Source organism: Pinus tabuliformis, chromosome 4_1, assembly GCF_031772625.1.
Source record: "Pinus tabuliformis cultivar Carrire ecotype Pingquan chromosome 4_1, CPIR1, whole genome shotgun sequence".
NCBI classification, from domain to species: domain Eukaryota; kingdom Viridiplantae; phylum Streptophyta; class Pinopsida; order Pinales; family Pinaceae; genus Pinus; species Pinus tabuliformis.
Window position 1 is genome coordinate 334,154,397 of NC_142303.1, and position 144,179 is coordinate 334,298,575.

Sequence of the window (144,179 nt, forward strand, 5' to 3'; positions counted from 1 at the left end):
AAAGCATTGCCAATAGGGAAAGTATTGTATGATACTTTAGAAAATCTATTTTTCCTAGAGCATGAGGTGAAACATCTATCTGTCACCAAGCCAAATTTTGCCAAATACATTGAGGCAGGCGAGAAATATAGAAGGATGCTCAAAGTAAAATTACCTGAAGATGAATGGTGGGAAAAGATAACATATTTACTATAAGTTACCACAGTAAATCTAAATGGCAGCCAGATGAAACAGGTAAACAAGGTCAAAGAATAGCAGGTTAAAGAGTATCAGTAAAAGATTAAAGACAAAAGTGATTTGAGCATACAAATATTAGCCAGCTTAAAGAGCTCAAGTTCAACTTCAACAACCAGCACTACCACAATAAAAGGGACAACATGATGCAGTTTTCCATCTGTTTCTATCTTCATGCTTGAAGATATTTTATTTCCTTAATTAAATATCAAAACTGTTAGGAGATATTTTGTAATATTTTTTGTATAAATACTTCCCATTTCGAAGTATTTAGTGTGGATTCAAAGACATTTCTATAGACATTTTCTGCTCAAGTTAAAGTGCTATTGTATCAAGATTGAATTGGCTTGCTGGATCAAGGAATAAAGTAAAGACATTTTACAAGATTCTTTTGTAAAGTGAAAATCAGATAAGTATTCTCTCATGTGTATTATTGTCTTTCCTTATTTTTATTAATAATCATATGTGTTTCTATGAAATCTTAATGGTAAACTAGGAATGATATTTCATAACTTGCTTTAATGCACTCTGTCTTGACTGTTTACCTTCTTAATTTTTTCTGCTAAACTATCTTAGTTAGGGAATTCTTAAATGCTCTCTTACTTTCATAGTTTCTCCCTGTGCCCTATGTAGAAAAGAATTCTCAATTGCTCTTTGTTGATGATCACCCTCTATTCCTCATTCTGATCCCTGTTTAAGGATTCTTCATTGCCCTTTTACCCTGGTTAGAATCATTCCATCCATCAGCCCTTTGAAGATCTGCCTTTTGCTTTGCTAGCCTTCCCTGTAAACAATCCCTTTAATGATTTGGTCTAGTTAAGCTATCCTTTGATTGAATCCATAGCCAAATGGCTTAAAAACATAGCTCTATCCATCAGTTCCTAGAATTCCACCACCCAACCAAAAATCAACACCTTATGAACACTAAGAACTAGCCTAAATATCCCACCCAAAACAAAGTTAAATTATAAAGAGAGAGCCCTCTCTGGACTTAGGTTGGCTAGAACTTGAGTCTAAAAGATTAGATTTGTGTAACTTCTATGGGAGACTTCTGAGTGATAACACATTGTTTGACAAAATCAGTAGTGTCGAGGGTAGCTCATTTCATGTAGAATTTGTCATTTGCATACTCATTGGGCTTGAGCATCTTATAGTATGTTTCCATTTCCCCACCGTAATAGTTGGCGAGGTAACCACCACTCTCACTTGAAAGCACAAGGTAAGAGTCATCCATGTGTGCGATGATCCATTCAATAGCTTTAGCACATAGCATGATCAGGAATATACATGTGATCCTGTGTTATGAAACGAGCTCAAGAAAAGATAAAAAAGATAGATCAATGCCTTAGAATTTAGCCTCTTCGAGGGGGCAACCTCCTTTACATTACATAAATGAACAATTCTTGGATTATTCAAATGACAAAACCTCCTTTCTATATATAGGAGTCTAAGGAGTCACAATATAACTCAGCCGACCTAACAATAATAATATAAAGCCACTAAAATAACAATAGAGGGATTCTATGGGGCACAGTCATAACAATATGGGGATAATAGGGGCACAACAATATTAATAAGGGATGCAACTACAATAGTAATGGGGTAATCACTAGTATTATAGGGACCCAACATGCCCCTCTCCTTCAAAAAAGTGTTGTCCTCAACGCTTGAGTAGTTCTAGATGCTTCTGTATAAAATTCTCATCCTCCCATGTGGAATCTTCAGCGGATAAGTTCTTCCACTTGATAAGATACTCCGAAATTGATCGATTTCTTAGTTGTCGAGTTCTTGTTTCTGTGACTGCTTCTATTTCCAGTATAATTTTTCCTTCCTCGTCAAGTTCTGGCAATATTGTTTGAACTGGGAGCTTGTTGCCTATAACCTTGTTTAAACATGAAACATGGAAAATTGGGTGCAATCGAGAAGCTGTAGGAAGCTCCAATTTGTATGCCATAGTACCAATCTTTTGTAACACCTTGTACGAACCATAATACTTTGGTGATAATTTATTATCCTTCTTAGTTTGCTTGAGGGACATTTGCTTATATGGTTGTAGCCGTAGGAATACCCAATCACCTACATCAAAACTTCTTTTGTTGCGATGTTGATCTGCCTGTTGTTTCATTCTGTTCTGTGCCAACACGAGGTTATCCTTTAAGAGTTGGAGGACTTGTTGTTGATGTTCGATGTGATGTTCCATTGCTTGAACCTTAGAATTTTCTCTTAAATATGATGTGATGGATGGTGGTTGATATCCATAAAGTTCCATAAATGGGGTCATTTTTGTTGTTGTATGGAAGGAAGTGTTATACCACCATTCAGCCAGAGGCAACCATTTGACCCATTGTGTCTGTTTATCAGATACAAAGCAACGAAGATATACTTCCAAACATTTGTTTACTATCTTAGTTTTCCCATCAGATTGAGGATGATAAGATGAGCTATGAGCTAACTGAGTACCAAGACAAGAAAATAATTTTGTCCAAAAATTTCCAATGAAAATGGGATCTCTGTCACTTACAATAATCTTTGGATTTCCATGTAGCTTTTGAATTGTTTCCATAAATGTAGTAGAAACTGTACTGGCTTTAAATGGATGTGATAATGCACAAAAGTGTGCATACTTGGTAAGTCTATCAACTACCACCATGATGACACTCTTTCCCTCAGACTTGGGTAAACCTGTGATAAAATCCATTGAAACCTCCTCCCAACGTTGGCTTGGAATGGATAAAGGTTGTAATAGACCCAGTGTCCTAATTGTTTCAACTTTATTTTGTTGGCAAACCAAACATTCCACCACAAATTTTTGAATATACGATTTAAGGCCATCCCAAAAAAATTCCTTCTTAACCCTGTGGTAAGTTTTTAAAAATCCTAAGTGCCCTCCTAAGGGAGAAGTGTGCAATTCCATAAGAATATTTTGTTTTAGTTGGGAATTCTTATAGAGGTATAAGCGATCTTTGTACCATAAAGAATCATTTTCCCAGCTAAATGTATCAGACGTACTGGAATCTTGTTGTAACTTACGAATAAGTGCCCACACTTCTTCGTCATTCTTCCATTCCTCCCTTGCTTTGTTTATCCAATCTGGTTGGATAATAGAAATGGCGCACAACAATGCTTCCACATCATCATCCTTCCTTGAGAGTGCATCTGCCACCACATTTTGCTTCCCCTTTTTGTAGATGATTTCAAAGTCATAACCCAACATCTTTGTGACCCACTTTTGTTGCTCTTCAGAGGATAATCTTTGTTCTAAATAGTATTTAAGGCTATCATGATCCGTTTTTACCTTGAATTGTATTCCCATTAGGTAGGGTCGCCATTTCTTAAGTGCATGGAGTATTGCCAACATTTCCTTCTCATAAATATCTTTGTGTAAAAACTTTCCCTTGATTGGACGACTTTAAAAAGCAATGGGTCTTTCATCTTGCATTAAAACAACACCAATTCCATTTCCTGAAGCATCACATTCCACAATAAAGGTTTTTGTGAAGTCTGGTGTAGCTAAGACTAGTGCTTGGCACATTGCCTCTTTAAGATGTTCGAAGGCCTTTCTTGCTTCTAGAGTCCATGAAAATGCATCTTTCTTCAATAATGTTGTTAGAGGTGCTGCTATTCTCCCATAATTCTTAACGCACTTGCGATAATATCCTGTCAACTCGAGAAATCCTCACAAATACTTTATGGATGTGGGGATTTTCCATTCCTTTATGGCTTTAATTTTGCTAGGGTCTACCTTAACTCCTTCATGAGATACAATATGACCCAGATATTCCACTTCTTGTACTCCAAAGAAACATTTCGATCTTTTTGCATATAATTGTTTCTCCTCCAATAGTTGTAGCACCCTGTAAACATGGTCAACATGATCCTTCCAAGACTTGCTGTAGATTAGTATATCATCAAAAGATACTAACACAAATTTTCTAAGGAATCGTTTGAAAATGGAATTCATCAAACCTTGAAATGTTGAAGGTGCATTAGTAAGGCCAAAAGGCATGACCAAAAATTCATAATGACCCTCATGAGTTCTAAATGATGTTTTCAGAATGTCTTCAGTCTTCATTCTAATTTGATGATATCCTGAACGAAGATCCAACTTGGTGAAGTAAATTGATCCATGCAATTCATCCAGTAATTCATCAATGACGGTAATGGGAAACTTATCTTTAATAGTGAGCTTGTTGAGCTCCCTATAATTTGGACACATGCGCCATGATCCATCCTTCTTGTGCACTAATACTACTGGAGCAGAGAAAGAACTTTGACTCGGTTGGATTATACTAGCCTCTAGCATTTCTGCAACCATACGTTCAATTTCACTCTTTTGGGCATAGGGATATCTGTACAGCCTGATGTTTGGAGGAACACTTCCTGGAATTAGATGAATAGCATGATCATGATCACAAATAGGTGGGAGACGTTTGGGAGTCTCAAATACCTTGGAATGATTGTCCAAGAATTTTTGGAGATCTGGAGAAATAGATGATTCCAATGTGGAAACATCTAGTGAACATAATTGTGCAATTACACCCCTTTGTTTTTTAGAAGCTTTGTCATACCGTTAGAGCTGATTATCTTTTCCAGTTTCCCTGCGATACCCATTAATTCAACTTCCTTTCCTTCCATAGAAAATTTCATGAAAAGTTCTTGAAAATTAAAAGTTGTTGTACCCAAGGATTGTAGCCATTGGACTCCTAGTACAACATCAGCACCTCCCATTGGAATGGAAAGCATTGGGCTAGTCAATACATATTCTCCCATCGATAGCTTGATATTATGGCACTTTCCAGAGCAATTTATTGTTCCTCCATTTGCAACCATCACTTGACACTCTGGTGCTAGATATAAGAAGCAATTCAATTCTTTTGATACCTTACAATGAATAAAATTGTGGGTACTTCCTGAATCAATCAACACTATTACCTTTTTCTTCTTGATTTGTCCTTCTATCTTGATGGTTTGAGGAGTGGTAATTGTTAAGGGAAATGTTCCCCTAGGGCTTTTGGGTTGAAACCCTAGCAGACTGAAAGTTGTCTATACAGAGAAACACACATTCCACACAGCCATTATGCTAGCATAAGAAAATTCTATGATAAGGGGCGTACCTGAGGTCCTATGTTTGAGAAGGTCCTTCCAGGGTCCAAACCCTTCTTGGAGTTCCTTTTGCTCCTTTGACCTGCAAAACAACCAATTCAAGAATGTACAGCAGTATATGGACTAAACCTTATAAAGAAACCATCTTCATGTTATAAAGAAAGGTAGTTAGTTATGAAATTTAAACAACCATTCACATATGAATTCTAACATGAATATCACAAACATGAAGAAGATTTATATCAGGAACAAAGACATGTGTTTCTTTTATTATAGACAAATAAAGTACAGAAAGGAATAATTTCACCTGAGTCGTCCTTTCGCAGGCTCCAAGAAAAGCTTTCCTCCAGACTCATCCAGCCTCAAGCCTTTAACAAACTCCATTCATGACTTACTCCATGATATCACAAGTAGTGGATGGACATCAACACACAAGGAAACAAGGGTTTCTTGTAAAAATGGGGGAAGTGCAGGAGGCACAATGATCTTCAGACTTGGTCAAAGAAATCTCAGCATAATAACCTTTCTCTCTCTCCTCTCATCCCTTATGCCTTCCCATTGAAGCCTTTTTACACTTCTCCTAAAGTAATTTTTTAGTTGGGAGTTGGTTGGGAACAGTTGGGCCACAGGCACTAATAGGTGATCAGTAGGTAAAACCTGCGATCTCCGCCCGAAATTAAGGAGTTTTATATTTTTTTTAAGTGTTTTAATACATATACGTGGGTTGGGTATATACCTACCCACGTATATACGCATTTAACTCAGGGAAATGTCGTGTATAAGGGATAAAACACAGTTTTTTAAATTTTTGGACCAGGTCTGGAAGGAGGGGTTGCCCTGGGCCATGAGTACAACATCACAAACCATAAGAGTGAGATTTGGAGCTATAACAGATGCCCCCTAATATATGAGGTTAGAAGGGGTACATGGTGGCTGAAATGTATTAAGCAAGTACATGGAAAGGAAATCTGTCAAAAACCGAGAAGGACTTCACCAGAGTTCAGCCTACCAAGCCACAAAAGGAGATCAAAAATAAACACTGTCTAAGGCGGGCATACCCATGCTCAGAAAAAGTAAAGCATGTCCGCATATCAAGCACAAGCGGATCCACTAAGTATACAACTATAAATGACTGGAAAATACATAATGGATCATTTGATCATAATCGAACAAGTACACGTATGAATATCACATATAAGAATGTCAATGATGCTGAAGGATGAACCGGATCACTGATATCAAGAACTGATCAAAAAAAGTACCAACTGAACATGATGGAATAGGATGGTACTACACTGCAAACTCAGGTGCCAGCATATAGAATGTCACCATGACTGACTGCAACATATAAGGTGGAGTGGTATCAACTAGCAGCAACAGGAGCGACTGTCAAGTGAACCAATGAATGCTAATACAACATGAGGTCTTCACAGACCGCCGTGGTACATTTCTACACCATGGGAATAAATGATCTGAAGTCGACCATGTGAGAAATCATTTTATTACCGGTCATTGATGTATACCATTAACAAACGCGAGACTACTCACCGATAATGATAATGAGCGTCAAGGTACCCAGTACAATCCAACAAGTGTGAATAGATGAGCTGGAGTCGAACACCTGTAAGAATCTATCGATCAGGAGACAATGATGGTTTCCCACTGTCGATAGCGAAGGATCTGCCACTAATGACTGCAAACCCCAAGGTATTGCCAAATGGACTCTATATCTTTGCCCCAGAGCAATGAGTCAGAGTCGATAGGGAAAGATCTGCTAGAAGGAAGGCATTAAGGCATCCTTCATCAATCTAGCACGAGTGTAACCCGTAGGCCAATAATGTGGAAGGAATAGGATGAAAGAGATGTAGTAACCCAACCGAAGTACGTTTCCGGCGTACACAAGATGTGGCTACTGCACGACAGAAACCCTTTGAACCAACCAATAATGGAAGCTGACACAGAGGCGAGGTATCCACCAATAGGGTCAAATGGAAACCAAGGTACTTCACCAATCCCAATGTGTGATAATGTAAGCTGATGTCAAACACAAGGGAAACCACTCAGTCAAAGACCCATGATACTGATCGATGCTGAGCACAAGGTGACCTATCAATAATGAAAATAGGGCTAGCGTGCGGCTCTAGGCCTGTCCTCAGAGCAAGATGTCATCGTCAATAAGGACAAGACCCGCCAGCAAGAAGTCAATGGAGACCTTCTCAAACTAGCACGAGCAAAGGACCAATATAACTGATGTGATGATAGACATGGTACTGACAACCAGGGATGGCCGACTGAAAAATGAGTCAAGGGACACTGCAGAGAGGCCGACTCAAGCTAACTTTCCTTGAACAAAAGCACGACTCAATGTGACTATGTGGCAGCATATGATGACTCTGTATAAGTTCGTCATGCAGGAGGCACGAACGAACCCTCCATATGATTGGAAGAGATAACCAATTGGGGGAGAACTAACTCAATAACAAGGTTAAGGCGTACCTAAGTCAAACTAAATCTCGCCCAAATGGAGGAGACTTTGTTTTGAGTGCTTTGTTCAAGGGCGACACGACTGACTCTAGCTGCCAACAATAAATGGAAATATTGTTTCGTTCCCGCTCTTTCTAGAATATTTAATTTTTTTGTCTTTTTCTGGTAAGCTTGAAAAAGAATAAAAGAATGCTATAGTACAGTGGAAAGAACGAGTGTCGGTGAAACAGATGATCTAGTTCCTGGGAATGGAATGTTCCTATGCTCAATGCATGGAGGTGAAAACTGGTCAGTGACACTCAAAGGTGCATTCCTTCCACGGGTCAAGGTGTGTCAAGCTACAGAAGTCAAAGATATGCAAGGTTGATTTTGCAGTCATCATGGTCAAAATTTGGCTTAAACACGAGTCCAAGTGAAGCCGGCTCTAGGCCAAAAGGTGCAAGTAGTCAACATGCAATGCAGTAGTACAACTCAACACAAAGGAGCCTCTAGGGTATAAGGCCAGAACGAAGCGAAGAAGCTAAGAGGAATGAGTCTTCAACGCATAAGTCATGGCGGGACTACAGAGGACTCCCGAGCCTACTCAAAACGGAGCAGCATGGGCAACAAATGTCAGTGAGGTGCTAACTATAATGCCCATGTAAAGGATGGCTCTACCATCGTGTCATGATTTAAAGAATCAGCGAGTGAAGATGGCTTACAAACCATAACACGATGGGGTCGACCCTATGGCAGATGTATCGACAAATGGAGGCTAGTGTGCATAATGCAATGGAAAAATGGCTTCCCTAACCTATATGCCAGTGAGAAAACGATACCTGCCATGACGGGTCAGTAGTCATGGAACCGTCTCGAAACTGTCGAAAAAACGTCCAAAATGTCCTGAAAATCAAACCATTCTCGACATTCGAGGCTCCAGGTAACTCTTATACTTGTCTTGCAATTGATTGTGACTAGTTTTAAGATTTTTAATTGATGTTTCATCGTTGAATTTTTTGCCAAAAATTTCACAGCGGCATATACGCGGGTTGTTAATATGAAACCCGTGTACACGCGGGCCCTATACGCGACTGTGTGCACAGGGACCCGCGTATATGCCGCGAACATTTTTAAACAAAAACTAATGGTTGAAAATCATTTTTTCTTCAGGATGCCAGTCACCTGGCGAGAAAGAGAGCATGCCGCAGTAGATGATGAAGTCATGAATGATCTTGATGCTTTGGATGCCCTACGGGGATGTGGTTTTCTTAAATTCTTCAAACTGCCGAATATGAAAGCAAACACACGGCTGCTTGAGATGCTCATTGATTACTGGAACGTTGAGGAGGATGCCTTTATGATTGATCAGTTGCCACTCAGGATAGAAGTGGAAGATATCTATTTCATCACTGGCCTTTCCCGAAGGGGAGAGGTAATACATTCCTGGGGCAGGACACGGAGCAGTCTCTCGATCGAGGACTATGTATAGATATATTGCCCGAGACATCCCAAGAAGGTTGGGAGTCAGATTTCCATCACACATGTGGCGAGTTTACCGCTGAGGATAATCCTATTCACCATAGCTCGAGTGAATAGGTCAGCTTATCTACACCAGGCCTCACGACTAACCATGAGTGTGGTAGTTGACTGTCTCACCACTGTATTTGACTGGTGTACTCCTCTTCTGGCTAGCATGAAGAGCCAGCTCACTTCTATCAAGAGGGGATAGACCAAAAACTTTGGATATGGGACTATTCTGTGTTCTTTCTTTTTTGAGAGGGTCCCAACACTCCGCCCTAGGGTAGTAGTTTCCATCAGCACCCCACGAGATCCACGCATGGGCAGGTGGGTTGACCTGATGAAACGTCTAGGGGGTGGGGAAGTCCCACGGACTGCATTTGACGATGACTTCTTTACCTAGTGGGATCAGCAAATCATCACCGTAGATGACTACCCTTATGTTGGGTTGGATTTCCGAGGAGATCCCGATCTAGCATTACCACCGACCGCAGCATGGGGTGACATTGGTAAGTATTTTGTTTGATTTTTGGATTTTTGGATTTTTCAAATATAATAATGAATTTTGAAAAATATTTTTGATGGGATTCAAATGACTAAAATGATGATCATGTTCCAGATATTGGGCCGGTACGACCAGATGGGTTCCTGCGACATGGATGGCGTGGCCGAGGAGCCGAAGAGGCGGCTGCTAATACAGAATGACTTCTACATAATGTTCAGCGACACTTGGCGAGACTGAGTCATCGAGTGCCGATGGCTGCCGTAGAGGACCTTCCTGAGGATATGCAGCGTCATGTGGTTGGCATGCCACGTGACTGGGTTCGCACTTTTCGGCATGTGGCAAATGCGATAGTTACCTACTTAGTCGCTCATCCTAAGCCAGGGCACTAGATATACTGGACATGATTATGGGCATTTGAGTCCCAATTTTGTATATTTTTTGGACAGACTTATGTGCACTCGACTTTTTGATGCTTGATTTTATTGCGATGAATGATTGATATGCCAGTCTAATGCTTGATTAGTGATAGAATTAGCTAACCAATTATGAGATCTTGGAATGTGCAAATAATTAATATAAGTAAATGATCTTTGCAACAACCTCACCCTTAAATACTGGTGATATAAACATGGATCCCTTACTCGATAAATGTTATTTAATTGTGACACTATCAATTGTGAATCAAGATAAACTACCAACGAGTCAATTCCATAAGAAATTGCCTCAGATAGTAAATTAATGACGGCAGTATACCCAGCCATATTGTTTGAAGCAGGACTAATGCATACTCCTCTTGATACCATCAACTGACCAGTTGGATAATAGAGTACCCAAGCTATGGAAGCAATATTCCGAGTGTGCCGACTAGCACCATCGGCGAACCCAAAATAGACCAAGTCATCCATCAACACCTTCCACAGCAGACCAAAATGTGTTGATATCAAAAAACTCTCGATGAGATATGTACAAATATACATAATGTACAAAGAGGCCATTTCCTAAATCCTACTTAAGCAAAGTACTTTTTTAGGTAGAGCCCGTTTCGGGGCTTCGCCAGCTTGTTTCCCTAAAAATCGATTAACTCATACGACCCTTTTTCTAAAACTCGTTTAATAATGAAAGGACCGTACCACATAGGCTTAAACTTGCCTGCCCCCAAGGTGTCTTTATCTTGGTCATAGACCAAGACAAGGTCACCTTCAGAAAAGACTCGAGGACGGACAACTTTATCATACTGTGTTTTAACCCTTTTCTTATGAGCCTCATTCATCGTGGCGGCATCTCGACGCTGCTCATCGAGATGTTCCAAGTGAAGGAGGTGCTCTTCGAGACTCGAAGTCTCTAGAAGGAGCTCAACAACTAACTTAAGAGATGGAATTTCACATTCAACCGGAAAGATAGATTCCATCCCATAAACCAACTGAAAAGGTGTAAAACTAGTAGCAGTCTTTACGGAGGTTCGGTATGCCCAAAGAGCCGGATACAACATAACGTGCCAATTGGACCGATTTTTGTCGATTGTCCATTGGAGGATCGTCTTAAGAGTTTTATTGACTACCTCGACCTGTCCATTGGCCTGAGGATAATAAGGAGATGAATGTTCCTGCCAGAAACCTAATTTGAGAGCCAATTCAGGTATTATTTGATTATGGAAGTGACTGCCATGATCAGTGACAATCTCTCTCGGGATACTGAATCTTGAGATAATCTGATTAAAAAGGAACAATGCTGCCATGTCACTATCGTTTTTATAAGTAGGCATAGCCTCAGCCCACTTCAAAAAGTAGTCTACAGCCACGATAATGTACCTGTGATTCGCCGCTGAAGGCAGATTACAATTTGTAAAATCAATACCCCACTTAGTAAAGGGACCGACAGTGACAACGAGAAAAAGAGGAGTTGGATGTGCGTGCATTTTCCGAGTATAAATTTGACACAGGTGATAGCATTTGACCGCTTCAACACAATCTTTAAAGAGCGAAGGCCAAAAATAGCCGGCACGCAAGATGCGCTGGGCTGTAGCAAGCCCAGATAGATGACCAACACAAGCACCACTGTGGCAGTCATTTAGCACTGACTCTACTTCCTCTAAGGTTAAACAGCACCGAAGGATTGAATCAACCCCTCGACGTAATATGTATCACCAATGACATAATTTTTAGCCAGGCGACGTAATTTTCAACGTTCATCCTTGGATAAAGTAGAGGGAAACTTCGAAGTCTGGAGATAGACAATGATATCTCCATACCAAGGGTCGAGTGAAGAGATGAGGAATAAATGTTCGTCGGGAAAACTTTCCTCATAAACAGTATCCTCTCCACAAGGCAGCTCAGAAATTAGCTCAGCGAAAACCATGGATTTCTTAGACTTGGCAAACAAGAACTCGAGATCAAATTCTTGCAAAATGACTATCCATCAATTATATTTGCCCCCAATCACTCGCCTACTGAGGACAAATTGAAATGGATTGACCGTCGCTAAGACAAAAGTTTTGCGTAGCAGGATATAATGACGGAGCCGTTGGAAAGCATCAACAGCTGCCAAATCCAACTTCTCAATCGGAGAATAACGAAGTTCAGGACCTATTAAGCCTCGACTCAAATAGTAAATTACATGCTCTGCGAGAGCATCGTCCTCCTAGACGAGAACCATACCAATGGTTGATTCTGCTGCAGCGAGATATAAAAGGAAGTCTCTACCATAATCCGGTGGACTCAAAAGCGGGGCAGAGACTAATGCCTTTTTCAAAGCATCAAACGACCGCTGCGCAAAGTCGTCCCATACAAATGGAGCTCCTTTCTGTAGCAAACGCAAGAACCCTTTAGTGATCTCGGTGTTGGAAATAATACTGAGAGGGGGGGTGAATCAGTATTATCAAGTCAAATATTCCTTTTTCAAATCCAGATGATATACGCTACTTCAGTTAATTAAAACTGCGTATATACGCAACTATGTAGAAGGAAACCCGTGTATATAATGCAAACTTATAATTTACTTTATCTTTCAGATGTTGATTATTAATCTGTGTATCAGAATCAAATAACCAGTAACCAGAAACAGTAAAACAGAGTAGAGGAAAATCACACACAAGAACACAAGATATAAGGTGGAAACCCAATGTGGGTGAAAACCACCTGCTGCAATTCGTCTCTATCTTTTGCTAATTAGAAAATTCCTTTTACAATGTACTGGTGCAGTCCTTTACCAGTACATAGGCTGCAACCTGCAGAGAGCTACAACCCTCTCTCATTCTCCAGCTTCTCCTGGAAGGGAGCTACAACCCCCTTAGCTATTGTACTAGCCAAGATACTAGTACGTAGGTGCTGGCCTACTGAAGGCTGCAACCTTCTCTTTCTTCCAGGGACCATGTTTCATAAATTTTCAGACTGGATCCATGAACATCAATCAATCATCAAGTATTTCTACATCAAACAATCTCCTTTTCACCAATTAGCACTGAATCAAGTAAACACTTCTCTGACAGTTGTACCCAGAACACAGTAATAGTAACCAAACAACAATTTCTTAACCCAGAACATTGCAGCAATAAATAGAGGCAGCTAGATCACAATTAAAAGATATATGCTACTTCAACAACCTGAAACCTGCGTGCATATGCTTCTGTGCTTGGAAAAACCAGCGTGTATATGCACCAGCGTGTATACGCACTTTCGCTTCACTGAACCTGCGTACAGATCTATAAAGGATAATTCACTCTTTCAAGTATTCAGACACTAATTAACCCAGATCATCAGATTTATAGATCAAGCATGTGCCACATATAACAAATCAACATCATACAGAGATACCATCATTCAAGCTTAAAGATTATGACCCATCAATAGAACTTATCCTTCTTTATGCACTAAGGTTCCTCCTTCATTCAGATCTAGATCTGCACCATAACCCAAATCACAAATATTTCCGATCTAGCACTTATTAGATATTCAATTCATTCAGATGATTTCCTTGCCAAATGATCTCCTTCCTCTTTTATAGTCTTAGGGCTTTCACAATACCACGGTCCAAAACCATAATAACACAATATCGTGAACACAATACTTGGGGTCAACACTTTTGGATGCAATACCACGGACCAAAACCATAGGATCAAAAACTGTCGGACTAATACCATGAGCCAACCATGAAAGTGCGTGAACTTTTCTCTTCATGAAAAGAACTTTTCTCTGCATGAAAGTGTGTGAACTTTTCTCTATATGAAAGAAACTTTTCTCTGCATGAAAGTGCGTGAACATTTCTCTACATGAAAGAAGCGTTTCTCTGCATGAAAGTGCGTGAACTTTTCTCTACATGAAAGAAACTTTTATCTTCATGAAAGTGCGTGAACTTTTCTCTACATGAAAGAAACTTTTCTCTGCATGAAAGTGCATGAACTTTTCTCTACATGAAAGAAACTTTTATCTTCATGAAAGTGCGTGAACTTTGCTGCACTATAATTTATCATCTGAGATGAGTGGGTTGCCATCAAGTACAACATATGTCTCATAATGCCAACAATCTCCCCCTTTGGACTTGATGGCAACAATACCAAATCACTCTCCCCCTTTGACATCAAGGGCAAAGGGCGGACCAAGATATTCTCTTCCTTTGCTATCCATACTCCCCCTGAGTGCCTGCTGAAATTTCTGAATGAGCTCCCCCTTTGTATATGCCAAGGTGTACCAATCTGTCCATGCTCCCCTTGAGTTCATGCTGAAATCTCTGCTCTGCTGAAGTGTGTTGTTCATGCTCCCCCTGACTGTAGGCAAGATCTGCAAAAGATGTTCTTCAAGAAGAACCAAGACTTACACATCATAAAAGACCTTCCTATCACCAAAAGACTCAATACATACATCCATCACCCAACCAAGTGGGGATACATCAGAAATTTACATATGACAACCAAATACATGACATATTCATCCCAGGCATAGTGGGGAAACCAAAATAGGCTGTTACATGACCTTGACACCATAAAAGAGATACATGACATAGAGACAAAATATCTAGAGCAAGACTTTATGAAAGTCACTAATAACTGATAGCAACAGCATCTGTCAATCACCATTCAGATCAACAACCATGATTTCCTTCTGTTCTCTCTCTACATTTGTTCCACCTGCAACCAACAACAGCTGTGAACTAGAACCAAAAGCTTCTAAGATAATGCCAACAACGCATCATTAGAAGTTTATCTACTCCCCCTGAACCTATGCCAGATGGTCTCTATCAGACCCATTTCAGACTATCTTCAACCATAGCCTGTCCCTACTGATATCCATCAAGCCTCCATATACGCGACTGTCTCTGCACAAACTGGCGTATGCACGTGGATCCTCCTCAGGCAACTTGCGTACACCAATTTTTCTTTGAAACAGACAAGTTTTAATAGCAAGATGATGCATCGACTACTCCCAGCTTCTGTCTAAGGTATTCGAATGTCTCCCTTGGCAGTGGTTTGGTGAGTATATCAACAACTTGTTCCTTAGAGGGAACATATTCCAACTTGACCTTTTGTTCCAACACTTGTTCCCGGAGAAAGTGGTACTTGATCGGTATGTGCTTGGTCTTTGAATGCATGACTGGGTTCTTTGAAATGCTGATTGCACTTGTATTATCACATAGGATGGAGATAGGTGGTGTACAAGTGATTTGAAAATCCGGCAAGGTTTGTATCATCCAAAGGAGTTAAGTGCAGCAAGATGCAGCAACCACATATTCCGCTTCAGCTGTAGATAAAGCAATCGAACTCTGTTTCTTTCTGAACCAAGACACTAATCTGGAACCCATAAAGAATGCTCCACCACTTGTGCTCTTTCTGTCATCCACACTTCCAGCCCAATCTTCATCTATATAAGCATGTAGAGTGAGATCTGTATCTCTAGGATACCATAAGCCATAGTTTTGAGTTCCTTGAAGATACTTGAAAATTCTCTTTAGTGCCTGAAGATGGGTTTCTTTAGGATTTGCCTGAAATCTTCCAACTATTCCTACTGCATGCATGATCTATAGGTTGGTTGATGCACTGCGACCTGTCAAATAAAGAAGACTTCCAATCATGGATCTATAGGTTGGTTGATGCACTGTTGCAGATTCATCATTTGCACTAAGGCTGCATCCTGTAACCATAGGGGTACACACTGGTTTTGAATCTTCCATGCCATATTTCTTCAAGATTTGCTTGAGATACTTGGTTTGAGACAAAAAGATACCGCCTTCATTTTGTTGGATTTGCAATCCAAGAAAATATGTCAGTTCTCCAAGCAAAGACATTTTGAATTCTTTCTGCATCACCAAGGCAAAGCTTTGACTCATAGCTTCTTCATTGCTGCCAAAGATAATATCATCTACATACACAACAAGTATTAGGAATTTGTCATTTTCAATTTTTATATAAAGATTGATATCTGCTGATCCTTTTGAAAAACCTTGTTGATGAAGATATTTGTCCAAACGGTAGTACCAAGCCCTTGGAGCCTGTTTGAGACCATAGAGAGCCTTTTCTAGTCTGCATACAAGATTTGGATCATTCCCAAGAATGAAACCATCTGGTTGCTCAATGTACACTTCTTCTTCTAAGTCTCCATTCAGAAAGGTTGATTTCACGTCCATTTGAAATACTTTGAACTTCTAAAAGCTTGAGAGAGCAAGGAACATTCAGATGGCCTCAAGTCTAGCAACGGGAGCAAAAGTTTCTTCAAAGTCTATACCTTCTTGTTGAGCATACCCTTTACAAACAAGTCTGGCCTTGTTTCTAATCACTTCCCTATTTTCATTCAACTTATTTTTAAAGATCCATTTTGTCCCTATGACATTCTTATCTTTTGGTCTAGGAACTAACTCCCAAGTGTTATTCTTTTCGATCTGCTCAAGTTCTTCATCCATTGTCTTGGCCCAACATTCATCTTTGCATGCATCTTTTACATTTTGTGGTTCAGTGGAGGAGAGCAATGCCAAATAGCTTGAGGCTTCTGCAATTGTTCTTCTTGTTTGTATACTTGCCTCTTTCTGTCCCAAAATTTGAGATTCTGGATGATTCTTCTGAACGTACCTAGATGGAGTCTTCTCTTCTATCCTTATCTGTTCCTCTGGTGCCTCTTGAGGTTCTTCTTCATCATCAGTCTGATTTGAAGGGTAGTCTTCATCCTCTTAGATATTTTCATAATTTACTTGCCTCGGAATGTTTCCTTCTTCATCAATCACTACATCAATGCTATCGACAATTCTTCCAAGTCTTTTATTGTAACACTTATATGCTTTTCCGTGGGGAGAATAACCAAGGAGAATGCCTTCATCTGCTCTAGGTTCAAGTTTTCCAAGCTATTCATCATTGTTCTTAATATAGCATTTGCTTCCAAAAATTTTGAAATGTTTTACTGAAGGAGTCTCACCATACCAGAGCTCATGAGGAGTTTGAGTGCTGTTTACTCGGACATTTGTTTTGTTGAGAATAACAACTGCAGCAAATGCAGCTTCACCCCAGAAGGTTGCGGGAGTTCCAGACTCATCAAGCATAGCACGAGCCATTTGTTGAACCATTCTGTTCATCCTTTCCACCACTCCATTTTGCTGAGGAGTCCTAGCTGTAGAGAATTCCCTTCTTATTCCATGTTCTTCACAGAAATCAAAAAATTCATTTGAGGTAAACTCCCCACCTCTGTCAGACCTGAGGCACTTAATTTTGTGATTTGATTCATTTTCAGCCAAAGCTTTGAAAGATTTGAATTTTTTGAATGCTTCGTCTTTGTGCTTCATAATTCCTATCCAAACCATCCTAGAGAAGTCGTCAATGAATAATATAAAGTATTCTTCTCCTCGAGGTGACCTTGTCCTAAATGGACCACATACATCTGTATGGACTAGTTCAAGAGGCCTGCTAGCTAATCCTTCCTTCTCAGGGAAGTTAATTCTAGTTTGCTTACCAAACTGACATGATTTGCATATTGTATTGTCTGGAATTCTGATGGCTGGAAGACCACGAACTGCCTGGTATTTACATGCTTTCCTTATCTGTGAAAAACTTAGATGCCCCAACCTTCGGTGCCATAACCAGTGTTCATCATTCTTGCTCAAATAACATTGTTGTTGTCCTTCTTCAAATATGTATAAATTATTTGGAGTTCTTATGCCTTTGATCACTGTTTTTCCTGTATCAAGATCACAAACACTACATCCATTTGATCGAAATATTACTTCAATTCCTTGATCGCACATCTGACTGACACTCAGTAGATTATGCTTCAAGCCATCAACATACAAAACATTTCCAGCTTTGACCTTTTCTTTCAACTGAACAGTGCCTTTTCCTTTTATGACTGCAGGGGTATCATTTCCAAAAGAAACTTTCTTTCCCTTTTCTAAAGCACTATATGATTGAAGTTTTTCTTTATCACCTGTCATATGCTTCGAACATCCACTGTCGATGTACCATTGATTTTCCTGTCCTTCTGCATAAAAGGCTATCCCACATCTTTCTGGTTGTGGTTCCTTCATTCTCCATGTTCTGGCACTTGAGGCTTGTTCTTTCTGAGTTGTCTGCCGAAACCTGCTCCTGCATTCAGAATCTTCATGACCGAAGTTATTACAAATAGAACATTCAATTTCATTTTCAAGGGCAGAAAAATTGTTATAGGTCCTTTTCGTGATCCTAGTCATACTTCTTTGTTTTTGAGCTTCTCTAGTCATGATTGTCTTATAGGCAACACATTGAGCTGCTTTGTGGCCAAAGTTATGGCAAGAGAAACATTGGCCATTGAAGAAACTCCTGCGATTATCAAATCGACCGGCCAAATGATTGTAGTTTCTATTGTCATCCATTCTTGAGGCAAATTGAGAAGATTTTGCCTGTGGCTGGTTGTAGCTTTGGTTCATCCTTAAGGTGGATTGCCCTCGATTTACCTGGTAGTATTTGTTTATTCTTGATGTAAATCGTCCCTGTTTCACCTAGTGATCTCCATTGGGATTTTTCTCATTCCTCCTTGCTGCATCAAGATAACTTTTTGAGGTGGATGGTTTCTGTGCTTGAGATGCTTCTTCATTATATCCTAGACCTGTCTTGATTAGTGGGGAATGCTGCACATTGATAATCTCATATAGAGTTTCAGATACTTTAACAAATCTAAGATTAAGAGCTTTAGTTTTCTCAATCTCTTTTCTAAGACCCACAATTTCACATTCCAATTTTTCATGATGTTTTTCCCTTTCAGCTAGTTGACATTGCAGAGAATCAATAATCACATTTTTCTCTTCTAAACAAATTTTGAGATTAGAAATCTCTTCATAAAGACCATCTACATCTATAGCATCCATGTAATCATCATCTTCAAAAGCCATTAAAAGTTTATAACTATTACCTCGTTCGTCTTCGTCACTATTTGATAGTCCATCACTGTCTTCATGAGTGTAGTAACTTTTCTTGGTTACATTTTGTTTCTTGTTCCATCTAACAGGTTCCTTCCCTTTGTCGATATTATCCTTATGAGGACACTTGGCAGCATAGTGACCGACTCTTCCACAAGCAAAGAATTTGAAAGGTAACTAACCTCGGAATCTTCCAACACCCCGTTGAAGGTTTTTGACAAAATTTGATTCTTCTTCTTCTTCTGACACGTGTCCTGACTCATAGTAGTCTCCTTTGCTTGAAGCCTTGAAGGCAGCTTCTCTCCTGTCTGATGGTCCTCCTTTCCTCATTTCATAAGCAGTTAGAATCCCGTGCAGCTGTGACATGGTAAAGTTTCATAGATTCTCTTTTTCTTCTATTGCAGAAATTTTAGATTCAAACCTTGGGGACAAAGATCTTAGAACTTTTTCAACCACAATAGCCTCTTTAATTTCTTCACCCAAGTTTTTCATACAATTAGGATTCTCATCTACACGAAGGAAATAGTTAGCCACACTTCCATCGTTGTGCATTCTAAGATTTTCATACTGAATTCTGAGGGTTTGAAGTTTTGCTCGTTTTACCTGTTCATCTCCTTCATAGCTCAAAACAATCTTGTCCCATATTTCTTTTGCGGATTTATACTGCATAACCTTGACGAATTCTGATTGAGATAGACATCCTAATAGGGTATTGATTGCCTTTGCATTTGTTTCATATTTCTTCTTCTCAGCCGGATCTGTAGGAGTTGCTGATGGAAAAGAGTACCCTGTATCTATGATATCCCAGACTTCTGTACCAAGAGATTGAAGATAGGCAGTAACTCTTACCTTCCAATATATGAAGTTTGTCCCATCAAAAATCGGTGGCTTGATAGATGCTTCTCTCTCGTAGTTTCTCATGATGATGGATCTTCCTCCAAGCGATCAAGCTTCTTCAGAAGGACCTGCTTTGATACCAATTGTTGGAAATAATACTAAGAGGGGGGTGAATCAGTATTATCAAGTCAAATATTCCTTTTTCAAATCCAGATGATATACACTACTTCAGTTAATTAAAATCGTGTATATACGCAACTATGTAGAAGGAAACCCGCGTATATAATGCAAACTTATAATTTACTTTATCTTTTAGATGTTGATTATTAATCTGTGTATCAGAATCAAATAACCAGTAACCAGAAATAGTAAAACAGAGCAGAGGACAATCACACACAAGAACACAAGATATAAGGTGGAAACCCAATGTGGGTGAAAACCACCTGCTGCAATTCGTCTCTATCTTTTGTTAATTAGAAACTTCCTTTTACAATGTATTGGTGCAGTCCTTTACTAGTACGCAGGTTGCAACCTACAGAGAGCTACAACCCTCTCTTGTTCTACAGCTTCTCCTGGAAGGGAGCTACAAACCCCTTAGCTCTTGTACTAGCCAAGATACTAGTACGTAGCTGCTGGCCTACTGAAGGCTACAACCTTCTCTTTCTTCCAGGGACCACGTTTCATAAATTTTCAGACTGGATCCATGAACATAAATCAATCATCAAGTATTTCTGCATCAAACAATCTCCTTTTCACCAATTAGCACTGAATCAAGTAACCACTTCTCTGACAGTTGTACCCAGAACACAGTAACAGTAACCAAACACCAAATTCTTAACCCAGAACACTGCAACAATAAAAAGAGGTAGCTAGATCACAATTAAAAGATATACGCTACTTCAACAACCTGAAACCTGCATGCATACGCTTCTGTGCTTGGAACAACCTGTGTATACGCTGTTTTCATTCACTGAACCAGCGTGTATACGCACTTTCGCTTCACTGAACCTGCGTACAGATCTATAAAGGATAATTCACTCTTTCAAGTATTCAGACACTAATTAACTCAGATCATCAGATTTATAGATCAAGCATGCGCCACATATAACAGATCAACATCATACAGAGATACCATCATTCAAGCTTAAAGATTATGACCCATCAATAGAACTTATCCTTCTTTATGTGCTAAGGTTCCTCCTTCATTCAGATCTAGATCTGCACCATAACCCAAATCACAAATATTTCAGATCTAGCACTTATTAGATATTCAATTCATTCAAATGATTGCCTTGCCAAATGATCTCCTTCCTCTTTTATAGTCTTAGGCCTTTCACAATACCACGGTCCAAAACCATAATAACACAATACTGTGAACCCAATACTTGGGGTCAACACTTTTGGATGCAATACCACGGACCAAAACCATAGGATCAAAAATTGTCGGACTAATACCTGAGCCAACCATGAAAGTGCGTGAACTTTTCTCTTCATGAAAGGAACTTTTCTCTGCATGAAAGTGCGTGAACTTTTCTCTATATGAAAGAAACTTTTCTCTGCATGAAAGTGCGTGAACTTTTCTCTACATGAAAGAAACTTTTCTCTGCATGAAAGTGCATGAACTTTTCCCTACATGAAAGAAACTTTTATCCTCATGAAAGTGCGTGAACTTTTCTCTACATGAAAGAAAATTTTCTCTACATGAAAGTGCGTGAACTTTTCTCTACATGAAAGAAAATTTTATCTTCATGAAAGCGCGTGAACTTTGCTGCACTATAATTTATCATCTGAGATGAGTGGGTTGCCATCAAGTACAACATATGTCTCATAATGCCAACACTCGGCATAGTTCGCTATAAACCATCTTGAGAAATTAGCCTTCCCTTGAAGACTTTGAAGTTGTCGAATTGAGGACGGGGGAGGCAACTGAACTATTTCCTCAACCTTGAAGGGATCAACCCGAATCCCTTCATTTGACACAATGAACCCTAACAATCAACCGAACATAACTGCGAAAACGCACTTGTTGGGATTCAACCGGATTTTATAAAAGTGACATCACTCAAAAACCATTCGAAGATGACTAGGGTGATCAGTTCTCTTTCGAGAACGAGCAGTGAGATCGTCCAAGTATGCTTCGATGATATGTTTGATGTCGTGGAGAGCATATGACATGGCCCGCTGAAAAGTGGCTCCAACATTTTTAAGACCAAAAGGCATCTTTCTATATACAAAGGTACCCCAGGGACATATAAATGTTGTCTTATGTTGATCTTTAGGATGGATAGAAATTTGATTATAACTGGAAAAACCATCCATGAAGGAAAAAATCTCATTACCCGCACACTCGTCGATAATGTGATCAATGAATGGCATGGGGTAATTATCTTTTGGACAAGCCTTGTTTAGGTCCCTAAAATCGATGCATACTCGGATTGTTCCTTGATTTTTATCCACAGGGACTGGATTAGAAACCCAATCAGTAAGAGGAACATGGTATATAAAGCCCACCTTTAGTAGCTTCTCAACTTCAGCTTTGATAGCTGTTGCTTTTCTAGGGTTAACCGGTCGAAGCCTTTGACAGACTGGTTTGGCATTTTCATACGTCTTGATCTCATTTTGAACTATAGAAGGATCAATGCTAGGCATTTCTTCATAAGACCAAGCAAATACATCTCGAAATTCCTTAAAAATGTCGGTGTAAATTTGAATTTCTTCAGGGGAACATTTAATTTCGATGAAGAGATTCTCGATCACGTTAGGGTCCCTAGAGATGTTTATAGGTATCGTTTTTGAAATCACCGACATATTACCTTCGGCACGAAAGTGTGATGGAGCCAAAGGATTTGACACCATACAAACATCACTAGTAAAAAGCTTGGAGAACCTAGATTCTACTTCCTTCAATGGAGGAAGAAAGTATGAACGATGGTGTAAGTCTTCCCAAGGTCGATGTATACCCATCATCACTTCGAGGATTACTTCTTCAGAAGGTAAAACCAAATCTAAGCAGTCCAAGGCAGAGGTAGAATCAAGGCTCCAAGCCGAGGCCACATCACCATCTAACTCCTCTTCGGAAAAAGGAGTAGAGTGGTCATCTGTAGAGTTGACGATAGACTGATATCTAAGCTCAGCTGCAGATATAGGGAATGCCATTCCATTTACTGGTCCTTCAACTAATGTGGTCGTAGGTGAAGGCAAGGTCTAAGGGTCTGAAAAATAACGAGTTCGGAAGAACTCTTCTCGAGGAGACTCCTTAGATGACGAAACAACATTGATTCTAGCGATAGGAGAGGGAAGGTCAAAAGTACCCATCAATGAGGAATACATCCCCACTCCTAGATTCTCAGTAGGCGGATGAGGGTTATCCACTGAGGGAACAGTAGAGTCAGAGATTGCTTAAGGATCGACTGGACAATAATCCAATTGGTCAACCTTAATGATTTTCCCCTCATGAGGAAAGCAAATGACACGAAATAGAGTCAAAACAACGACATCCATTTCATATACCCAGTTCCTTCCTAAGAGGAGATTGTAGTCTAGGTTAGCATCTATGACTTCTACTTCAATATTGACGACCTTCCCCCCAACACATATAGGAAAGGTCGGGATAATCCCATGTGGCTTATGAGAATGACCATCAAATGCAGTCAAGACGGTAGGTGAAGGAACAACCAAAGGCGATCCAATAGCCTTCCAGCATGACATCGACATGACGCACGTGGAAGCTCCTTCATCAATAACGGTATGAAAAATGTTAATTTTCCGGTATGTAGACTTTATTTGGAAAGCCATATGATGAGGGAGTCACTTTTTGAAATTTAACATGTCGAAAGTAAGCACTAAAGAGTTAGCTGGATCAACTGCCCCAATCACGGAAAGTAAAGCACTTCGTTGAGACAGACACGACTGGAGAACCTCTAAAGTAGACATGGCGCACGGACTCTGAGCTAGATCCTCAACAATGGAGTAGTTTTGGGTGGCCCTAGAATTAGGATTAATAGTTGCACGTTTAGCAGAACCTTTCGGTATCCGTGGTATAGTCTCGATAGGGGGTCGCTCAATATGAAGGTTAGTATTTCCGAGAGCAGTCTTGTCCTTGGAAGTTTCGGCTTCACCATAGTCACGTGACCGAGTAGCCACATGGACGTTAGAACCCATCATGAAAACATTTAATGATTTTTCCCCTTCCTGGTTGCCCCCTACAGAGGTTCCAGGATTTGAACTCGCGCTAGCAAGAAGTTTTTGCCCTTGGGGAAGGGGTTGGTTAACATAGCCTGAGAACTAGAAGTCCCTTGGTGCCCTAACAAGCACTGAGTGTCTTCAATCTTGGGGTAGAGATGAGTTAAATGGTCTCCACCGCACAACTTGCATGGAAACTTGACTTTATTTCTAGACTCATTTCTACCACCACCAGCATTATTGCCGGATTTATTTGCGTCAGCCTTCCCATCCTGGTTCTTTTTCTTACCTCGTCCTTTCTTTTTCCCATTGGAATTTTTATTTCCTTTGGGGTTATCAGATTGGACGACATTAATTGAAGAGGTTTGGGAAGCTGGAGGGTTAGATGATGTGACTTGGTTGTTAGGAGCAGTTTGCAGAGACAACTGCTGCAATTGGCTCAACAAGTTCACCGCATTTGTGTCTACCGACCCAATGATACCATCTGCATGGGGACCTAGCTTCGACTTGGCTATGTCAACCTTAGACCCAGGAGCATCTGGCAAGTATTTTTGTAGGATCCTAGTTTGAGAGTAAATCAATTCTAATTGTTGGGCCCTAAAAATAGCTTGCTCCTCATAATAGACTCCAGACATGGAGACATCCTTAGAGATATCAGGTTGTAAATATTTCAAAAACCATTCGAGACGGTACTCCGGAGGGATTTTGGCTTTAATGAGCCTTTTTCTCCATTTCCATTCCTGAATATAGTTAGAAATGTGAGTTGCCTTATCTTGACGAAAAGTGGCCAGAAGTTCAGTTCCAGCATCATAACGAACAAGAAACTGGAAATGATTTAAGAAAATATTAGCTAAGTCAGCGAAACATGTAAAGCTGCCCCCTAGAAACTCTATATACCATTTGGCCGCATTACTAGTCAAGGTGCGTTGAAAAAGTCTCAACCTAATCGAGTCATCAATAAGGGAGTTCGATGAGCACCACAAATGGAATGTGGTTACATGGTCGCCTGGGTCTTCACCGCTCTTCCCTTCGAATTTTGGAATGTCCAAAGGGAGTTTGGTTGGGACCGGAGGCCAGGCTAGATTGTATTTGATTGGATCGTTTGTTAACTTAGTGAGATCTGGCAAGTTCAGCGTTGCCAGAAACGGAAGCCTAGGAGGACCTTGGGGATTCCACCCAGACTGGGCAGAGCTCCCAAAGTTTTGAAAAGATTGGCCTGGATTTTGGAAGGCACCAGGCTGCCCGAAGTAACCAGTAGAACTGGCTGAACCAAAAGGCAAGCCTTGTGCTCCAGCAAAATTCAGAGTTTGACCAACTCCAGTCGCAAAGCCTCCATAACTAGCAAAATTTCCTCCTAAAGGATTATAAGGAGTTGATAACCCCTTATACGGATTCCAAGCCGAAGCTAAGGGAGGAATACTTTGAAACAAATTAACTGTGGAGTACGGCCTATTCCCTTGCTGGTCGGAAAATGGATTCCCTGTTCCCGTGCCACTAACCCCAGGGTTAGTCCAACCTTGGAAAGGATTGCTGCTTTGTCCTATAGAAGAAAAAGGCACGAATCCTATTGTTGGGTTGGAATGTGGTATATGACCACTTCCAAAAGGAAAACCCAAGAATGAAGCCGATCCACCCATCTTGGATGTGGCGGCACTAAACGGAACTGACAGAATACCCTATGAATGGGTGCCAAATGGGAAGAATCCAGAACTAAAAGCATTGGTTTGGGAATTTCCACTCATGGATGGAATGGAGGTAGACCCAACTAAAGACGTGCTAGCAAAAGATCCAAACAAAGAAGCAGAGGAGATGGAAATCGTTCCTCCCCCTTGTACAGATGTTGGAGTCTGCATAGTTGTAGCACTTGTAGTAGAAGCCATGCTCCCAGTAGTGGTCATCGATGGTAAGCACGTAATGTGACCTGGACTTGATGGTCTGTGCGTTGGAGTCCCAACGTATTGTAATACTTCCAGTTGGCTAGATGGTAGGGGAGAATTCGGAGCCGCTAACGACTCTGAGAGTTCTTCCACCTCTATGTTATTCTCTGTTTGAAAGAGAACTCGAGAAAGAACTGGAGTGTTCCTCTCTTGTTCTGCGGAAGTGCAAGGCCATGCTTGAGCACTAATGCCCTCGAGAGGAGGATCAATCCCCGATGCGTCAGCTGTCGTGGGACGAAACCCACCAGCAGTATTACCTTTGAGCCTTCTAGGAGAAGGCTTTAAACTTGGTGGTGAAAGACCACGAAGTCTTCAAGACCGTCTAAGTGATCGGTCAGCCACTTTGAATTTTTTGTTAAGATCTAACTAAAGACTCAAAAAATTGAAAGCTAGGCCAACTAAGAGCACAGAGCACACACTATAAAGTCCCTAAAGATATCAGCCAGTCAAACAACTTCCAAGTATTTCTGCTCCGGGTGATTAGGACCGGACACCAAAATACAAGAAAGTGAATTAAGGGGCCTTCCGAAGATAGTCTGGGATAATGATGGCCCAGTCCTATCAGCGAAGGTAACAGAGGAAGTTACGCTGACCTCCTAACAACAGCCTGTGCCAGTGCAAGCCCCCAAGCTTCGTAAGGGTGCCCTAAAGTAGTACCGTTGGGAGTGATGCAACGTTGACCTCAAGTGCCATGGGATTCCCCTCTGCAGCCACCTGTGTAGATCCCTAGGAGTAGCAACTATGGATACCAACTCATCGCAGAAGCTAGGTAGAATAGTCGTGAAGTAAGTTTAGACAAGTAGGAGAGGGGGTATCTCTCTTCCCTGTCTTCACAGACCCTCGTGCTTAACTCCCAGATCCGGAGCTTTCCTGGTCTTCCTAACGCTATTGGATTTTCACTCACTATTCAGACTCCTATGTTTGACAGTTTAAATGGCCTTGGAGAGTTAACTCTCCACTCGCCTAATCCAAGGCCCTAAAATCCTAAAACTTGTTGGTGTATCTAACTTGATAATAAAAAGTTTTAGTGAATTTTAATTAGTGCTTGATTTTAAAATAGGCTGTTCTTTAAGTCACGGGATAAGCGGAAGTGAAACTAGTGGTGTTTTGACGCAAAAGAAATTAATAAAAACCAAACTACATGCAAATGCACTTGTTTTCGTTTTTCGATGAAAAGAAATTTCTACAGGGTTCAGAGGAACTTCAAATAAAACAATTTTTCCTTTTCTTTTCATTAATTCAAGCTTCACACTCACAAAAGTTAACAAAGCTATGGATGCCTAAAAAGATGTGCAAATCTATCCTAATGCAACAAGTATATGTTGATGCAAGACTCAAAACTACTCTAAAATCAAGAAATGAAAGTTGCTTGCTTATCAATTTTTATTTTGCCACTTAAAATGTTTAGATGGAATATGAGATGCTACCATTCATTTCGTCTAAACACTAAAAACAAGTTTCAAGACAAACAAAAAGCACTTTCATTCACTAAAAGGAAATCAAATCAAAACAAAGTTCAAGAAAGCAAAACCAAGTTTTTCAAAAAGTTTTCTTCAAAAGCAAAAACAAAAAAGTCTTTTCAAAAATGCTCTCAACAGAACTGAAGCTTTGTGATTGAAGAATAGGCAAAAAACACTTTTGCAAGTTGACACCACACAATGGATGGAAACTCAACAAAAAGAAATGTGTTTAAAGATTCTCTTAACAATCAAAAGCAGCAATGAAAGCTTTGGCAACAAAGACAAAAAAGATCAAAAAGACAAATTTTCAAGAAAGCGTCAATCAACAAATTTCATGAAACAAAAAGTGGATGGTCACAAAAAGCGGTTTTGTCAAGCAAACAAAAAGTCACCAAAAACAAGATTTAACACAAATATTGAGACCAATCTTCCTGCCCTGATGGAACAGAGCAGCCAAGATTCCTAGCAAGAAATCTTGCGTGCTTGAGCAAAAAACGATGATGCTTGCAAAAACAAAAACAAGACCAACACTTCTTACAACCAGAGAGAATTTGGAATCAGATGCTTGTTGTAAAACTAACAACTGACACTAGAAAGTGACTGTTTAAAACTGAATCAAACAAGTAGACAAACCCTCAGAGACAAAAAGATTTAGAAAATCTTGAAAATTGCAAGATATACGCAACTGTACTGATGTACAGATTGCGTGTATACGGGACTGCACCTAAGGAAACCTGCGTATACACGGGTTAAATTAAGGAAACATGCATATGTATGCCTTTGTAAGCAAGAAAAACAGCGTATATAAAAGATTTCAAGAAAAAATAAAAAATAGACTGAAGAAATTAACCAAACTTGCAATTCAAAAACAGACCACACTGCAACAGCAAACAAACAGGCAGCTGAGCCCTGATTGGCTTGAAAACACCCAAACTAGGAACAACAACAATGTTGTCCCCAGTGGATTCGACAATTCTGTTAAGGGAAATGTTCCCCTAGGGCTTTTGGGTTGAAACCTTAGCAGAATGAAAGTTGTCTATACAGAGAAACACACATTCCACACAGCCATTATGCTAGCATAAGCAAATTCTATGATAAGGGGCGTACCTGAGGTCCTATGTTTGAGAAGGTCCTTCCAGGGTCCAAACCCTTCTTGGAGTTCCTTTTGCTCCTTTGACTTGCAAAAAAACCAGTTCAAGAATGTACAACAGTATATGGACTAAACCTTATAAAGAAACCATCTTCATGTTATAAAGAAAGGTAGTTAGTTATGAAATTTAAACAACCATTCACATATGAATTCTAACATGAATATCACAAACATGAAGAAGATTTATATCAGGAACAAAGACATGTGTTTCTTTCATTATAGAAAAATAAAGTACAGAAAGGAACAATTTCACTTGAGTCGTCCTTTCGCAGGCTCCAAGCAAAGCTTTCCTCCAGATTCGTCCAGCCTCAAGCCTTCAACAAACTCCTTCGATATCACAAGTAGTGGATGGACATAAACACATAAGGAAACCAGGGTTTCCTGTAAAAATGGGGGAAGTGCAGGAGGCACAAGGATCTTCAGACCTGGTCAGGGAAATCTCAGCATAATAACCTTTCTCTCTCTTCTCTCCTCCCTTAGGCCTTCCCATTGAAGCCTTTTTATACTTCTCCTGTTATAGACATTTTTGGGCACTGCAACCCCAATCATAAATGTCCATAAACCAAGGGCTCCTAAGTCCCCAAAAGTGTTGTTCCAACCCCTAAAAGAACAAGGTCAGTTGATTACATCATCTCCAAGAAGCTCTCCATGAAAAACTACTCAGAACTGGTCAAAATTGGACCATCTCACCTGCTCCATGGTCAAAGTGCGCTGCATCCCACCTAAATGCACATGGGAGGTGCGATGCATACTGAAAAGCTCTTCTATGGGGTGCGATGGGTGAGAGTGGACAAATGGCAGGGTCAATCTGTGAGGTGGAGGATCATGGAATCTTCCAGAAACTTCTCCTGTGACACTTGCCTCTCTGCATTCACCCAGGGATGAGTAAGAGATCATCAATATCCAAGTGGAATCAAGAACTATCAGAGAGAGGACACTAATCAAATCTCAAAAGCTGACTCACCCCCCTTGCAAACATCTATATATGGATCCCTCATCCTAGAGATCCAGAGGCTGGAATTTTGTATCTTGTAAGGAAGTGCTACTGGTTTCTTGGTGTAACATCATAGTGTTGGGTGATCTAAGCTTTTCATGAGGTGAAGAAGGGCTTTCTTGCTGAGAGGATGATGCTGGGTTAGAACAATTGGTTGTAATCCTCTTTGCTATTCTTGATTATTAATAAAGCTATTCAAGTTTTCCTCCACATTCTTGTATGATTGATGATATATGCATTTGTGTGGTCAATATATATCTGGTCCTATATTGTTTATGATAGTAGATATCTGTTCTTGGATAGTGTTATGTTGCTTTGATTCTACATGTGCTCTTTGAAGCTAGGTAAATGAGGAAGCGAGTGGTAAAGATCTATCAGAAGGGAGAGGAATCAAGCAAGGAACCAAGCACAAGACAGAGGTTGGTCTCCTTCTTTCCCCTCTTATCTACTTCTCATATAGGAAAATGAAAGTGGTTTTAGTTTGTTTGTTTCTAAGGTAGCTACCAGCCTTAGTGGGACTAGAAGCTCTGCATAGACACTAGATTTCCCAATAACAAAATGGCGACTTCGCTGGGGAGCGAATAGATTGTTTGTTTGTCTATATTTGTTTGCTTTATAAACTTATAGACGGAGCCTGAAGTCAAGCCAGCTAGCCTTCGAACTGTATTTTCTATGCAAGTGCAAAGTAGACCAATGCTGCTTCAGTCTATCTCTGGGTTTTGTTTATGAACTAAACAATCGATTTACAAGCTCTCTCACTACCCTTGTGGTGGCTCTAGTAACCTCCTTAGATCTACCCCTATGATTTATTTACTGATTACCACTTGCTCGGCCTAAATCCCTGAACTGTGCTGCAAATTATGATCAAGAACTGGATCAAAAGTATTGCACTGTACCATCGTACCCTCTCTTCAAGGATATCAGTATGCATCGCACTTCCCATGTGCTATAGGTGGGATGCATACTGGAATCCCTGTGTAACAGGTGCGCTGATTAGAAAGGGCTAATTTTCCTTCAGACTTTGGGTTTTTCACTCTCTTCAGCTCTGTTCAGGAGATTTGTTGTCTGTAGTCAGTATACCACTGTTGGAAACCCCCTTCCTTGCCATTATTCCGCCTCTATTGTGCAAAGAACTGTAAATGTTTTTATGTATTGTGAGCCATTTTTAGTTCTCTTTTACAAAGAAGTAGCATAATTCAACTGTCGTTTCTTGATCTGGAAGTGTTGCAAGTGTCGTTTTCAGTCATAGAAGAGAATCTGATTGTTCTTGATAGTTGATTACACTGTTACTCTCGTATTTGATTTGAATTAGTAGTTTTTCAAGTGTCGAAAGCAAGTTTTCAATTCCAAATAACAAAGTGTTGTCATTGTCTTCATTTTGTCTTGAAAAGAAACTTGCTAGTAATGTCGTTTTGAAAAATAATTTAGATTTGCGCTTAGCTTTATTTTTATCATTCACACATTAAGAAGGCTGAAAACAAATACATGCATGTGCATTTGCATTTATACTGTTTGTTGGTTTGATTTAGGACAGTGCATATAGTGTGTGCTCTATGCTCTATGTTGAAAGAGTATCGTCTCTCTTTCCTTAGTAGCTAGGATTTTCATTGCAAAAAGAAGATTAAACGATTGTTTATCATCTTAGATGCATTTTAGGAATTGTATATCTACATCACGCGGTGAACCTGAAAGGCAAATTTCTTAAGCAAGATCAATTGTAAAATAAATTTAATGAATCTAAAAATGCTTTGGAACCTAACGCACAACATTTAGAAGTCTAGGCTAGAGACGTATTCCGACGTCGTAAAGCCTGGTAACTGTTGTTTTCATTGCTGGTTGGGTGATTCCTCCACTTTGAGACGATAAGTGCCAGTACGGGCTTGTGCTCCCACGTACCGTCGAGTATATATTGGGAGACCACATTAGGATTTATCCTTTATCCATAGGAAGCCGTGTTTGCCGCCCTATCGATCACAATGCACTGAACACAGCATTTGGGAAGATTGACTGCCGTACCGTAAAAAGTATTCTACAGCTTTTGATTGGTTTGGTAATCCCTCTGTCTAGATTTCCAGAGTAGTCTCTTTCGTTCCTTTTCAGACTCCTTAAAGGAAAAGGTCCATCTGAGCACTTGTCACTTCAAGCTCATTAAAAATCAAAGGTGACTAGAGTCATCTTTTGTTTTTTCTCGGCTCTTAAAAATTGAAAAAACAAGTTGTGTCAAAGCGTCTAAAATTTATTTTAATCGGAATAAACATCACCTTTCCTACGTTGGTCTTAGGTTGAGAAAAATGGAGTCCACCAACCAAGGATTTCCCCTTGGAGGAAATCCTAGTCCTTTCTCCTCTTGGGGAGATGTTGGTGCGCCCCAAATGGCCACATTATCACTTCTCGGATTGACAATCGGCTTGCCCGTATTGCTCTTCTCGACCTCTGTCATTCAGAACACCGCGATTCCTGAACAATCAAACAAGCAACTAAACGATATTAGAGTTACCTCCCAACCTTCTACTTCGTCCAATTCTTCCTCTCCTCCTTCCTCTTCACTTGATGAAGCTGGTAAAGCCAAAAATCAAGTAACTGAGAAGAAGAAGAAGAAAGAGAAGAAGAAGAAGGAGCCAAAGGCGAAAAGGGACAACTAGGCATCGTCTAGCGAAAATCCACACACTGCACCGTCCAGGCCTAAATCGCCATGTGTCATTTGCAAAGGAGACCATTATCATCAAGATTGTCCTTGCATCCATCGGATCTTAAGGGACTGGTCTCCTCGTTTGCACAATCCAGTGTCATCAACCTCTGACGATCATGTTGAGAATACACCGTTAACTAGTGAAAGTGAAGCCCCTGCACAAAAAGGGAAATATAAATTTCCTTGTAAACTGTGTGAAAGCGATCACGCCATCCACCGTTGTCCCTTCTTAGATGAGGCTAAAAGAGTTTTGGACAACCGTTCGGTTTCACCGTTACGGCTTCCTCCTGGATATAAGAAACTCTTGCCAAGTCCGTCACTAGTTGACAATCCGACTGACACGCCATTGTGGTCGGCTGAAGCATCTATCATTGAAGATGAACCCTCTGAATCCACACCAGACGAAAGTCAAAAGGTCGAGGCGGTAGTTGACCCGGTCTTGTCTTCAAAAGGTCCATCTTCAGATGATACAGTCATCGGAGAGAACAAGAACGACATTGTTCAAATTCTCTTCGTAAGCACAGACTCCGACGAACATGGGGGCAGTCTACCCGTTCCTTTACCGTAGGAAGGAAGTTCGTCAGAGTCGTATCCGGTCGTCTATTCGGTCCCACCTCCAAGCAACCTAGTTGTTTCCTTCGATTGGAATCTACTAGGCAGACCCCGCTTACTGGCTAGTGTACCATTTCGAATCATTGCTCAAATATATAGAATGGTCATGGCTGGTACCATCATAGATGAAGGGGCTTCTGTGAGTATCCTTTCCTCAACTGCTTGGAAAGCGCTTGGTTCACCATCTTTTTTGCCTGAAATGAGAAATATAACAGGCTTTGACAAAGGAACGAGTTGACCGTTAGGGATCCTTCCCAATGTGCCGATAACAATGAGAAGGAAAACTGTTCACATGAACGTAATGGTAGTCCAAGGACCCCTGGATTATAATCTATTGCTTGGACGTGACTATATTTATTGCATGGGAGCCATTGTCTCCTCACTCTTTAGAGTAATGTGTTTTCCGCATGAAGGAAGAGTGGTCAAGCTCGTAGACCAGATTTCATTCCCCGATTCACACATAGCAAATAGTCAAATACCATCCTTGAATGGTCTTTTTGTGCAAGGAATGTCTCATCAATCCCTAGTCCGTCCACCTGATGAGTGCGAGTGATTCGAAGGACATGACTGAAACCCAAGGGGCATGCACCCTGGCCTGTTTCGACAGGAAAACCTTGGGTATAGGGTAGGTTTCCATGAAGGATATATGACTGGTTTATGAGATTAGACTGGAATAAGATTCCTTCGTCAAAGTTATGTGAGTGGAGCCAGTTGCGCCACTCACCTTTGTTTATTTCGGTAGACATCACCGAGGAAGTGTTTTGTCTGAAGTGTGGATAGAACAGTCTTTGGTAACCTGGAAATTTTTCGCTATACCCGGGGGCATGCAAACCTTTTGGCATGCAAGCGAAGAGTGACCATTTTTTTTTTTAAATTTGTAGGTCCTCTAACCCTTTAAATTTGTAGGATTGGTCGTTTCCTAACTTGCATAAAGAAAGGATGCGGGGCAAAGATTTGAAAAAATGCCATTTTAAATGAGACATCCTTATTATACGACTAGATCGAGCAGTTTTAACGCGGAATTCAAGCTCGTTAAAAAATAAACATAAGCAATGAGCAAACGTTCCCCCAGAGTTTAATCTCATTAAAAAATGAACCAATTTCCAGAAAATAACCATCGTGAATGCATTTTCATTAGCCTTTTAAGCCTTGGTCGTGTTATCATCATCACCTCCATTTGATTGTTTACCCTTTTTGAGGAATAGTTGCGAAGAGTGATCCTGTTAGCCATCCTTGTGACACTGCCGTGATTGGAAAATTCCAAACCTTACCTGGAATTAGCTGCTACCCAAATTTATCACTCGTTCCTCGAAAAACGAGTCTCCTTTAAGCTCTTTTCATTTGACTCGTAAAATATGAAAAGATTGTCGAGCAATTGGCCTCTCCAGTTCATTAAAGTGACCGGAAGTGCTATCCCTCTTTTATATTTTAATCTTTTTGGACCTGAGGGATTATTACACAAAATTATCGAGCACTTGTTTTGTTCGGCTCATTAAAAATACCAGAAATTCATCCCTTTTGTATTATTTTATACTTTTTCAGACTTAAGGGATTATATGACGAAAAAGGATTGTTGGAATTTTCTTTACGTCCCTTTTTAGACTCTCTAAAATTGAAAAGGACCAAGTTATCTTTTTCGTTAAACTCGTTAAAACCGAATAGCGACAAACTTGTCCATACAGACAAGGATGAGTTTCACTATCGCTAGGCTCGTTAAAACATAGCGATGGGTTTGCCCGAAGGGAAAATTATAGAACAAGCATATGTTATCCTCCTCAAGCTTAACAAAAATAAAGAGGTACTGGTCAGGAATGACTGGGGAAAAATTGGGAAGAAAACTTGAAGAAACTTTATTGGTAGCAAGTCGCTCTTGAACATGACACTTTCACTCCGCATCCGAGTTGGGTTGGGTTGTTCTGTTCACTGGTCATATCACCATTGGTCCATCACACCATCCATATTTGGGGTTAACGCTACCAATCCATCATGTCAGTGTCACCGATATGTTCAAGAGAAGTCACTCAGAGAATTCACCTGTGTCTCATCCACTGCAATACATTTATGCTCCATTCTTTCATGACCGCCACCTTGAACCTTATGTCATCAGATCGTTTTCACCTCCATTAAAATCATTTGCTCTATTCCATGTCATTGATGTGGGATTCACTAAGGCCCTCCTATGACATATCGCTTCTTGTCGACATCAACTCATTATCCAGGAAGTCGATCTAGGAACAACCCTTTCAATACTTTGAAGTTTGCATGCCTCAATGGCAAGTTTCTCACTTCCGGTGACAGGTTTACATCAATGGCCTTTGACCGAAAGATTTTGCGTGCTGTTTGACGCCAAGTCCCTTATTCACACCACGTGAATTGTACTGTAGTACCTTGAGGGTCATCATCATTATCGGTGATTCCTCTCGCGCTTATTAATAGCTTACATCATTGGCTGGTAATCAGGCGATGTCTTTCCATGTTCGACTCCAGAACATCTCTCACATGGATCGACTTGTACTTTGAGTGAAGATCGAACAAGATTGAAGACCCCAGATCTAGTTTCATCCATCCGGGTTGCGATATATATTCAGGAAAATAAAGACATCAAATGTACATCATTGCTGCATAGATAATCATCCAATCCAAGGGATGATGGCTCTACCAGAATCATTAGTCTACACTCAGATGATTGTCTATCTTATGTACATGAAAATGAATTTATAAAGCTGAGCATGGGAATGCCCGCCTCAGCTAGATCATGAAAATATTATGAAGATAATGTATTGTATTGTATCTTATTACAGGTCTCCTTCCATCTTGAAAAAACTTCGGATCGTCATGATAAAGCATTTCACCCGACATCAAAAGATTAACGACCTCATGCTTTAGGGGGCAACTGTTATAGACATTTTTTGGAACTGCAACCCCAATCATAAATGTCCATAAACCAAGGGCTCCTAAGTCCCTAAAAGTGTTGTTCCAACCCCTAAAAGAACAAGGTCAACTGATTACACCATCTCCCAGAAGTTCTCCATGAAAAACTACTCAGAACTGTTCAAAATTGGACCATCTCACCTGCTCCATGGTCAAAGTGTGCTGCATCCCACCTAAATGCACACGGAAGGTGCGATGCATACTGAAAAGCTCTTCTATGGGGTGCGATGGGCGAGAGTGGAAAAATGGCAGGGTCAATCTGTGAGGTGGAGGATCATGGAATCTTCCAGAAACTTCTCCTGTGACACTTGCCTCTTTGCATTCACCCAGGGATGAGTAAGAGATTATCAATCTCCAAGTGGAATCAAGAACTATCAGAGAGAGGACACTAATCAAATCTCAAAAGCTGACTCACCCCCCTTGCAAACATCTATATATGGATCCCTCATCCTAGAGATCCAGAGGCTGGAATTTTGTATCTTGTAAGGAAGTGATGTTGGTTTCTTGGTGTAACATCATAGTGTTGGGTGATCTAAGCTTTTCATGAGGTGAAGAACGACTTTCTTACCGAGAGGATGACGCTAGGTCTGAACAATTGGTTGTAATCCTCTTTGCTATTCTTGATTATTAATAAATCTATTCAAGTTTTCCTCCACATTCTTGTATGATTGATGATATATGAATTTGTGTGTTCAATATATATCTGGTCCTATATTGTTTATGATAGTAGATCTCTGTTCTTAGATAGTGTTATGCTGCTTTGATTCTATAGGTGCTCTTTGAAGCTGGGTAAACGAGGAAGCGAGTGGCAAAGATCTATCAGAAGGGAGAGGAATCAAGCAAGGAACCAAGCGCAAGACAGAGGTTGGTTTCCTTCTTTCCCCTCTTATCTACTTCTCATAAAGGAAAACGAAAGTGGTTTTAGTTTGTTTGTTTCTAAGGTAGCTACCAGCCTTAGTGGGACTAGCAGCTTTGCATAGACACTAGATTTCTCGATAACATCTCCCAAAGTAGTTTTTTAGTTGGGAGTTGGTTGGGAACAGTTGGGCCACGGGCACTAACAAGTGATCAGCAGGTAAAACCTGCGGTCTTCGCCCAAAATTAAGGAGTTTTATATTTTTTAAAGTGTTTTAATACATATATGCAGGTTGGGTATATACCTACCCACGTATACACGCGTTTTACTCAGGGCAATGTCGCGTATAAGGGATAAAACACTGTTTTTTAAATTTTTGGACCAGGTCTGGAAGGAGGGGTTGCCTTAGGCCATGAGTGCAGCATCACAAACCATAAGAGTGAGATTTGGAGCTATAACAGTAATTCCCGCCAATGCATTACAAGATATGGTCAGATTCATTTCTTCTTTATCTAGGCTTTGTTCCTAGAGTATATCCTCTTATTTTGACCTTTATTGCTCATTTTCTTCTTCCTCTTCAGAACCTATGTAGAATAATTTCTTCTCAGCACACTCATGACCGTTAGTGTTTTTGCTATCACAACTGTAACAAAGCCCTTTTTCTCTTTTTTTTTTCCAATTGTTGTGTTGTCAACCTTATAGGTTGTGGAAGACTAGGGGCAACAACACTTCCATCTTTATAGTTGTGAGTGGTATGATTCTTGGTTGCCATAATTTTGCTTTCCATTTTTCTTGCTAACTTGAATGCCTTCTCTAATGAATTAGGTTCCCAAAGGCGAACATCATGTTGGATATTATCCTTTAAAGTCCCTATGAACACATCAATCCTATGCTCCTCTAGAATATTTTTTACCCTTATGTTCAATTTTTGGAACTCCTCAATGTGCTCCATTATTGAACCCTTTTGTTTGAGACTTATCAATTGGCTAAAAATAATGTTGCTTTTTGTATCCTCATAATGTGCTATCAATTCTTCCGTAAAAATTTCCCAAGTGATAATTTGTTTACGAGAGCAAAGCCATTGATACCATACAAACTGATTTGGTTCCAAATATAAAGTTGCAATACATACCTTTTGTGTGTTTTGCACATTATTGAGATCGAAAAATTGCTCCATCTGTAATATCCATGTTGCGGGATCCTTGCCATCAGACTTCCTCATATCAATGTTTGGAATATGGTGGGTCTTCAATCCCACATTAGAGTCTAAGAAATCATGATTAACATTTATTTTGTTCGCATCATGAGTTTCCTTTACTACCTTTTCACCATTAGTAAGTATTTCTTGTAGAAAATTTGTCAAATCTGTCTTCAAATCTGCCATGTTTGTCTTCAAATCTGCCATGTCTCTCTTCAAATCTGTCTTCAAATCTATCTTCAAATCGTCCATCTTAGCTTCCACACCCTTTATCTTAGATTCCACGCCATTTATCTTAGCTTTTGTTAGCTTTTGTGAGAGTGACATTTGTTGCACTTGTTCTTGTAATTTTGATATATCATGTAGCATTTCTTCCTCTTCTTCCTGAGTCATGCTAGAGCTTTTAGGTTGCTTACTAGGTGTTTGCATTTTCTTTCCTTGGGACATCAGTTACCAATAGTAATGCTCTACTATGCCCTTTGAATTCCTTCAAAATAAATTTTCAAACCAATCTTAAGAAAAAATTTAAAAGAATCTACACACCTTTTTTCACTTTGTAGGAGCTCGATATTGCCTTTGATGTATCCCTGTACTTTCGGATCATCCAATTCTAAAATTGCGACCTACAGTAGCCCTCTGTGTCCTCTTTCCAATGCCACTAGTCTGATCCAAATTAGATTCTCCAAGGAAGAGTTATGCGAAATCTCCCATAGTGACCTGATTATAGACTAGTTCAGTAGAGCGAACTTGTACGACGTGCCACGAGTCAATGTTTCTACCGTTGTCTCTGAAAAAAATATATAAAAGAAACTAAATTCTGTCCTCTTTTTGTACCTTCTTACGAAATTTCAATTCGATGCTCAGAGAGAAAGTTATGACAATTTTCCCTAGGTCACCTATTTGGAATGTAATTCAAGAGTCTGCAGAAAGACCAACTTCCTCAGATCATATCTCTGTAAATATAGTGCAAAAAACTCTGAAATTCAGATCCAAGGTTAAGCACGATTTCTTCTCAAATGGGTTTTTTTTTTTTATCTTTTGAAACGTCGTAGAAAATAAGTTATATCAAAAATTCCACGATGACCTATTTGGAGCAACGAAACCCTAGAATCCAAAGCTCTGATACTAAATGTTATGAAACCAGTGCAAGAAAAGATAGAAAAGATAGATCAATGCCTTAGAATTCAATCTCTTTGAGGGGGAAACCTCCTTTACATTACATAAATGAACAATTCTTGGATTATTCAAATGACAAAACCTCCTTTCTATATATAGGAGTCTAAGGAGTCACAATATAACCTAGCCGACCTAACAATAATAATATAAAGCCACTAAAATAACAATAGAGGGATTCTATGGGGCATAGTAATAACAATATGGGGATAATAGGGGCACAAAAATATTAATAAGGGATGCAACTACAATATTAATGGGGTAATCACTAGTATTATAGGGACCCAACATCCTGTGTATCTTCGACCACTTAATGTTGGTGTATGCATGCACACATTCTAAGTCCTTAGGAAATTTATCCTACATGAATGTGTTGTATATCTTTCTCCAAGTAACATTTGTAGTCTTGTTAATAAAACACTGAGTATCCACATATATAGGAATACTTGGCTTTGCAATTTCAATGGGCTCATCGGTGATTACTTTTGAATGTTCTCTAGAGGCTACATTTTTAGGCAACGTGTCTCCAACATATGATGACAAAGTGTTGACACTTGTAGCACATGCACATGTTTATGGAATCACACTCATGACAACAAGATCAGCTTAAAACAACTAAATATGTAGAAATACTTGTAAATCACATTCAAAGAGTCATCAACGATGATAGATCATGAAAAATATGAATTAAAACCAAAAATAAATTTCATGCAAGAGAAAATACACATGAAAACTAGGAGGGGGCACATTCAAAGCACAAAGGGGACATGCATGGTCATTCAGGGATTTGTAGTGCGCTCACGCACTCAATAAAAAGGAAATAATAAGCAAGGGTGCATTGTAGCATCCTGAAGGGTCGAAGAAATGGGAAAAATTACCTTCAAGTCTTCCCTATGCACCCATGCACCTAGGAGACAAGGAGGACACATTGTCGCACTCCTAAGGGATGTAGGATAAAGAATGCAAAGCTTCACGTCTTCAAAGTGCACCTATGTGCTAAAGGCAAAGGAGGGCATATTGTCACATGTTGAAGGGATGAGTGGGTAGAGATTCATGCCTTCGTGGTGCACCTATGCACCCTAAGGCAAAGAGGGTGCATGACGCAGGAAAACCAACGTATACCCATAGTATGCATGTCAAAATGCATATATCTATTTTGCCCCAGGAATTGAACTCTCTACCAAGTCACATCTTCAATAATGAATAATGGATTAAGGCCCTTTATTAAATATCCGTGGAATGATTCATTAAACTAGCCTAGTCTTCCCATTAATTAATTCTTTCTATGCGACACTATTTATCTAATCCTCATAAATCTTCATTAACCCCTTATTCAATCCTTAATGCCTGCATATTAAACATTCTTAACCTTATTGCCCCACACACACACACACACACAGATATATATATATATATATATATATATATATATATATATATATATATATATATATATATATATATATAATCGTCCCCACTCTTATACTCTGGTTATATTTGGACTTACCACATGAACAATCTATCAGCGCTTCATTTCTATTATGAATCTTTTATAATAGAAATCACAATAAACATACATAAACCATACCTTTCTACTTATTCCTCAGACTCTGCAGATTTCTCAATGCATGCCTTATCGCAATCGCACTCTCGGGGTTTCACGGGACTCTTAAGACTTCTCCTTTCGCATCTGGGATGCGATAAAACACCCGGACTTCAATAAACATAAACCGCAGTCATTACTTTTTCGGGTCTGCTCTTATATCGCACTTCATAGTACTCCTTGGTCCGCTTACATCTCATATCGCAATATTTATTGCTCACTCCATTGCACCTTCACATGTCGCATTGGTTAAGGGCTAAGGTCTATCTCCCATAGATATTTGCAATGCGATCAAATCTCTGATTGCATCGAACATCACAATCACATATCACACTTGCTTGTGGCCGAAGTTCATACACAATTGGAATGTTGCGATGTGAGATTCAACAATGACCCTCCACCGTTGATCAGAACATTTGATCCAATGGTCGACAATGACATCGCATGTCGCAATCGCAATTCCCTTAAGGCCGGTTCATTCACTCCTATGATAAGTTGAAATGCGATATTAATAGCTCCATTCCATGCGACTTGCTCCCGTCCATTGATCTGTTAGATCCAACGGTTCCTATGCGTCAATGCTTCATTCTTTCATTCTTCTTTCCAATTGGGTTCTACGCCATTTCTCCAACATTTCTCTATGGTTTCTGTTATTTCAATGGTTCTTCGTCCTTCCACTATTCTGTTGTGCAACTCCCTCCTGAGCTTAACTTCGCATGTTATTTAACACATTCCCTCCAGATCATTACTTTGGTTCTTCGATCGGTTTCAAAGGTCCATTACGATCCACTGTCTCGTTCTTCTTCATTATGTATTCTGCCGAACTCTACCTACATACATGTATTATACAGAATCTCCGATACACACATAATTTATCATTCCATATTGAATCACACACTTACACACTCAGAATCAAATTCTCTGTATATAAACATATAAACAAATGATTACATATTGAAACTCTTCGTCCCTCTCTGGCCTAATTCTTCTAATTAGTGGCCTTTGTTTACAATCTTCTCGTAGGCTTACAGCTACCCTCTAATTAGCTTGGTTATCTATCCAATCATCTAACCTATCTCCCCTCTGACTTTGCCTTTTAGGCTTACATTTATACAAAGGGATTCTAAAACCAATTTCTGGTTTAGATCCATAAACTCCTCAACAAAATCCTAAAATCTCTTCCTCATCCCTAAGGATCCTCTCCAATCCACAAAATCATGAACTAACTCCTAATCCAAGATTTACAATCAATTCTCAATTCCCTCAATCTCTCAACTATCCTAAATCCCTTATATTCTCCTACATTCGAGAATATTTACAAATATGTCTCACACTATTCAATTAAATCTCATTCTCATTAAAATCACTCAAAAGCGAAAATAATTACATTAATTCACACTTAGGAAACCAACTTCCTTGGAAACACAAGACCCCCTATGCCTTACTAAAATACAATGGTATTATTGTGCTAAATTCTCCTGCATCAGTGCACTATAGCACTTTGAAGGGTCAAAGGAAAAGGCTTCGTGCCTTTGTGATGCACCCATTCTCTTAGGAAGAAGGGGTTAAATAGGGTACACTTTTAAATGCTGAAGGAGCTTTGAGCTCGAAGAGTGCACTCTACTTGATAGAAGCTCTTAAACAAGTTTACATAATAGAATTTGATGATGCGATTAGGAGAAGAATGATCTGCAAGGATTTAGAGTTGTTTTTTAATGCATGGTGGAAGATGGAGGGTTTCAAGAATGTGAAGAGTCTCTTGCATTAGATAGTGGATTAACACTTGCAAGATGAAGATTCAGCTAAAACACCAGCATAAAAATTGAAAAAAAGGTGATCGACAATAAACAAAGCAAGATTTGGTAGTGAAATCATGAAAAATAGTAAAACATTGAGCATGCAAAGTTACTTATTGCACTGGTTGATGAAGGGCTTCTTGATTCTCTAGCTATGTACTCAACTCAGATGAAATGGTGATGGAAACAATGACAAACTGAGTTTATTTAAAGAAATTTACATGAAAAATGATTCATGCATGAGTGCCACTTGTCATCACATGAAGGATTAGTTAAGAGGGATTTAAGGTAGTTCCTATTTTCTAGGAGTACTCCCTCATGCAATAAGTTGGGTCATGCATGCAACTAGAGAGAGGGCATGCCTTTGACATGAAGGAGTGCGCCTAGGTAGGGCACACTTTCTTAGGTTGAATGAATGCACCCAGGTAGGGTGCACTTCTTCAGCCCCAAGGAGTGAAATCACCTCAAGTGTGAGACTGTTGGACAACTAGCATAGTGTGGATGGCCAGTGGACTAGTGAAGGCATCTGCAAGTGTGTTGGTATTGATGTCAATAGTCATGATGGAGTGTGTTGGTCAGTTGGCAGTGCCTAACTAATTGGCATGAGTGTTGGCATTGATGTCAACGAGACAAGTGTTGAACCTCAGAATTACCCTCTCCTTGACATTTTTTCTCACCTTTTTCCCTCACTTTCTCATAAGATTACAGACCTAATCAATGATAAATGGTAGGTTTTGTCTTAAGGAAAGCATTAAAATGATCGCCATATTATATTTTCATGTTCTTGCTATTTGAATAGATTTTTGCAAATTAACTATAGAACACAGCCTATTCTATAGCTAACTGTGGATTTCGTAGCTACTCTCATGGTTTGGCAGGTTCCAGGTGTCAAATGAATAATTGGACCACATGGGAATTTCTATAATCATCTCCACATGGATTCTATCCTATTCACTCGGTCCAGATCGATGAAAAAGCAAGCCTAAGGTCATGGTAAAGAGTCAAAGTACATTATCCGAAAGCAGTAGGACTCTTGATTTGCTCTTTCATAGCTAATAAAGAGTCTAACAGTTATGTTGCAAATCTAATTCAAATTAGCCACCTCTATCTAATCAAAAGTTTAAACAGTCCTATTGCAATTCGAATTAGCCACCTGTAGCAAGTTTATCTCATAAACAATCATGTTAAATTTAATTCAAATTAGCCACCTGTAGCAAGTTTATCTCATAAAAAGTTATGTTATTTTCCTTTAAATATCGGTTGCATGGAACCAAGAGGAAGTTAGAAGTTAGAAGGAATTAGGTGTTAAGTTCAGGCTTTTGTTGATACTCTGAATTTAGACTTTGCTTTTTTATAATACAATTTTCGTGTTGCCAATGATTGTTTGAAGTTCGTCCTTAACTAGCTAACATTCTAGCCACATCAGTTGTAGAGGGCCCCTGCACTGAAGGAGGTTTTTCATTTGTTGTTTTTAGTTCAATTTCCATTACTCTGTTTTAAGAAAATCTATTTTCTAAATTAGGATGATATTTCATTTCAATTTTTAATCAATAGCATAATGATAAATAACAACTGTGCAACCTTGTTCTTCTAAGATATTTCGTGGAGAAAAATGACTTTGTTTCCAAACTGAACTAAGCTTGAAGTAATAAGAATACACGATTGCTTAGTTTTCTTACTATTTTGTCATTCATTTTCTTAGAATATAATTATCAATTAACTGTGTTAATGGATGTTTTCAAAAGCCATTTCAAGATGATGATGATGTTAAACTAAATGGTTAAATGTCTAATTCATACAGTGATTGAATTTACTCAGTGCATTGTTATTTTCCTAGGAACTTAAGAACTAAGGTATAATTTATTTCTTGCACAACACTTCAAGAGGGTAATGCTTCACATTTGAATGTTGGAGAAAGTCAAAAATACATTAGTTGTTTACAGTTAGTTTTACATGATTTTACCTTTTTTCTTTCAGATCCTCACTTAGTTGCATCACTGATATTCCCAATAATCATTTCAAGGAGATTGATTTAATCATATTCCAAAATTGAATGGTTGAATGCTTAATGAATGAAATTATTGAGTTACCTTCTACATAAATTTCATCTTGGTTTTAAGAATTAGATCCATGGATTAGGACTAATGATAAGATAAGATAGATGCTTTATTTTTTTTTAGGTTCTAACTAGCCAATAGTGCTTGGTCCATTTTTAGGAAATTAGATTAACTTAGGAACATTTCCTTTCCTTTAAAATTCATTAGATTCACTTAAATTTTCTCATAGTTTTAGGTTGTAAATTCTTAGACATCAAAGAACAAAAACCCCCCAAAAACAACATAAAATACAAAACAACAAAGTAAGAAAAATGTTAACTAAGCACATATAGTGCACCACACTTCATCAGCTTACAAACCTCTATTGATAATTTATGCAAGAAATTTAGGACACTAAATTGACTAAACATTTTGGCACCGCTGCTAGGGAAGTGTAATTAGGTAACCTGTTATAGACATTTTTGTGCCTTACAACTCCAAGCATGAAATGTACATAAACCAAGGGCTCCTAAGTCCCTAAAAGTGTTGTTCTAACCCCTAAAGGAACAAGGTCAACAAATTACAGCTTCTCCCAGAAGTTCTCCACCAGAAACTGCTCAGAATAAGTCAAAACAGGATCATTTCAGCTGCTCCATTGGCTAAGTGCGTTGCATAGCACCTAAATCCACTGGCTAGGTGTGTTGCAACGCACCTAAATGCACTATGAGGGTGCGTTGGGCGAGAAATGACAAATGGCAGTGTCATTCCGCGAGGTGGAGAGACAATGGAAGCTTCCAGAATCTTCTCCTATGACACTTGCCTCACTGAATTCGACCAAGGATGAGTAAGAGGCCTTCAGTCTCCAAGTGGAAGCAAGAACTGACAGAGAGAAGACACTAATCAAATCACAAGCTGACTCATCCTCCTTACACACATCTATATATGGATCCCTCATCCCAGAGATCCAGAGGCTGGAATTTTGCACATTGTAAGGAATTGCTGTTGGTTTTGAGAGAAACATCAGAGAATTGGGTGATCTATGCTTTGTTGGAGGTGAAGAGGGGCTTCTTTGCTGGGAGGTTGATGCTGGTTCAGGAACCATCGGTTGTAACTCCTCCTGGATCTTCTTGTTTATCAATAAAAACTATTTGAGTTTCTCCTCCATGCTTTTGTATCATTGATGCTTGTTACATTTGTATGGTTAACTTAAATATGATCCTAAGTTGTTTATGAATATAGATCCATGTCTTTGTATAGTTTTCTTCTTCTGTGATCTTACAGGTACTTGGTGAAGCTGGGCAAGTAAGGGAGCAGGTAGCTGGAAGCTGTCAAAGAAGAGAGGGATTAGATCAAAGGATTAGCGCAAGACACAGGTTGGTTCTTTCTATTCCTCTCTATCTATAGTTCATAAAGGAAATACAAAAGTAGTTTTCTCTGTTTGTTTCTAAGGCAGCTGTCACACCTTAGTGGGATAGAGCAGTTCTAAATAGACACTTTTCCCGGTAACAAAATGGCGACTCCGCTGGGGAGAATGTCTAATTAGTTTGTTTGTGTATCTCTTGTTGTTTGTTTCATAAACTTATAAGTAGCATTCGAACTGCATTTTCCATAACAAATGCAAAGTAGACATCTGCTGCTTCAATCCATTCACTGGATCTGTTTATGATTTGAACAGTTGATTCACAGACTATCTGATTGCCCTTGTGATAGCTCTTAGACCCTCCTTAGATCTACCCCTGATTGTGCATTACTGATTGCTTTTACCCGGCCAAAAACCAAAGACTAAACTGCAAACTGTGACCCGGAACTCGGATAGATTCTCGTTTCTGGCCCAGCGCAGGTACTGTGAAGAGATCCTGCATTTCAGCGCACTTCCTGAAAGGGCAACCTGCGCTGCAATCCAGTTTCTCTGTGTTATAGGTGCACTGATCAGACTAGCCCTGTGCAGCTGTGGTTCTTGTGCTTCATTTTTTCCAGTTTTGTCTCTGAATTTTGCAGCCTGTGATCAGTATATGTCTGTTTAAAACCCCTTTTCCTTGCTATTATTCCACCTCCTTTGTACAAAAGAACTGTAAATGTTTTTGTGTGTTTGTTGAGTCGTTTACAGTTTTACATTGCAAAAGTAGAATAGTCCTACTGTCGTCCTTTGATTTAGATCTATCGCAAGTGTCGATTTCGATCATAGGAGAAAGTTTGATTGCTGTTGATGGTTGATTATACTTTTACTATTGCCTTTGGTCTGAATTTGTGATTTTCTAGTGTCAAAAACGAGTATTCATTTCAAAATCGCAAGGTGTCGTAATCATCTCTATCTTTTGATTTCAAAAAGAAGCTTGTTTTTGTTTGTCGCTTGAAAGCAAATTCAGATTTGTACATCAACTTTCTTTTTAGCATCAATACTAAGAAAGTGAAAAACAAATACATGCATGTGCATTTGCATATAGACAGTCTGTTTGGCTTGATTTAGGAAAATGCATTTACAGTGTGCTCTTTGCTCTTTGTGAAAAGATTGTGTCTTTCTTTTCCCCTAGTAGCTAGGATTTTCATTGCAGAAAAGAGATAAAAGTTTGTTTATCATCTTTAGATTGCATTTTAGGAATTACATCTACATCTCGTGGTGAACCCAAAAGGAAAACTTCATAAGCAATATCAACTTAAAATAAATCCAATGAATCTAACAACGCTTTGGAACTTAACGCACAACATTTAGAGGTCTAGGCTAGAGACGTAATCCGGCGTCGTAAAGCCTGGTAACTGTTGTCCTCACTGATGGTTGGGTGATTCCTCCACTTTGAGATGATAAGTGCCAGTATGGACTTGTGCTCCCACGTACCGTCGAGTATATTTTGGGAGACCCCTATAGGCTTAAATCCTTTATCCATAGGAAGCCATGTTGGCCGCCTTACTGATCGCAATGCACTGAACACAGCATTCGGGAAGATTGACTGCCGTACCGTAAAAAGTATTCTGCAGTTTTGCGATTGGTTTGGTAATCCCTCTACCTAGACCTCCAGAGTAGTCCCTTTCGTTCCTTTTCAGACTCCTTAACGGAAAAGGTCCATTTGAGCACTTGTCACTTCAGGCTCATTAAAAATCGAAGGAGACTAGAGACATCTTTTGTTTTTTCTCGACTCTTAAAAACTGAAATAACAAGTTGTGTCAAAGCGTCTAAAGTTCATTTAATTCGGAAACATACCTTCCCTTTATTTTAGTTGATCGAGTAATCCGCAATCGTGGAAGAAAGTCAATTGAAACCCCATCGTTCACGGAGGCTTACGAGTCAACCGTCTTTGTCTCCGGAATCGAAACCAGTACGGACAAAGCGAACTCGTTTAACCGGTTCCAAATCTCCTATCAAAGTTAGAACAAGTGTTCCAACGACATCAGAGACTCCGGTTACTCCAAACATTTCTGGAATCCCTGCCTCTACAGAAGAAGTTCAACGGCCACAGAAGGACAGTGATACTGATCCTAGTTTGAGAATACACACTTGTGTTACCGAACCAGTTCAATCTACAACCGGTTCGGAGAGTCTTACTCTTCAAACATCTGTCGCTGCTGATTTCACACCTTCTTCAGCACCAGAAATATTTTACGGACCTGACGGCCTTCCCCTTCCACCTGGTCTGATTGCAATAGAAGAAATTGTAGAAGATCCTAAAACAAGTACTCCAACGCACTTTGGAGTCGGGATCATTCTATATCCTTCTTCATCAGAAGTTAGTCTACCACCAGCGGAAGCTCCTGTAGAATCGCTAGGTAATCTTTTGGATAGACTACAAATGTCTGAACAACTGTCAACGTCTAGGACTGTGTCATCTGACACAGTGACGGCAGAACTCCCTGCTATCACTCCGATAATGTTCACCGGCATACCATCTGTCCCGACTAGCTCTCAACCGCTAGAAGGAGCTCACTCAGGGGCTACTTCGACAGTATGGTCTGTTCCTGTTTGTTCATCCAGAATAATATCCAGAAACTCTTATGTTGAGTCTTAACAAATTGATCCATTTGGAGGTCAATTTGGGTAGTCCGGTCCCCAAGGGCAAACAATTCCCTTAAGTTCTGGATTACCACCGTATGGGGGGCAGTATACCCTTTCATTATCCCCTCCGGGAGGATATCCATACGGGAGTTCACAACAACATTCAGGTTATACTGGAATTACCTCAAGTGGTTGGGTACCTATACTACCTCAACAACCAAGAGTTGTGTATTCGATGCAACAATGCGTACCTATGTCGAACATCCCGACTACGCCAGCTATTGTGACGGTGTTGCAAGTTCAAACGCTGCCTGTTGTATGCCAACCTCAGGTTTCTTAGGTTGTAATGCAACAGCCCCTTGACCCTGTGACTCAACCACAATCGCCGACTAGTGGAGCGACACAGGTCCAGAAGGGTACAATTACCCCTCACCTTGGTCAAATGGTTAGTATCGCGCAACAGCACATGGCTTCACAACCATGGCTGGTGCAATACCAACAACCGCAATTCCAACAAGTATACCAAGGTTCTGAGCAGCAAATCTTTGCGAACAGGGGGACAGCCGTACATTCAAAACGGTCAAAATCAACCATTTTACAATGGTCATGTCCACCAACCTTACCAAACATACCAGCATCAAATGCATTATGCTGGTATGCAAAGACCAACTGCTCAGGCAATTCCATCTTATCCTGGGTATGCTTCACCTAACCTGAATCAATAGTTACCCTTCGTGGCAACCTTAGAGTTACCTGATTTAAACTGGTTAACAAACGATCCAATTGCTTACGCCCCTTGGTGGCCAGCGATTCCGCATAAACTTCCATCATATATTCCTAAATTTAATGGAAATCCGGGTGAAGATCCATTGAATCACGTGATGACCTTTCATCTATGGTGTTCATCAAATACCCTAAATGATGATTCGATAAGACTTCGCCTCTTTCAGAGGACGTTAACGGGTCCAGCGGCAAAATGGTACATTGAATTGCCTAGAGCTTCGTTCGACAACTTCAGTACCTTAGCCACAACCTTTTTAACCCATTTTCAATTACCAATAAGGTACGAAACGGGAACAGAGCTTCTTACCAACTTCAAACAGACAACGGCCACTCACATATATGATCATATACATGAGTGGCGACGTCGTCGTAGGATGGTAAAAACGTACATCCCCGATCAACTCTTAGCTGAATGGTTTATCAAGTCATTACTACCTTCCATCACGGAAGATGTGGAAAAGGGGGGAGTCGTAACAGAAGAGAAAGTTATCGCTCGTGCACAATATCTGGACTTGATTTACACTCAGTCCGGCACGCTCTACGACAAAATACCTGACACCCCTAGACCGGAATTCTCAATTCCTCCTCCTCCTAAATCAAACAATGACTCTCATGCCGGCGATGGCGTGATTGGCACGACAGACACGAAATTGACAAAGGCTACATCCAAAAAGGCCCGTAAGATTTCAGGTCAAAATGAAAAAGACGAGCTTCTTTCTTCGGAAGTAAATGCTGTATCGACAGTCAAAGGCAAAGAAACCAAACAACCAGGAAGCAAGAAGAAAGGCATAGGGAAGAAGAAGAAACAGGAGGAATCATCACCTGAAAAGTCTTCTTCGAACCCTCCTGGAAATAGGAAGCCAAAAACTCCATGCTTTATATGCGATGAGGATCACCGGACCGCAGATTGTCCACACAGAGCTGAGGTTAAAAAATTCTTCAAGAATTCAAAAACCTCCGCAGTGTTAACTGATCCGTTTCCAACTCCAGGAACGAATCTGGTTGAAAGCGAAGATGCTTCCGCGTGTCAAGTGCTAATGTTGTCGGTTTCAAAACAGCAAAATGATGCTTTGATATCGACAAGGAACAAAGATTATGGGAATCCATAGTTGTCGAACAACAAGGATAAAGATCAACCAAGTAGTTCGACAACAACTTCGACAAAAGTTGTGCCACCCACCATCCCTAAACTAACGATAAAACCGCCAAAGGGAGTAGTACACAAGTCGACATTTAATCCCCGTGCTAGAGCAGCACAACATTATAACATAGTGGAAGATTTGGCCCAATCGCCATCCGGTATGTCGACTCTTGAAGTACTACAAAATTGCCCATCCCAAAGGCAGGCTTTATTATCGGCCATTGGTGGGATTGACCCAAAGGATTCCAATCTTGTATCCTTCGATCATAAAGGATACGATCCTCAGTTACCAGCTCAACTAGCTTTCCTTGTTCAAGTGAAAGCCCTCAACAAAACTGTTCATCAAACAATTATTAATGAGGGGGCATCTACATGCATTATGTCGATGAGTTGCTGGAAAACTTTAGGATCCCCAACCTTGTCGCGATCTTCGACGACATTAAAAGCATTCGACGGAAGGACGTATGCCCCATATGGTATCCTAAATAACTTGAAAGTTGAACTAGGAGGGAAAACGGTAGAAATAGATGTTGAAGTCATCGATGGGAATCTTGATTACAACATCCTACTAGGACGACCATGGCTATATGCCATGGCAGCTGTTGTGTCGACCTATTTTAGAAAGATTGCATTTCCCTTTCAAGGAGGGATTACAATCGTCGATCAACAAAACTTCCTCCCCAATGGCCCTCAAGTTACTGGAAGCATTCCCATGATCCATGGAAGCCCCCATTCGCTTCAGAATATCGGAGTAGGCCTACTAAAAGATCCTATACTAATGGGAACTTTCACTCTTCCACCTCCAATCAATCTGGCGGAAGTAGCGTCGATAGGAACCTGCAACATGATATCTTCTATAAAGATCTCAGAAAATGATATTGACATGGATCATGCAGTGGTTTTGCCCCCAAGCCCAACGGAAATATTATAGCAATCAATGTTCCTAGCATGGGAGGCAAACCCAAATCAACGCTCATCAAGCATTTGGATAGATAGGTCTAGAGAATATGGTACTCCTTCAGATCCTTGGTCGCGAGTGCATGTCACTGACGAAGGAATTCTCCAATCTATGGTAATTGAAGGAGCACCATGGAATGATTCCCACCATCGTTCTCTTCTTTCGGATTGTGAAGAAGATACTCAAAATAACCTTTATCATCCTTCAGTAGTTAATTTTCTGTCAAATACTGTAAATACAGTGGATTCAGAGTGAAACTTGTCCAACATTGAAGAGACTATAGCCATAAATATCTCAACCAAAACAGATGTTGTAGAGAATATTTATGTTGGCAAATGTTGTTCTCCATCAGAACTGGAAATATATAACGCTCTTTTTCGCGAATTCAGAGATGTCTTTGCTTGGTCATACAGTGAAATGCCAGGCATCGACTCGAGTATCGTTGAACACGAAATTAAGATGTATCCAGATGTCAAACCGGTACGACAACGGCTAAGGCAGGTGCACCCCGAGAAAGCCGCTGCCATTAAGGCAGAAGTTGAAAAACTTCTCCATGCTAGTTTCATCTACCCGGTTCCTCTAACCGATTGGGTATCGAATATTGTCCCTGTTATGAAAAAACAGGGGACAATTAGAGTGTGCGTCGATTATAGGGATGTAAATCAAGCTTGTCCAAAAGACAACTACCCTACACCCTTCATTGACCAGATAATTGATGAATGCGCCGGATGCGAAATCTTTTCATTCATGGATGGATTCTCCGGGTATAATCAAATAAATATCCGCCCACAGAACCAGTCAAAGACTGCATTTATTTGTCCGTGGGGCACATTCGCATATCGAAAATTACCCTTTGGTTTAAAGAACGCAGGGGCGACGTTTCAGAGGGCAATGAATTATGCCTTCCATGACATCAAAAACATCGTTCAACCATACCTCGACGACCTTCCGGCTCATTCGCGAAAGCGGACTGATCATCCGCAGCATTTAAGAGCGATATTTCTACGTTGCCGACACTACAAGATACGACTCAATCTGCACAAATGTGTATTTTGCGTCAGTTCTGGTCGTTTACTTGGCTTTGTAGTCTCCAAGGATGGGATTCGTCTCAACCCATGTAAGGTCCAGGCAATCATAAATTTGCCTCCACCTTCGAATTTGCTTTAGATTCAGAAACTCCAAGGGAAAGCAAACTTTCTGAGGAGGTTCATTCCAAATTACGCCGAACTTGCTAAAGGTTATACACGTCTCTTGAAAAAGGAGGTACCCTTTGTCTGGGATCAGGTTGCGCAAGCTTCCTTTGATGCTTTAAAAGATTCCCTAATGAAAGCATCATTAATGTACGCCCCTGATTATCAAAGGGATTTTAACCTGTATCTGGCTGCAGCGGATACGAGCATCGCAATGGTTTTAGTTCAAGAAGTCGATGGAATTGAGCATCCTATATATTATTTAAGTAAAAACTTGAATGATACTGAAAGCAAATATTCTTACGTTGAAAAACTAGCACTTGCAGCTATTCAAGCGATACAAAGATTTCGACACTATGTCCTCTTTCGGAAAACTACCATTTTGTTAGATTGAAACCCCATGACTTATATATTGTCGCGACAGTTACTGGGGGGGGAATATTCAAAATGGATAGCAATCCTACAAGAGTTTGATCTGGAATTTGTAAAATCCAAGTCAAAGAAAGCTCTAGTTTTCGTAGAATTATTATGCGATCTCCCATCGTCGTCCAACGATGAAACATCCGAAGAATCAATCGTGGATGAAAGTTTGTTTCTGATATCTACAAGCAATGAGTGGTATGGGGATATAATCATTGATCTCCAAACCCAAAAATTTAGGCCAAACACCTCCCACTCTGAACAAAAACGTATTCGATACCAAGCAAAAGACTACATGATCGTCGGTGATACACTTTACCGTCGTGGTATCGATACAGTTCTGAGAAGGTGCCTCACCCATGAGGATGCCGAAAAAGTCCTGAATGAGTGTCATTCAGGCACGTGTGGGGGGCATCAATCTGGATATGCTACAGCACAAAAAATTTTACGAGCAGGATACTTCTGGCCAACAATGTTCAAAGATTGCATAACTGCAGTCAGAAGTTGCCATGCTTGTCAAATTTTTGATAGCAAAACCAGAAGACCACCCACACCTCTACAGCCAATGGTTGAATTAGCTGCCAAACTAGGGTTGTCTCACGATAGCTCTACTCCATATTATCCGCAAGCCAACGGACAAGTTGAAGCGATCAACAAGGTCCTGAAATGCATGCTGCAAAGGATGATCAGAGTTCACAAAAGAAGATGGCACCTAATCCTGTACTCAGCTTTGTGGGCTTACCGAACATCGGTAAGGAATGCAACCGAGTTCACACCCTTCCAACTGGTATATGGCCTGGAAGCAGTCTTACCAGTCCAGTGTGAAATCTCGTCTCTCAAACTCGCAATTGATCTCCTCCCCGGAACTTCAGAAGAAGAGGCTCGTTTCTTGGAATTAATCCAATTGGATGAAACCCGTCGTGACGCTGCTTTGGCTAACGAAGCCCATAAGAAACGAGTCAAGGCGCAGTTCGACAAAAATGTCAAACCCCATGTCTTCTCAGAAGGTGACTTGGTCTTTCTTTACGACCAAGAATCCGATAAATTGGGAGCAGGTAAATTTAAGTCTTTATGGATGGGCCCCTATATTGTTAAACGAGTGTTAGCAAAGGGAGCCTACGAGTTAATGGATTATGACGGAATTCCACTGGCGCAACCTCGTAATGGGTTGTACCTCAAGCGTTACTATGCGTAATGGTAACCAGTATGCTTTTGTTATATTTTTGTTTTCGCTAAAGTGTTTGTTTTGGTTGAGTAATCCACTTTTTACATTTATTGCAGATGTCAAACCTATTGGAGCCATGTGTTGGATATGCCGACAGAGCGAGTCGTAGTTCGCGGAACCTGTCCTCCGCAGCCTGGGCCATTTTTGATCCAAGCGGCGAGTTAGTAAGTTTCAGAGGTGTATGTATTGGTCGATCAACGAATAACATCGCTGAGTATAGCGCGTTGATAGAGCTTCTATCTGATGCCATCACTCATGGTATACGCCGACTAATTGTCAGGCTAGACTCACAACTCGTAATACTACAACTCAATGGTATATATTCCGTCCGAAACCCAGCTATTTATCGCATGTTCCTAAGGGTTAAGATTTTGGAAAGACAATTTGATCTTATTCAATATCAACATATTTCCAGAAACTTAAACACATTAACTGACTCATTAGCAAAATATGTGTTAGATAGACATTTGCAACATTTATAAAAAGAAACACATCATCAATGTTTTGCATGTGGGTCATGTAGCTCAGCCAAAATAAAACTCCGAAAATAAAAAATATATATAACTGTTTATGGTTTACACATAATGTTCTGTAACCAAGACAAAATCGGACAAATGACCTAAAAACTCAAAATGCTAGGGGGCACCCTAGTCTAATGATGCTCGTGATAGCAAGTCATAGCCTGTGCGATCATGCGTAGGAGACGAGTCCATCGTCTGGGCACACCAGTAGTATGCCGCTGTAACCGCAAAGGTAGCTTGTTGGTCCTCACATCTGGAATACCGAGAGTGAGTCCCTCAACCTGCTCCTGCAAAGCTGTGAGAGTCTCGGCCACATCGAGGTCACGAAGAATAGCCCTTCCGACGGCCTCTCCTGCTGGGGCAACAGCTGGTACTCTCAGGCAAACTACTGGACGAACGGGACCAACATCTGCATGTACACATGAGTTTGATTAAAGTCTTGATAGAATAAAGCACAAGGACATTATAAACAAAAAACGATAAGCAGCAATATGGTCAAAGATTTTACCAATGGTGCCCCACTGCTCGCCATCCGGCAGTACTAAATCTGGATCACCCCGGAAGTCCATGCCAGTGTATGGATACTCAGAATAAACCATCTCCTGACGATCAAACCACCTGAAGAAGGTATCAGAAAATGAAATCTGAGACTAGCTAGCATGCCTAGACATATGGTCAACCCATCTCTGCATACGTGGTTCGGTAGGAGAAGGTAAATCGAGTGCAATGTACTGCGGATGCATCAGTGGTATCTTCTCCAAGGCAAAGGCGGTCAAAATAGAACCATACCCAAAGTTCTTCAACCTCCCATTCTTTATCTTGGTCAACTGTTCTTTCATCACAAGAAGTACTGCGTCGCACCAATTGAACACCTTCGGTTGGAGGCATTCCAAGGCATGCTGCATATAAGAACGATTGGCTACACGAAGAGACGCACTACCGGCCATCCTACCAAAAGTAAACATAATAGTCCTAAGGGACCTGTCAGTGACATCACGAATGATGATCTTGCCGTCTTTACTCGGCTGAGATCCTTCTCTGCAATACCGGAAAACATAATCTTTCACAGAATCGCCTCCTCGGGCCGAACCTAACAAAGAGATGGGGGCACCCCGCCTCGACAAGCTAGTCAAGAAATAGATGTCTACTGCAGTCAAGGGGATAGATTTGCCCCTGATCTGGAAAACCTGATTGGTAGGATCCCAAGCATCGAGCAAATACTGCAGTAAGTTGATCTGCTGTCTCATGCTAGAAATGCGGAAGAACTTCAGCAAGCCACAATTCCGCAGCGCGTTCACTATAACTGGATCATGTAGGGCAAGCATGTCCTCTTCTTCATGCTCACGTTCTCGCCATGTAATGATCATCTTACTCCGAAGATCTTTGAAAAACAAACAAGAGAGGAGTTAGGTCCTGATTTTGGTGAGAAACAGGCAAAAATTCCATCCAAAATTGTGCATCAAATTCCATTTTGCGCCCAACGCACCTGCAGCAGTGTTCTAGGTGCGTTGAATGTCAGATAGCCTTTAGACAGGCCAGCATTCAACGCAGGTTTCGAAACACTGAGGGTGCGTTGATAGCAGAACGAGTTCCTTAAACCCCAGGGACTCAGAAAAGCTAGGAATCAAGCTCACAATGCAAAATGGAAACCATGAAATGAAAGAGCTCAGTTTTAGCTCCTACCTAGTCCAGACGGTGCTGAGAATCGTCCACAGAATCTCCCGAAATTAACTGATGAAAATCGAGGGGGAAAAGCACCTCCAAAGCTCCAACAAACCAAGTTCAAATGAAATGGTAAAATGAGAGGTAAAAAACACTTTTTAATTACTTTGACGTAAAATATTAGCGTTTTAAACTCGTTTTCAAGCAAATATTGTTCATTTCTGACTAGTTTGATGAAGCAGCTGAAAATACAGTACGATCTTTGGAAGGACAAAGCTATCTATGGTAAAATCAAAACAAGACCATCTAATCGAGCAGTGTTACCGCAAGGTTCAAGCTCGTTAAAAAATAAACCCGCACCGAGCAAATGTTTCCACCCGCGTTTAAGCTCGTTAAAAAGTGAACTATTCCATGGTAAATAACCACCGTGAATGTAGTACTTCAGCCATTAAATCCTTGGTCGTGTTTACACCGTCACCTCCACTTTTTCATTGGCCGATCATTCACCTCCATTTGATTGTTTACCCATTTTGAGGAACAGCTGCGAAGAGTGATTTCACTAGCCATCCTTGTGACACTGCCATGATTGGAAAATTCCAAACCTTACCTGGAATTAGCTGCTACCCATTTTATCACTCGTTCCTCAAAAGACGAGTCTTCTTTAAGCTCTTTTCAACTGACTCGTAAAATATGAAAAGATTGTCGAGCCATTGGCCTCTCCAGCCCGTTAAAGGGACAGGAAGTGCTATCCCTCCTCTAGATTTTAATCTTTTTGGACCTGAGGGATTATTGCACAAAAAGATTGAGCACTTGTTTTGTTCGGCTCGTTAAAACTATCGAAACTTCATCCCTTCTGTATTGTTTTATACTTTTTTGGACTTAAGGGATTAGATGATGAAAAAGGAATTTTGGAGTTACCTTTACGTACCTTTTCAGACTCTCTGAAAATGAAAAGGACCGAGTTATCTTTGTCGTTAAACTCGTTAAAAAGATTAATAGCGACAAACTTGTCTTTAGACGAGAACGAGTTTCACTATCGATAGGCTCGTTAAAACATAGTGATGGGTTTGCCCGAAGGGAAAATTATAGAACAAGCATATGTTATCCTCCTCAAGCTTGACAAAAATAAAGAGGTACTGGTCAGCAATGACTGGGGAAAAACTGGGAAGAAAACTCAAAGAATCTTTATTGGTAGCAAGTCGCTCTTGAACATGACACTTCCACTCCGTGTCCGAGTCGGGTTGGGTTGTTTCATTCACCGGTCACATCGCCATGGTCACACCATATCATCCACATTTGGGGTTAATGCTACCAATCCATCACATCAGTGTCACCGACATGTTCAAGAGAAGTCATCCAGAAAGGCCACCTGTGTCCCACCCACTACCATACATTATACTCCATTCTTTCATGACCGCCACCCTGAACCGTATATCATCAGATTGTTTTCACCTCCATCAAAATAATTTGCTCCGTTCCGTGTCATTGATGTGGGATTCATTAAGGCCCTCCTGTGATGGATCACTTCTTGTCGACATCAGCTCATTATCCAAGAAGTTGGTCAAGGGACACCCCATTCAGTACTTTGAAGCTTGCATGCCTCAATGGCAAGTTTCTCACTTCCGGCAACAGGTTTACATCAATGACCTTCGACCGAAAGATTTTGCATGGTGTTCGACGCCAAGTCCTTTATTCACACCACGTGAATTGTACTGAAGTACCTTGAGGATCATTATCATTATCGGTGATTCCTCTCGCGCTTGTTAACAGTTTACATCATTGACTGGTAATCAAGCGATGTCTTTCCATGTTCGACTCCAGAACATTTCTCACATGGATCGACTTGTACTTCGAGTGAAGATCGGAAGAGATTGAAGACCCCGGATCTAGTTTCATCCATCCGGGCTGCGATATATACCAGGGAAATAAAGACATTAAAATGTACAGCTTTGCAGCACAGATAATCATCCTACCAAAAGGATGATGGCTCTATCAGAATCATCAGTCTACAATCAGACGATTGTCTGTCCTATGTACATGAAAATGAATTTATAAAGTTGAGCATGGGAATGCCCGCCTCAGCTAGATCATGAAAACAGTATGAAGATAATGTATTGTATTGTATCTTATTACAGGTCTCCTCCTAGCATTGAAAGAACTTCGGATCCTCATAATAAAGCATTTCACCCGATTAACGGCCTCATACTTTAGGGGGCAACAGTTATAGACATTTTTGTGCCTTACAACTCCAAGCATGAAATGTCCATAAACCAAGGGCTCCTAAGTCCCTAAAAGTGTTGTTCTAACCCCTAAAGGGACAAGGTTAACAAATTACAGCTTCTCCCAGAAGTTCTCCACCAAAAACTGCTCAGAATAAGTCAAAACAGGATCATTTCAGCTGTTCCACTGGCTAAGTGCGTTACATAGCACCTAAATCCATTGGCTAGGTGCGTTGCAACGCACCTAAATGCACTATGAGGGTGCGTTGGGCGAGAAATGACAAATGGCAGTGTCATTCTGTGAGGTGGAGAGACAATGGAAGCTTCCAGAATCTTCTCCTATGACACTTGCCTCACTGAATTCGACCAAGGATGAGTAAGAGGCCTTCAGTCTCCAAGTGGAAGCAAGAACTGACAGAGAGAAGACACTAATCAAATCAAAAGTTGACTCATCCTCATTACACACATCTATATATGGATCCCTCATCCCAGAGATCCAGAGGCTGGAATTTTGCACATTGTAAGGAATTGTTGTTGGTTTTGAGAGAAACATCAGAGAATTGGGTGATCTATGCTTTGTTGGAGGTGAAGAGGGGCTTCTTTGCTGGGAGGTTGATGCTGGGTCAGGAACCATCGGTTGTAACTCCTCCTGGATCTTCTTGTTTATCAATAAAAACTATTTGAGTTTCTCCTCCATGCTTTTGTATCATTGATGCTTGTTACATTTGTATGGTTAACTTAAATCTGATCCTAAGTTGTTTATGCATATAGATCCATGTCTTTGTATAGTTTTCTTCTTCTGTGATCTTACAGGTACTTGGTGAAGCTGGGCAGGTAAGGGAGCAGGTAGCTGGAAGTTGTCAAAGAAGAGAGGGATTAGATCAAAGGATTAGCGCAAGACACAGGTTGGTTCTTTCTATTCCTCTCTATCTATAGTTCATAAAGGAAATACAAAAGTAGTTTTATCTGTTTGTTTCTAAGGTAGCTGTCACACCTTAGTCGGATAGAGCAGTTCTAAATAGAAACTTTTCCCGGTAACATAACCTCATCTCTTACATCTAAAAAATGATATGCGTAGAGAAAGAGACTCTAGGGGTAGATTCATAGCTAGAGGCAGGAGTTTAATTCCTACAACACCACTTACTCCACCAAGACTAAGAAGAGATACACCTCCATCTCAAACTCATATTCCACATTTCACTAGCCATAGACTTCTTGAAGTTCTAAGGTTAGAAATCCAATTAATAGGATCTCCTACTTCATCTACTGAGGCAGTCCTAGAAGAAGAAAATCTTGGATCTCCAACAGAAGGAGTAGCCTTTTTCACCTTTACAGGGGAACATATTTTAGCTGAAGAATTAGAAATTCCTAGTGGAGAGGGAGAAGTAGAACCTTTCTTCCACATACCATTGATAGAGGAACCAGAGGAAGAGCAATTAACCTTGCAGGTTGAATCTTATATTAACTTTGAATAATCTATAATGGCATGAAGGGAAGAAGAAGGAGAGGCAGTTCTGAATGGAGAATTTGCACTATTTGGAGGAGGAAGAGGTAGAGGAAAAAATGGAGAAGGTAGAGGAAATAGGGAAATTTATAATTCTTTTGGATTCCCTATAGTTGATGAAGAAACATATGCCACAATGAAAAATATCTCACCTTCTGTCCTCCCAATCATGGATTAAAAAGTGAAGATCCTGAAACCTTTTTATTTGAATTTGAAGTCTTGTGCAGAACTTATGATTATTTACAAGACACTCAAAAACTTAAATTGTTTCCTTCAACATTTAAAGGAGTTTCTTTAAAATGGTTCATGGGATTGATCACTCTGTCTATTAGAACATGGAATGACATGAAGAGAGAATTTTTGGACAGCTATTTGGATTATTGCATGCCTATAAATCATAAAGATGAAGTGTTTAAAATGATGCAAAGAGACGATGAAATTTTGGAGGATTTAATTGAAAGATTCAACTATAACTTAAAAAGAGAAAAAATGGATAACTTAGATCAAGATACTTTAAAAGCTATTTTATTAAAAGCCATTAGAGATGAGTGGATAGACATCCTTAACATGATGGGTAAGGGAGATATCTCTCAACTCCCATTAAATGACATTGGAGAATTATGTGTTCATCTCTCAAGAGTGAAATCCAAAACTGGGAAAGGTCCAAGAGATCCTTCTCTTGCTAGAGTGAATAAATCTACAACTCGATTAGTGAGTAGGGTAGAAATTTGAAACATTCTTGATGAATTTAAAACAGATATTCTAGGGAGCCTTAGCGAATAGATAAACACCCTTAAGTTACAAAACGAGCAGAAAGTCGAGACTGGTGCTTTAGTTATTTTCTGTCCCAAATGCAGAAAGAAGCATGCTTTAAGAGAATTCCCTTTGGACGCAAAAATCATAGAGACTTGTGTGAGTTTTTCAGAAAACCATGAGAACAAGAGTTGTCTTTCAATTCCTAGTCTTAAGGTTGTTTTTCAAGAGGAAGAAATCTCAAATCCAATAGAATCTCTTTGCTTTTTCTCTAGAAGACCTTGGCAGGGGCCACAAAACCAAGGTTTTAACAACCAAATGTATATTCAGCCCCCACCAAATTGAAATTCTTGGCAGCAACTTGGCCTCAATCTCAATCTCAATCTTAACCTTGGGCTCAAGGAATGCAAAATCCCTATGGAATATTCTCTCAATACTATTAATATCCTCCATTATATCCAAACTATCCTCCCTAACAAATTCCTCAACAAAATCAACAACCCCAACTTCAAAACCAAAATCCTTAACTTTCATTGCCATTCCCACAGAGACCAAATCGATTACCTGCCCAACCATTACCAAATCCCAATAATAAAAATCCTCAGAATACCTATATGGTGGAAGGACAGCAATTTCCAACTTATATGATCACTCCTCTATATCTCAATGATGTCCAACTAAGATCTCGTAGGATATTAGAAAAGAAAAAGCCTTCTGTATTTATTCAAGAACAAGACAATTCTTAGGAAGATTCTCTACAACCAAATAAAATTTTTGAAGGAACATCTCTTCAAAACCAAAATACTAAAAATGAAAAACATAAAGTAACCACCAATATCATAGAGTAACCACCAATATCTACTTCTATACCTCCTTTCTTGAAATATTACAAGTTGATAGAGGGGTAGAAAAGCATGTTATGTTGACTAATTATGATTTTCTAGATGAATTGAAAAATGTCTGTATCAAAATCCCTTTGTTACAAGCCATTAAGGAGATTCCAATTCTAGCTGAAATAATAAAGGAGTTGAGCATGAAGAAACCAGGAAGAAAAACAAAAGAAATAAAAAGAATTTAGCTGGTAGGAAAAATAGCAGACATAATGATGGGAAAAAATGGCATACAAAAATATGTAGATCCAGGAAGTCCAGTTGTAAAAACACACATAAATGGAATTGAAATTCTGAATACATTGATTGATTTAGGAGTAGCAATAAACATCATGAGCAAACAAACCATGGAACAACTCAAGCTTCCTAATATTCTTTATTACTGCAATTGGAAGATAGATTTGTAATCAAACCAGATGGTGTGTTAGAAGATCTTTCAGTGTCCTTAGACTCTTGGGAGTACCCTATTGATTTTATGATCTTAACCCCTAATAACAATCTAGGAGGAAATTCACTTATATTAGGAAGACCTTGGCTGGCTACAGCTAATGCTTTCAATAGCTATAGATCTGGTGATATGTATATCTCTGAAGGTAACTCAACTAAGAAATTCACTCTATATCCTCCACCAAGAACAATCACAGAGATAGATGACAAGGAATGGATTGATGATGAAAATGATATTCAACCTCTCTTTACTATTTCAACCTTTAGTGAAGATAGTCAAATCTTAAATATAATGGAAAATTTTGAATCATCTCCAGAATATGAACATGATCAATTTCAATAAAAATCCAATATTGAATATTTTTCATCTAGGTAGATGTCTCTTTATTCTATGGAAGAATATAGTAACTCTATAGTTGAAATATTTCCAGGGAAAACATTGAACATAAACAATAACTTGGAAAAATTACAACAGGAAAAGCTAATCAAAACATTACAACATTCTTCTGCATATGCATGGGAATACACTGACATGAAATGAATTAGTCCTAAGACTTGTATACATCACATCTACATTGAGGAAAATTGTAAACCTATCAGACAACCTCAAAGAAGGATGAATCCAAATCTTAGGGAAATTGTGAAAGAGGAGTTGCAAAAATTGCTGAATGTAAACTTCATTTACCCAATTTCAGACAGCCAGTGGGTTTCTCCTCTAGTGATTGTGCCTAAAAAGAATGGTAAATGGAGGGTATGTATTGATTATCAAGAATTGAATAAAGCTACCCTAAAATATCATTTTCCTTTGCCCTTTATAGATCAAGTGTTAGATACATTAGCAGGTAAGAAGTATTTCTCATTTTTGGATGGTTTTAATGGTTACAATCAAATTCAGGTAGCACCTGAAGATCAAGATAAAACCACATTCACCTGTCCATGGGGAACTTATGCCTACCGAGTACTTCCTTTTGGATTGTGCAATGCACTTGCAACATTCCAAAGAGCAGTACTAGGAATTTTTTCTGATCTAATACATGATTGTGTAGAGGTGTATATGGATGACTTTACAGTTTATGGGAATACATTTGAAGAAGCTTTAGAAAATTTGGAAAAAGTTCTTAAAAGATTTAAGGAAGCAAAGCTTTCACTAAGCCATGAAAAATGTTTTATGATGTTTACAGAAGGGATTGTTTTAGGACATCACATTTTAGGAGATGGAATTAAAGCTGATAAATCTATAGTTGAAGTCATCTCTAAACTATCAATTCTCAGTTGTCAAAAGGATGTTAGAAGTTTTCTAGGATTCATAGGATACTATAGAAGGTTTATAGAAAATTTCACTAAACTAGCATCCCCCCTCTTCAAATTACTCACCAAAGATTGTGAATTCAATTGGAATCCTGATTGCCAGTTAGCATTTGAGACTTTAAAAGAAAAAAATTCAGAAGCACCAATATTAAGAGGTCCAAATTGGAAACTACCTCTTCACATTTCAACAAATGCTTCAGATACAAATCTGGGAGCTATATTAGGACAAAAAAATTTGATTCCCTGTGCCATCTATTACATAAGCAAGAATTTGACTCCCACTAAGTTAAATTACACTGTAACTGAAAAGGAATTCTTAGTTGTTGTTCATGCTATCAACAAGTTCAGACATTACATAACAGGCTATGAAACCTTTGTTCATACAGATCACTCTGCAATTAGGTACTTAATGAATAAACCTATTACTAATGGTATAGTTACAAGATGGTTATTACTCCTGCAAGAATTCAACATCACTGTTTTAGATAGACCTGGAAAACAAAACACAGTTGCTGATTTCTTGTCTAGAATTCAAAATATCAAAGATGACACTCCAGTTGAAGATAAATTTCCTGATGAATATCTTTTTGCAGTAACTACTCAGACCCCTTGGTTTGTAGATATTGCCAATTACTTAGTCACAGGAAAATTACCTTCATATTTGTTTCCTAAGGATAAAAGAAAATCATTCAAACAAGTGCATGTTACTCATGGATTACTAATGAATTGCATAAAGCAAGTCCAAATCTCATGATCAGAAGACGTGTTCGAGAAGATGAAATGCCTGGAATTCTTAAGGCATGTCATGATGAACCTTGCGGTGGACACTTTGCTGACAAAAGGACAGTCTATAAAATCCTTAATTTAAGATATTATTGGCCCTCCATCTTCAGAGATGCCAGAGAATATGTCAAAAGGTGTGATAGTTGCCAAAGGGTACGAAAACCTGCTTCTTCAGATGAAATGCCACTACAAACTCAGGTACTCATTGAAATTTTTGAAAAATGGGCCTTGGATTTTGTTGGACCAATTAATCCCCCATCTAAACAAAAGAAGTATATTTTGGTATGTACTAATTATGTCACTAAATGGGTAGAGGCTAAAGCATTACCTTTTGCTAATGAACTGTAGTTAATTTTTTTTTTTTGAGGACATCTTCACTCGTTTTGGTGTTCCAAGATAAATTGTGACAGATCAGGGATCTCAATTTACATCTAAAATGGTGGAAAGACTTGTGGAAGATTACAATATCAAACACAAAAGCTCTACTCCTTATCATCCACAAGCAAATAGTCAAGTTGAATCTACCAATAAGGTGATTGAAGGAATTCTCACTAAGACTGTACATCTACACATAAGAGATTGGGCAGAAAGGCTTCTTGAAGCCTTATGGGCCTATAGAACTACATGGAGGAACACAACAAGACATACTCCCTATGAGCTTGTTTATGGGAAATAAGTCTTGTTCCTTATAGAGTTTCAAATCAGAACCTTTAAGATGGTAGTCTAGTTGGGACTCTATTTATCAGAAGCACAAAAACATAGATTGGAGCAACTCAATGATCTTGATGAAATCATGAAACATGCAGTTCAAAGAACTAATATAGTCCAACAACAAAGGGCTAAATGGCATGATAAATATATCAAGGAGAAGAAGTTTCAAGCAAGGGATTGGGCACTTTTGTTCGATTAAAAAATCAAAAATTTTAAAGGAAAGTTTCAGACTCATTGGCTTGGGCCATATGAGATTGAAGAAGTCTTTACTAATGGAGCAGTGAGAATAAGGACAATAGATGAAAGAAAGGTACCTGTTCTTGTGAATGGTCATCGGTTGAAGATATATCATAAGCCAATTTCAAGAGAGGAATTTATCAAGATTTTCCAAGATAACACTGAAATAAAGTTGGTGAAGAAGAATTCTTCTTCTCCACTAATTTAGCTTTTATTTTTCCTATATAAATATATATATATATCATAAAATAATAATAATAATAATAATAAAATTTATAAGTAGGAAAACCAATCATTAATTGGCATACTTATACAGAAAATACAGGGTGAAAATCAGAGATTTCTGACATTCTATATTTTCCATTTCCTTTATGTAATAAGTAGTGACATAAAGCTACACTCATTTGCAGTTCATAATCTACAAATTCATTTCATTTTACAGTGTCATTCCATATCACCCCATTTTAATTTTATTTTACAGTTTCATTCTATCTCACTCCACTTTCATTCCATTTCTCTGCCATATTCCATTTCCATTTCATTTCACATTCATGTTCCATAGCCATACTTCATTTCTTATCATGTTACATAGTTGATTCCATTCTGTAGCTAATTTGATTCTGCAGTCATATCTCATTCAGTAGCTCTGGCATAAATATACAACTTACAAACAAATGATGATTGCAAGAAATTGAAGAATCTTGTTTTGAAGACCAATATGCTAAAAGGGTACCTACGGATCAACACCAAAGAAAACAACAAATGAAAAGGTTAAGTTCTAAAAGGTAAAGTGAAAAAAATTATTTTAAATAGCAAGGTTAAAACATAAAGCATATATAATACGGATATTCATATGTTTCCTTGATGAATCATCATTTGATTTGATTGCAATCTCCATCATACTATATATCTACCACATCCTCCATATTTTGTCACATAATGATCCATAATTAAATCCCTCGTTGATTATTAACGATCATGAATATGACATGACATACTTGTCTACATTTCTCTAGAACCCCTACCATTTATTTATTTCATACAAACCCGCAGTTCATTTCACCATATTCATAGCCAATTCATTTCATAAAATCGGGAAGGGTAATTATGAACGTTTAGAAATCTACGTAGTAGAAGGCATGGGGCTAATTTTCATATCAGAACTGCTAGGAGAAAAGTACATGGAAGGATACCCATAACTCAGAAATGTTGCAAAAAGTTGGATGGCTTAAATTCATCGAGAAATTTGATGGTTTTCATAAGGAGATTACAAAATCCTTTTCTCGATCTTTTGATGGCACAAAGGTAGAAATTGGAGATATCAAGTTTGCAGTGACTGAGTCATTCATGACTGAGGCTACATAAATTTCAAGGCATGGTGAAAGATGGATCAAGAACAAGGAGTTCCACAATGAATCATGGAAAGTAATACTCAAAAACCCAGGTATGGATGTCTCTGTTTTTAGAAAAGGTATTCCCATTTCAGCTCTTAAAAGTAAGTGGAGGAACATGCTCTTGGTTTTACAGAAATTTATCACTTGTGAGGGGAGGTTTGGTTGCATGTATGTCTACCATATCCATTTACTGATGAATTTATTAGAAAATGGAGAAATCAATCTTCCTTTCTTCCTGTTAAATAGTTTAAGAAGGATGGCCTCAAATGTGAAAAAGAGAATATAGTTCATAGATACAACCATGTATCATCATGGGTTGATAAAGATATTGATTGAGTTTCATTTAAAAAGCATAGGAGATACCTGGGAGAATTTCCTTATTAGAAATCATTTGAAAGAAGAACCAAAGTCACCTAAAGAAGATAATGTTAGAAGAAGTAGAAGAAAGAAGACTGGTATAACTATTGAAAACAAACCTGAGTCTTCATTGTAGAAAGATAATGAAAAGTTAATCTCTGAAGAACTCATAGAAATTAGAAAGCAAATCAAGGCAAGAGGGAAGATAAGAAAGGAGAAAAAGGTCACAAATGAGGAGAATGTAAGTCCTTCACAACTTAGAAGGAGCTCTAGACTCCGAGGTTTGGTAAAGAAAACATCATCAAAAGGGATAGAGTTTATAAATTTAGACGAAGAAACTCCAAAACCATCTCCTATTAACATCTCTTCTACACACAGTCCTCAAAATTCTCCTGTTCATCATTTTGAAGGTAGCCCAAGCAAAAGATCTCCAGGCATAGACCCAGTGCAACAACAAATATATGACTATATAGAATCATTGGAGAAGAGAAGTGCCTCAATGAACCCAAAACCTTCTGTCAATCCACAAGAACCTCTAATTGATGCTCTCAAATAGGAAATTTATGAATTAGAGATATTGAACAGACATATCAAATAGGAGAATGAGACCTTGAAGGAACAAAATAAATTGGACAAGGCAATTCATGATAATACCATTCTACATCTAAGACTGTGGTATAAGAAAAACAGGAAATTGAAAAGAAAGAATAAGATTTTGAACAGAGCAGTCATTAACCTTAAGTACAAGCTTCTTATGAGAAAGCCCAGAATGACAATCACTTCAAAGAAGAACAAAAGAAGGAAACTAGATGTACTAGCAAAGGTGTCTGAGCAAATGAAGTAGGGAGGAATAACTCACATTTTTGGCAAATTGCATGAGCACATGCAATGATTTTGTAGTGGGGGTATGTTGAACCTTAGAATTACCCTCTCCTTGACATTTTTTTTCACCTTTTTCCCTCACTTTCTCATAATATTACACACCCAATCAATGATAAATGCTAGGTTTTGTCTTAAGGAAAGCATTAAAATGATCACCATATTATGAATAGATTTTTGCAAATTAGCTACAGAACGAAACCTATTCTGTAGCTAACTGTGGATTTCGTAGCTACTCTCATGGTTTGGCAAGTTCCAGGTGTCAAATGAAGAATTGGGGCACATTTTCATTTGTAGAATCATCTCCACATGGATTCTATCCTATTCACTCAGTCCAGATCGACGGAAAAGAAAGCCTAAGGTCATGGTCAAAGATGGAGTCAAAGTACGTTATCCGAAAGCAATAGGACTCTTGATTTTCTATTTCGTAGCTAATCAAGAGTCTAACAATTTTGTTGCAAATCTAATTCGAATTAGCCACCTGTAGCTAATCAAAATTTTAAACAGTCCTATTGCAATTCGAATTAGCCACATGTATCAAGTTTATCTCATAAACAGTCATGTTAAATTTAATTCGAATTAACCAGCTGTAGCAATTTTATCTCATACACAGTTATGTTATTTTCCTTTAAATATCGGTTGCATGGAACTGAGAGGAAGTTAGAAGTTAGAAGGAATTACGTGTTAAGTTTAGGCTTTTTGCTGATACTCTGTATTCAGACTTCGTTTTTTTATAATACAAATTTTGTGTTGCCAATGATCATTTAAAGTGCATCCTTAACTAGCTAGCATTCCAGCCACGTCAGTTGCAGAGGGCCCCTACACTAAAGGAGGTTTTTCATTTGTTGTTTTTAGTTCAATTTCCATTACTCTATTTTCAGCAAATCTATTTTCTAAATTAGGATGATATTTCATTTTAGTTTTTAATCAATAGCATAATGATAAATCACAATTGTGCAACCTTGTTCTTCTAAGATATTTCGTGGAGAAAAATGACTCTGTTTCCAAACTGAATTAAGATTGAAGTAATAAGAATACACAGTTGCTTAGTTTTCTTACTATTTTGTCATTCATTTTCTTAGAACAGAATTGTCAATTAACTGTGTTAATGGATGTTTTCAAAAGCCATTTCAAGATGATGATGATCCTAAACTAAATGGTTAAATGTCTAATTCATATAGTGATTGAATTTACTTAGTAAATTGTTATTTTCCTGGGAACTTAGGAACTAAGGTATAATTGATTTCTTGCACAGTACTTCAAGAGGGTAATGCTTCACATTTGAATGTTGGAGAAAGTAAAAAATACAATAGTTGTTTACAGTTAGTTTTACATACTTTTACCTTTTTTCTTTCAGATCCTCACTTAGTTGCATCACCGATATTCCCAATAATCATTTCAAGGAGATTGATTTAATCATATTCCAAAATTGAATGGTTGAATGTTTAATGAATGCAATTACTGAGTTACCTTCTGCATCAATTTCGTTCTTGGTTTTAAGAATTAGATCCATGGATTAGGACTAATGATAAGATAAGATAGATACTTTGTTTTTTTTATTAGGTTCTAACTAGCCAACAGTTCTTGGTCCATGTTTACGAATTTAGACTAACTTAGGAAAATTTCCTTTCCTTTAAAATTCATTAGATTCATTTAAATTGTCTCATAGTTTCAGGTTGTACATTCTTAGACATCAGAGAACATAAACCCCCCAAAAACAACATAAAATACAAAACAACAAAGTAAGAAAAAGGTTAACTAAGCACATATAGTGCACCACACTTCATCAGCTTACAAACCTCGGTTGATAATTTATGCAAGCAATTTAGCACACTAAATTGACTAAACGACAAGCTTGGATGCTTGTTGCAGCAAATGACTGGTAGTGATGGCCCAGGATGGAAGTCCATGGTTGTTGCAGGCTTCATGCAGGGGATCACCTCGATGGGTGTGATTTCTGATGTCTGGAGAGTCAAGGAACATAAAGAATGGCAGTGAGTTTGGAGCCATATTTTTAGGTAGCAGATGGGATCAATGGCTAATTAGGCCCTTTCCATTGAAAATTTGTTTGGAAGATATTTCCAATGATATGTGGAAGTCCAAAAAAGGACTTGTGGTTCAAAAGTTAGGACCTACTGAAGTTCAGGGTTTTGAATCCTCAAGCAGGGGAATTGAGCATATCGGAGATCAGATATCAAAGGCCAAGCCAGATCAAAAATTTACAATCAGAGGGCAGTGATATCGACAATTGAAAATTAAAGGTCTCACAAGTCGGAGCATCGGAGGTCCCGTAGATTGGTAGTCCTGCAGATCAAAGATCTTGCATATCAGAAGTCCCACAAATTAGAGGTCTTGCAAGTCAGATCATCAGAGGTCCCGCATATCGGAAGTCCCATAGATCGGAGGAAAGGCACAAGGAAAAATCAATGATTGTTAGTCGACGGGTCCAAGCCATATTGCATATCAGTGATCAACATATTCAAAGTGACAACAATGGGAAAGTGTTGATCAACGAACATCAACTGAGCTTAAAAAGGCCAGGACAATGCATTCTTTGTTAAATCACTGGGAAGGCTGAAAGAGAAGCTATAAATTAACTCATCGCAAAACCAAGGTGGATGAGGTAGTTTCTCTTTCCTCTAAGAAGGACATGTGGTGGCATCTGATTGGGTCCGATAAGGACACATGGCATCTAGTGATGAGCTCTGATGAGGCACGTGGTGGTATCCAATTGGGTCCATTAAGGACACATGGAAACTAGTGATGGGCTTCGATGAGGGCACATGATAGTGTCTAATAGGCTCTAGAAAGGATAGATGGAAGTGTCTGGTAAGCTCTGATAAGGACACATGGCATCATATGGTGAGCTCCGATGAGGACAAGTGGCAGGATCTAATTGGTTCCGATAAGGGGCACGTGGCCGCTTATGTCAACTTGATGTCATAGTACATAGGGACACATGATAGGTTGTTTTGGTGTTTATGGATAGCCTAATTGGTCATATCCGAGTGACAAGTGTCATTGGTTAGAAGATGCCTTGTGGAATGAGATAATGTCACTAAGGCAATCAACGATCAGAGGTTTGCAATGGTTGGCTCATGTGCCACAGAAATTTTGCTAGGATGTGAGATAGCACGTGGTCATAAAAGCTTAAGGGAACCAAGGGCCAAGGCTTAAAAAACAGTGCCTATTGCCTACCAGCCATCGGTGACCAAGGGTTTGCGATGGTTGACACATTGGCTACATTTGAAAATTGTCGATTAGAGGGCTCCAATATGAGGGCTAGCATGTGGTCGTGAATTCTTAAGGAACCGAATGCTAGGACTAAACATAGGGGCCTATCAACAATCAACAATCGATGATTTTTGGTTGTTGGCATATGGGAAATAAGTGAAAAATATAGATAAGGGGGCTCTGATGGTGTTAGCACTTGGTTTTTGAACACACAAGAAACTAAGGGTTCATAGCTTTATCAAAAGAAAAAGGTCCCCAACAGAGTGCTGAAAGACTTAGCACCTTAAGGCCAAGCCCTCGTCACCACCCTCAGTCCTATGGTGAGAAGTGTGCAGTAAGCGCTGAGCGGAAGGAGGTTAAAAATTGGAGATCAGTGATCGCAAGTTTGTAGTTCCTGGCACGTTGGAAAAAAATGAAAAACACTGATATAGGGGGCTCCAATATGGTTGGCACCTAGTCACCAAACCAAGTCCTATGGTGGAGATATAGTAGGGGTCTAATGCAAAAGGGGATAGACTTGATCAGAGGGTAGAAATCAGTTATTTCATAGTGTTACACCACTACACAACACTACAATGAAAAGCTCTAATATGATGGTACAAGGTGCCATTAAGATGTATGAATTGACAGTTGTGGTTTTGAATGTTGAACTATAAGTTTGATGGCCGAATACCTCCTGTGCACGCATTGTAAATAAATGTAAAATAGAAAATCCATGGCAAAGTTTTGGAAATACTGAGAGTGGGGTGAATCGGTATTCCTTTTTAGTTGTTACTTTTACTAGTTAAAGCAATTATATTTAGAACACAAAATGAGAAATAGGAATAAATGATTTTATTAATATAATATTTATAATGAATCAAGTACAATATATAGGGCTCCAACCCTTGATGAAGACACTGATCTTCAATTCCCCAAGCTCCAACCTATTTCCAAGCACCAACTTGGTCTTTTGTGAGGCTTCAACCTCTAGGGCACCGACCCTATCTTCTCGAGGCACTGACCATGTGTTTAGAGGCTTCAAACCCTAGGGCACCAACCCTTCTCTGGTACAGGCTCCGACCTGGTTTCTTGAGGACACCGATCCTCTAGGGCTCTAACCCTATCCTTCAAGGCACCTACCTTGTTTGTTCGAGGCTCCAACCTTCAGGGCACCAACCCTCTGGGCTCCAACCCACTGCTATACTTTGTCTAGATATGTTTTATAGTAATTCACGGCTCCCAAAATCTTCTTCACTGAGTTCTGTCAATCTACAGCTTCACTATAGTCTCCATGCTACATCATTAATGACAACCTTGTCTCATAGAAGGTATCACCATTGCTCTTCATTATACCCAAGAAAAATCTCCAAGTCACATCATGATGACTAATACATCATGGTATTCAATAGTCTCCACACAACTTCAATGTGTCTACAATGAACTGCACTAAGCTCTACACAAAGACAACTCTCTGTTTCAACCCTCTGTCCTAACTGTCGCAGTAACTGCTTCGGGAGTGAGGCTTCAGGAGTAACTACTTCAGAGGAGTGACTGTTGCGGCTACAGGTTGTGTATTCAATTAAAACAACCTTGTCTATGAAGTCTTTTTAATAGATCGTGAGTTGTGCTTCTATAGATTCATTCTAGGTCTGATCCTTTCAACGAATAACCCAATCAAAAAAATTCTCAACCTTTGGCTTCCTTCTTCCACGGGACCTTCAACTTCCTTCAATGCTCGCTCGATCTTCAGCTTCGTCTTTCGCTTGCTCAACCTTCATATTTTCTTTCTTTTGTTCCTGTTGATGCCTCGAAAATCGCTGCAACAACATTGGGGATAACCACCCGGTCCGGACCTTAGTACAACTCCTTTTCCATTTGGAATAGTGGCTCCGACTGGGGATAATGGGACCAGTTTCCCAAAAGTGGATAAACGGGATGAATGGATGATTTATAAACTAGGCTAACGGTGAGCGAATAACTAAACTATTAACAAGAATACATAAACTATGATCTATCCCGGGAACTTATTGAGCTTTAAAGTGCAGCGCTTGATGATCTGTGTCTATAAACAGGCATATAGATGACTCTATTTAACGGACATAGACATTATTTCATTCATGATTACTATGCTTAAATAGTTAAGCAAAGCGATTGAAGCGATATTACCACACTTATCATTTATATCATTGACATATACATGATTAAAAAGAAAGGCACATCATAAAACATCCAATAGTGGAATGAATATAGATCTGCTGTTACAGCGCATGCATATAATCAATAATAGCAAGAATAATCACATAACAATTCATATGAAAGGAATGAATTCAGACATAGATAGAAATACCATATGAGCTGCTTGACACTCCCAATATCAATCACTACTTGTAATTCTTCCTTCAACGCAGAAACATTCTCAACAAAGATAATAGTGCACAATTGCATAAAAAGCTTCCTTGTCGAATTAAGAACAACTGGTCCAGTTTCATAAAAGAATATTGACTGAAGCACAATAGTGCAAACTTCAGTCTTTAAGTCTGGTACAAAACTTTACGACCCTTTCCAAAATAATGAAAGGGTCTATAAATACTAAATTAACCTAAATATCTAATAAACTAAAATCCTACTAAATCGGTATCAATAAATCTTGATCCTATTTTCCTCAGCGATCTGGCAATCGGCGGCATGATTCATCAAGTAGGCTACTTGCCTTTAATTCTGCGCTGACTTATTGCAAGCATTGGCTCTACTTCAGGAGGTTTGTTGAGGCGCGAACTGAGCTGGGCGGCATAGGTGGCATCCTGAATATCGGGAATCATATACCCGATCGCATCTGTTAGGCACTTAAGGGCGGCTCTCTGTGTATGCGGCTTTACCAGGAAGAACCAATATGTGTCCCAGGTTAAACTGTTAATCCCAACGATTAATCTCCCCTTTTCCTCTAAATCAGGATAACATGATTGCTCCAATGTGTTCGTTGTTGTCAACTTTCCTGGTGTACATTGGGAAATCATATTTGATAAGTAGAGAGTGTTGTTAACTAGTTCAACTAGATTGCTGGAAATTGATTTACATCTTGAAGCCGCCCTCTCTGCTTTCATCATCTGGGACTACCATTCTGTGAAGAGTATATCTTTATGCGTTTCTAGGATCCTGGGCAAATTTGCTGCTTTTCCTTGATCAGAATCTTGCCAGTCAAGAAATGCAGCTATGGTTTCTTCGGCTTGATCCAATTCATTTCTGGCCTTCTCTACCTGTTGATTTATGGATGTCGTTAATTCACACAGTGGCTCTGCCTGGGCGATTTGTTGACACAGAAGCTTAATTTGGGATATTAATGCAGTGTTTATTTGTAATGCTTCTGCTTTGAATCCAACCACTTGTGGAACGCCCTTTATTTTTTCGAGCTGCGATGACAATTGAGCAATTTGCTCATCCTTTGTTTTCATCATTTGCTCATTTGTTTCCTTTAATTGTGCCAATGCCTATGATAATTCCTTCTGTTTCTGGATCGCGCTTTGGTCGATCCTTTGCTTTTCTGCCTGCAATTGTTGAGTTAGTTGACTGTTCACTTGCTGTTGTGTCAACAATTGCTGCTCTACCTTCTGCTTTGTCTCAGCTAACTCTGCCTGTAATGAGAAAATCTCTTGATCCTTGGTTTTCAGTAGAAGACTTACCTCCGATGCCTTATCAATTGTTGCTGCTGAATAGGCTCCCGCATACTGCGAAAGTTTTGTCAGGTCATCGGAGGGGTCAAATTCCTCCTTCCAAACCACATTGCCCGTAACAGTTTGCTCTGGGAAAAGGGAAGGTTGATCAGTCCTTCTTCTTTTCCTTTGTCGTTTAACCACTGCTTTATGCCTCGGGCTATAGAAAACATCCAAGGGAGGAATATCTTCTACCTGGAGAATGATTTGGTCGGAGGGGTCCTTTGGTATTATCTCAACGTATTTAGAAATGGGTGGGCCACTGGTTCCACTCAGAACCTGTGATGAAGTGATTTCCGGTGTGTCCGTTGTCTTGGAAGTGTCTGTATCTTTTGAACATTCCAACCCACTGATGATGGAATCAAATTGCTTCCATTCCTGGAGCAATTTAGGGTCAATACGAGTATCTATATTGACATCAATGGTGGTTTGTTTTTGCTTTTCGGCTTGGGACTCCTTCCGCATTTTTTCCTGTTCTCTCTTATGCTGTTCCTCTTGTTCTTTCTTTTGCCTTTCCTCATGCTCTTTCTTTTGCTTTTCCTCTTTCTCTCTTCTCTGTTTTTCTTCTTTTTCTTTTCTCTGCCTTTCTTCTTGTTCTCTCCTCTGCTTTTCCTCCTATTCTCTCCTCTGCTTTTCCTCCTGTTCCTTATTATGATCCTTTGTTATAACCGGAGGTTCCTTTGACTGTTGCCGACCAGGCTCGCTTGATGATGTCGCTGGGGTTGTCGCTAGTAAATCTAGAGGCAGAGTTTGCAACCTCTGTTCTCTAAGTTTATTAAATTCAGTCAACCCTTCATCATTATATTTCACTTTGGCGAATTCTTTAACCTGATTTATTGTCTCAGCTGAAGAGAACAAGTCGTCAAACATATCTTCTTTATGGTCAAATCTTGTCAATTTGGCCTGTTCTAGTGCATTATAGGCAACTTTATTTGGATCAAACTGCCTATTTGGGAGAGTCGTCAGAGTTAAGGATTGAATCTTTGTGGCTTCCTTTTCTGCATGCTTGAGATCATGCAGAGTATAGACACCACACCTCAAGGGAAAAGAGGGCCAGCCTTGCTTCTTATTTTTCTTGAGGGTTTGTGTAACACTCTCAGCAATGATTTGGTAAGAAATTTCCCTCGCCAGTAGTTTATCCGGTATGTATAAAGGGAGGACATGAGGTCTAGCTTGGCTACCGAAAACTCTTATGTAGGTAAATCTCTCCTCTCCAAACCATCTACCTATTGCGGTTAAATCAATTCCGGCTTGATAAGAAATCTTGGGAGCAGGTTTGTCGAAAATGGAATAATAAATAGGCAACATAAAGCCATTACAGACTTGGTATAGATGATGTTTATAAGAAGATTTCCACAATTTCTGATGATATATATGAATAGGCGTGGGGTCTTGTGCAGTCCACCTCCAGCCGAGTACGGGGAATTCAGAGTTAAAACACAGGGTATCTAGAATATAGGCACTGTAGTAGAATGGGGGAATTACCCTTTCAGAAATACGGGTCTTGCTTCTAAACTCAAGCACAGCTGTTGCTAATTTGTCTGAGAGGATAGTGGCCCAATCCATAATTACACTGTTGCATGCTGCTTCCATTAGGGGAACCATTTCTATGGTAAAATTAGCAGAATCATGCAATCCCCACAATCTACACATCATTATTCCAGCATAGCAATAAGGAGAGGCCAGAGAATCAACTGAGTACTTACCAGATGACTCATGTTTGTGCTTGGTCGGATTTTGTCTCCAATCCCGGATGGGTTCGGATTCAATTTCATTTTCATTTGCGAATTTCTCCAAGAGCGCCTTATTATATATCTTCTCTGGTTCAGGCAAATGATACATTTGCCTCAAATCATCAGCTCTGAATGACCCGAAAATCCTTCCGTCTCTAGTGCTGAAGGTTCTATCCAGAATTGGGATTTCTTCAATTTCCCACCACACTACATCTGTGTATGGGAGAATTTGTTCCCTGGCTGCTATCCTGTGAAGGAAAGAGTCGGCTAAGTCCTTGAGAGTACCCTCAGATTTCCGAGTTAAATCCACAGTAGCTTCTACTATTGTCCTTGCTGGTTCTTCGGCTTCAATAAGGTTGTAGGTACCTTGCCAAGTAACTCTGACGAGACCCATACATGTAGTATTAGATATCAATCCCTTCTTTTTGTCCATGACAGCTTGTCCTGCAGCTGGTGTAGCGGAAGCGCCTGTGGTCTTCTTGGATTTCTTCCCCATTTTTCTTGAGCTTTCTCCTTTGGATGAATTCTGCACAGAGGCGAAAATAAACGTAACACAGAGATATGCCAATGAAAATCCAATATGGGAAAGATATATCGATCAAAGCGTGCTAAGAGGTTAACTCTAAAAATGGCCGCGGAAACAATCCATGGGAAGATCTTACAATTACATTAAATGGCCGTTTAAAACCTGCCACCCCTTAAATGCCCATTATACCATTATTCGGCCAAATGACCCGTTTAAGCATGCTATGGATGTTTTGGCGGTTGGGCGCAGGTGCATCATTGCTTAGCAGATTAAGCTTTAAATATGATTTGATCATAATATCCCTCCATTTAACGACTTTTTTGAAATCTGCGCTATATCATAATCGGACGTCGGGAACACTTAAATCCTTATGTTGACAATTTTGAAACCCGATCGCCGATAGCGATATCGCATCGCATCGGGAGAATTGGTATTATATAAACATATGGACAACATACCACCGATCGCCGATAGCGAAATCGCATCGCATCGGGGTGAATGGGCATAACAATGTGCATAGATAGCGTATCGCCGATTGCCGATTGCGATATCGCATCGCATCGGGGGTATGACCTGGGCGCCTTATTATTGTGCATAGGATATTGCCGATTGCCGATTGCGATATCACATCGCATCGGGGTGAAAGGCTTGGGGTGTTTTAAGACTGCGTATAGAGTATCGCCGATAGCCGATAGCGATATCGCATCGGCGGGAACCCATATGTCACTTATTTGTGTTTTCTATGTCATTGCGATATGCGATCTTGCGATCGCTTTATCGCAATGATAAAAGATTGTTTTATTTGATCAAAAATGGGTTTTTCAAAAGGTTTTATATAATGTCTTCATTTGGTTTGCGGACCTTTTTCAAATAATGCAATATTGATACCAATTAACTTCTAAAGGGACCCATTTCATATGATAACTTTGTAAATATAAATGATATGAAATGGGGGGTTGTTGTAGGGCACAACAGTTCCTTCATGTTCACGAGCTGTGAATTGTCCTTCATCTCAGTGATAGATGCCCAAGCTCAATTCACTTCTCGAGGTGGAGCGCTTAACTTATATATCTATATATATATATATATATATATATATATATATATATATATATATATATATATATATATATATATATATATATATGAATCTCATCAATACCCAAAAGACATGTTCATTGGAGGAGAGGCCGACTTGTGTATTGGGTCGCACATTACAAATATATCATAAACTTATTTATTTATGAACATTCATATTATAATAGATGTCTAGCAGTCCCACATGCCATGTCACTGCTTAAATCACAATCACAACTTCATAAAACTCCCGCAATCGCAACCCTTTGGCTTCACGATATAACATTGTTGATGCCCCTATTTCCGATGGAGCGGATGCAATGTGATATTAAATAGTTTTTAATAAATCCATCGGGTCAATAATTCTATCGAAATCGGCGATTTTCCATTGTGACATCTCTTCAACACTTGTGATATGCGATGGATGTGATATTTCTTTAGGACGTATTATAATGGTGCAAAGGGTCCGCAATACTATTGCAATCAGGTTTTCGACATGATATGGCTTTAAATATTGCAATGTAGTGTTGGCATTATGACATAGATTTGGCACTATGACATAGGTGTTGTCCTTGATGGCAACTCACTCAGATGACAGATCACAGTTCAGACTCACAGAATGAAGAGAGAGAGGTATACGTAGGTTCCCCATTGACCAAGCCGCATGTACACACGGTTCACAGACCAAAAGGTGCGTATAATGTACATACGCACTTTCACGGAAGGAGAGGCGTGTACATGTTGGAAAACTAAGTTTTGGTCCGTTGTGTTTGGTCCATGGTATTGGTCCAAGGTATTTGGTTTAAAGTGTTGACCCCAGGTATTTGGTCCAAGGTATTGGTCCTAAGTGGTTTTGGTCCATGGTATTGAGCAAGGCCTAAGACTATAAAAGGAGGAGAAGATCATTAGGAAAAGGCACTTAAGTATTGAATATCTGATGAAGACCAAGATCTAGTATATAGGTTGTTGGGTTATGGTGCATAGCTAGATCTGAACCAAGGATGAACCTTAGCGCTTGATGAAGGATAAGATCTAATGATGGGTCAAGATCTTAAGTCTAGAAATGAAGTATCTTTATGTGGTTTGATCATTTATCTGAATAACTAGCACATGTTGTAGTTTGTAAATATGATGATCAGGGTATAACTGAAGTCTAAAATTGTTGTAAAGTTTAAATCATCATTTACAGATCTGTACACAGGTTCACTTTAGAAAAGGCGTGTATACACGTTGTTTCTGCATATCAAAATAGCATATACATCTTAAATTTTATTTGCATATCTATATGCAGGTTCGCCTTGAGAAAAGAGCGTATGCATGCAGGTTGAACACATGGAAGTAGCGTATACCTCATAAGATATGTTTTAGCTACTTTTGTTTGCTGTTGTAGTGTTTTGGGTTCTGGCTTGGGTTCTGGTTACTGTATTCTGGTTAAAAGATTATGAAAAGTGATTGATTGATTCAGTTGTGGTTGGTGCAAAGGAGATTGGTTGATGTAGATATATTTGATGATTAAATGATGCTATTAATGGATCTAGTCTGAAAATTTATGAAACGTGGTCCCTGGAAGAAAAGAGAAGGTTGTAGCCTTCTGTAGGCCGACACCTACGTACTAGTAAACATATCAGCTAGTACAAGAGCTAGGGGGGTTGTAGCTCCCTTCTAGGAGAAGTTGGAGAACAAGAGAAGGTTGTAGCCTTCTGCAGGTAGAAGCCTGCGTACTGGTATAAGACTACACCAATACAAAAGTTTTAAAAAGAAGTTTCTAATTTAAAAAGAAGATAGAGACCATTGTAGTAGGTGGTTTTCACCCACATTTGGTTTCCAGCTTATATCTTGTGTTCATGTGTGTGTTTATCTGTTCTATTTTTACTGCACCTGGTTACTGTTTATATGGTTCTGATGCACTGATTAAAGATCAACATATGATGAATTAACTGAATCATAATTTTGTAGGATATACACTAGTTTCCTTAAACACGGTTGCGTATACATGCGAGTTCCATTAGCTGAAGTAGCGTATATGAATCTGATTATGGAAATGAAAAATTATTGACTTGCTAACACTGATTCACCCCCCCTCTCAGTATTATTTCCAACAATTGGTATTAGAGAAGGTCCTTTAGAAGAAGCTTGATTGCTTGAAGGAAGATCCATCATCATGAGTAATCAAGAAAGAGAGGGATCCATTAGACCACCAATCTTTGATGGGAGCAACTTCATTTATTAGAAAGTAAGAACCACAGCCTATCTTCAATCTCTTGGAATAGATGTTTGGGAAATTGTGGAAGGAGGATGTAAGTTTCCATTAGCAATTCCTACAGATGCAGCAGGTAAAAAGCAATATGAAACCAATGGCAAGGCTGTTAATACATTATTGGGGAGTATGTCACAATCAAAATTTGTCAAAGTCATGCAGCTCAAATTTTCCAAAGAAATACGGGACAAGATCGTTCTAAGCTATGAAGGAGATAATCAGGTAAAACGTGCAAAACTGCAAACTCTTAGAATTCAATATGAAACTCTGAAAATGCACAGTGATGAAAGTATAGCTAGTTACTTTTTACATATAGATGAGATTGTTAATTGCATGAAGAATTTGGGTGAAGAGATAAAAGATGTTACTTTAGTTGAAAAGGTTTTAAGATCCTTGTCTACTAAGTTCGAATCAAAAGTATATGCCATAGAAGAAAAGCAGGATCTTTAGACTATTACTATGACACAGCTGCATGGAATCGTAACTTCTTTCGAAATGAGAAAAGGAGGTCCATCAGATATGAGAGAAGCTGCATTAAAGCTTCAGGAAGAGAAGAACTCAACGAATTGAGACATATTTTAGAAGGAGAGGAAGAAGCAAACTTTGTCAAGAACCTTCAACGGGGTTCCAGAAGATTCAGAGGTAAACTACCTTTCAAATGTTTTTCTTATGGAAGAGCCAGTCATTATGCTGCCAAATGTCCTCATAAAGATAAGCTTGATAAAGGTAAGGAATCAAAAATATGGAATAGAAAACAAAGTGTAAGTAAGAAGAGCTACTATACGCATGGAGATAGCGATGGTTTATCAATTAGTCATGAAGATGAAAATAGTAATGACTATAGACTTCTGATGGCTTTTGAAGATGATGATTTCTTGGATGCTTTAGATGAAGATGACCTTTATGAAGAAATCTCTAAACTCAAAATCTGTTTAGAAGAAAAGAATATGATTATAGATACTCTGACATTCCAACTTGCTAAAAGAGAAAAACACAATGAAAAACTAGAATGTGAAATTGTGGGTCTAAGAAAGGATATTGAGAAAACTAAAGCTCTCAATCTTATATTTGCTAAAGGATTAGAAACCTTAAATGAAATGATCAAATTGCAACGTTCTCCTCTGATAAAGACAGGTCTTGGATATACTGAAGAAGCATCTCAAGAACAGAAGCCGTCAACCTCTACTAAAAGCTATCTTGATGCAGCAAAGAGCAGTGAACAGTTTGACAATTGTCAGCAAAGGCATAAAGAAAATCACCAGGTAAATCAGGCTCAATTTACTTCAAGGATGAACAGAAGCTACAACCAACCTTAGGTAAATAATACTCAATTTGTTTCAAGAATGAATATAAATAGAAACTACAATCACTAGGTCAGTAGATTCGGTAATTGCAGGAACTTCTTTAATGGCCAATGTTTTTCATGTCATAACTTTGGACACAAAGCTGCTCAATGTGTTGCTTACAAGACCATCATGACTAGAGAAACACGAAATCAAAGGAATGTGACAAGGATCATGAAACGGAAGTACAATAACTTTTCTCTTCTTGAAAATGAAATAGAATGCTCTATCTGCAACAACTTCGATCATGAAGAATCTGAATGCAGGAGTAAATTTTGGCAAACATCTCAGAAGGAGCAAAATTCATTAAGTCCCAAAATATGGAGAAAGAAAGAACCTCAAACAGAAAGATGTGGTATAGCCTTGTAGGCAGAAGGACAAGAAAATCAATGGTACATCGACAGTGGATGCTTAAAACACATGATAGGTGAAAAAGAAAAACTTCAGTCATATAATGCCTTAGAAAAGGAAAATAAAGTCTCATTTGGAAATGACACTCCTGCTGTCATAAAAGGTAAAGGTTATTTTCTATTAAAAGAAAAATTTAAAGCTGAGAATGCTATGTATGTTGATGGTCTAAAGCATACCCTATTGAGTGTCAGTCAAATGTGTGATCAAGGAAATGAAGTAGTATTTCGATCAAATGGATGTGTTGTTCATGAGCTTGATACAGAAGAAACCATGATCAAAGGTATAAGAACTCCAAACAACTTATACATACTCAAGGGAGAACAACCACAGTGCTATCTAAGCAAAAATGATGAACATTGGTTATGGCACAGAAGATTGGGTCATCTAAGCTTCTCTCAAATAAGAAAAGCATGTAGATTCCAGGCTGTTCGGTGTTGGGTGTGGAGCCTAATTATCTTTTGTATTCAAAGGTCTCAGCCGGATGTATACCCCAGGAAGACTGTACACCCCTCCACGCGGGGGGGTGTGGGGGGGAACTTGTCCCCCCTGCAGGGGTCTAAGGGGGCCGATCCCCCCTGGCTGGGGGGTCCGGGGGCCAGTGGTCCCTTGGTGGGGTTTCAGTGGTAGTGCCCCCGAAGCTAAAAATAGATGTAAAATTTCCTTGTAAAAGTCTAGTAATTTCTAGTCAATCTGGGCTATTCATTAGGCGGATGATTTGACAGTAGAAGTTATGTTTAATTTATGGTTTTTCCCTAGAAGGAAACCCCTCACTATATATGAGGGAAGTGTATTACGTCTATGTATATCTGTATTCTGAGTGAGGAAGAGAGAGGAGATTGAGAGCGAAGAGGGTGTTACAGCAGATTTGTTGTAGGCTGTATCTCTTCAGTTCCCTGGATAATATAATAAAAGAAGGATTGGCTGTTTCTCCGTGGATGTAGCCCAAACTGGGTGAACCACGTATATCTATGTCTCTCTTGTTTTATGCGTTTTCTGTGTTTATTTCTGCAATATTTTATGTGTTCCATTGCTTTGTATTATATAATTTTCTAACATTCGAGATCTTCCTGATATCAGCATCCCAGAAAATACAATATGCAAATCATGTCAATTTGGTAATCAAACCAAAGCACACTTCCCTGAAAAGGAAGGATCAGCTAGTAAGCCTCTTGAACTTGTTCATACTGATTTATGTGGACCATCAAGGGAAAAAACACCTTGTGGAGAAGAATACTTTATATTGTTCATTGATGATTTTTCCAGAATGTGTTGGATAAGACTCCTAAAGCATAAAGATGAAGCATTCGAAAAACTAAAATCCTTCAAAGCTTTGGTTGAAAATGAAATCAGATTGCAAAATCAAATGCCTTAGATTTGATTGAGGAGGGGAATTTACCTCAGATGAATTCTTTGACTTTTGTGAAGAACATGGAATGAAAAGGCAATTCTCCACTGCAAGGACTCCTCAGCAAAATGGAGTGGTAGAAAGGATGAATAGAACTATTCAACAAATGGCTCATGCTATGCTAGATGAGTCTGGAACACCTGCAACCTTCTGGTGTGAAGATGCATTCGCTACCGTCACTATTCTCAACCAAGCAAATGTTCAGGTAAACAACACTCAAACTCCACATGAACTTTGGTATGGTAAGACTCCTACTGTAAAATACTTCAAAGTTTTTAGAAGCAAATGTTACATCAAAAGGACTGACGAAAAACTTGGTAAGTTTGAACCCAGAGCAAATGAAGGCATTCTCCTTGGTTACTCTTCCCAAAGTAAAAGGATATAAATGTTATAATAAAAGACTTGGGAAAATGATTGAAAGTATTGATGTTGTGGTTGATGAAGCATGCAAAAATCCAAAGCAAATAAAAACCAAATATTGTGAAGAAGATGAGGATTATCCTCCCACATCAAATCAGACTAATTCTGAAGAAGAAACCAATGAAGCACCAGAAGAACAGATAACGGTAGAAGAAAAGACTCCATCCAAGTATGTTCAGAAAAATCATCTACAGACTCAAATTTTGGGACAGAAAGAGGCAGTTGTGTAGACAGGAAGAACTCTTACAAAAGCTTCAAGCTATCTAGCATTGCTATCCTCCACCGAACCTCAAAATGTAAATGAAGCATGTAAAGATGAATTTTGGGTCAAGGCCATGAATGAAGAACTTGAGCAAGTTGAAAAGAATAATACTTGGGAATTAGTTCCTAGACCTCATGATAATAATATCATAGGAACTAAATGGATATTCAAAAACAAGTTGAATGAAAATGGAGAAGTTATTAGAAATAAGGCCAAACTTGTTTGCAAAGGATATGCTCAACAAGAAGGTATAGATTTTGAAGAAATTTTTGCACCTGTTGCTAGACTTGAAGCCATAAGAATGTTCCTTGCTCTTTCTAGTTTTCAGAAATTCAAAGTATACCAAATGGATGTAAAATCTGCCTTTCTTAATGGAGACTTAGAAGAAGAAGTCTATATTGAGCAACCAGATGGATTCATTCTTGGAAATGATGCAAAACTTGTATGCAGACTCAGAAAGGCTCTCTATGGTATAAAACAAGCTCCAAGGGTTTGGTATTATCGTCTTGACAAATATATCCATCAACAAGGTTTTTTAGAGGGATCAGTTGACAGAAATCTATATACAAACATTGACAATAATAAATTTCTAATACTTGTTGTTTATGTTGATGATATCATTTTTGGTAGCAATGAAGAAGCCATGAGTCGGAATTTTGCTTCGGTAATGCAAAAAGAATTTGAAATGTCTCTACTTGGTGAGCTTACATATTTTCTTGGTCTACAAGTTCAACAACATAAAGATGATATTTTTTTGTCACAAACCAAATATCTCAAATAGATCTTGAAAAAGTATGGCATGGAAGATTCTAAACCAGTATGTACCCAATGGTAACAGGATGCAGTCTCAGCTCAAATGATGAATCAACAGCAGTACATCAACCAACTTACAAATCCATGATTGGCAGTCTACTTTATCTAACAGGTACCCGACCATACATCATGCATGCAGTAGGAATAGTTGGAAGATTCCAAGAAAATCCAAAGGAATCACACCTTCAGGCAATCAAAAGGATTTTCAAATATCTTCAAGTGACACAGAATTTTGGTTTATGGTATCCTAGAGATGTAGATCTTACGCTTCATGCATATACAGATGCATATTGGGCAGGAAGCATTGATGACAGAAAAAGCACTAGTGGTGGTGCATTCTATATGGGTTCCAGATTAGTGTCTTGGTTCAGTAAGAAACAAAGTTCAATTGCATTATCTATAGCTGAAGCAGAATATGTGGTTGTTGCATCTTGCTGCACACAACTCCTTTGGATGATGCAAACATTGCAAGACATTCAGATCACATGTACTCCACCCATCCCCATTCTATGTGATAATACAAGTGCCATCAGTATTTCAAAGAATCCAGTATTTCTAAGACCAAGCACATACCCATCAAATATCATTTTCTACGTGAACAAGTGCCTGAACAAAAGGTCAAATTGGAGTATGTTCCCTCCAAAGAACAGGTTGCTAATATATTCACCAAACCACTACCGAGAGAGACATTTGAATATCTCAAACAGAAGTTGGGAATAGTTGATGCATCATCGTGTTGTTAAAACTTATCTGTTTCAGAGAAAGGTGGTTATACGCGAGTTTCATGAAGCATAGTCATGTACATACGCTGGTTTCTATGAATATAGTCACGTATATGTTGGTTTGAGGAAAATCAGTGGGCCAGACTCAGGATGAAATGGGTTTGATATGGTTAAGAGAATTATCTGCTCTGCTTGATGATGGTTGCAGTTTGTGGATGACATGTGGATAACTTGATGTATGTCTGATTGATGATGATGCCTTGAAATGATCAGATCTTATAGTGATCATCTAGCACAGGTTCACAGGGAGCATATACCTCTAATAATGCATTGTTGGCATTATCTTAGAAGATCTTGGTACAAATTCACATAGTTGTTTTTAATTCAGGTGAAACAGGTTCAGGGGGAGATCATGGTTGCTAGTCTGGATGCTGATTGACAGATGCTACTGATGATGGTTGCTGAAGACTATCATGGTCATGTCTTAGATTTTTGGTCTCTGTTATATATATCATGTATATCTTTTAATGTAAAGGTCATGAAACGACCTATTTTGTTACCCCACTATGCATGGGATGGATGATGTAATGTTCTTGTTTTGTCATGTATAAACAATTGGTATATCCCCACTTGGTTGGGTGGATGAGTCAAACTTGGTATATCCCCACTTAGTTGGGATATGGATGTATGTATGAGTCATTGGTGATAGGAAGGTCATTTATGATGTATGTATAGAGTCATGTTCTTCTTTTAGAACATCTTTTTACAAACCTTTCTTATATTTAGGGGGATCATGGACTTGATCATGGAGCTCAATTAGCACACTTCAACATATCATAGAATTCAGCATGTACTCATGGAGAGCATAACCCTTTTCCCTTGATGACAAAGGGGGAGAGTGACTTGGGGTTGCCATCAAGTCCAAAAGGGGATATTGTTGGCATTATGACACAAATTTGGCACTATGACACAAGTGTTGTCCTTGATGGCAACTCACTCAGATGACAGATCACAGTTCAGACTCACAGAATGAAGAAAGAGAGGTATATGTAGGTTCCCCATTGACCAAGCCATGTGTACACGTAGGTTCGCAGACCAAAAGTTGCGTATAATGTACACACGCACTTTCACAGAAGGAAAGGTGTGTACATGTTGGAATACTAAATTTTGGTCCATGGTATTTTGATCCATGGTATAGGTCCAAGGTATCTGGTCCTAAGTGTTGACACCAGGTATTTGGTCGAAGGTATTGGTCCTAAGTGGTTTTGGTCCATGGTATTGAGCAAGGCCTAAGACTATAAAAGGAGGAGAAGATCATTAGGCAAAGGCACTTAAGTATTGAATATTTGATGAAGAGAAAGATCTAGTATATAGGTTGTTGGGTTATGGTGCATAGCTGGATCTAAACCAAGGATGAACCTTAGCGCTTGATGAAGGATAAGATCTAATGATGGGTCAAGATCTTAAGTCTTGAAGTGAAGTATCTTTATGTGGTTTGATCATTTATCTTAATAATTGGTGCATGTTGTAGTCTATAAATATGATGATCTAGGTATAACTGAAGTTTGAAATTGTTGTAAAGTTTAAATCATCATTTACAGATTTGTACGCAGGTTCAATTTAGAAAATGCCCGTATACACATTTTTTCTGCATATCAAAACAACGTATACATCTTAAATTTGATTTACAGATCTATATGTAGGTTTGCCTTGAGAAAAGAGTGTATGCACACAGGTTCGACACATAGAAGTAGCGTATACCTCATAAAATATGTTTTAGCTGCTTCTGTTTTTTGTTGCAGTGTTTTTGGTTCTAGCTTGGGTTCTAGTTACTGTATTTTGGTTACAGTATGCTGAAAAGTGATTGATTGATTCAGTTGTGGTTGGTGCAAAGGAGATTGGTTGATGCAAATATATTTGATGATTGAATGATGTTATTGATGGATCTAGTCTGAAAATTTATGAAACATGGTCTCTGGAAGAAAAGAGAAGGTTGTAGCCTTATGTAGGCCGACACCTACGTACTAGTAAACATATCAGCTAGTACAAGAGCTAGGAGGGTTGTAGCTCCCTTCCAGGAGAAGCTAGAGAATGAGAGAAGGTTGTAGCTTTTTGCAGGTAGAAGCATACGTGCTGGTATAAGACTGCACTAGTACAAAAATTGTAAAAAGAAGTTTCTAATTTAAAAATAAGATAGACACGATTGCAGTAGGTGGTTTTCACTGACATTGGGTTTCCACCTTATATCATGTGTTCATGTGTGTGTTTGTCTGTTCTATTTTTACTACATCTGCTTATTGTTTATATGGTTCTAATGCACTAATTAAAGATCAACATATGATGAATTAAATGAATCATAAGTTTGCAAGATATACGCTAGTTTCATTCAACACAATTGCATATACATGCGAGTTCCACTAACTTAAGTAGCATATATGAATCTGAATATGGAAATGAAAATTTGTTTGCTTGTTAATATTGATTCACCCCCCCTCTCAGTATTATTTCCAACATGTAGTGGATGCAATATTTCAATAGAGTTGTTGCCATAAAATGATCGAGTCTATAGTACATATAGCAATCGGGGGTTTTGAGCAGTGGCATATAATAGAACCACCGATAAAGACGTAGATATGTTTTCTCCAATGTGTTTTGGACTTTAAAGAGTTTCCATGGCTTATTACTCAAATTTTCCTTAGCTCTTTTGATATCTTAACTCCTCCAATTTGTTGACTCCTCTGATACTCCACAATACACCTATGATATAGTAGCTCCTTTGATACGTTAACTCCTCCAATACTCCACAATACTCCTATGATATGTTAACTCCTCTAATATGCTAACTCCTTTAATATTTCTCCGATATTTCATGCGATATCTGTGATATGGCTCTTACTCTTGAGCATATTTGATATTTCAATAAAAACATATTGTAACAAACTCCTACTCTTGGCTTGGCTTTCCTGTGGCTTTTGTTAGAGTCGATCTGTTCAGCCCTCCATCAGAGATCAAAACCTCTTTTGTTGCATTTTATTTTAGGTGTCTCATTCAGCTCGATCATTTGCATTCCATTAGGAGCATCGATCTTCTGACGAAATGGTCTTGTCACTCATCTCCCTCATGTCATGTACCTGCTGGTCTGTGTCTGCTCATCAAAGTCAATTTTAAAGTCATGTACAATCTTGTTTGGTCTCGTGTTTAGCAAAGAGTCATTTCATTCATTAGGTCTAAGGTTTGGTCTTCGGAATGTCAAATAATGCCAGCAGGCCATGAGGATGTCTCCAATAAGTTTTCATTTCAGAATTTTCATCATCAATAATGCTCGAGAATGATTCTTCTTCAAAACTTTGTTTTGAAGAAGAAATCGTCAAATTTGTTTTTTGTAATGAATATGTAATTCTCAAAGCTCCTTCAGTTGTGAAATTCTTCAAGCGCAGCCCTGGTCTCCTTTGCCAAATCCAATGACATCCATCCCTGCAGAACAGACAAAGAGATTCATCATCGGTTCAAAAAATCAAGTGGAAACAACAAAAAGCAGAGTTTGAAATAAAGTCATTTGCAAATATTATGAAAGTGGGTTTCATGAGCCAAAAACTTAAAAGCTCCTAGTTTATAAGTCATTTCTTCAAATTGCAAAGTTCATTTGCACTCTTGGAAGCAAAGAAAAGTTGTGTTTGGAGGTAAGCAAGAGAAATTGGGAGAAATCGGTCAAAAATAGGTGCGTGGCGCATACAGCCGGCGCGGCGCATTGGGCCGCGTTGCGCAGTGTAAATTAACAAAGGCGTGGCGCATAGGTGGGGTGCGACGCACACAGCCAAAGAGCCCGAACCTTGCCCAAACTCGCTCCAATCGCCCAAAATCGCTTGGAATGGTCTTGATACAAAGTAGGTACAGTCTTCAAAGTTGTTTTCTATCCAAGTTTGATGATGGTTTGATGGTGGTGCTTCATGATGCTTGTGTAAAACAATCAAACCTTACCTTTTAAAATTACCTCAAAGAAACTTGCTGCTAGGGTTTCAATTCATTGTTGTGTCACCTAGTTTACTTCCTTACCTCATTGGTCCCTTGCTTCCCTTTTTTCCCAAGTTTACATACCCCTTAATTCACTAATCATATATCCCTATTCCTATTTCCTAAAACTCGAACAAAAACCCCAAACCCTAACCCTATACAAAAACCCCCAAAACTTCTCATATGAGGCTCGATTTTGTTTTGATGGTGTTTTTCTCTATGTATTTGTAAGTTTACTGATGTTTATGTGTATCATTTTCCCTTCTCTTTTCTTCTAAAATTAAACGAAAGAGTGATTGAGGTAGAATTCATTGGACTGTTGTGCTCTGCCTTGCAATTTTGTTTAATTTTACATGTTTTCATCTGTTTGAGGAGGACTCTTGAGATCCTCTTGCCCTCCTTATCCCCTCACCAGTCTCATCCATCCATTCATTCAATCCAAAGCATCAGAATGATTTCCTTCCTTGCCCCAATCAGGACTCTGCAAAAACTAGGCCTCATCCCCTGACCCAAATTTGCCTTTCCCTTTTTTCCAACAAAGCCCTCAAAAACTAAAATCAAATCCTTTGCACTTCATACCTAGCCTAAAATTAGTTTGTTTATCAGTCATCTCTAGCCCCATAGATTATCTTTCGCTCAGATTGACCCGGAGAGAGCCCTCTCCTGTCCTCATAAGGCTAGCTACGAGGCTGAGCGTGGTTTGATGTGGACCTAGAACCTTGCCTTTTCAGCCTAAGGCAAATCTAGGCTCTAACAGCTTCTCTATGATTTCTAATGGCTACTCTTGGATGTATTTCCTCCTTGGATTCTTGCTCCTGTTACTTCATGGATCTGCTTCTCCTTGGCTTTGCTCCTTAGGTCTATTGCTTCTATTCTATATGTATATATATATATATATATATATATATATAGATAGATATATATATATATATATATAATCCATATGTTGTATTCAGTCCTTGGGTCCTCCATGGGGAACATTATGATCACAAGAATTTTCCATCACAAACACTGCCATATTGACATTAATGACAACCTTGATTAACAATCTCCCCCTTTTTCATTTATGGTAATATTCTTTCTCTTTCAACATTCACTCTCCCTTTAACATTAATGGCAAACGGGGTGCCTAAGTACTCCCCCTATCGAGCTACTTATCTTCTTCATGAATAGTAGATCTTCATGGGTATGTTACTCCCCCTGTCATAGTGCTCTTCTTTTACTCAAGATAGAAGGATTTTTTCCTTATCATCAACTAGCACATTATTACTTCTTCATGTCTTGAAAACTACTTTCTCATGGCTTCAACAATGCTTAAATATACTCCTCTTCAATGCTCCCAAATAGATTCCAAATAGCCACACATGAAATGTTCAAGTCCAAGTTTTTATGCTTCTACATGCTGTATATTGTTGTCTCAATAATCAGAATTAAGAGGTCTTCATAGTCCAAATCAAGAGAAGATGCCACTGAAATTGTCTTTCTTGCTATCTTTCTTTAAATCAGAGCTCCTCTATATCTTTGTGCTTCTCCTTAGTCATTGTCATCCAACATTTCAACATCATTGCATTTGGATGAAATGGTGAGAGGTTGTGCCTCACTATTGCTATTTTGCTATTTTTCTAAGTGACCAATATCAACCTGAGTTACATTTGACTACACAAAATTCTCCTTTATATAGTCCTTTTGATGAGCCATTTTTCCTTGTGTTCAAGTAAAAATTTTTGCAAGTTATCTCCACTAGCAGATTTTGATATCCAATATGTAACTGTCTTTTAAATTTTTTCTACTGATTGACAACTTTTTTCAATGCTTCAATTATGTTAGATGTTTCCAATTACTCTTGCTTCAAGCTCCATTCCCATATGTATCTATTTGTTTGAATGTTGCCTCTATTGTGTCCATAATTTACCTGTTCTTACATCATATCCCTGAGTCGGGACATTCAACTTCTGTAATAACAACAATATAGTTATTTGCCTCATTTCTTTAGCATTAGATGGCCTTCTCTGCTACTCCAATTTATGCTTAGTGATCAAGTGGAAAACATCTTCAACAATAGTCCAATGGATAGATAAGAGATCATGCTCTTTCTAAGGAGTGTTCTTGAGAAATGATCTATCAAAGAATGATTGTCAATATAGCTCATCAAGGATATCATAAGGACCTTTTCACAGATATCTTCTACAATAATGATCAAGAATCACAAGATCCCCCTAACTGTATGCATGGTCTCTTTTTTGTAGAATCCCATTATCAAACACTCGGAATATCAAGGATATCTTCATCAAGTCAACAACATGTGTTGTTGGTGGGAGTTTTCAAGAGATTTTCAAATCCAGTTTTGCTTCTTTCTCCATACTTGTATAACTTTCTTCTCTGCAATGGATCTAGATTGTGTAGGAGCCCAAATAAAGTTACAATCACGTGCCATATGACCAATGTTATGACACTTGAAGCATTCTATGTTGTTCATGAATAAGAATTCATGATTTCTTGCAAAATTGCTTCTTGGAGATTGTCGGGGACCAAAATATCTATCTTTGTGATATGCCCTACAATCTTTTTCCATGTGTCCAAAGTTTGTACAAGCATAAGAATAACCAAGAAATAAACTTAGGTACCTGGGAGATGGATATTTCGTTGATGTACTTATGAAGTCTTTCTACCTTGAGATCCATTGATTATAACTTTTGCTTCTTGCATCCTTGGCATCTGGATTTCTTCTTGGAATGGGACTTCCTTCATTGTTGACTTGACTCTTATCCTTGCCTTTGTTGGAACTGGGAGCATCAACATTTCTTTTTGGCTTCCTCACATCCTTGCTGTTTGAAGCATTATCATTCTTGTTTGAGGATTCTCCTTCATAGCCAACATCTAATTTATCAAATGGGTATCTTTTATGGCTGAACATGTCATCCAAGGCTTGAGATCTCTTTAAGATTTTGTCCATTCCTTCAACCTTTTTCCTGAGGGAGATAATTTCCTCTTCCTTTCTTTTGCAATCATTATTTTTCTTAGCAAGTTGTTTCTTAATCTCTTCCTCGATATAAGTTGCTTCATTTGCTTCTGTTTTAAGGGAGATGATATCTGATTTCATTCTGAAAATTTCTTCATTTTCCTTAGCTAGACTACTCTCCATTTATTCCATGATTCTTGTAGCATTACATGTTTCGGCCTTGAGAAGGTTGAGGTCAAATTTTAATCTAAATATTTCTTCATCTTTTGCTTTTATTTGACATATCATGGTGTATTTCTCCTAACTTTGTTCTTCATCAACCTATCCTTCTATGATTGCCAATGCTTCCATTGTCTTCTCAGCTCCTTGTACTAGCTTTCTTGCTTCTTCTAGTTGAGTTTCAAGAGAGGAGACCTCTTCCTTGTATTGACCAATCCCTTCTTCAAGTTTGTTCAAGATTTTGTGCCTTTATTCAAGGTGGCTTGATAAGGTATATTCTCATTTCTTTGCCTTATTCAATTGATTTTCCATGGATATGACTTCTTCTTGATGCTTTCTTTTGTTTTTATGAAATTCCTCCTTAAAATCGGAAAGATCTTCATCCCTTTCTTATACTTGGCTTGAAAAGGTTAACTTCCTTCCTTGTTTGGTCTTGGTCACCAACTAGTGCTTTCTTCTTAAGTCCCTCATTTTCCTTTTTCAAATTGATAATCTTTTCCATGGCAGCCATAAGTTTAGTGAGGAGATCTTCTTCAAAATATTTTTCATTCTATTCATCTTCTAGGTGTTCTTTAGCCTTGATGTCATCATTCTTATTTTCAGCTTCCATGATGGGTTCTAGATTTTCTTCTTGCTTTCCATCATCTTCTTGACTAGTGGTCATGGTGAATGCTCCTTTTGAGTGAAGGTCATGAAGTTTGTCCCATATGCCCTTTGCTGACGAACACTTTTCTAAATTGTCCTTTAATGAATCTGGTATCCCATTCAAGATTGCCTTCATCGCTTTTGCATTGTACTCCTTGGATTCTTCATCCATCATGCTATCAGAAATCACTGATTTCTAGACTTCAATGCCTTGAGTCTTTAAAAAACTCCTCATTCTTGCGTTCTTAGCTCCTTGTACTAGCTTTCTTGCTTCTTCTAGTTTAGTTTTAAGAGAGGAGACCTCTTCCTTGTATTTACCAATCTTTGCTTCAAGTTTGTTCAAGCTTTTGTGCCTTTATTCAAGGTGTCTTGACAAGGTATCTTCTCATTTCTTTACCTTATCCAATTGATTTTTCATGGATACGACTTCTTCATGATGCTTTCTTTTGTTTTGATGAAATTCCTCCTTAAGCTCGGAAAGCTCTTCATCCCTTTCTTGTACATGAATCTTGAAAAGGTCAACTTCCTTCCTTGTTTGGTCTTGGTCACCAGCTAGTGCTTTCTTCTTAAGTTCCTCATTTTCATTTTTCAAATTGATAATCTCTTCCATGACAACCATAAGTTTAGTGAGGAGATCTTCTTCAAAATTTGTATCATTCTCTTCATCTTCTAGGTCTTCTTTAGCCTTGATGTCATCATTCTTATTTTCAGCTTCCATGATGGGTTCTAGATTTCCTTCTTGCTTTCCATCATCTTCTTGACTAGTGGTCATGGTGAATGCTCCTTTTGAGTGAAGGTCATGAAGTTTGTCCCATATGCCCTTTGTTGACGAACACTTTTCTAAATTTTCCTTTATAAAATCTGGTAGCCCATTCAAGATTTCCTTCATCGCTTTTGCATTGTAATCCTTGTATTATCCATCCATCATGCTATCAGAAATCACTGATTTCTGTACTTCAATGCCTTGAATCTTTAAAAGATTCCTCATTCTTTCTTCCCATATATCAAAGTTTCCATTGAACAATGGAGCCTTCACAAATTGATTGATTTCAACTTCGGTGGTTGAGGGAGACACATATTTAGGAGGATTGGAGACTTTATGTCTTGGCTTCACCATTTGTGTTCTAATTGATCAAACTTCAAGTTGTTAGGCTTTGAGTGAAGGTACTAGCTTTGATACTAATTATTGGAAATACTGAGAGGGGGCTGAATCAATATTCCTTTTCAATTGTTACTTTTACCAGTTAAATCAATTATATTTATAACAGAAAATGAGGAATAGGAATAAATTATTTTATTAATATAATCTTTATAATGAATAAATTACAATATATAGGGCTCCAACCCTTGATGAAGGCACCGATATTCATATCCCCGGGCTCCAACCTGTTGGAAAGCACCAACTTGGTCTTTTGTGAGGCTCCAAATTCTAGGGCATCGATTGTATCTTCTCAAGGCACCAACCTTGCATTTAGAGGCTTCGACCCTAGGGCACCAACCCTTCTCTAGTACAGGCTCCGACCTAGTTTCTTTAGGACTGTTGAAAATGCAACAAGATGATGGAGCTTAGTGGAAAGGAGTCGCCTTCACTAAGTGGGCCCGCAGGCTATTTTTGGTGCAAAGTCTATTTTTAGACTATGTCTATTTTTAGACATATGGATCATGGTCTATGAGTTGCAGGATGCTGTTTATGGATGATTGGTCATGTTGGGAAAAATAGATGGACTTCTATTTTTGGTTCACAGTGGAGTGATCAGAGTCTATTTTTAGACTGCCAGGCTAAAAATAGAAACAGTTAAATATTATTAGCCCTTAGTAATATTTGGACTCTAAACATTATCTTATTCTCTTGGAGCACTTCAGTTCGAGCTACGGATGTGGCACATGCAGCTGACAAAAGGAATCATGTGGTTTCTTATGTGTTAGTTGAGCTATTGCATGGAGGACTTCAGTTAGAACTCATGCATGTGAGTTCTGTGGAGTTGGATGTGGAGTTGATGGAGTTGTGTTCAGTTTGACTCAGTTGAACTAGTTGTATTCAGTATAACTAAAGAATACTCTAGTAATGAGTTGTGTGAATTAATTATTAATTAATTCACTAATTATTAACTCATAAAGCAACTGAATAATACATCAATTAACTCAGTGCATGGACAGTTCAGTGGAGACAGGTGTTAGAGGTTGAGATTGCTATCTGTTGTGACTATAGTTGTGCATGAGATCTTGCACAATCAATGGGATTGAGTTATGCCAATGAGGACTGCGCAGTGTGGGCCAATACCAAGGTAATTCTAGCCTGTGCTCACGTGATTCTCTTGCAGGATTGTGCAGTGGAGGCAGGCAAAGCAACAGAGGAGATTTGAACCTGTGACTTGTTTGGATCTGAGCTAGTTTTGTGTGTAACAAGTGGAGATAGTACTGAGTACTTGTGAGGAGTATTGTACTATGTATTGTTACATGTTCTCAATCATTATAATATACAGATAGTGTGGGGTTTTCAGATGTATGCTTTCCCCGGGTTATATACTGTGTTAATGTGTGCATGCGATTGATGTTTCATTGATTTTAATGTTGCTAAATTGTTGATCAACGTAGAGGAGATTATGTATTGTGCATGTATTCCGCAATAGTATATAATCAGGATAATCTCTATGAATAAGTGTTTATTATTCAAAATTTCTACATGGTATCAGAGCTGGTTGATTTGTAGAAAAAATTTCTACATGGTATTGGAGCTGTTTATCATCAGATATATTTTTCAGAAAGTGTTTACGTTTTATTTCTTCAGGCAGAGTCTATAATCGGTCCAGGTAGCCTGTGGATTCATCCTTCCTTTAGAAGGTGAGATATCCGGTAAAATACCATACATTCAATCTCTATACGAGAAATACTTTGTTCTCACGAATCTTAGATCGGAAGCAGTTGAGTTTGGAGCTGGTGGAATTCAAATTTGCAGCAGTGGTTTCTTGGTGTCAAAGTTGAAATGTCTTTCAACGGATTGCGATTGGAGTATGCTCTTGAGGGCAGCTCGAATTATATTGCATGGAAAGATAGGATGGAGGCAGTGTTAGATGATAATGGGCTGAAGGAGTTCATAGAGGCTAAGGTCCCAAAGCCTACTGATACTGCGCAAGTTGATGCTTGGCAAAAGAAGACAGCAAAGTGTCGAAGGATTTTGTTGGAGGGTGTGAAGGATCACATTGTGTCCAGCCTGCATGGAAAGGCTTCTCCATACTTGATGTGGAAAGCATTGACAGATTTATTCCAAAGCAAGAGTGACCAGAGGAAGTTGGCGCTCAAGGATAAACTCAGAAACATTAAGTGTGAGAATGGAGACAGTATGCCCAGGTATCTCACGAAGTTCACCCAATGTCGGGATGAGCTGGGAAGTGTGGGGGTAACTGTCTATGATGAGGACTTGGTGAGCTTGGCTCTCCTTGGTCTTTCGAAGAGTTGGCATTCCTATCAGGACTCTGTCAATGGTCGGGAGAAATTGCCAGGATGGGAGAGACTTTGGTCGGATCTTGTGCAAGAGGAGATCAGATGGAGCACCAGAGATAGTTCTTCATCCATGCATGATGAGGAGAACTGTGCCTTAGCGAGTAAGGTGAAGAAGGGGAAGGAGAAGGGTTCTCTTTCTGAATCCAGTTCTTCCAATGATGGGAAGAAGGTTGACAAGTCGAAGGTGAGATGCTTTCGTTGTCATGAGTTGGGCCATCATGCTACTAATTGCCCAAAGAAGAAATCCAAGAAGGGATCCGGGGAAGGATCTGAAGGTGAGGCACTTGCTTCACAATTTGAGTTGGATTTCACTCTTCGCATGCATGGTTTCATCCGTGGTGGGAAGTGGTTGGTTTCTTGACATTGGAGCTTCTTTCCACATGACCGGTGACAAAATTTTGTTCAGTACTTTGGAGGAGAAAGATCTCCAGATACTCATAGGGATGGGTAATGATTAGAAGTATAATGTCTCAGGTGTAGGCGCGGTTATTGTTCAAAGGGAGCATGGAGCTCGCCTTACCTTGACTGATGTCAAGTATGTACCGGGACTGAAGAGAAACTTGGTGTCGATCGCGATGCTAGAAGACAGAGGCTATGATGTAGTCTTCAGTAAGGGAAAGTTTTTCCTTAGACACATCATCAGTAGACAGGTGAAGCAGATTGGTTCATGGGTCAAGAACCTGTATGCTCTTGAGGTTCAAGATGCATGCAAAGCCTTAAGTAGTGAGGCAATTAATGGAGACTTGGTGGTTGAGAGGGAGCGTATATTACCTCTCAACATGCAGAGCCAGAAGAAGTCTCAGACGATTGTGGAGGATCCACAATTGGTGCAGCAGCTTCAGGAGGTTGTGGAGTAGCCACAACAGGGGAAGCTGAGAGGAGATCGAGTAGAGACATTTACTCATGCAGAGACCTCTAGTAGGGGGAAACTTTGAGCCAGGTGGGCTGAGGGATCACATGCAGCCATACCTCCAGGTAGGAGGTGGGGTGATGTGGATTGATCGTCCCAAAGAGGAGGGGCAGGATCCTTGAGGTACCCGACCTCTTGGATGAGACCTTGCTACGGGAGCCCTGATTTGGAGTAGCAGGAACTGACTTATTAGATAGAGACAGATGCGGATGGAGCGGCAGAGAGAGCAACAGTGTAGGGAATCCCAGGACAGCGCATAGCTAGCAGGCTGTAACAATGCGAGAGGCACAAGTGTTTTGCATAGTGCTAGGTGGCACAGAGAGGTGTGCAATGGTGCGAGGTGCATGGAGATGTTGCAGTAGCACAGATGTCAGAGAGGGAGCACTTGTCAGCAATAGGTAGAGCTTCAGCATTAGAGTATGTTCCTAGCCCAATAGATTGGTCAGTTGGGAGTGTTTTTGTTCCAAGTGTTGTTGGCAAGTGGACTGGGCAAATGTGTTGCATGCAGAATATTCCAGAGTTGCAGGATAGGGGTTGCAGATAATCCATATCTTGTTGAGAGGGAGTGTTGAAAATGCAACAAGATGATGGAGCTTAGTGGAAAGGAGTCGCCTTCACTAAGTGGGCTCGCAGGCTATTTTTGGTGCAAAGTCTATTTTTAGACTATGTCTATTTTTAGACATATGGATCATGGTCTATGAGTTGCAGGATGTTGTTTATGGATGATTGGTCATGTTGGGAAAAATAGATGGACTTCTATTTTTGGTTCACGATGTAGTGATCAGAGTCTATTTTTAGACTGCCAGGCTAAAAATAGAAACAATCAAATATTATTAGCCCTTAGTAATATTTGGACTCTAAACATTATCTTATTCTCTTGGAGCACTTCAGTTCGAGCTACGGATGTGGCACATGCAGCTGACAAAAGGAATCACGTGGTTTCTTATGTGTTAGTTGAGCTATTGCATGGAGGACTTCAATTCAAACTCATGCATGTGAGTTCTGTGGAGTTGGATGTGGAGTTGATGGAGTTGTGTTCAGTTTGACTTAGTTGAACTAGTTGTATTCAGTCTAACTACAGAATACTCTAGTAATGAGTTGTGTGAATTAAATATTAATTAATTCACTAATTATTAACTCATAAAGCAACTGAAGAATACATCAGTTAACTCAGTGCATGGACAGTTCAATGGAGACAGGTGTTAGAGGTTGAGATTGCTATTAGTTGTGACTATAGTTGTGCATGAGATCTTGCACAATCAATGGGATTGAGTTATGCCAATGAGGACTGTGCAGTGTGGGCCAATACAAAGGTAATTGTAGCCTATGCTCACGTGATTCTCTTGCAGGATTGTGCAGTGGAGGTAGGCAAAGCAGCGGAGGAGATTTGAACCTGTGACTTGTTCGGATCTGAGCTAGTTTTGTGTGTAACAGGTGGAGATATTACTGAGTACTTGTGAGGAGTATTGTACTATGTATTGTTACATGTTCTCAATCATTATAATATACAGATAGTGTGGGGTTTTCAGCTGTATGCTTTCCCCGAGTTACATATTGTGTTAATGTGTGCATGCGATTGATGTTTCATTGATTTTAATGCTGCTAAATTGATGATCAACGTAGAGGAGATTATGTATTGTGCATGTATTCCGCAATAGTGTATAATCGGGATAATCTCTGTGAACAAGTGTTTATTATTCAAAATTTCTACAAGGACACCGATCCTCCAAGGCTCCAACCCTATCCTTCAAGGCACCTCCCTTGTTTATTTGAGGATCCAACATTCAGGGAACCAACCCTCTGGGCTCAAACCCACTATTATACTTTGTCTAGATATGTTTTATAGTAATTCATAGCTCCCAAAATCTTCTTCACTAAGTTCTGTCAATCTACAACTTCATTGTAGTCTCCATGCTACATCATTAATGACAACCTTGTCTCATAGAAGGTATCACCATTTCTCTTCATTATACCCAAGCAAAATATCCAAGTCACATCATGATGACTAATACATCATGGTCTTCAATAGTCTCCACACAACTTCAATGTGTCTACAATGAACTACACTAAGCTCTACACAAAGACAACTCTTTGTTTTAACCCTCTATCCTAACTGTCATAGTAACTGCTTCAGGAGTGAGGCTTCAAGAGTAACTGCTTCAGAGGAGTGACTATTGCAGCTACGAGTTGTGTATTCAATTAAAATGACCCTATCTATGCAGTATTTTTAATAGATCATGGGTTGTGCTTCTATGGATTCATTCTAGGTCTGATCCTTTCAATGAATAACCCAGTCAACAGAATGCTTGACCTTTGGCTTCCTTATTCTTCCTATGGACCTTAAGATTCCTTCTATGCTCGCTCAATATTCAACTTCCTTTTTCGCTCACTCAACCTTTGGATTTTCTTTCTTCTGTTCCTTCATGTTCATGAGTTGTGAACTATCCTTCATCTCAGTGATAGCTGCCCGAGCTCAATTCACTTCTCAAGGTGGAGTGTTTAACTTATATATATATGAATCTCATCAATACCCAAAAGACATGTTCATTGGAGGAGAGGTTGACTTGTGTATGGGATCGCATAATAGAAACATATAATAAACTTGTTTATTTACAAACTTGTTTATGTCTAGTAGTCCCACATGCCACGTCGCTACTTAAATCACAATCGCAACTTCGTAAAATTCCCATAATCGTAACCCTTTGGCTTCACAATATAACATTGTTGATGCCCCTATTTCCGATGGAGTAGATGCAATGTGATATTAAACAATTGTTAATAAATCCATCGGGTCCACAGTTCTATCACAATCGGCATTTTCCATCGTGACATCTCTTCAAGATTTGCGATATGTGACGGATGCGATATTTCTTTAGGACATATTATAATGGTGCAGCGGGTATGCAATACTATCACAATCGGGGTTTCGATGTGATAAGGCTTTAAAGCTTTCAAAGCAGTGGATGTGATATTTGAATAGAGTTGTTACCATAAAATTATAGGGTCCACAGTACATATCACAATCGGTGGATTTCAATGTGGTAGGGCTTTAAAGAGACTTGCAATGTGGCGGATGCGATGTCATATTAAGACATATTGTAATGGGGTTATTGTGTCTGTGTTACATATCGCAGTCGGGGGTTTTGAGCAATGGAATATAATAGAATTGCCGATAAATCTACTGATATGTTTTCTCCAATACGTTGTGGACTTTAAAGAGTTTCCATGGCTTATTACTCGGATGTTCCTTAGCTCTTTCAATATCTTAACTCCTCTGATATGTTAACTCCTCCGATACTCCACAACATTCCTATGATATGTTAGCTCCTCTAATATGTTAACTCCTCTGATATGTTAAATCCTTCGATATTTCTCTGATATTTCATGCGATATCTCTGATATGGCTCTTACTCTTGACCATATGCGATATTTCAATAAAAATAGATTGTAATAGACTCTTACTCTTGGCTTGTATTTCCTATGGCTTCTCTGTGATTTCTAATGGCTACTCTTTGATGGCCTTCCTCTTTGGCTTCTTTCTCCTATTACTTTATGGACTTGCTTCTCCCTGGCTTTCCTCCTTGGGTCTACTAATTCTATTCTATTTGTATATATATATTTAAGCCATATGTTGTCTTTAGTCCTTGGGTCCTCCATGGGGAACATTATGATCACAAGAATTTTCCATCACAAACGTTTTCATATTGACATTAATGAAAACCTTGATTAGCACGAAGTATTGTAATCCATGAAGAGGCATGGAGAGTCCCAGTGGAGTGTCCTTGTTTATTTCAACATTTACTATTTTTAGCAATTTTCCGAGTCCTGAACTTCTGGAGCGGTTTTGACCCCCTTAAACAAAATTTGTTTGAAATTGGCACCAGGCTTGGAGACATAGGGGCCTACCACAAATCCTATAGTACTCGGAGATACCTTTCCAACAAGGTATCGTACGTGCCAAACAGAGATAATATGACCAAGTTATGACCCCGAGAAGTTCGCTGCCCAACTAACCCCAACAAGGCCCACAAACTCTTGTCGTTACATCTCCCAGGGTTAGGGTTTTGGTTGTTTAGGGTTTTCCCTTGTTGTTCAATAATAAATAGGTCCTTGAGCTTCATTGTAACATAGTTCAGGGCATGTAGCCGCCACATCTCTTCTCAGAGATAAGCTACCATTGCCCAATATATTTTATTTCCATTCTGTTTGTAAGCATATTTCAATATTCTGATACTAATGAAATGAAGTGTTATTTCTGTTGCATCTTTGTATTTTTGGTTATATCAATAATTTTTTGCATTCATGTCTAAGATCAGAACAATGGTACCAGAGCGGTCTTTTCTTTCTCTGTTTTTCTTTGCATGTCCCCAATGAGGTCAGGGTATAAGGAGTTAGGGCTTGATTTGGTTGAACGTTTGCAAGATCAACCTCACAAACCTTGACGACCTCCTATGGTGGATGAAAATAAAGACGATGGGGAAAGAGATCCTATCAAAATATTGCTTGAGGAATCCCTCGAGTGACAGAGGAACGCGATGATGGATAACTTTACTTAGATCCTCCGATGGCTACCCGCAGGCAACGCATCTTCATCCAGAAACCATTATGGAGGTGCCACCCCTTTTAAGGTACAAGTTAACTTTGATATTCCCATATTTGAGGGCCAAATAGATGCAGACACCGTAGATAAATGGTTGAATATGTTGGATTTCTATTTTTCATTTCATGACTTTTCCAATCAGGAAAAGATTACTTTTTCACTTCTCAGAGCCACCCCACACGTCAAGGACTGGTGGGAAACCTACAGTGAACAAAAGGACGAAAGGGAATCCTCACTGTTTTCAACCACACTAACTTGTGATTATTTCTAAGATTCCATCAAGGAACAATATTACCCTATTGGTAGATATGAAGATAAATACATAAAGTGGACCATGCTAGACAGGGAAGGGACCAAGATGTGCTAGAGTTCAAAAATGTTTTCCATACCTTCCGTACGAAGTTGGGTATCAAGGATTCTGAGTAGAATTTGGTACTCAAGTATCGTGGCTATCTACACAAGTACATCTAGGATGATATGGAGTTCCTGGACATCTCCTCGCCTGTCACGACATACCGATACGCTTTCAAGATTGAGCAGAAGTTTAAATAGAAGAAGCAAGAATTTGGATCTACGAATCCAAAGCAAGGAAAAGGTGCCACCAAACCGTAGAGCAAAGGCCAAAGCCAAGGTGGGGTGACCCAAGACAACATGCCAAAGCTGAAAAAAAAGAAAAACAACATAAAGACAAAGAAGGACATGGGAAAATTATGTGCATTCCATAAGAGATCCACTCATAACACGAGTGAGTGTCGGGCTAATCAGTGATTGGTGGCCAAGCTAAAGGCTTCTGATTCAGATGTATGTTCCAAATCTAAGTCAGAACCCAACATGGGGAATGAAAAAGGGATGCATATCATTGACATGGAGACCAGTGCCACCATGCCACCACCAAGATCTAGAAGAATGAGCCTAAAGATCTAGAGGATGGGGAATGCCTCTTCCACTCACAGATGTGGGTGAAGGGTTCTACGTTGTAGTTCATTGTCGACAACGGGAGCCAAAAGAGCCTCATTTCAGTAGAGGTCATGAAATTTCTAGGACTACCGATGACAACACATCGACAACGGTACACCATTGAGTGGACTCACCAAGGATGAGATATTTGCATCTGCCAGCAGTGTCGTCTTCCCTACAGCATCAAACCTTTCATGGATGAGGTACTATGTGATGCTGCTCCTCTTGAAGTTTGTGATGTATTATTAGGAAAACCATACTTGTGGAAGAGACATGCAGTATATGAGTCTAGACCTCGATCTATGATTATTACTTTGGGCAATAAGTTGTACAAGATACCGGAGGTAGCCCCGCCTATTGCCATCTCTTTGATCACTAAAAAGCAATGCAGTAAGATCATTTTCTAGACTAGGAAATTTGTTTTCCTTATGATTTTCCCTTAGGAAAAGAAGAAGGTTGTGGCCACAAATTCAAAACAAGGATCTTCCACAAAGTAGAAGCAGATGGATAAGGTTGTGGAGGAGTAGAGGGATATTTTCACCTCACCTAGAGGGGTACCTCTGCACTGTCAGGTAAAGCACTCCATCGATCTAACCTTGGGTGTGCCTCTTCCCAATGAACTGATCTATCGATGCTTATTATGGAGAAAGATGATATCAAGAGGTAGGTTTAGGAGCTATTGCAGAAAGGGAACATCAACTCGAGCTCATCACCCTGTGGGAGCCCGATTGTATTGGTACAGAAGAAGGACGAAACCTGGAGACTATGTATTGACTATCGGGCGCTAAACAAGATAATTTTCTGGAATAGGTACCTAATCCCATGGATTGATGACCTTCTAGACTAGCTCAAAGGGAGCCAAATATTTCAGAAAATTTACATGAAGTCCAGTTATCACCAAGTGCCTATCAAATCCTCTTATGTGTGGAAATCCAAGGAGGGAATGTTCAAATGGTTGGTCATGCCTTTTGGGTTGAAAAATTCCCCTGCAACCTTCATGAGATTGATGGATGACATCTTGCGACCCTTCACCAATGCATTCATTGTTGTGTATTTAGATGACATCTTGATCTTCAACCAAAGTTGGGAAGAGCACCTCCACCATATCCGACAAGTCCTTCAAACCCTGTGGCAACACAAGCTGTGTGCCAATTTTGGCATGACACAGGTTCAATATCTGGGGTACATCATTTATGAGTAGGGTGTGTATGTGGACCTAGCCAAGATACAAGTCATTAGGGATAGGCAAGCCCAACCATTCTAACAAAGCTTCGCAACTTTCTGGGTCTTGCCAATTTCTACCACAGGTTCGTGTTTGGGTTCTCTCATATCACTTATCCTTTAAGTCAAGTCATGAAGGGTGGAGTGAAAGTAAGGTTTTTGTGGTTCGAAACCCAACAGAAGGAATTTTCTGGGTTGAAGAATCACTGTTGAAAATACCAACAAGAAATGCTAACAATAGAACTGTTAAAAATAGCAGTTTGGGTACTAGTGCTGGATTGAGCAACAGGGAATGAAAAATGGAAGTGCTAAAAATAGAATGATTGAGAAACAGGGAATGAAAAATGGAAGTGCCAAAAATAGCATTCTATTTTTAGCGGTTCAGGATGGATTCCTATTTTAGTTAGTCCCCTGACTAAAAATAGAAAGTAAAATTCGAGTTTGATATTAACAACAGTTTGAAAATAAATTAATTAATTCACCATGAGTTAATTACTTGTGAAAAATCAATCATGAAGTCTATGTTAGGACATGCAACAGTGTCTCTATGAATTGAGGAATTTATCCATTAGTTAAAAAGATAAGGATGAGTTCTAATTTGAGTAGTAATTAGTCTGCTCAGTTAACTAAGTCAAGTCCAAAATTAATTGATTTAAACAATTTGTTTAAATCAAGTAAGTTCAGTTAGTTAATGCATGCTTGCATATAACTGCTGCACTTCAGATAACTGAAGATTCTCCCATGAATAACTCAAGCATGTCAGTTCAGATAGAGACCCAGTTGATATCAAAGAAGGGATAATGTACTATCAGTTGGATGAGTATTTTTCCTATAAAGGAAGCTCATCCATGATGATGATTTATCTTTCAAGACTGCGTAGTTGGATTAGAGGTTAGTGAGTGTGTGAAGAGGCCAATTCACACAAGTGGCTGCACTAGACCCCAATCAGAATTGTGGAAAGAAATAGGAGGCTTGGAGGGCAGACCAGAGGTTAGAGAGAGACCTTTGACTATCTATGAGCAACAAAGGTATTGCAGAGAGAGCAGGATAGCTTCTGAGTTGATTCTTTTTGTAATACTGACTATATTTCCACTTGTATGATAATACAGAGTTGAGGTTTTAGGCTGAGGCTTTCCCCGGGTTATATCTTCTGTGTTATGTGTGATTGATTCCTTCTTATCAGTTATATGTATTCTTATTGATGTTCCTCATGTTCGATTAAGCTTCCGCTAAATTGTTTGTAGAAGTAGATCAAGTGTTTTGCTCCATTATATTGCATTACCAAGTGATCTACAGGTGGGAATTTCTACATGGTATCAGAGCTAGTTGATTTGTAGAAAAATTCTACATGGTATCATAGAAAAGGTGATCAAAGGAGAAGAACAATATACTAGAGGAGATTTCGAAGTTTTGAGTTTTGGGCCGTGAGTTTTCAGAGAAAATATGAAAAATTTTGTGCAAAATTGTAAGAAACAAATAGTAGAGCTGGATTCCTTGCAAAAAAATACCCAAAATCAAAAAAAAAAATTGGCTGAATTGGAGTTCGGATGAGGGAGATATCACTAATTTAAAATCATCTCTTTTTCCAGAAAATTTCATGACGGCGGGAAAGATGAAACAGTTTGGTGTGCTAGCCAAGAACCTGTATGCACTTGAGGTACAAGATGCATGCAAAGCTTTGAGGAGCAAGGCAAAGGTTAGATACTTGGTGGTTGAGAGGGAGAGTACATTACCTCTCAACATGCAGCGCCAGAAGAAGTCTCAGACAATTGTGGAGGAGCCATAATTGGTGAAGTAGCTTCAAGAGGTTGTGGAGCAGCCACAACTAGAGAAGCCGAGAGGAGACCGAGTGGAGGCATCCACTCATGGAGAGACCTATAGTAGGGGGAAATTTTGCGCCAAGTGGGTAGAGGGATCACATGCATCCATTCCTCCAAGTAGGAGGTGGGGCGATGTGGAGTGACAGTCCTAAGAAGGCTGGAATAGGGGCAGGATCATTGAGGTACCCAACCTCTTTGATTAGAACTTGCTATGGGAGCCCCGACGAGGAGTAGCAGGACTGGCTGAGTGGGTAGAGAGAGATGTGGATGGAGTGGCAAAGATAGCTATAGTGTAGGAGTCCTAGGACTGTGTAGAGCTAGCAGGCTGCAACAATGCGAGAGGCGCAGGAGTGTTGCACCAGCGTAGGATGGCACAAGGAGGTGTGCAACGGTGCGAGATTCATGGAGTGTTGCAACAGCTCAGAGGTCAGAGAGGGAGCACTTGTCAGCAACGGGTAGAGCTTCAGCATCAGAGTATGTTTCTAGTCCAACAGAGAGGTCAGTTGGGAGTTTTTTTGTTTCTAGAGTTGTTGGAGCAACCACACTTGGGATAAGCGTTGCATGCAGAACATTCCAAAGGTACAGGATCAGGTTCGAGTTGAATGCCTTTCTTGTTGAGAGGGAGTGTTGAAAATAGCAACAAGAAATGCTAAAAATATAAGTGCTAAAAATAGCACTGCTAAAAATAACAGTTTGGGTACTAGTGTTGGATTGAGCAACAGGGAATGAAAAATGGAAGTGCTAAAAATAGCATTCTATTTTTAGTAGTTCAGGATGGATTCCTATTTTAGTCAGTCCCTAGACTAAAAATAGGAAGTAAAATTCGAATTTGATATTAACATCAGTTTGAAAATAAATTAATTAATTCACCATGAGTTAATTAGTTGTGAAAAATCAAACATGAAGTCTATGTGAGGACATGCAATAGTTTCTCTATTAATTGAGGAATTTATCCATCAGTTAAAGAGATAAGGATGAGTTCTAACTTGAGTAGTAATTAGTTGGCTCAGTTAACTGAGTCAAGTCTAGTTATAATTGATTTAAACAGTTTGTTTAAATTAAGTAAGTTTAGTTATTTAATGCATGCTTTCATATAACTGCTGCACTTCAGATAACTGAAGATTATCTCATGAATAAGTCATGCATGTCAGTTCAAACAGAGACCTAGTTGAGATCAGAGAAGTGATAGTGTACTATCAGTTGGATGAATATTTTTCCTATAAAGGAAGCTCATCCATGATGATGATTTATCTTTCAAGACTGTGTAGTTGGATCAGAGGTTAGTGAGTGTGTGAAGAGGACAATTCACACAAGTGGCTGCACTGGAACCCAATCAGAATTACGCAAATAAATAGGAGGCTTGGAGGGCAGACCAGAGGTTAGAGAGAGGCCTTTGACTGTCGATGAGCAACAAAGGTATTGCAGAGAGAGCAGGATAGCTTTTTAGCAGATTCTTTTTGTAATACTGCCTATATTTCCACTTGTATGATAATACAGAGTTGGGGTTTTAGGTTGAGGCTTTCCATGGGTTATATCTTCTGTGTTATCTATGATTGATTCGTTCTTATTAGTTATATGTGTTCTTATTGACGTTGCTCATGTTCGATTAAGCTTCTGCTAAATTGTTTGTAAAAGTAGATCAAGTATTTTGCTTTAGTATATTGCATTACTAGGTGATCTGCACTAGTACTCACATTACCAAACCTACATCAACCATTTGAGATTGAGACATATGCCTCTGACTATGCTATTTGTGCAGTTCTTACTCAACATGGGCATCTAGTGGCTTACCACAGTGAGACACTTTCAGAAAAAATCTGAAAGTATCCCACTTATGACAAAGAACTGTATTTTGTTTTGCAAGACTACCATTAATGGAATCATTACATTCTAGGGAAGGAAACGGTCATGCACACTGACCACTGACCCCTACAGTTCATGAATACACAAGGTAAGTTGCAAAATGATCACCATCAGAAATAGTCCACCTACCTACAACATTTCCATTTGAAAATTAAGTATAAGAAGGGCAGCACCAATAATGTTACAGACTGCCTCATTCGACCACCATTCATGGCGCTGATCACTGTGCTCGACTCCTTTGGGCACAAGAATTTAGAGTGGTTGTATATTTACTATAGAAATCAAAAATTCGACAACACATACCATACACTCCTCAAAGGGAATCAAGTTCAAAATTTTCACCTTCACGATGCACTGTTATGCCACCTGGGACACATTTGTGTTCTTTCAAGCGAGCATGCCAAGATGATTTGGGAGGCGCACTACTGTTGGGTTGTTGGACATTTCAGAGTAGAGAAAACAGTGGCAGCACCGTAGAAGTATTTTTATTGGCTGAAAGTTCATTAGGATGTTGGGAAGTACATTAGATCCTGCACCTCCTGTGTCATTGCCAAACCTACCATCAAGAAGCAATGCCTATATACTCCTCTACCTACTCCTAGTTGACCTTGGGATTCTATCTCCATAGATTACCTGTCAAGCCTTCCTTCTACCAAGCATGACAACGATTGTGTTTTCATGGTCATTGAGAGATTCTCTAAGATGGCAATCATGGCAGCCTGTAAGAAGAGTATCACAACAAAGGCCACTTCTAAGCTCTTCTTTGAGTGAGTGTGGGTAGAATTTGGGATCCCACAGTCCATTGTCTCAGATCGAGACAACAGATTCCTAAGTGCATTTTGGTCAAGTCTTTGGTCGATGCTGGATACCAAACTTACTAAGTCCACAACTTTCCACCCCCAAATTGATGGCCAAACAAAGGTCATCAACAAGATGATCATGTATATTTTGTGCACATAAAATTCCAAGCGTTCACACACATGGGATGAAAGCCTCCCCTATGTCTAGCACAACTACAACAAAGCTCTCCATAGCTCAACAGGTCACAACCCCTTTCTGGTAGAGCTGGGATTTCAGCCATTATGTCCCATTGATGTGGCCATACAATTTGCAGCCACTCAGACAAATTCAGATCATGTCCAATATAAAGTTGGCATGGCTAACAACTTCATTGAGTGCATTCAACACATCCGATAGCAGGTCCATGATATGTTGGATAGAGCCAATCTAAGTACAAGCGGTCAACATCGGGTGTCGCACAAGTTCTAAGTGGGCGACAAGTTTGGCTACATTTGCAGAGGAGAACCTCACTAGATCCCACCGCAAGCATTGTCTGCTCCGATATGGGCCATACACCATCACCAAGGCTATAGGGGACAATGCCTTTAATCTCAAAATCCCACCTTTCCTTGGTTTTCCCCCAATGTAGACCACCTTTGACCATACTTTCCACCATTGTTGGACACATCAGACATTGCAGAACAACTCAAACCAACAGAGTTAAACCCAAACAGCATGGAACAAGCCACAACTGATCGGATCATGGACATTCAGATCAAGAACAATTTCCAGTAGAAGATCCAACTGTATCGAGTTGTCAAAGATGGCCAACTCTTGCACCAAGGCAAGTGGCTCATTAAGGACCAAGTTCAGCAGAAGTTTCCCCATCTCATGGAGGAACTCAACGCAATGGGGACCATTGCTTCCTAAGGGGGAAGGACTGAACCATGTGGATATTGGTGGCCACCCACTTATTCCACCTAAACCTCAAGTAATTTTCATATGTTTCCTTGTTTATTCAGCATTTACTAGTTTTAACATTTTTTCGGATCGTAAACTTCAAGAGCATTTTTCACCCACAAAATGATGGTCTATTGAGATCCATAGCAATCCTATAGCCATAGGAAGTTTCAAATCTTGTAGTACTCGGAGAGACCTTTCCAACAAGGTATTGTACATGCCAAATGGAGATAATATGACCAAGTTACGACCCTGGGAACTTGGCTGCCCAACAAACCCCAATGGAGCCTGCAAACTCTTAGTATTACATCTCATGGGGTTATGGTTTTTGTTTTTTATGGTTTTCCCTTGTTTTTCAATAATAAATAGGCCCTTGAGCCTCTTTGTAACATAGTTTAGAGGCATGTAGCCACCACATATCTTCTCAGAGATAAGCTACCATCGCCCGAGCTATTTTATTTCCATACTATTTGTAAGCATATTTCAATATTCTGATATTAACGAAATGACGTGTTATTTTTGCCACATCTCTATATTTATGGTTCTATCTGTAATTTGTTGCGTTCTTGTCTAAGTTCGTATCATTCTCTCCCCTAGATACTAATTTGTTGCATTCATGTGATATGTTTCATTTTTTAGTAGTGGTTCTAAATCTCTTGACTAATGTTAGTTAGATTAGTTATTTCACAATTCATTTATCATGACCAATTACTTTGATCATTCCCTATTTTTTTAAGGAAGGTTATTTGTTCCATGAGTGTAAGTATGCAAAGTCTAAGGAGTAAAGGTTGTAGGTTTTAACCCTATGCAGAAATTACCTGCATACGAATTCTTAAAAACAGAAAGTAAACAATGATGAGAATATAAAACAAATACACAAAAATTTCCCCTGGATCCCAAAACTGGGATTGCCAGATTGGTTTTTCATTATTTTCCTTTCAATGTTATCATATATCTATATATATATATATATATATATATATATATATATATATATATATATATATATATATATATATATATATAGATATATATAGATATATATATATATATATCTATATATATATATATATATATATATATATATATATATATATATATATATATATATATATATATATATATATATATATATATATATATATAGATAACGAAGCATTCATAAACCCCAATTCATTAACCCTGGATTAGAACATAACCATAGTGTTATCAGGAAAACTAGTGTCCATTCAGAGCTGTTAGTCCCACTAAGACGGGTAGCTATCTTAGAAACAAACAAACCAAAGTTACTTGTGTTTTCCCTTATGGAAGATAGATGAGAGTGAAGAAAAGAGTACCAACCTCAGTCTTTCGCTAGTCTCCTTGCTTGTTTCCTCTCTCCCTTGATAGAGCTTTCACCACTCCTTTCTCACTTGTCCCGCTTCAGAGAACACCTATAGAATCAAAGCAGCAAAATACCATCAAAGCATAGAGGTCTATAACCATAAACAATATAGGATCAGATGTACATTAACCATACAAATGCATATACAAATACAAGATTCAGAGATATACAACTATATGGAGGAAAACTCAAATAGCTTTATTGATAGAAGTAGTAAAAGAGAGGATTACAACCAAGCTGTCTGATCCAGCATCATCCTCCCATCATGAAAGCCCTCTTCACCTCATAAAAATCAAGATCACCCAACAATACAATGTCTCAAAGAGAAACCAATAGCACTTCCTTACAAATTACAAAATTCCAGCCTTTGGATCTCTAGGATGAGTGATCCATATATAGATGTTTGTAGGAGAGTGAGTCAGCTTCTGGGATTTTGATTAGTTTCATTTCACTAATAGTTCTTAGTTCCACTTGGAGATTTCATGATCTCTTACTCATCCCTAGGCGAATTCAGAGAGGCAAGTGTCATATGAGCAGTTTCTAGAAGATTCTTTGAGTTTCCACCTAGAAAACTGCTTCTGCCATTTGTCTGCTCTCACTTATCGCACCCTATAGAAGGGCTTTTTAGTATGCATTGCACCCTTTGTGTGTAGTAGGTGAGATGCATCACACCCTTAGCATGGAGTAGTCTGTATGGTCTAGTTTTGACCAGTTCTTAGTACTTTTTTAGGGAGAACTCCTAGGAAATAATGTAATAAGTTGACCTTGATCCTTTAGGGTATGAAACAACACTTTTAGGGGTTTGAGAGCCCTTGGTTTATTGACATATGTGATTGGGGTTGCAGTGCCCAAATATGTCTATAACAGTTTGCCCCTAAAGCATGAGGTCGTAAATCTTCTTATGTCGGGTGAAATGCTTTATCATGAGGATCCGAGGTTTTTCGAACTGGAAGGGGACCTATAATAAGATACAATACAATAAATTATCTTCATAATATTTTCATGATCTAGCTGAGGCAGGCATTCCCATGCTCAACTTTATAAATTCATTTTCATGTACATAGGACAGACAACCGTCTACGTGGCAGACTGATGATTCTGGTAGAGCCATCATCCCTTAGTTTGGATGATTATCTGTGTAGATATGATGTACATTTGATGTCTTTACTTTCCTGAATATAACATAGCCTTGATGGATGAAACTAGATCCGGGGTCTTCAAACTTGTTCAATCTTCGCCCGAAGTACAAGTCAATCCATATGAAAAGATGTTCTGATGTCGAACATGGAAAGACATCACCTGATTACCAGCCAATGATGTAAGCTGTTAACAGGCACAAGAGGAATCACCAATAATGATGATGACCCTCAAGGTACTGCAGTACAATTCACATGGTGTGAATACATGAGTCGATGTCGAACACCACACAAAATCTTTCGATCGAAGGCCATTGATGTAAGCCTGTCACCGGAAGTGAGAAACTTGCCATTGATGCATGCAAGCTTCAAAGTACTGAAAGGGTTGTTCCTAAGTCGACTTCTTGGATAACGAGCTAATCTCAACAAGAAGTGACTCGTCGTAGGAGGGCCTTCATGAATCCCACATCTATGACACAGAACAAAGCAAATGATTTTGTGGAGGTGAAAATGATCTGATGATACAAAGTTCACGGTGGTGGTCATGAAAGAATTGAGCGCTAAGGTATTGCAGCGGATGAGACGTTAGCTGGGCTGGTGAATTCTCTGAGTGAATTCTCTTGAACATATCGGCGACACTGGAATGGATCGGTAGCATTAACCCCAAAATGGATGGTATGGAGGACCAATGGTGATATGACCGGTGAACGGAATAACCCTGTTATAGACATTTTTGGGCCCTACAACCCCAAGCATGAAATGTCCATAAACCAAGGGCTCCTAAGTCCCTGAAAGTGTTGTTCTAACCCCTAAAGGAACAAGGTCAACAGATTGCAGCTTCTCCCGGAAGTTCTCCATGAGAAATTGCTCAGAATTGGTCAAAACAGGATCATTGCAGCTGCTCCACTAGCTAAGTGCATTGCATCTCACCCAAATACACTGTGAGGGTGCGTTGCATTTCAAAAGTCCCTTCTGTGGGGTACGATGGGTGAGAAATGACAAATGGAAGTGTCATTCCGCGAGGTGGAGAGGCAATGGAAGCTTCCACAATCTTCTCCTGTGACACTTGCCTCACTGAATTCGACCAAGGATGAGTAAGAGGCCATCAGTCTCCAAGTGGAAGCAAGAACTATCAGAGAGAAGACACTAATCAAATCACAAGCTGACTCATTCCCCTTACAGATATCTATATATGGATCCCTCATCCCAGAGATCCAGAGGCTGGAATTTTGCATATTGTAAGGAATTGTTGTTGGTTTCCCGAGACAAACATCAGATTGTTGGGTGATCTAAGCTTTGTTTGAGGTGAAGAGGGGCTTCTTTTCTGGGAGGTTGATGCTGGGTCAGGACAACCGGTTGTAACTCCTCTTGGCTCTTTTCTTGTTTATCAATAAAAGCTATTTGAGTTTTCCTCCATGCTTTTGTGTCATTGATGCTTGTTACATTTGTATGGTCAATTTACATCTGACCCTAGATTGTTTATGATTATAGATCCATGTCTTTGTATAGTGCTATGCTTCTGTGATCTTACAGGTACTTTGTGAAGCTGGGCATGCAAGGGAGCAGGTAGCCGAGGACTATCAAAGAAGAGAGGGATCAAATCAGGAGATTGGTGCAAGACAGAGGTTGGTCTTTCTGTCCCTCTCTATCTATAATTCATAAAGGAAAAACAAAAGTAGCTTTTTTCTGTTTGTTTCTAAGGCATCTGTCACACCTTAGTGGGATAGAGCAGTTCTAAATAGACACTTTTCCCAGTAACAAAATTCCGACTCCGCTGGGGAGCTAATTAGTTTGTTTGTTTATCATTCTTTGTTGTTTGTTTCATAAACTTACAAGTAGCATTCTAACTGCATTTGCCATAACAAATGCAAAGTAGACAACTGCTACTTCAATCCATCTACCGGATCTGTTTATAATTTAAACAACTGATTCACAAACTATCTGATTGCCCTTGTGATAGCTCTTAGATCCTCCTTAGATCTACCCCTGATTGTTGCATTACTGATTGCTTTTTGCTCGGCCAAAACCCAAGAACTGAACTACAAACTGTGACCCGGAACCCGAACAGAGTCTCGTTTCTGGCCCAGCACAGGTACTGTTCAGAGATTCTGAATTTCAGCGCACTTCCTGAGTGGACAACCTGCGCTGCATTTTAGATTCTCTGTGTTACAGGTGCGCTGATCAGACTAGCTCTGTGCAGCTGTGGCTTCTATGGTTCATTCTTTCCAGTTTTATTCTTGAATTTTGCTGCCTGTGATAAGTATATGTCTGTTTGAAACCCCTTTTCCTTGCTATTATTCTGCCTCCTTTGTACAAAAGAACTGTAGATGTTTTTGTGTGTTTTTTGAGTCGTTTACAGTTCTCCTTTACAAAAGTAGCGTAATCGTATTGTCGTCCTTTGATTTGAATCTATCGCAAGTGTCGATTTCAATCGTAGGAAAACGTTTAATTGTTGTTGATGGTCGATTATCCTGTTACTATTGTTTTTGGTCTGAATTTGTAATTTTCTAGTGTCAAGAACAAGTATTCATTTCAAAATCGTAAGGTGTTGTAATCGTCTCCATTTTTTGATTTCGAAAAGAAGCTTGTTGATATTTGTCGCTTGAAAAGAAATTCAGATTTGTGCATCAACTTTTTTTTTAGCATTCATATACTAAGAAAGTCGAAAACAAATACATGCATGTGCATTTGCATATAGACAGTCTGATTGGCTTGATTTAAGAAAGTGCATTTAGAGTGTGCTCTTTGCTCTTTGTGAAAAGATTCTGTCTTTCTTTTCCCTAGTAGCTAGGATTTTCATTGCATAAAGGAGATAAAATTTTGTTTATCATCTTAGATTGCATTTTAGGAATTACATCTACATCTCGTGGTGAACCCGAAAGGAAAACTTCATAAACAAGATCAAATTAAAATAAATTCAATGAATCTAACAACGCTTTGGAACTTAACGCACAACATTTAGAAGTCTAGGCTAGAGACGTATTCCGACGTCGTAAAGCCTGGTAACTGTTGCTCTCACTGATGGTTGGGTGATTCCTCCACTTTGAGATGATAAGTGCCAGTACGGACTTGTGCTCCCACGTACCGTCGAGTATATTTTGGGAGACCCCAATAGGCTTAATCCTTTATCCATAGGAAGCCGTGTCTGCCGCCCTATCGATCGCAATGCACTGAACATAGCATTCGGGAAGATTGACTGTTGTATCGTAAAAAGTATTCTACAGTTTTGCAATTGGTTTGGTAATCCCTCTACCTAGATTTCCAGAGAAGTCCCTTTCATTCCTTTTCAGACTCCTTAACAGAAAAGGTCCATCTGAGCACTTGTCACTTTAGGCTCATTAAAAATCGAAGGAGACTAGAGTCATCTTTTATTTTTTCTCGACTCTTAAAAATTGAAAAAACAAGTTGTGTCAAAGCGTCTAAAATTCATTTAATTTGGAAACATACTTCCCCTTTATTTTAGTTGATCAAGTAATCCGCAATCGTGGAAGAAAGTCAATTGAAACCCCGTCGTTCGTGGAGGCTTACGAGTCAACCGTCTTTGTCTTCGGAATTGAAGCCAGTACGGACAAAGCGAACTCGTTTAACCGGTTCCAAATCTCCTGTTAAAGTTAGAACAAGTGTTCCAACAACATCATAGACTCCGGTTACTCCAAACATTTTTGGAATCCCTGCCTCTACAGAAGAAGTTCAGCAGCCACAGAAGGATAGTGGTACTGATCCTAGTCTGAGAGTAAACACTTGTGTTACGGAACCAGTTCCATTTTCAACCGGTTTGGAGAGTCTTTCTCTTCAAACATCTGTCGTTGCCGATTCCATACCTTCTTCGGCACCAGAAATATTCTACGGACCTGACGGTCTTCCCCTTCCACCTGGTCTGATTGCCATAGAAGAAATTGTGGAAGATCCTCCAACGAGTACTCCATCGCAATTTGGAGTCGGGATCACTCTATATCCTTCTTCATCAGAAGTTAGTCTACCACCAACGGAAGCTCCTGTAGAATCGCTAGGTAATATTTTGGATAGACTACAAATGTCTGAACAACCGTCAACATCTAGGACTGTGTCGTCTGACACAGCGATGACAGAACTCCCTGCTATCACTCCGACAATGTTCGCCGGTATACCATCTGTCCCAACTAGCTCTCAACCACTAGAAGGAGCCCAATCAGGGGCCATTTCGACAGTATGGTCTGTTCTTGTTTGTTCATCCGGAATAATATCCGGAAAATCTTATGTTGAGTCTCAACAAATTGATCCATTTGGAGGTCAATTTGGGCAGTCCGACCCCCAAGGGCAGACAATTCCCTTGAGTTCTGGATTACCACCGTATGGGGGGTAGTATACCCTTTCATTATCTCCTCCGGGAGGATATCCATATGGGAGTTCACAACAACATTCGGGTTATACTAGAATTACCTCAAGCAGTTGGGTACCTATACTACCTCAACAACCAAGAGTTGTATACTCGATGCAACAATGCTTACCTACGTCAAATATCCCAACTACACCAGCTATTGTGATGGTGTCGCAAGTTCAAGCGCTGCCTGTTGTATGCCAACCTCAGGTTTCTCAAGTTGTAATGCAACAGCCCCTTGACCCTGCGACTCAACCACAATCGCCGACTGGTGGAATGACACAGGTTCAGACGAGTACAATTACCCCTCATCTTGGTCAAACTATTAGTATCAGACAACAGCACATGGCTTCACTACCATGGCTAGTTCAATACCAACAACCGCAATTCCAACAAGTATACCAAGGTTCTGAGCAACAAATCTTTGCTAATAGTGGACAGACATACATTCAAAACGGTCAAAATCAACCATTTTACACTGGTCATGCCCACCAACCTTATCAAAGTTACCAGCATCAAATGCATTATGCCGGTATGCAAAGACCGATTGCTCAGGCAATCCCATCTTATCCTGGGTATGCTTCACCTAACATGAATCAGCAGTTACCCTTTGTGGCAACTTTAGAGTTACCTGATTTAAATAGGTTAACAAATGATCCAATCGCTTACGCCCCTTGGTGGCCAGCGATTCCGCATAAACTTCCATCAGATATTCCTAAATTTAATGGAAATTCGGGTCAAGATCCATCGAATCACGTGATGACCTTTCATCTGTGGTGTTCATCAAACACCCTAAATGATGATTCGATAAGACTTCGCCTCTTTCAGAGGACGTTAACAGGTCCAGTGGCAAAATGGTACATCGAATTGCCTAGAGCTTCGTTCGACAACTTCAGTACCTTAGCCACAACCTTTTTAACCCATTTTCAGTTACCAATAAGGTACGAAATGGGAACAGAACTTCTTACCAATTTCAAACAGACAACGGCCACTCACATATCTAATCATATACATGAGTGGCGACGTCGTCATAGAATGGTAAAAACGTATGTCCCTGATCAGCTCTTAGCTGAATGGTTTATCAAGTAATTACTACCTTCCATCACGGAAGATGTGGCAAAGGGGGGAGTCGTAACAGAAGAGCAAGTTATCACTAGTGCACAATATTTGGATTTGATTTACACTCAATCCAGCACGCTCTACGATAAAATACCTGACGCCCCTAGACCGGAATTCTCAATTCCTCCTCCTCCTAAATCGAACAATGACTCTCATGTTGGCGATGACGTGATTGGCACAACAGACACGAAATCGACAAAGGCTACATCCAAAAAGGCCCATAAGATTTCAAGTCAAAATGCAAAAGATGAACTTCTTGCTTCGGAAGTAAATGCCGTATCAACAGATAAAGGCAAAGAAACCAAACAACCAGGGAGCAAGAAGAAAGGAAAAGGGAAGAAGAAGAAACAGGAGGAATCATCACCTGAAAAATCTTCTTCAAACCCTCCTGGAGATAGGAAACCAAAAAATCCATGCTTTATATGCGATGAGGATCATTGGACCACACATTGTCCACATAGAGCTGAGCTTAAGAAATTCTTCAAGAATTCAAAAACCTCCACAGTGTTAACTAATCCGTTTCCAAATCCGGGAACAAATATGGTTGAAAGTGGAAATGCTTCCCTGTCTCAAGTGCTAATGTTGTCGGTTTCAAAACAGCAAAATGATGCTTTGATATCGACAAGGAACAAAGATTATGGGAATCCACAGCTGTCGAACAACAAGGATAAAGATCAACCTAGTAGTTCGACAACAACTTCGACAGAAGTTGCGCTGCCCACCATTCCTGAATTGACAATAAAACTGCCAAAAGGAGTAGTACACAAGTCGACATTTAATCCCCACGCTAGAGTGGCACAGCATTATAATATAGTGGAAGATTTGGCCCAATCGCCATCCGCTATGTCGACTCTTGAAGTACTACAGAATTGCCCATCCCAAAGGCAGGCTTTATTATCAGCCATTGGTGGAATAGACCCAAAGGATTCCAATCTTGTATCCTTCGACCATAAAGGATACGATCCTCAATTACCAGCTCAACTAGCTTTCCTTGTTCAAGTGAAAGACCTCAACAAAACTGCCCATCGAACAATTATTGATGAGGGAGCATCTACATGCATTATGTCGATGAGTTGCTGGAAAACTTTAGGATCCCCAACCTTGTCGCGATCTTCGATGACATTAAAAGCATTCGATGGAAGGACATATACCCCATATGGTATCCTAAGTAACTTGAAAGTTGAACTAGGAGGGAAAACGGTAGAAATAGATGTTGAAGTCATCGATGGAAATCTTGATTACAACATCCTACTAGGAAGACCATGGATATATGTTATGGCAGCTGTTGTATCGACCTATTTTAGGAAGATTGCATTTCCCTTTCAAGGAGGGATTACAATCGTCGATCAACAAAACTTCCTCCCCAATGGTTCTCAAGTTATAGGAAGCATTCCCATGATCCATGGAAGCCCCCATTCGCTTCAAAATATCGGAGTAGGCCTACTAAAAGATCCTATACTAATGGGAACTTTCGCCCTTCCACCTCCAATCAACTTGGCGGAATTAGCGTCGATAGGAACCTGCAATATGATATCTTCTAAAAAGATCTCAGAAAACGATATCCAAATGGATGATGCAATGGTTTTGCCCCCAAGCCCAACGGAAATATTGTAGCAATCAATGTTCCTAGCATGGGAAGCAAACCCAAATCAACGCTCATCAAGCGTTTGGATAGATAGGTCTAGAGAATATGGTACCCCTTCAGATCCTTGGTCGCGAGTGCATGTCACCGATGAGGGAATTGTACAATCAATGGTAATCGAAGGGGCACCTTGGAATGATTCCCACCATTGTTCCCTTCTTCTGGATTGTGAAGAAGATGCCCAAGATGACCTTTATCATCTTTCAGTCTTTGATTTCCTATCAAATACTGTAAACACGGTGGATTCCGAGCGAAAATTGTCCAACATTGAAGAGACTATCGCCATAAATATATCAACCAAAACAGATGTTGTAGAGAATATTTATGTTGGAAAATGTTGTTCTCCTTTAGAACTGGAGATATATAACGCTCTTTTTCGCGAATTCAGAGATGTCTTTGCTTGGTCATATAGTGAAATGCCAGGCATCGACTCGAGTATCGTTGAACACGAAATTAAGATGTATCTAGATGTCAAACCAGTACGACAACAGCTAAGGCAGGTGCACCCCAAGAAAGCCGCTGCCATTAAGGCAGAAGTTGAAAAACTTCTCCATGCTGGTTTCATCTACCTGGTTCCTCTAACCGATTGGGTATCGAATATTGTCCCTGTTATGAAAAAACAAGGAACAATTAGAGTGTGCGTCGATTATAGGGATGTAAATCAAGCTTGTCCAAAAGACAACTACCCTACACCCTTCATTGACCAGATAATTGATGAATGCACCGGATGCGAAATCTTTTCATTCATGGATGGATTCTCCGGATATAATCAAATAAATATCTGCCCACAGGACCAGTCAAAGACTGCATTTATTTGTCCGTGGGGCACGTTTGCACATCGAAAATTACCCTTTGGATTGAAGAACGCAGGGGCGACGTTTCAGAGGGCAATGAATTATGCCTTCCATGACATCAAAAACATTGTTCAACCATACCTTGATGACCTACCGGCTCATTCGCGAAAGCAGACTGATCACCCGCAGCATTTAAAGCGATATTTCTACGTTGCCGACACTACAAGATACGACTCAATCCACACAAATGTGTATTTTGCATTAGTTCCGGTCGTTTACTTGGCTTTGTAGTCTCAAAGGACGGGATTTGTCTCGACCCATGTAAGGTCCAGGCAATCATAAATTTGCCTCCACCTTCGAATTTGCTTCAAATTTAGAAACTCCAAGGGAAAGCGAACTTTTTGAGGAGGTTCATTCCAAATTACACCGAACTTGCTAAAGGTTATACACGTCTTTTGAAAAAGGAAGTGCCCTTTGTCTGGGATTAGGTTGCGCAAGCTTCCTTTGATGCTTTAAAAGAATCACTAATGAAAGCATCATTAATGTACGCTCCTGAATATCAAAAAAAAATTAATCTGTATCTGGCTGCAGCCAATACGACCATCGCAATGGTTTTAGTTCAAGAAGTCGATGGAATTGAACATCCTATATATTATTTAAGTAAAAACTTAAATGATACAGAAAGCAAATATTCTTACTAGCACTTGCAGCTGTTCAAGCGATACAGAGATTTCGACACTATGTCCTCTTTTGGAAAACTACCATTCTGTCAGATTGCAACCCCATGACTTATATATTGTCGCGACAGTTGCTGGGGGGCAAATATTCAAAATGGATAGCAATCCTACAAAAGTTTGATCTAGAATTTGTAAAATCCAAGTCGAAGAAAGCTCTAGTCTTCGCAGAATTATTGTGCGATCTCCCATCATCGTCGAATGATGAAACATCTGAAGAAACAATCGTGGACGAAAGTTTTTTTCTGATATCTTCAAGCAATGAGTGGTATGGGGATATAATTATTTATCTCCAAACCCAAAAATACAGGCCAAACACCTCCCACTCCAAATAAAAACGTATTCGATACCAAGAAAAAGACTACATGATCGTCGGTGATACACTTTACCGTCGTAGTATCGATACAGTTCTGAGAAGGTGCCTCACCCATGAGGAAGCCGAAAAAGTCCTGAATGATTGTCATTCAGGCGCGTGTGGGGGGCATCAATCTGGATATGCTACAACGCAAAAAATCTTACGAGCAGGATACTTCTGGCCAACAATGTTCAAAGATTGCATAAACGCAGTCAAAAGTTACCATGCTTGTCAAATTTTCGATAGCAAAACCAGAAGAACACTCGCACCTCTACAGCCAATAGTGGCTGTTGGGCCATTCGCCAAATGGGGCATCGATTTCATGACATGTAACCCCACCTCGACCGGGGGGCATGGGTATATCATAGTCACGGTTGACTATTTTACCAAATGGGCTGAGGCGATGCCTACATTAGATAATACTGGTGAAACAACTGCCCTCTTTTTTTTCAATCATGTAGTCGCCAGATTCGGCGTACCACAGGCTATAGTCACAGATCATGGATCGCATTTTCTCAATCACATGATGGTCGAATTAGCTGCCAAACTAGGGTTGTCTCACGACAGCTCTACTCCATATTATCCGCAAGCCAACGGACAAGTTGAAGCAATCAACAAGGTCCTAAAGCGCATGCTGCAAAGGATGATTGGAGTTCACAAAAGAAGATGGCACCTAATCCTGTACTCAGCTTTGTGGGCTTACCAAACATCGGTAAGGAATGCAACTGGGTTTACACCTTTCCAACTGGTATATGGCCTGGAAGCAGTTTTACCAATCTAGTGTGAAATCTCGTCTCTCAAACTCGCAATTGATCTCCTCCCCGAAACTTCAGAAGAAGAAGCTCGTTTCTTGGAATTAATCCAATTGGATGAAACCTGTCGTGATGCTGCTTTGGCTAATGAAGCCCATAAGAAACGAGTCAAGGCGCAGTTCGACAAAAATGTCAAACCCCGTGTCTTCTCGGAAGGTGACTTGGTCTTACTTTACGACCAAGAATCCGATAAATTGGGAGCAGGTAAATTTAAGTCTTTATGGATGGGCCCCTATATTGTTAAATGAGTGTTAGTAAAAGGAGCCTATGAGTTAATGGATTATGACGGAATTCCATTGGCGCAACCTCGTAATGGGTTGTACCTCAAGCGTTACTATGCGTAATGGTAACCTGTATGCTTCTATTATGTTTTTGTTTTCGCTAAAGTGTTTATTTTGGTTAAGTAATCCACTTTTTACATTTGTTACATATGTCAAACCTATTGGAGTCATGTGTTGGATATGCCGACAGAGTGAGTCGTAGTTCGCGGAACCTATCTTCCGTAGCCTGGGCTATTTTTGATCCAACCGGCGAGTTAGTAAGTTTCAGAGGGGTATGTATTGGTCGATCAACAAATAACATCGCTGAATATAGCGCATTGATAGAACTTCTCTCTGATGCCATCACACATGGTATACGCTGACTAATTGTCAGACTAGACTCACAACTCGTAATTCGACAACTCACAGGTATATATTCCATCCGAAACCCAGCTATTTATCGCATGTTCCTAAGGGTTAAGATTTTGGAAAGACAATTTGATTTTATTCAATATCAACATATTTCCAGAAACTTAAACACATTAACTGACTCATTAGAAAATTATGTGTTAGATAGACATTTGCAACATTTATAAAAAGAAACATACCATCAATGTTTGCATTTGGATCATGTAACTTAACCAAAATAAAACTCTGAAAATCAAAAATATATATATAACTGTTTATGGTTTACACATAATGTTCTGTAACCAAGACAAAATCGGTCAAGTGACCCAAAAACTCAAAATGCTAGGGGGCACCCTAGTCTAATGATGCTCGTGATAGAAAGTCACAGCCTGTGCGATCATGTGTAAGAGACAAGTCCATCATCTTGGCACACCAGTAGTATGCCGCTGTAACCTCAAAGGTAGCTCGTTAGTCCTCACATTTGGAATACCAAGAGTGAGGCCCTCAACCTGCTCCTGTAATGCTGTAAGAGTCTCGGCCACATCGAGGTCACGAAGGATAGCCCTTCCGACGGCCTCTCCTGCTGGGGCGGCAGCTGGTACTCTCAGGTGAACTACTGGATGAACAGGACCAACATCTGCATGTACACATGAGTTTGATTAAAGTCTTGATAGAATAAAGCACAAGGACATTATAAATGAAAAACGATAAATAGGAATATGGTCAAAGATTTTACCAATGGCACCCCACTGTTCGCCATCTGGCAGTACTAAATCCGGATCACCCCGGAAGTCCATGCCCGCATATGGATACTCAGAATAAACCATCTCCTGACGATCAAACCACCTGAAGAAGGTATCAGAAAATGAAATCTGAGACTGACCGGCATGCCTAGACATATGGTCAACCCATCTCTGCATATGTGGTTCAGTAGGTGAAGGTAAATCGAGTGCAATATACTGCGGCTGCATCAGTGGTATCTTCTCCAAGGCAAAGGCGGTCAAAATAGAAACATACCCACAGTTCTTCAACCTCCCACTCTTTATCTTGGTCAATTGTTCTTTCATCACAAGAAGTACTGCGTCGCACCAGTTAAACACCTTCGGTTGGAGGCATTCCAAGGCATACTGCATATAAGATCGGTTGGCTACATGAAGAGCCACACCACCGGCCATCCTACCAAAAGTAAATAGAATAGTCCTGAGGGACCTGTCAGTGACATCATGGATGATGATCTTGCCGTCTTTACTCGGCTGAGATCCTTCTCTACAGTACCGCGAACATAATCCCTCACAGAGTCGCCTTCTCAGGCTGAACCTGATAAAGAGATGGGGGCACCCCGCCTCGACAAGCTAGTCAAGAAATAGATGTCTACTACAGTCAAGGGGATAGATTTTCCCCTGATCTGGAAAACCTGGTTGGTAGGATCCCAAGCATCGAGCAAATACTGCAGTAAGTTGATCTGCTGTTTCATGCTAGAAATGCGGAAGAACTTCAGCAAGCTACAGTTCCGCAGTGTGTTTACTGTAACCGGATCATGTAGGGAAAGCATGTCCTCTTCTTCATGCTCACGTTCTCGCCATGTAATGGTCAACTTACTCCAAAGATCTCTGAAAAACAAACAAGAGAGGAGTTAGATCCTGATTTTGGTAAGAAACAGGCAAAATTTCCATCAAAAATTGTGCATTAAATTCCTTTTCTACGCCCAATGCACCTACAGCAGTGTTCTGGGTGCGTTGAATGTCAGATACCCTTTAGACAGGCCAACATTCAATGCACCTTTCGATACACAGAGGGTGCAATGAAATCAGAACGAGTTTTTCAAACCCCAGGGGCTCAGAAAAACTAGGAACCAAGCTCAGAATGTAAAATGGAAACCATGAAATGGAAGAGCTCAGGTTTAGCTCCTACCTGGTCCAGATGGCACCGAGAATCGTCCGCAGAATCTCCCGAAATCAGCTGATGAAAATCAAAGGGGGAAAGCACCTCCAAAGCTCCAACAAACCAAAGTTCAAATGAAATGGTAAAATGAGAGGTAAAAACACTTTTTCATTACTTTTTACATAGTTCAAAGTAAAATATTAGTGTTCTAACTCGTTTTCAAGCATATATTGTTCATTTCTGACTAGTTTGATGAAGCATTTTAAAATACAGTACAATATTTGAAAGAACAAAGCTATTTATGGTAAAATCAAAAAGGGACCATTCAATCAAGCAGTTTTAGCACATAGTTCAAGCTCGTTAAAAAATAAACATAAGACATGAGCAAATGTTTCCCCCCGCGTTTAAGCTCGTTAAAAAATGAACTATTCCCCGGTAAATAACCATCGTGAATGTAGTACTTCAGTCGTTAAAGCCTTGGTCGTGTTTGCACCGTCACCTCCACTTTTTCATTGGCCGATCATTCAGCTCCATTTGATTGTTTACCCATTTTGAGGAACAGCTGCGAAGAGTGATTTCACTAGCCATCCTTGTGACACTGCCATGATTGGAAAATTCCAAACCTTACTTGGAATCAACTGCTACCCGTTTTATCACTCATTCCTCAAGAGACGAGTCTCATTTAAGCTCTTTTCAACTGACTCGTAAAATATGAAAAGATTGCCGAGCCATTGGCCTCTCTAGCTCGTTAAAGGGACAGGAAGTGCCATCCCTCCTCTAGATTTTAATCTTTTTGGACCTGAGGGATTATTACACAAAAAGATCGAGCGCTTGTTTTGTTCGGCTCGTTAAAAATATCGAAAATCCATCCTTTCTGTATTGTTTTATACTTTTTCGAACTTAAGGGATTAGATGACAAAAAAGGAATTTTGGAGTTACCTTTACATTCCTTTTCAGACTCTCTAAAATTGAAAAGGACCGAGTTATGTTTGTCATTAAACTCGTTAAAAAGATTAATAGCGACAAACTTGTCTATAGACGAGAATGAGTTTCACTATCGCTAGGCTCGTTAAAACATAGCAATGGGTTTGCCCGAAGGGAAAATTATAGAACAAGCATATGTTATCCTCCTCAAGCTTGACAAAAATAAAGAGGTACTGGTCAGCAATGACTGGGGAAAATTGGGAAGAAAACTTGAAGAAAACTTTGTTGGTAGCAAGTCGCTCTTGAACATGACACTTCCACTATGTGTCCGAGTCGGGTTGGGTTGTTTCATTCACCGGTCACATCACCATGGTCATGCCATACCATCCACATTTGGGGTTAATGCTACCAATCCATCACATCAGTGTCGCCGATATGTTCAAGAGAAGTCATTCAGATAATTCACCTGTATCTCACCCACTACCATACATTATATCCATTCTTTCATGACCGCCACCCTGAACCTTATATCACCAGATCATTTTCACCTCCATTAAAATCATTTGCTCCATTTCGTGTCATTGATGTGGGATTCATTAAGGCCCTCCTATGACAGATCACTTCTCGTCGACATCAGCTCATTATCCAAGAAGTTGATCTAGGAACACCCCATTCAGTACTTTGAAGCTTGCATGCCTCAATGGCAAGTTTCTCACTTCTGGCGACAGGTTTACATCAATGACCTTCGACCGGAGGATTTTGCGTGGTGTTCGACGCCAAGTCCTTTATTCACACCATGTGAATTGTACTGCAGTACCTTGAGGGTCATTATCATTATCGGTGATTCCTCTCGCGCTTGTTAACAGTTTACATCATTGACTGGTAATCAAGCGATTTCTTTCCATGTTCGACTTCAGAACATTTTTCACATGGATCGACTTGTACTTCGAGTGAAGATCGGACGAGATTGAAGACCCCGGATCTAGTTTCATCCATCCGGGCCGTTATATATATTCAGGGAAATAAAGACATTAAATGTACATCATTGCTGCACAGATAATCATCCACTCAAAAGGATGATGGCTCTATCAGAATCATCAGTCTACACTCAGACGATTGTCTGTCCTATGTACATGAAAATGAATTTATAAAGCTGAGCATGGGAATGCTTGCCTTAGCTAGATCATGAAAATAGTATGAAGATAATGTATTGTATTGTATCTTATTACAGGTCTCCTCCCAGCATTGAAAGAACTTCGGATCCTCATAATAAAGCATTTCACCCGACACCAAAAGATTAACGGCCTCATACTTTAGGGGGCAACTGTTATAGACATTTTTGGGCCCTACAACCCCAAGCATGAAATTTCCATAAACCAAGGGCTCCTAAGTCCTTAAAAGTGTTGTTCTAACCCCTAAAGGAACAAGGTCAACAGATTACAGCTTCTCCCAGAAGTTCTCCATGAGAAACTGCTCAGAATTGGTCAAAACAGGATCATTGCAGCTGCTCCACTGGCTAAGTGCGTTGCATCTCACCCAAATACACTGTGAGGGTGCGTTGCATTTCAAAAGTCCCTTCTGTGGGGTGCGATGGGCAAGAAATGACAAATGGCAGTGTCATTCCGCGAGGTGGAGAGGCAATGGAAGCTTCCAAAATCTTCTCCTGTGACACTTGCCTCACTGAATTCGACCAAGGATGAGTAAGAGGCCATCAGTATCCAAGTGGAAGAAAGAACTATCAGAGAGAAGACACTAATCAAATCACAAGCTGACTCATTCCCCTTACAGATATCTATATATGGATCCCTCATCCCAGAGATCCAGAGGCTGGAATTTTGCATATTGTAAGGAATTGATGTTGGTTTCCTGAGACAAACATCAGATTGTTGGGTGATCTAAGCTTTGTTTGAGGTGAAGAGGGGATTCTTTGCTGGGAGGTTGATGCTGGGTCAGGACAACTGGTTGTAACTCCTCTTGGCTCTTTTCTTGTTTATCAATAAAAGCTATTTGAGTTTTCCTCCATGCTTTTGTGTCATTGATGCTTGTTACATTTGTATGGTCAATTTACATCTGGCCCTAGATTGTTTATGATTATAGATCCATGTCTTTGTATAGTGCTATGCTTCTGTGATCTTACAGGTGCTTTGTGAAGCTAGGCATGCAAGGGAGCAGGTAGCTGAGGACTATCAAAGAAGAGAGGGATCAAATCAGGAGATTGGCGCAAGACAGAGGTTGGTCTTTCTGTCCCTCTCTATCTATAATTCATAAAGGAAAAACAAAAGTAGCTTTTCTCTGTTTGTTTCTAAGGCAGCTGTCACACCTTAGTGGGATAGAGCAGTTCTAAATAGACACTTTTCTCGGTAACAAACCCAACCTGACTCAATCATGGTGATGGAGAGAAAGTGTCATGTTCAAGAGCGACCTGCTACCAATGAAGTTATTCAAGTTTTATTCCCCTTTTCCCCAGTCATTACTGATCAGTACCTCTTTATTTTGGTCAAGCTTGAGGAGGATAACATATGCTTGTGCTATAATTTGCCCTTTGAGCAAACCTGTCGCTATGTTTTAGCGAGCCTAGCGACAGTGAAACTCGTTCTTGTCTGCATGGACAAGTTTTTCGCTATTGTTTTAACGAGTTTAATGACAAAGATAACTTGGTCCTTTTCAATTTTAGAGAGTCTGAAAAGAGACGGAAAGGAAACTCCAGTAGTCCTTTTTCGTAATATAATCTCTTAAGTCCGAAAAAGTATAAAATAATACGAAAGGGATGACTTTTCGATAGTTTTAACGAGCCGAACAAGACACATGCTCAATCTTTTTGTGTAATGATCCCTCAGGTCCAAAAAGATTAAAATATAGAGGAGGGATGGCACTTCCAGTCACTTTAACGAGCTGTAAAGGGCAATTGCTCGGCAATCTTTTCATTTTTTACGAGTCTAAAAAGAGCATAAAGGAGACTCGTTTTTTGAGGAATGAGTGATGTTTTTGGATAGCAACTGGTTCCAGGTAAGGTTTGGAACTTTTCAATCACGACAGTATAAAGAAGGTGGCTAATAGAATCACTCGTCACAATTGTTCCTCAAAAGGGTACACAATCAAATGGAGGCGTATGATCGGCTAAAAAGGAGTGGAGGTGATGGTAAGAACATGACCAAGGTTCAAAAGCTAATAGCTACACAATCACAATGGTTATTTACTGAAGGTGGGTTCATTTTTTAATGAGCTTGAACTCTGGGGAAACATATTCTCATTGCTAGGTTTATTTTTTAATGAGCTTGAACTTCGCATAAACCTGCTCGTGCCAGTCGTATAATAAGGATGTCTCTCATTGGTAGGTTCATTTTTTAGGGAGCTTGCCCCATGTGAAACTTTGCTCCAGAGCCTTTTGTATGCAAGCTAGGAATGACCAACTACTGTCCTAGGGGTCAAAGAACTACTAAGGTTAGGTAGGATAGTCTCTCAGTGGGAAACAATCTCCTTTACTTTGCCGGTGCCATTTGGCCCTTGCAAAGGTGAATGGTTGATCAGACCAATCACCTAACTTAAGCAGTTGAAGTTAGTAAAAACTACAGGGTTAGAGTTACGTTGGTCGCTTTTCACTTGCGCAAAAAGGTTTGCATGCCCCCAGGTATAAATAAGAGTAAAGTTTCTAGGTTACCATACGGAATTTCTTGCATTAGCAAGATTGTTTCGTCCACATTTGCAGACAAAACACTTCCTTGGCTCTGTCCGAAATAGATAAAGGTGAATGGTGGGAATTTCCAATCACATAACCTTCAACAAGGAAATCCTTTCCCAGTCTAATCCCATTTTCCTAAACAGACGGGTGTGTCAGACTAATCATATATCCTACGAGGAAACACATCTTATATCTGGGGTTTTCTTGCTGAAGCATACCAGGGCGGATGCCCCCTGGGTTTAGTCACATTCACCGAATCACTCGCGCTCATCAGGTGGACAGACTGGAGGTTGATGAGACATTCCTTGTGAAAAAAGACCAGTTAGGGATGGTATTTGACTAGTAGATGTGTTTGAACCAGGGAATGAAAGCTAGTCAATGAGTTGGACCATTCTTCCTTCATACGGAAAACACATCACTCGAAAGAGTGAGGAAACAATAGCTCCCATGTTGTAAATGTAGTCACACCCAAGAAGTAGATTGTAATCTAGAGGCCCTTGGACTACCATCATGTTTAGATGAACGTTTTTCCTAACAGTTGACTGGTTCCTTTGTTGAAGCTTGACAGATTTCGAATCTGAGGAAAAAGTGATGGTGAACCAAGCGCTTTCCAAGTAGTTGAGAAAAGGATACTCATAGAAGCCCATTCATCTATGATAGTACCAGCCATGATCATTCTGCAAGCTTGTACTGTGATTTGGAATGGTACATTAGATGGTAGGTGGGGTCTCCCTAGTAGATTCCAATCGAAGGAAACGACTAGATTTCTTGGAGGAGGGACCGAATAAATGGCCGGATGAATCTCTGATGAACTTCCTTCCTACGGTAAAGGAACGGGTAGATTGCCCCCATGTTCATCGGATTCTGTGTTAACAAAAAGAATTTGAATGGTGTCATTCTCATTCTCTTTGGTGACTGTATCATCTGAAGATGGACCTTCTAAAGACAAGACTGGGTCAACTGTCATCTCGACCTATTGACTTTGGTCCGGTGTGGACTCAGAGGGTTTATCTTTAATGATAGGTGCCTCGACTGACAACAAAGGTGTGTCAGTCGGATTTTCAACTAGCGATGGACTTGGCAAGAGTTTCTTGTATCTAGGATGAAGTCGCTGCAGTGAAGCAGGATAGTTATCCAAGACTCTTTTAGCTTCGTCTAATAAGGGACAACGATGGAGGGCATGATCGCCTTCACACAACCTACAAGGAAATTTAGATCTTCCTTTCTGTCCATTGACTTTGTTTTCACTAGTTGATGGTGTGCTCTCAACATGATCTTCAGAGGTTGAAGACACTAGATTGTGCAAGCGGGGAGACTAGTCCCTCAAGATCCGTGGGATGCAGGGACAATCTCGATGATAGTGGTCTCCCTTGCAAATGACACATGGAGATTTAGTTTTGGAAGGTGCAGTGTGTGGATTTTCACTAGACGATGCATGGTTGCCCCCTTTAGTTGTTGGCTTCTTCTGCTTCTTATCCTTCCCTTTCTTATTCTTCTCATTTACTTGGTTTTTAGTGTTATTAGTTTCACCAAGTGAAGAAGAAGAAGGAGCGAGAGAAACAAACGAAGTAGAAGGTGGGGGAGCGACTTCAGGATCATTTGGTTGTTGATTTGATTGCCAAGGAATTGCAGTTTTTTGAATGACATAGGTCGAGAAAATCCATACTGGTAGGCCAATTGTGAGTCCTAGAAGGGACAATGTAGCCATGTGTGGAGCACCAACATCTCCCCAAGAAGAGAAAGGACTAGGATTCCCCCCAAGGGGAAATCTTTGATTGGTGGTCTCCATTTTTCTCAACCTAAGACCAATGTGGTAACGGTGATGCTATTCCGATTAAAATAAATTTTATGATGCTTTGACACGACTTGCTTTTTCAATTTTTAAGAGTCGAGAAAAAGATAAAGATGACTCTAGTCACCTTCAATTTTTAATGAGCCTGAAGTGACAAGTGCTCAGATGGACCTTTTCTTTTAAGGAGTCTGAAAAGGAATGAAAGTGACTACTCTGGAAATCTAGATAGAGGGATTACCAAACCAATCGCAAAACTGCAGAATACTTTTTTAGGTATGGCAGTCAATCTTCCCGAATGTTGTGTTCAGTGCATTGCGATCGATAGGGCGGCAGACACAGCTTCCTAAGGATAAAGGATATAGCCTATTGTGGTCTCCCAATATATACTCGACGATACGTGGGAGCACAAGTACGTACTAGCACTTGTCATATCAAAGAGGAGGAATCACCCAACCTACGATGAAAACGATAGTTACCAGGCTTTACGACGCTGGAATACGTCTCTAGCCTAGACTTCTAGATGTTGTGCATTAGGTTCCAAAGCATTTTTATGTTCATTGAGGTTTATTTTACAGTTGATCTTTCTTAAGAAGTTTTCCTTTAAGGTTCACCGCGTGATGTAGATATACAATTCCTAAATATGCAATCTAAGATGATAAACAGTCATTTACTTTCTTTTAGCAATGAAAATCCTAGCTACTAAGGAAAAAGAAATAAATTTTTTTCAACATAAAGCAGAGAGCACACACTAGATGCACTTTTCCTAAATCAATTTCCGCATGCAGTCTAAATGCAGATGCACATGCATGTATTTGTTTTTTAGTTCCCTTAATGTGAGATTGACAAAAAGAAAACTAAGTACAAATCTGAACTATTTTCTTTCAAAGCAACAGTACTAACAATTTTCTTTTTTCAAAACAAAAGGAAGACTAAGACGACACTTTGCGATTTCGAATTTAAAACTACTTTCGACACTTGAAATACTAATAATTTCAAAATCAAGTACAATGGCAAAAGTGTAATCAACTATTTAAAAGAGGAATACTTTACGACACTCTTTTTCTTGACTGAAAATGATAGTTGCGACACTTTCAGATCAAAAGACGACAATTTGATTAAGCTACTATTTGCAAGGGAGAACTGTAAATGATGAAAAATACATAAAAAAATTCAAAATTCTTTATCAGTGGAGGCTGAATAATGCAAAGAAAGAAGGTTTCAACAGTGATATACTGATCATAGATAGCAAAACTACTGAATAAAGCTGAAGACAATGAAGAAAAAACCAAAATCTCGAGGCAGAAACAGTCTTACTCAATCATCACACCTGTAACACAGGGAAACAGGGACGCATCTCACCTGCAACACACGGGAGGTGCGATGCATCCAGTTTGCCAATGAGAGACAGTGCGATTGTCCAGGGATGAGACCGAGCTTGGTTTTCACTCACAGTTTGTAGTTAAGTTCAGGGGTTTGGGTTGAGGTTTTGATAGGCAGTAAACACAAAGTATAGGGGCTGATCTAATGAGGTTATTTGAGCTACCACCAGGGCACTTAGGATGTTTGCAAGTCAGATGTTCAGTTCATAATCCAACCTAGAGATTGATTGAAGCAGCGTTGATCTACTTTGCAGTTGCATAACAAAAGCAGTTCGAAGGCTAACTGGCTTAACTTCAGGCTCCATCTGTAGTTTATAAAGCAAAGAACAATAACAAAACAAACAAACTATTCACTCCCCACCGAGTCGCCATTTTCTTATCAGGAAAACTAGTGTCCATTCAGAGCTACTAGTCCCACTAAGACCTGTAGCTATCTTAGAAACAAACAAACCAAAGTTACTTGTGTTTTCCTTTATGGGAGATAGATGAGAGAGAAGCAGAGAGCACCAACCTCATTCTTTCACTAGTCTACTTGCTTGTTTCCTCTCTCCCTTGGTAGAGCTTTCGCCACTCCTTTCTCACTTGTCCCGCTTCAAAGAACACCTGTAGAATCAAAGCAGCAAAATACCATCAAAGCATAGAGGTCTATAACCATAAAAAATATAGGATCAGATGTACATTAACCACACAAATGCGTATACAAATACAAGATTTAGAGATATACAAGTATATGGAGGAAAAATCAAATAGCTTTATTGATAGAGGTAGTAGAAGAGAGGATTACAACCAAGCTGTTTGATCCAGCATCATCCTCCCAGCATTAAATCCCTCTTCACCTCATAAAAAGCAAGATCACCCAACAATACAATGTCTCAAAGAGAAACCAACAACACTTCCTTATAAATTACAAAATTCCAGCCTTTGGATCTCTAGGATGAGGGATCCATATATAGATGTTTGTAGGAGAGTGATTCAGCCTTTGGGATTTTGATTAGTGTCATTTCCCTGATAGTTCTTGGTTCCACTTAGAGATTTCATGATCTCTTACTCATCCCTGAGCGAATTCAGAGAGGTAAGTGTCATATGAGTAGTTTCTAGAAGATTCTTTGAGTTTCCACCTAGAAAACTGCTTCTGCCATTTGTCTACTCTCGCTCATCGCACCCTACAGAAGGGATTTTTAGTATGCATCACACCCTTTGTGTGTAGCAGGTAAGATGCATCGCACCCTTAGCATGGAGTAGTCTGTATGGTCTAGTTTTGACCAGTTCTGAGCAGTTTTTCAAGGAGAACTTCTGCGAAATGATGTAATCAGTTGACCTTGATCCTTTAGGGTATGAAGCAATACTTTTAGGGGTTTGAGAGCCCTTGGTTTATTAACATATGTGATTGGGGTTGCAATGCCCAAATATGTCTATAACACATATTTCTATTGACTGTATCTATAAAATACCATGGGTAGAAAACCATCATGCCCAAAACCATGTGCAAAACCCATGCACAAAACTGTAGGTAGGTCTGAATGCGACTAGTCATGGAAAATATAACACACACCCAACAAAGGTATTAGATTGAAGGAAACGTGTGTGTTTCATATCTAACCTATCACTTAACCTAGTGCATCCCTTCAACCAACTAATAGTTATTTTTGGATTATTGTAAGCTGGACTAGCAAAAGTTGAGCATTGTTCTTTGAATTTTTTAAGCTGTTTTTGTATAAACCTAGCCATAAGACAGATGGTTCATTTATCTATTTTTCCAAAACTCTAACAATTTTTCTCTAATCCCTTTTAGAAATCTATCTCAATAGGGTTGAGCTCAACAAGTAATTCATCATTTTCATCTTATATAGAACCTGAATTTAATATGCCTTTGTAATGTTTTTCTTGAAACATAGATATATTTTGACATTTCCATTAACATTCAATTCCTTTAAGTCCTTGGTGACACAACGATAGTTTTAATTTCCTTATAAGTAGCTTGAATATCAATTTTTCTTGATTTTCCAAATGAAGAATTTTTTTTGATACATTTTTTGATACACACTCATATGCCTTTATGTGTTTAGTATCTTGGAAACCTAGTAACTTTACTGCATGTTTTATCTTTTTTGTGTTTAATGAATCCATGTAGGATTTTAATTTATGTAATCACATAAAATAACATCTTAATTATGTTACTAACATGCTCTCTAATTAATCCCCAAGGGTTATCTCAACTGGTCAAGTCCCTGTTGTTAAGTATCTCACCAATCGGGAGGTCACAAGGTCAATTCTCCTCGATGCCCTTGGGGTTAGGCCCTATTAGTCTGGTCGACAGGCTTTAAAAGATTTCCTTCGGGGTTGATCTTCCTAGATTTTTCCAAGAGAAAAAAACATGCTCTCTAATTATTTTATCACGACTTTGGCACCCAAATTCTTCTCTTATTTTTTTCATCCAAACTTTCTAATAAATTTCCACCTCTTTCAAAACCACTAAAACTCTTGGTGATTTTTGAAACACAATACACAATAGGTTTTGTGGTGGCTATTAGATTCTATCCTTGTATAATCAAACCATTATTCTGTGCACATGTTACATGTAAAACCTAATATACAAATAATGAAACAAAGTATAAAATAAAACTATGAGTATAATATGCATTAGGTTTATGTAGTTGAAAACTAGTGATATTTCCCTCAAGTGGTGCCATGAAGACTTTCAATTTATATGCATTATTTGTTGGGAAACAAGTTGACCTACATCTTCTTCACAATGTTATGTTAATTATGCTCATCTTTATTCATCCTCTCTCTATCCTTCTCTCATACTTCATCTTCATCAACCCATTTGTGGTCTTATATTCTTTTATGGTTTCTTAGATTCTCCATTTTGATTGTTGATTAAAATGTGATTTAATTTTGATTGACACAATTTTCCCTTTTTATTTCACACATAATAATTAGATCAATTGACAATGTCGAACATGTAATGTGTTTTTTTTGGATAAGACAGTTGATTAAGTTTGATACATTTTAAAATTATTCTAATACTTTGATCAAGGCGTTTTTTTTTTTTTTATTTTGTCATAGAACCTCAACTAAGCACTTGTATTAACCCAATAGGACCTTGATTGGGGGTTTGATAAACCCTTGATTAAGGTATTTTAAAATTTTCAATTAATCACTTGATTGAGTTATATATCATGACCAAGGGTTTTAAAGCCTAAAAGGGACTAGCCAATGAGGGAATATGAAGAAGACCATATAAGAGTCAATTTCTAATTCATGTTGGTGGTTGAATGAGTCAAATATAACCCCTAGTTGGATATTAGGCTATGTTATAATGGGTCCATTGGGAGGACAGGAGGTTCCATTCTATTTATTGACATTTTATTTCGTATTAGTGTAGAGTACCTAAATATGGATAGAGAGAAAAAATAATAGAGGGGTTTTGTGTTTTGTAGCAATCTATAGGCCACAAGTCTCATGCAACTTGTTGGGCCGTTAATATGCCATTATTATTATCACTTTTGAACACTTATTCCACCCATTTCTACTATTCTTCATCATGTCATTTATTATAATTTATTATATAAATCCATTTTATGATGATTTATGCTTCTATGAATGAATATTATTTATTCTCCTTTATTTCTAATAAATTGATGATTATGCATGATTTTATCAATGATAGTTTTAATAAATCAGTTGTAACATTATTCACCATTTTTAGCCTCCAAGATAATTTCCAGATTGAAGATTTGATCATTAAAAGTGCCAACTCAGAAATTCGCTGGAATAAGAAGTGACTGTTTTGCGGTTGAGATTTTGAGCAAATGAAGCAGAATCTAGAAAATCTGGAATATGGGTTTTGTCCAGAACGGACCCAATTAACTTTACTAAAGAATGGTTTGCCCAAATTCGTCTTGTACTGAGAGAAACGTAGGGTTCTTTGAGCACGATTTTCTCATATTTGTTGTTGCGGCCGTCCTCCAAATCTCAGCTGCAAAGCCAAATTCGTCTTGCTCTTGTTCAAAGCTGGATGGAAATATATCTTCTTGTTTATCAATTGGTTGGAAACAATCCAATTTTGTAATAGAAATCATGTTGTAGTTATCTCTATTTTAACTGCTCTCTGATCTCTCTCTATTTAAATGAAAACAGAGATCAGAGAGGGGTGTGATTTCGGGGGGATTCAAATGATGGAATTGAGGATGAATTAGAGATTCAGAATTGAGGATGGCAGAGAGAATGGATAATGGATGAGAGATTGAGAGACTTCTTGTTGTAATCCACTGTAACTCTGCTTTGATATTTTAATATAAATCTAGTTGCCATTCCATCTTTGATCCTGAAGTAACCCAGCAGCATCCGCTGGCGGCTAAGGGCCCAGCCTCTGGTGGAGTACGCTGCTGCTGTATTATATCTTTATGCTTCATGTGTGGTTTGATCTCTTTCTTTTACTCTGTTCAGTAATCTGACGCACTTTACTGTTTTACATATCAGCGCTATTAGATATACTTGATTGGATACTATCGTTATCTGCAATAGGAATGCTATGTTATCATTTTAACTTTGTATCGCATTGCTGTTCCTTTTGATAATTGATATAACATTGTTGTTCCTTACAGATTGTCATTCGATTACAGATTAACCGCGCTGTATGTTCCTAAATCGGTACAACTGTATGATGTATTCTTAAATTGTGACTGTGGTTTATTCGGGATTGTTGTTCCGTTACACTTGCTGTTACTTTATAGCTATGATTCATGCATATTGTATCAAAGCTCGGATTACTGTCCCTTTTAATGATAAGTGTGTTGCATGCTTGATTTGGATTGTTGTACATTCATATTTAATCTGCTGTTCCATTTCCTGTTATTCACATTATCTTTATTTTAGTGTGAGAGACGATCTGTGGCTGTAGTGAGCCTTGGCATTTACTGCCTAGCTCCCAGACCCGTGGTCCATGCTCTAATTTCCTTTCCATCAGTTTCCAAAGGGATGGGCTATTGCTGTCGAACCCTTGACTGATACATTGCTTATTTTTCCGAATGAATGATTTAGGCTTCAAGGTATTTTGTTGTTGATTTCCATTAATTAGAGTTTGCTGTTCAGATTCCTTTTTGCTACCCATTTACTTTGTTGTTCATTTCTGTTGATTAATTGCAATAGTTTGCTTTTAAAGAGTTTTCCTAGTTTACTTTCAATGGCAGCTTTAGTTCAATTTCGATTTCCTTTTGATTGCTTTAAAGCAGGACTGTCAACTGTAGAGAACATTGGTTATTGCTTCCTCGTTCCCAGATTGATTGTCTTGTTCCGGTTTGATTTCAATTGCATCAATATCCAGAGGAATGAGTTATTGCTACTGTATCCTCGATTGATGGTTGTTTGAGTGAATGATTTAGTTTAGAACATTTCAGTTTCTTGCTATTCCAATTAGATTTTGTTTCCAGCTTTCATTTACTTTTGCATTTTAAGCACTATACTACAAAACATTACTCTTGAGTAAATAGCCGCCTCAGACTGAGTACACTCTTGAAATAAAAAGTTGTCCCTGGGTTGATAATTAATGTGAAGGTAATTAGGAGTTAAAAAGACACCTTTTTATCGCTCCACATTTTGGCGTCGTTGCCAGGGAGAGTGTAGCCACTTTTAAAGAGTAGTGTGAATCTGATGAGTGCCTGCTAGGAGAGAATTGGGTATTAAAAACGGAAGGTAAGAACCTGTGTAAGGAGCATGTAACAGCCTTGCTCCCCCGCTTGCTTTCCGGAAGATTTGTTAATTTTTGTTGGGTAGAAATAGATGTTTGAATTTTTGTGTGAATGACTAGGAAAAAAATAGAAATTTTGAAAAATCAATCACATGATTGGTGATGTAAGCACCACCCATTTCACTAACTAATTGACAGGAACATTGGAAGAAGGAGCTTCGAAGGAACACATGAAGAACATCTTCTGTTATGGTAAGAAACTGCCCAACATTTTTTTGAATTTCCTGCTCAACTAATTCCACACCCTCACCACAATAAACCAGTACAACATGCTTACAGTGTTGAACTGCCAAATTTACCCAACCTTCCCACCCATTCTATCTCACATGTGCCATTAGAGAAAACTTACAATGAGATTCAGAATGTTTCAAATTCAAAAATTGTAGAAGCTATGGAAGAAAATGAGGTTTCTTGTAGGTTGCACCAACAAACCATTTTAAAAGCTCAAGAACTTCATGTTATGATGGGAAATCAAGAAAGTAACGGATATATTGAAGATTGGTTTCACTCCATCACATGTTTGCATCATCACTCCATACTTCAACAATTTTTGATATCATCTTTTCAAGGGAAGTTGGCTTCTCATACCCTAATTTTTATCAACATGCATTTTTCAAATTTGGGTATGTGCATACGTAAAGTCTTAATTCTAAAATGGTTCCACTGGAAATACTCTTATACATAAACATATTCGATTCTCAAAAAAGAGTAGGATAGTGGAGAAAATAAAATAAATAAACAAATAAAACAAACACATCTTTTTTATTTTTATTTTTGTAAAGCTAGTTGTTTTTTGTTGCAACATGCTATGGAAATCAACATCGGTGATAATTTTTTTTTAATTCATTTGTGTATGTAGATGAATTATAATGGAAATAATAGTTCTACAAACACTTATATTCATTTTTATCATCAATATGAAAAAATGGTTGAATATCATTTTTTTGGCTTTCGGGCTTGATGAGATTTCTGGAAAAACAGTCGGGACAGTCATGTTTTGAGGGACCAAAAGTAAATATTTTAAAAACCTATTTCTACCCTAGGTGGCCCTTGATGTCTACTTTCTAACCCAATTTGAACCACTCAATTTGGATTTGAAACGAAAAAGTTAGAAACAAAACATTGACAGGGTGTCTAGTGGGCAGCTCAGGAACAAAGTTGGGACAGTCAGTTTTTGGAGGCATAAATGTTTGAATTTTTAAAATCTGTTACTATGGTAGATTCTCCTATGAATTTAGTTTACAATGCAATTGGAATCACTCATTTTTTATATCGTATGGGGAAGTTATGATCAAAATACTGACTGTATATCGTAAATAAGCACCCTTAAAACTATGTCTTTCTGGCTGTTCCTTACAGTATTTGACCTATCAATTCTTCTTTTCCTCAAAACATGTTTCTACTGGAGATAAATAAATGAATCTAATTTCATTTCCAATTTTAATCATTTGAATCTAACATCAAACGAAGAATCTATGCTTGAAATATCAATCGTTGGTCTAGATTGGGTAATCGAAAATGACTCTATTATGCAGGTTGTTCTAAACAAATTTGACATATCATAGCATTGAATTTTTAAAACCTGTTGCTACTGGAGATAACCCTTTGAATTAGCTCTCATTTTTCTTTGGAATCACTCAATTTCGACGAAAAACAAAGAAGTTGTGATTAAAACACTGCAGGTTAGCATGATTGGCCACTGCTCTCCCGCAAGTGACAGATAAATTTTACTTTGTTATTTTCTCAATGGATTTGTTATACAGGGTAACTACTTGTTGTTTTTTGCATAATTCTTGGATTAGGGGAGCCCAATCACCTCTCTTTCTCCATGATTTAATGTTTTATTGCAGGTAGACACTCGTTTTTTGCAGGTCTTGGGAAAATAAAGAAGGTCAATTTATGGACGAGTGATTTTTCAAAGAAATTTTATGAAACAAAGGAATTTCATCCAACTCATTACCCAATGGATTCATAATAGAAGAAATGAAGAATTGATTTCCATTTGAAGATTCATGTCATGTCTTTGCTGCCAAAACATTTTTCAAAAAGATCATTTTTTTTTACATAATATCATAGCTGTTGTAACTTAATTTATTTACATATTGTTTTTAAATAAAATGTTGTTTCTTTTCTAATTTCTCTTATATTTTGTGTTTCAGGTGTTGCTTCATTCAAAGTGTAACTCATCCTCAGCATCAATACAGTGAACAACGAATTCATTCTTTGCGTGCTTGCATTTTATGCTTGTGCATTTTTGCTATTCCTTTTTTTGAAGAGACAACATTTGTGTGCACTTTTGTTTCTGTTGTTCTTTTTCCAAAAGGACAGCATTTACGTTTTGCTGTTCCTTTTCCAAAGGAACAACATCTTTTGGGGTAGCAGTTTATTTTGTTGTTCCTTTTTCACGATTCATTTTGTTGTTCCTTTTCCACGGTTCATTTTGTTGTTCCTTTTTCACGTTTTGCTGTTCCTTTCCAAATGGAACAACACTTCTGCATTTTCACTTTTTGCTATTCCTTTTCGAATGGAACACCATTTTTGCACTTTTACGTTTTGCTGTTCCTTTCCAAATGGAACAGCACTTCTGCACTTTCACGATTTGTTGTTCCTTTCCGAATGGAACAGCACTTCTGCACTTTTCATTTTTGTTGTTCCTTTTCCAAAGGAACGGCACTTGTGTTTTTGTTGTTCCTTTTCCAAAGGAACGGCACTTGCGTTTTTGCTGTTCATTTTCCAAAGGAACGACACTTTTCATTTTTGCTGTTCCTTTTCCAAAGGAACGGCACTTGCGTTTTTGCTGTTCCTTTTCCAAAGGAACGACACTTTTCATTTTTGTTGTTCCTTTTCCAAAGGAACGGCACTTGCGTTTTTGCTGTTCCTTTTCCAAAGGAACGACACTTTTAGTTTTTGCTGTTCATTTTTCCAAAGGAACGACATTTGCATTTTCACACTTTTTTTGTGTGTATTTTTGCTTTTTTTGTGTGCATTTCCTTTGTTGTTCCCTACAAGGAACACCATTTTTTGAGTGTTTTTGTTGTTCATTCAAAAGAGCAACCCTTCCTTCCTCTTGTGGGATTATTCCTAATTCATCTCAACCACATTTTAACTGATTCCATTTTATGGCATGAAGTACACTACTTTTATGAGGACAAGAATTATGGATTCTTTTGAAGCGAGTTAATATCATTCACGGGACAGCTCCTTGATGATAGATTTTTTTCAAAAGGGACACAATTATTTATATATTACTTTACTGCATTGTTTTCTGCTGTACATGATACTAATTAATCATCTTAATACCATGATGGTTCCATCCTCCCTGGTTATAATCTTCTCTGTCTGTAATAAATGAGATTATGGGTATATTTTTTTTTCTATTGGCATGTTCAACTTCTTCCACCATCTCTGCTCTTAAGGAGTACTGAGCCTCCCTCTTTTTATCATAAAAATATGTAATAACAACAAAATTTTGTTCGCAGATGGAGGATAGGGGTCTCATTATGAGCCAGCCTACCATGTTCATAAGGCTGTAAGAAAGTGACATTCCCATTATCGCCACCACACCAGGGTTATAATCCATTAGATAGCCAAATTATCCTTGGAACAGGAGGTCTCATCACGAGCCGGCCTAATCACTTTTTCTACATCCCAGTGAACGGCAGTGTGGTTATCTGGTTACCACGCCAGCACACTAATCTCTTCTGTAGAACAGCACTATAACTCTCCATTTATAAATTGAGGATCCTGGCTCATATGGGTTAAAAAGCAACCCTGCCGAGGCTATGGACGCCTACTGGCAGCAGCGGCTCTGCTTATGGTATTGAAGTTATATCTTATCGTCAATTATTATTATAATGCCCTTTTCTTATTTTTTCTTTTTATCAGAGAAGTTATTTCCTTAACTTTTTCCCTGTTTTGAACCTTTATGCATGAGAAATTGTTTTATGATCAATCGCATCATTTTCAGCTAGCATACTATCAGTAAAGCATCTTATTGGCATATTGTTGTTCTTTTTCTCTTTTTCATCACTTATCATCAATTCAAAGCGTCCTATCTCTTATTCATAACTATCTTTACACACTCTGCTCTCATTATAACCATAACTCTCGTCATTCTATCATTGATATGTGTACTCTACTGCTGTATTGTTCATTCCCTTGCCTTGCCATCAGCATAACACCTTTCATAGGCTTTATGGTCATGAAATCCCTTTTTCAATTAGAGAGGGGAATGTATGCATTATGGGATTGCATGTGACATGATTACTGCACTATGCGATAACTTATTGATTTGACAAAATATCAGTATTGCATGTATACAAAAGTTTTTCTAATTGAAGTTTTTGCATGCATCTTATCTGTTGCTATTCAAAACTAACACTATGGATTCAAGAACATTGTATGCCAAATAGTGCTTTGTTTGTAGGAAAACAACAAGTATGGGCAGAATTCTATTCATAGCATGACCACACTATTGCACTTAACAGAAGAGGCTCGCGAACATGAACAATTCTTCAGACATGATGTGCTTACCTGGATTCCACCTTTTGTATCACTTTCAGCACCAACTCTGCCTACATCAGCTTTAACAAATGCCAGTCCATATATGTCATTCCACATTTTTGGAGGTAAAACTTAACGTAAAATCGCATAATTTTCTGATTTATTACGAATTTAGGAGAATTTCATAAAAATCCATTTTGAGCATTATTTATCATCCTTCATTCCACATCTTTACCACTTCCCCTTTTTCAGCGGCATATCATCTTTCAGCTTGGGGGAGTGTTGCTTTCATTCATTTCTTTCTTATGACCATGTCATTCATATTCTTAATTATCCATTGCTATTCTTATTCATTCTCAACACCTCCCTTATTCCATGTTGTTTTACACCAAGCATAGAATTCAACAGCTGGTAGCAACCACCTCTATTTGTTTTCTAGCATCACATAAGGGCATGCTAATTCTTCAGAGAGGGGGAGGAATTGCTACACATGATGGATGTTTTCTATTTTCTTTCTCATTTAAGGCATACAATTTCATTTTTACACAGTGCAGAAATTGATTTCCATAATATTTTTAAAACTATGAACTCAATTCTTGTGATTTCTGGATAACACAGATGTATCATTAAAATATACATACCCAGATAATTTTAAGATAAATTGGTTCATAAAATTTCGGAAATCATGCACTCTCACCTACAGCCATTTTGTTTATATCTCAGGATCCGTGCATCAAAACGATCTGAGTTTTGGATCATAAAGGAATTCATATATTATAAATTTACTTGCCAAATTTCAACAAAAGCTGGTTTGTAGTTTTTGAGAAAATGGTTAATGAAGTTTGCTGTTACTTATATCATATTTTGTTGCAAATTCATATATACATATAAGTTGAATGTCAATGTAAAAATTGTTATGCTTTCAT